Source organism: Lissotriton helveticus, chromosome 4_1 (assembly GCF_964261635.1).
Source record: "Lissotriton helveticus chromosome 4_1, aLisHel1.1, whole genome shotgun sequence".
NCBI lineage: Eukaryota > Metazoa > Chordata > Amphibia > Caudata > Salamandridae > Lissotriton > Lissotriton helveticus.
In genome coordinates this window covers 1,379,516,496-1,379,660,674 of record NC_136063.1, presented here as the reverse complement: position 1 = coordinate 1,379,660,674, position 144,179 = coordinate 1,379,516,496, and positions in this window count along the sequence as shown.

The window sequence follows — 144,179 nt, the reverse complement described above, 5'->3', positions numbered from 1 at the left end:
GTTATCATTTGCCCATTTCTGTTATGTTCTGTTTCTGTAAATGTATTTGTCAGCACGTCTCAGCCCGTTTCTGTTATGCCTTATCATTTGCGTTATCATTCGCCCGTATGGCAATGAAAAGCACATTTACTTTTGCGATGTAAAGGCATTCCAACATCGCATGCGTTGTAATTGCATGCGATGTCAATGCCATCGCGCCTTTGTTGCATGCGGACTAATAGGCTGCGATGTGATAGACCATGCGATGTAAAAGTCGCGGTGCGATAGCCCCGCGATGTATTTACATCGATGAAATGGGTGTTTCCGATTTTGAGTGACTTCTCAAATCCTCTTATATTTCATTAAAAAAATTTCTGATATGCAGTCTCCCAAGATGGCCACCAGAGACAAAAGAGCCCAAATGTAGCCCAAATATCAGCCAGATGTAGCCCAACTACAGCCCAATGACAGAATGTCCCAGAGTGTTCTAAAGAACAACTAGAACGCCAACAGTCTTACTTATGACAAAAGTATGGCACACCTAAAGTCATCTTGATTGGAATAAAGTGGTAACACTTAATACATTTAATTTGAAAAGGAACAAAATGAGGGGTTTCATTTTGCCATAGAAATGTTATATATATATATATATATATATATATATATATATATATATATATATATATATATATATATATATATATATATATATATATATATATATATATATATATATATATATATATATATATATATATATATATATATATATATATATATATATATATATATATATATATATATATATATTACCTACTGGCGGTCGCCAGTAGGTATATATAGTTAGGATTTTTTCCCTATGGGATTTTTGAAAATTCTATGTCTAATAACTTTGGCGTTTGTGGACGGAATTGGCTGAAATTGTCTGGAAAATGGAACATTTTGTTTCTGAGCAGCCCTTGGAAATTTGGGGGGGTTTCGTCAAGGGGGGGCCGAGAAAAAAGGGGGGTCCCAAAACGTGTTTTTAACATTGAGTTTTCCATAGGGCGTTTGGCCTCACTTTTAGCCCGAACGGCTGAATGGATTTCCATGAAACTTGGCAAAATTGTAGGGACTGGTAGCCCGATGTGCCTTTTCTAGGTCTCAATATATGTGCTCCAGTGGATTTTGAGAAATTAACGTTTAAAAAAAGATATATATCTGTAAGCGCGCTCCGGGCAGCGCTCCGGTCCGCGGACCTTAAGCGTACCGGAACTTCGCGTAGCTAAGCTGATTGGCTCTCCGGTGTCTGTCAACATTCTAAACAGTCCGGAGCGGCCGCCATCTTGTCTTTCGGTAGGATTGAGAGACAAGAGGAGGCCAAAACAAAGGCGAAAATGACCATAAGGGGGCATACTAGATCCTCCCTGACCCCCTAGGTTTAATGTGGAGGTTTTAAAAGGGCCCCGCGGGGCAAAAAAAACAAAAAAAATTTTTTTTTTTTTTTGCGTGGGGAGCGCCCGGTCCGCGAACCGGGAAGCATTCTGGGCAGCGTACTGCAATGAAAAATGAATGATAGACTTTTCAAATGCTGTATGTTAATTGATTGTTGTTTTTGTTGATTATTTTTTATTTTCTTTATTTTTTAAGCATTTTTTTTTAATGTGATTGTGTTTCATAATTTATTAAACTTTCTAACATTTCATTGTCAGAAATTTCATAATTATCATGGAATATACATTGTAGTCTCTGAGGGTGTAAAATGTCCTCATTTGCAAGGAGGTTATCTACTGCTTGTACACATTGCAGTAGTTCATTGTCCCAAGTTTCATCGAAAAATTCAATGTCAATTTGATCAATTGTATCAATCAATTCTTGGCTGCTCTCTTGCAGGTCCATTTCAAAAGAAACTTGGTTTTCGCCTTCCATTTTGCCTGAAATTTGGATTAAAAAAATATATATTAGTAGAGATAGGGCAATGTTGGGAATAATTTTAGATAGGCATTTTTTATCAGTGAATTTATCTTTGGGCAGTGTATAGTATCAGAGTGGAAGTAGGAATATAAAAAAGTGTATGTGATTTAACGTAAGTAAATTCATAATTATACAAGAGAAGCCTAACTCCATCCATAACTATAACAGAGAAGTCTCTCTAAATCTATAACTACTACAGAGGGATAGTATATATCTATCAGAAAAAGTTTACCATATTAACTTATAGTGCACAATATACTTCAGTTTTAAAAATAAAAACTTACCTTTAGAAAGAAGTTGAAGGAATTAGTGAAAATACTATTGAAATGTACAGCAAGAAGTAGTAGTCAAAATGGCTGTGTTTTCTTCTCTTCCTTTATATATATTCAGGTATATAACCAATGAAATGTCAGGTAAAAAAAATAGAAAATGAAAGTAACATTTTCATTGGTTGTCAATTCCAACACTTCAGATGTGTTTTGTGAAGTAATTTACCTCAGGGTATTTAGAGAGGTCTACAGGCTAAATGACTAAATGGAATTCCAATCAAATTTGTGAAAATGGTAGGGATTGGTATGTAGTATGAGCTAATCTATATTTGGTGAAATTGTCTCCAGTGGCTTTTCTGTGAACTACTTTCCCACCTTTTTTGATGGTGCGCTTCCCAGAGAGCGACCCGGTACGCGAACCGTTGAGCGCCCCGGTTCGCGAACCTTAAGCGTTCCGGGAGTCCACCATTTTGTGTTTCGGTCTAATTAAGATACAAGATGGAGGGCAAATAATGTTCAGAATGGGTAGAAGGGGGCACGGTAGAGTTATCTTGACCCCCTAGGTTTTCTGAGGGTGGCTAAGGAGGCTTATATGTGCGAAAAAAAAACATTTAAAAAAAAAATTTCGCGAGGTTAGCTCCCGGTTCGCGTACCGGGTAGCGCCCCAGGGAGCGTACTTTGTTGGAAATTAGTGAAAAATGTTAGAGTAAAATAATAATTGTGAGTGATCAGATGTAGGGTAGCTCTGAGAAGAGCTTTTGGGTTTATGGTACATTTAGGTACTTATAAGTAGGTACCAATGCACATTCTTAAATTCAGAGTGAAAACTCTGTTGCCCTCATCTGAGAAGTGAACTCCATCTCCTCTGTAGATATCTTGCATGTAGTAACGCAAGTTATTGTTGTACAGGGAGCCCATTCCATGGTCTCTCATGTAAGCTGAAACAGATTTGTTTACATGCTTCCTCGACTTCTCAATTTGTGGACAAAATTGGTTTGACCACCTCCATTTCTGTCTTTGGCATATATTTGAATATACCAAGGCAGTCTGAGGAAAAAGTGCCATTAATTGCTCAAAGGTGTCCTTTAAAAGCATTTCCAGACCTACACCAGTCAAAGTGCCCAAGTCATTACCTCCACAGTGCACAATTAACAGGTCAGGTTTGGGCAAATGCATAAAGGTTTTCACCAATGGTATCAATTGGTGACATTTTAATCCTCTGTGGCCAAACCACTTAATTTCCACATCTTGTAAATTGAGGTTAGGTAATTTCCTGTTTTCAACGTACCTTTGAGCCCAGTGAATATAACTATGTCCAACAATCCAGACAGAAAACATGGTGAGAGAAGGTTCTCCTGCAGTCAGATGAAGTGTGGCAATGAAATGGCAGTTGAAAAAATGAGAGTTTAAAATGAAAAAAACTGTGGATTTTCTGTGTTCATGAAGCAGTAACAGTGATTGGTGGATTTTGATTGCTGAAAACAGAAAGTTAGGGTGCACGGATGTGTTCTTTGAAAGATGTATTTTGAATGGTCAATAAAAAATCATTAAATGAAAGAATGCACTGGATATGCAGGTGCACTGAGAGTTCAGAGTTCAATTGCAACAAAGTTGTGTGAACTTGCAAACACCAGAAGTCTTCCAAGAGGTGGTTGCCATGCAGAAAAGACAGAAAGGGCAGAGGGGGGAAGGGTTTTCATTTGAAAAAAAGTGAGGGAAGAGTTTTGATTGGGTGACATGAGAAATATGTGTGAAGAATTACAGCATTTCTGTGCTTTTGATAGCTGCAGACTCTGGAGTGCATACCTTTTGCTCTGCTGAAGACAAATTGGTGTGTTTCTGAGACTGTTTTCAAACTCAAAGTATTTGCTAAGGTGAGAAAATATTTCTTTAATTTAGATAGAGAATAGTGTGCTTTAAGGAGAAAATTATGAATTATGTGGCGCAAATTGCTTGTAAATATGCTCCCACCTGTGCATGGAAAATTTAGATTTTGAATGTTTGTGTTACATAGCCATGTTAAAAGTGACCCAACCATGCAGGAAAGGCAATCAAAAAACGCTTTTATGTGTCTTAAGGACATTTTAAGTAATTTTCCCATGTGCAGTGTTTTGAAATTATGATTTGAAAATCGTTTTTGAGGTAAAGGAATTGTTTTTAAATTTATGACAAGGACATAATGGTGTATGCTTCTTTATAAGGCAATTGACTGTCCCTGATGTTATTTTTCCCATTTTAATGTAAGACTTTTCTCTGTGGCGCAAATTGCTTGTAAATATGCTCCCACCTGTGCATGGTAAATTTAGATTTTAAATGTTTGTGTTACATAGCCATGTTAAAAGTGACCCAACCATGCTGGAAAGGCAATCAAAAAACGCTTTCATGTGTCTTAAGGACATTTTAAGTCATTTTCCCATGTGCAGTGTTTTGAAATTATGATTTGAAAATCGTTTTTGGGGAAAAGGAATTGTTTTTAAATTTATGACAAGGACATAATGGTGTATGCTTCTTTATAAGGCAATTGACTGTCCCTGATGTTATTTTTCCCATTTTAGTGTAAGACCTTTGTCTGTGGCGCAAATTGCTTGTAAATATGCTCCCACCTGTGCATGGCAAATTTAGATTTTGAATGTTTGTGTTACATAGCCATGTTAAAAGTGATACAAACATGCTGCAAAGGCAATCAAAAAACGCTTTTATGTGTCTTAAGGACATTTTAAGTAATTTTCCCATGTGCAGTGTTTTGAAATTATGATTTGAAAATCGTTTTTGAGGTAAAGGAATGTTGTTAAAATTTATGTGCGCCATATGCCCCCAAATTTCTTTTTCAGGGGTGCAGCAGGGTGTTATTGAGACACCCCTGCAGCTTTGGAAAAATTCCTAATTTGCGATGAGCAATTTGTTAATCGCAAATTGCACCTTCATTTATATGAGCCTCCTAGCCCATGGAAATGAATGGGTAATTTGCAATTAGCAATTTGCTCATCGCAAATTTGGAATGGTAAAGAATCGCTATTTATTCCTTAAAATTCGCTATTTTGGAAATGCAAAATAGTTATATGATACATATGGCGGTTGATGTCTAAGAAGATAAGAAGCTTAGGGATACATTTATGATGACTGGCGCAATGAAGTTGACATCACTTACTTCATTGGTAGAGCTTTACATGTATTATGTCCTCTGTATTCTTCATCAAGCGTAACTTTAATCTGCAATCCTGAGTAGGCCTCACCTTAAACAAACCTCTGGATAGGCCACATCTTATTGTCATCCTGAATTAATCATTTAAAATGCTAGGGACAGATTTATGATAGGTGTATGCCTCTTTTGCGCCACTTAGAAAACACTGTCCATGGGGAAATGACTTAAAATGTCCTTAAGACACATGAATGTGTTTTTTTAAAACGTTTGCAATTTTTTTGGGTCACTTTTAACATGGTTATGTGACTCAAACAGTCAAAATCTAAATTCGCCATGCTCAGGTGGGAGCATATTTACAAGGAATGTGCTCCATGGGGAAAGGTCTTATAATGTAATATGGGAAAAATGACATCAGAGACACTGAAATGCCTTATAGAGAAGCATACACCATTATGTCCTTGTCATAAATTTGCAAACCATTACTTTTCCCCAAAAACGATTTTCAAATCATAATTTCAAAACACTGCACATATGGAAATGACTTAAAATGTCCTTAATTCAAAATTTGCTATTCCTTATTTTGCGATTGCACTGAAGGATTTGCAAATTTTACGATTCCTTAAATGCAATGTATCAAACTAAAAATATGTAAAAAATGATATTAAGGATTTGGAAACTACCACCAACTTCTAGTTTGTGGTAATTTGCGAATTCTTTTCAAAAAGCATTTTTTTCTAAAAAACAAAAGGTCCCATATGACGCCCATACATGTCCTTAGGGCATGTATGTGTGCCATATGCCCCCAAATTTCTTTTTCAGGGGTGCAGCAGGGTGTTCTTGAGATACCCCTGCACGCTTGAAAAAATTCCTATTTTGTGATGAGCTAATTGCTAATCGCAAATTGCAACCTTCATTCCTATGAGCCTCCTAGCCCATGGAAATGAATGGGTAATTTGCAATTAGCAATTTGCTCATTGCAAATTAGGAATGGTAAAGAATTGCTATTTATTCCTTAAAATTTGCTATTTAGGAAATGCAAAATAGTTTGATGGTACATATGGTGGTTCATCTGTAACAAGATAAGAAGCTTAGTGATACATTTATGATGACTGGCGCAATAAAGTGGACATTACTTACTTCATTGGTAGGCCTTTACATGTATTATCTCCTCTGTATTCTTCATCAAGCGTAACTTTAATCTGCAATCCTGAGTAGGCCTCAATTTAAACAAACCTTTGGATAGGCCACACCTTATTGTCATCCTGGATTAATCATTTAAAATGCTAGGGACAGATTTATGATAGGTGTATGCCTCTTTTCTGCCACTGTGCGTCACTTTTATGATGCAGCGGCGGTGGAAAAGATTTGCTATGAGGCGACAACATTACAAATTGATGCATTTAGGCAGATATGTCATGGTGTAAAAAAAACGTACCACATGAAACCGATGCAGCAGTGATGCAAAAGATGCACCATGTTGCAAGACAGGCCTCACTTGGGGCCATATGTATCAAGCTAATTAGCATTCGCAAAGATCAAAATGCTACGAATTTCGGCCTTTGCGAATGTTAATTAGACAAATGGTATGTATCAAACAAGTTTGATGCAAAATAAGGAGTAGCAAAATTTGCTATTCCTTATTTTGCAATTGCACTGAAGGATTTGCACATTTTTTGAGACTACTTAAATGCAATGTATCAAACAAAAAATATGTAAAAAATGACATTAAGGATTTGTAAACTATTGTGGTAAATTGGTGGTAATTTGTGAATTCTTTTCAAAAAGCTTTTTTTTAAAAAAACAAAAGGTCACATATGACGCCAACACATGCCCTTAGGGCATGTATGTGTGCCATATGCCCCCAAATTTCTTTTTCAGGGGTGCAGCAGGGTGTTCTTGAGACACCCCTGCACCCTTGGAAAAATTCCTAATTTGTGATGAGCAAATTGCTAATCGCAAATTAAACCTTCATTCCTATGAGCCTCCTAGCCCATGGAAATGAATGGGTAACTTGCAATTAGCAATTTGCTCATCGCAAATTAGGAATGGTAAAGAATCGCTATTTATTCCTTAAAATTCGCTATTTAGGAAATGCAAAATATTTTGATGATACATATGGCAGTTCATCTCTAACAAGATAAGAAGCTTAGGGATAGATTTATGATGACTGGCGCATCACCAGGGATGTGCCAGTCATCCTGCGCCGCTGTTCCGCCACCCATGGTGTGCTGCATTTACAATGCGGCGCAGCATGGGGCAAAAACGGCACAGATGCATGACGCATCTGTGCCGTTAAGGTGGCGCATTGCTGGAGTTGTATCGCAAGTGCGATGCAGCTCCAGCAACGCTCAAGGGTGCACCATCTCCACAATGTTGCGTCAAGACCTATGCCTGCTTAAAGCAGGCGCAGGGTTTTGACGCAGGTTTCTCCTATCTGATTGTAAATGCGGCACACCATGGGTGGCAGAGCAGTGGTGCACGTTAACTGGTGCATGCCTGGGGATGTGCCATTTAACATAAATCTGCCCCTTTACATTTAAGTATGTGCAGGGGACACAGAGTCGGTGAGGCTTATCCAAGGTTAAGAAGAGATGAGTCCTGTTCAGTGAAAAATTAGACATAGGCTTCACCTGCTCAGCATCGCTGGACATGGCTAAATAATAGCTGCAAAATTTTACTCTTGTTAAACAATTTTACTATTATAATCTCTGAGATTTGTCTCTTACTCTGCAACATCTCATTGTTGTTATCTTTCTTTAAAGATAAAGACAACCTCAACATGAGCGACAATCTGCAATCAGTTGATTTTGACCTCATCATTGAACTTGTAATTGAAACATCAGTGGATGTTGATCCCTTGGATGATTTAAATCCTGAGGATGAAGAAGAGCGTGATGAGGATGCAGATTTGTCGGAATTATATGAAATAGGATGGGAAGCTGACCTGCTTGAGCCTATGGAAATATAAACATTTATTTTTAAAATTTAAAATTAATAAAAAGTAAAAAGGTAAACCGTTTAATTTAAAAATAAAGACACCTTCAAAAGCAGGTTATGTGTAGTGTCTTCAATAAAATATTAAAATATGCTCATAAAATTAGATCAGATTCACATATAAAATAGCATAGGTAACATAAATATAAATGTCATTTCTTTTCTGGTATTTCTGTATTGTAAATTTGCAAGGACTAAAAAATCTTCTATTTAAAATGTCAAGTAGTGTGTTAAGTTTTTGATCACTGTTATTGTTTTACTGTTTGGTAATAATGGTTAATAACATTTTTTATTATATTTTACCACAGATTCAACTGCAGATCATTTCAAGATTTCACCATGCCTACAATAGAAAGACAGAGAAAGGCTGCAAAACGTCAAAGACAGCAGGTGAAAAAAAATAAGCAGCAGTCCTCTAACAAAAAGATTTGTCAAGTCACGAAGAAAGCACCGGGTAAGAGCACAAAACAATTCATAAGAAATATGTGTAGTAAAAAAAATATTACTACAGAAAATGTTTCAGTCCATAAAACGAGAAGGAAATCAAATGGAAAGGAAAGGCCAATGAAAAATGTTACTGCTAGAGCAAGAGATAACTCTGTGCATGATAGTAGAAGGAAACAACAGTTTAGGGAGATTCGTAAACGAATGTTCCGCAACAGGATAATTGGCAATTTGTTAAAAAATATTAAGAAACGTCAACAGAAACTGGTTTTTTATAAGAGAAAAAAAAAAGTTGAGAAAGTTATTGATCAGGCATTTGAAATTAAACGTAAGTTATTTATTTTGATAATCAATAGAATTAGGAAGCTAAACAAGGCAATTTATGATTTCAAAAGAAATAGTAGATGGAAGAGAATAGTTAATCGTAGTAATTTTTGTGAAGTTTTTTCTGGAGAATGGATGCATAGTTCAAGCTGTGAGGCATTTTTTAATGAGGAGAGTTATTTCCAGGATAATGATTTGGTGCATGCAGTTGACACCAGTGGTCGTGCTTATGAAGTGAAAGATGGTTGTCCAGTTGAAAAAGAAAAACTTGTGACAACAGAGGCAGAAGAGGTGTTAGGTAATGAGGTTTTAGGAAGACGTGCTAAGGGTCCTGTGTACACCTGGAAGTGTAGTAGTATTTGCAGTGTGCGACAGGATTCCATCAATTTGCTTTGTGATTTTGTACGGTCATTTAATAAGAAAAGTTTGAAGCAGAAAATAAGGTTGTTGCAAGAATTAGATCCTTGCAGAGTGAGAGAAGTGACAGGTTTGCATGGTCATTCACTGGCTTGTCTTTCCAGGAGAGTATGCCAGAGTGTTTTTCATCATTTCAGGATGCTAGCAGTGCATCATAATAAAGTGAGGAAATTAGTTAGAATGTTGTATTATGCTAAGAGTCCAGCAATTATGCTTAAAAAATTATGCGCTGCTCTTTTGCATGGTTCTGAAATAGATGTGAAGAATATATGTGAAGAAATTGAGTTTTGTTACTTTGGAAGTAAAGAGGAGAATGTTGAAATTGAGCAAGAAGAAGAGGGTCATGTGGAAGATAGTGTACAGGTTTCCAGTACAGATAATTTTCAGAGGGAAATTGCCACGTTTCAGGTGAAATCAAGTGAGAGGCCTAATTTCACTTGTGTGTGTTGTTGACGCACTTATTATAAGAATCAGACTAAGTTAGTGGATTTATATGCAAAAAGTGAAAGGGAAAATAATAGTGAATGGAAGGATTTTGCAACATACTTGATGGTAGAAAATTGTTTTGATTTGGGATTGGATCAACGTGTGTGTACTTATTGTTGTTGCAAATTAAATCAAAACCAGATGCCTGCTAGAGCAGTTCATAATAATCTGGAATTGGTTGAGATTCCTTCTGAATTGAAGGATTTAAATACTTATGAATCTATTTTGATTCAAAGTATCCATCCCTTTCAGCCTATTGTAAGAATGGAGCCAAAGACAGGGAAATTGCCTCCATCAGATTTACAGAGAGGATTACAGGGAAGAGTTGTTTATTTGCCTCTAGATTTGAAGAAAAACATTAACACAATTGGAGTAGAAAAAGTGGAAGAGGAACCTCTGGTTATCTTAGTTAATGGGGTTCCGACAAAGAATAAGAAAATATGGCAAGATTTAGTAGATGTTAGGAAAGTTAAAAAGGCAACATTGTATTTGAAAAAAAATAATAAATACTATAAGAATGTATATGTTGCAGAAGAGGAAGTAAGTGAGGAAGAGGATAGCGATTTGTGTGCTGGTCAAATTGAGAAAGTAGAACCCTCTACTAGTGAAGAAATATATGAACATTATAGTGTTCATCCTTTGCATTCCAAGGAAGTCATGGGGAATGCTATTGAGTTGTTTCAAATGAAACAAGCCAAAGGGAGTCCCATTAGTGTTTGGGAGGAAAGTTTGGAAGCTCGGTGTTTCCCACAGCTTTTTCCAACAGGTCAGGGAGGAAGATATGATGAGCGACCTCATCAAATTCCTGCTTCTGAATACCGGACTTTGCGATTGTATGCAGGAGATGCTAGGTTTCGACAATGCATTCCTTATTTGTTTCATCTCCTGTTTGAAAGCGATCTGTCTGGACTGTCATATGCAGTGAACCACATCTTGAAAAGTGGTATACACATGCAAAACATCTCGGCAAGTGACTTTATGGATAAAGTCAATGTCCAAGACAGTATTTTGGATTCTCACCTGATTAATCTCATGGCGTGTCAGCGTGGTACTAATGAGTACTGGTACCGTCGTCATGGTGATTTAAAATGTATGCTGAGGAACTTAGGTACTCCCACATGGTTCCTCACTCTGAGCTGTGCCGAGTATGGCTGGGAAGACTTACTTGAATTTCTACGAGAGGCAAATGCTAACGTAGATAACATCGAATTCAAGACACCTGGAGAACTGTGCTCTTTGGATCCAGTCAATGTATGTAGGTACTTCAATCATAGATTTGAAGCTATGATGTCTTTCATCATGAATAAGAAGAATCCACCTCTTGGAGAGGTGTTGGATTTCTTCTGGAGAAAGGAGTACCAAGCAAGAGGTGCTCCTCATATACATATGTTGCTGTGGATCAAGGATGCACCTAAATTTGGAACGGATCCAGAAGACTCAGTGATGAGTTTCATCCAACAGTATTCTACGTGTGCTGTTCCAAACGCAAAGGAGAAGAAAAGCCTAAGAGAAAAAGTTCTGCGTTTCCAAAGCCATCGATGTGGAAAGTACTGCCGTCGTAAATTCCGAAACAAGGACAAGTTCTACACTAAATGTCGTTTCGGCTTTCCACGACCGGTGATTTCTAAAGGAAGAGTAAACAGTTTGATGTCTTCGCTGCGACACAATGTCATGAAGAAATCACCTAAAAACACTTACAATTTGAAGAGGAACCAAGAGTCCAAGTACATCAACGACTACAACCCGGTGATTTTGTCCATGTGGAATGCTAACATGGATATACAGTTTGTGGCTGATAACTGTATGGCTGTGGCTCGGTATGTGACGTCTTACATCACCAAAAAAGAGAAGACAGAATTGAAGGATATGTGGGAGGACATTTCCCATGAAAAGAGCCTCAGCAAGAAGTTGTACAGTTTCAGTCTGAAGATGTTGTCGCATCGAGAAATCGGAGCGTACGAATGTTCTGACCGGTTGTCTTCAGCAAGTCTCTATGCCAAGTCCAGGAGTATCGTTTGGGCGAGTCTTGGTCTTGCAGCAACGCGTAATCGAGTTCTCAAACCTGTGCGGGAAATTGAGAATTTGGCGGAAAAGGAGCCAAACAGTACCGACATTTTGAAGACAAACATGTTGGATACATATTATCCAAATCGAAGCAGTCACCTTGAGAATGTTTGTCTGTATGAGGTTCTGCAAAATTACATATTCAAGAGGAACATCAAAGAAGATACTGAGAAAGGAGTGTATGCTGTAATAGGAAGTGAGGGATGTCTGGTCAAGCAAAGAAAATGCCACTTGGTAAACCATCGAAAATTGAGTGGCGAATCTCCTGAAAAAAAGGAGTTTTTCTATTTAGCACTTTTGCAACTTTTCAAGCCTTGGCGTGCAGAAGAGGAACTGCTTGGAGATTTCCTCTGTTACGAAGACACTTTCAATGCCGCCAAGGAGACCATAGAATGTCCTGCTTTTCCCAAATATGTAGAAATGTTGAATGCGGAAATTGAGCAGGAAGCAACGATTGCAGCCGAGATTGCCAGAGACAGTTCTCAGGACAGTCAGAGTTCTGCTTCATTGAGTCAGGATCCACTAGGAGGACCTGTTATCAAAAATGAAGCTGCCACTGCTATGAATGAAGTGGAAAGAGCCATGGCACATGCTCAAGAGGATGCGGTTAACTTAGAAGAGTTGGAAAGACAACTCAACGTTGAGCAGAGGAAAATATATGACGAAGTTACCATGCAAATTGATCATGGATTAAGTCATGATAAGAAAGAGTGCTCATGTACGTCGTTGAAGCCTGTCCGACTGTACGTGAGTGGAGAAGCGGGAACTGGAAAAAGTTTCCTCATTAAAGCAATTTCATGCTATTTGCAGGAAAGGACAGAGTCATCGCCGTCTTGTGTTGTCACTGCTCCAACTGGACTGGCAGCACATAATATTAAAGGGATTACTTTACATCGTTTACTGATGCTGCCAGTGGAGCATGACAACAAATTACAATATCACAAGCTATCTGGAGATGCTTGTTTTGAAGTTTCAAGAATCTTGAGGAAAATGAAACTTCTTATCATTGACGAAGTAAGCATGGTTTCCAATGTCATGCTTGCCTTTGTGCATTTGAGGATGCAAGAAGTTCTCAAAACAGAGTATGATGTGTTATTTGGTGGCAAACACATCATTGTTTTCGGAGATCTTCTGCAGCTGACACCAGTGAAAGGGCAACCTGTGTTCAAAATGCTCACGCATGAAGATACCAGGAAGTGCCTAGGCAGCATTGGCAACGTCAATATATGGTTAAACTTCAATTATGCTGAACTGCATGAAAATATGCGTCAGGCGAAGGATGAAGTTTACAAGACTATTCTACAAGATGTTAGAATTGGAAAAGTGACCGAGCATGGGAAAGAAGCTTTACATGCACGATTACTGTCAAATTTATATCCAGAACAAGATGTTGTGCCTGAGAATATTTTTCAGAAAATTACTGAGAAGAAATCTGGAATATGTTTGATGCCAACTCTTGCAGAATGTGCCAAATTTAACAACAAAATGTTGCATTTAGAAAAGCAAGAGATTGTGAAACTGGAAGCTATTGATAGAGTAGAGCATATGGGATCAACAATTATTTTGTCTGAGAATCTGAAAACAAAATTGGATTCATTAGAGAAGAGTATATCTAAAACTGCAGGTTTTGAAAAGACTCTGAATGTGTGCTTGAACTGCCGTATAATTTTAAGAAGGAATTTACATGTTGAAAGAGGTCTGGTAAATGGATCAATGGGTAATGTTGTTGATTTTGTGAAATACAGAAATAGAGATGGAATTGAATTTTTAAAAATTAAATTTGATGGCATTGAGGAAGTACAGCTAATTGGTCGTTGTTCTGCTAGATTTTTGCTTGTAAAAGACTTATATGTTCGCCGTAAGCAGTTTCCTGTTTGCTTGGCATATGCGGTGACAATTCATAAATCGCAAGGTTTAAGTGTAGACAGTGCATTGGTGAATATTGGCAGTTCTGTGTTCAAGGAGGGTATGGCATATGTGGCATTGTCACGAGTTAGAACTTTATCGGGATTGTACTTGATTGAGTGTGATGTCACAAACATTTGTGCGGATCTAGATTGTGTTAAGGAATACAATAGGTTAAGAAGAGAGTATGCGCCACATTTGCCTCAGTATCCTTTGTTTGAGAAACGTGTGGTAGGCCGGAAACGAAGAAATGAGAACAATACTGGGGAGGTTGTAGCAAAAAGACAAAAAGTCAATGAACCTAAAATTACAAGCAGAAACAAAAAGGATTCTGTTGAAGATGTTGTTGGTTTTCAGTTTGAAAACAGTTCTGGTGTCAACTGCTATGCTAATGTAGTGGTTAATGTTTTGTTTTCTCTAAAAAATGTAAAAGAAGAGATTGTGGTCAATTCTGATCAAAGATTTTGCAGTTTGTTAAATTCTGTGTTAGAGAAATGTACCACTGATAGAAGAAACATAGAAAGTGTGTCTGAAATTCGAAATCTGTTAGACAGATGTTCAGGCCAAACACAATTCTCTCAAAATATTCAGCAAGATTGTCAGGAGTTTTTAATGTATATGCTTGATGTATTACATGCTGAAGGTGTAGATGTAGATCAGCTGTTTGGGCTTTCTTATCAATGGCAGCATGACTGCGAGAACTGTATGGTATCAAGTACTACTAGTGTAGACTCAGAAAGATTTATATATTTAACTTTGCCAGACAGTAAATCAGTCTCCTTTAATAAGCTAGTAAAAGCAGCTGATCACAACATGGAGTGTAGCCAATGTAAATCTGAAATGATGTCCACATTATTTATACGAACATATGGCCAGTATGTCATTTTAATGTTCCAACGATGTAGGCCTGATGGAACAAAATTGACAACTTTAATTAAAAATTTTGTAGCTTCGCAGTTGTCAATATCAGGAAGGACTTTTGTAACTGCAGCAATTATATATCATGACGGCCCTTCAATAACATCAGGACATTACACAGCTTATTTAAAGTCTAGAAATGGCTGGTCATTCTGCAATGATTCTGTTTTAATTTTCAAAAAAAAATTGCCGTATGACCTTAAAAACTCTTACCTGGTGTTTTTAAAACCAAAATTTTAGGGAAATAATCTCGGGATGTGCTCTGTGGAATTTCAAGAAGTTCTAATGGCTCCTACACAATTTGGCCTTGAGGATAAGTGTAGTTCAGAGACATAACTTCTAACCATAGGACTGGACATTATGGAGAAATACGTGCACTTTGAATGAGTTCAGAAAAACTGTTTCTTTTTATAAGCTAATTGAAGCAGCCAATCAAAACATGGAGTAGAGGGAATGTAAGTCTGCAATGCTGTCTACTGTTTTACATTGCTTTGTGATTAAAAGTGATGTAGAGAATTAAATAATTGTAGTAGTCATAGAGGTAGTGTAAGTCTGCTTGTATCAGTGTCATAGGAAAAGTAGAACATGACTGAGCAAGAAGGGGAAGATATTACTATTCCAGGATTGTGAAAATGATCTTCAACATTTTAATTCTGAAAGTTGCGGAAATGCCAAATGACGGGATTGGCTTACAAGAAATCCAAGAGTTATAAATGGCTCTGACCAGATTTGGCCTTGTGGAAAATTGTGGTAGAGAGCAAGAAGTCATTTATTGCATGTAACGTGTTTTTAAAAACGATGGAGATTTTCTTTCAGAAAATGGCGGGCTGAAAGTAATAACAGCACAAAAGAGTGTAAGCTGTTCATAGGACATCCTTGGACGTCATGGAAAGTAAGTTAACTTTAAGGAGTTCTGAATTTTGATTTCTGTTGTTGTATGGGTTTTTTAAACACAATCATTTTGATTGTGGTTTTTTTTCCCCGCTGTTACATGATGAATACCTTCAAGTCACTGTTTTTAGTGAATTTTGATACATTCTGAGAACAGCAAAAATAAACCATTTAACATGTATAATTAATTCTGTACTGTTTGCATTTATGATGTATATGTAGAACTGTGTAGGAGGCATGGAGAAGGTGAGGCTTCTGTAAGTGTCAAAGTTGTTGCATGCAGTGCTGCACTTCTGAGTATTCTTTCATATGCTAGACTACATCTGCACAATGAGATACCTAAGCAAAGGAAACACAAGTGATGTGATTGTGAAATGAGCAAAATAAATTGCATGTATTTCAATTACATCACCTGTGTTTCCTATCATTACGAATCACATTGTGCAGATCAAGTTTAGGTCTGTCCAGGGAAACATAGGAGGTTTGGACTTTGTTGAAGAGTGCAGTGGACATGACTCACTTCATTGGTAGACCTTCACATGTATTATGTCCTCTATTCTCTTCAACAACTCGAAATTTCATCTGCAACCCTGAGTAGGCCTCACCTGAAACAAACCTCTGGATAGTAGACATCTTATTGGCATCCTGAAGCAATTATTTAAAATTTTAGTGTGTTGCGACACTTTTCTGAAACAACAGCAATGCAAAAGATGCACCATGTTTTAAGATAGGCCTCACTTCATCTGCATCAAGATACTGTTAGTTTAAAATGTATATCTTTAGGACTGTGTAGGGGGCCTGGAGAAGCAGAAGCTTCTGTAAGTGTCAAAGTTTTTGAAAAACTGTTTGTCCTTCAATCTTTTCCCTTGTCTTTTCAAATTTTTAAATACATGTTTTAATATTTTTCAAATGTTTGTTCTCTCTTTCACAGATTGAAAGTATAAAAACAAAAAGTGAGTAATTTAACGACAATTATAAGGTAAATATTTTGTACTGTATTCGTTACATTTATATCACATTTAACTACTATTAGTTCCACTGCTTCATTTCTTTAACCCTCAGTTTCCTGCCTTTGCTACTTCCCTCATTCCTTTCTCTATTACCTACTTACTCAACTCCTTCCACTCTTTTTCTCAGTCCCTCTCTTCTCATAGTTCCTCACTCTTGTTCACTCACTGCGTCTCTATTACTCTTACTGTCTTTGACTGATCAGTCTATCACTACTTGTTCATAATGCTTTCTCTGTGTAGTTGAAGCACACTAAGGGGAATATTATGAGCACAGCCAATAAAATTATTGCTCTTTTTATTGGCAGAAAAGTGGTGCAAAAGTGGTTTTAGTGGCAGTTTTCTGCCACAAAAGCAGCTTTAGCGACACATTTCTGCCAATAAAAGCTGCAAAACTTTTATTGCCTATGTTGATGATATGGCTCTATGTTAATTACATTTCTTTGCTGTTTCAATTAATCTTTTTCTGTTATTTTTTGTTTTCTGTTTTCTATTTTTTCTCTCTGTTATTCCTCATGTTTTAATCTTATTTTGAACATTCACTCACATTCTCCAAGAAACTCTTCTTTGTTAATGTTATACTCTCTTTTTTTTTCTTTCACTTCCTTATCTATTTTGTTTTTCACAATTATACCCTCTTCTGTCTTTTCTTCGGTAAATAGATCTATTAAACAGTATCTCTTCTTTACTCCCTATAGCTGTCTTTCTTTTAACATCACTCTCTGTTTCCTTTCCTTATACTTACACTTTTTTTTTTTTTTGGTTAGCTCCCGGTCCGCGTACCGGGAAGCTAACCCGGAAGCGAACCAAAAGAAATAGAGCTTGCCAGAGTGCTAAACATTCTAGCAATTTTTTTGGAAAGGGAAGGTAGTTCTGAAAAGAACTTTTTTTTTTATATTTTTGTTGTTTTATATATTTTTTTTATTTTTTTTTATTTTTTGGTTTTTTTTGTATTTTTTGAACGATTTTATATTTTTTGGGGTTTTTTTTGGGGGGGGGAAACAACAAAAAACAGGCGTTGAAAATGGCTCAACAGGAGCAAAAAAAAATTACTGGGGGCGGTTAGGGCAATCATGGTGTTCATATGCCAGGTTGAGTGCATTGATGCTCATGTTGCCACAAGCTAATAATGCACGACAGTGCATACATAAGTGAATCATGTGCCCAACATTTTCTTGAATATTTGGCACAGTTTCCCGTGCCTCTTCTGGTGTTAGAGAAACCGGTATTGTTGGTCTGGCCACAGGAGTTGGTCTTGGATTGTCGTGCATATCCCTTAATTCTGCCCGGCTGTAATTTAGGGGATGTTTCCTCGTCATGTGCCTGTGCATTGTGTGATTTCCAAAGCTATATTTTTTGTCCGTCCCTCTGGACAATTGTTCCTTGCATATCAGGCAGGTGACATACCTTGCGTTGACCTTTTTTTGGCCACGAGGCATTGAAAAAAACTGCCAGATGAAACTGGCTTTCTTTCTGGAAACCCGGGGCAACTCTTCTAAAAATTGTGGTTCTTCTCCCTCCTCATCCATTTCTTCCTCTTCCTCCTCAGTGTTGGTAAGGACCTGGGGAGGTGGTCCTCTCTTCCCATGAGGAGGTGGTGGTGGTGGTGGGGGTGCACCAGCTGAAGCAACCAATGAAGCCATTTTCACACAAGCAAAATAGGTCTTCCAACAAGCAAAATAGGTCTTCCTCTCACAATGATGAAAGTCAGAGTGAGGAAAGAAGGAGGGGTTTTAATCATTTGGGAAAAACAATACTTCTCAACCAATGAAAAGTGTTATTTTTAAGTCACCTGACCTAGCCTTCCATCATTATGAAACCAAAAGTGAAATGAACCAATGAAAAGTTTTATTAACAAGTCACATGACCTCTCACGCTCATGTTACGCGCTGCGGAACGCGCCCCGGTTAGCTTCCGGGTCGCTGAGCTTCGCGCCTCGGTCCGCGCCCCGGGACACTTCCGGGTGCGCTAATGCGGTACGTCACAAGACGCATTACGCGGCAACGCGATACGTCGCGCTTTCGCGACGCGCCCCGGTTAGCTTCCGGGTCGCTGAGCTTCGCGCCTCGGTCCGCGCCCCGGGGCACTTCCGGGTGCGCTAACGCAGTACGTCATAAGACGCATTACGCGGCAACGCGATACCGTCACTAAGTTGATTTTTTACCGGTTCGCGGACCGGGTCGCGGCATCAAATTGAGCTAACGGGAAGCTTCCCGGTTCGCGGACCGGGAGGGAAACAAAAAAAATATTAAAAAATTTTTATTAATAAACATATAAAATATATTTTTGGATTTAAAGAAGAATACATTTTACAGCTATAGATATTAGCTTTTAAAAAACCAATGAAATTCACTGAAAAAACCATAGGTTATAGACCATATATAGTTAGGAATTAGCATTTACAAAACCTTGAAAATTCACTGAAAAAACCATAGGTTATACACCATATATAGTTAGGAATTAGCATTTAAAAAACCTTATTTTACTCACACAAAACCATTGAAATTCCATATATAGTTAGTTGCACTAACTATATATCGCACACCCGCAATCCACTGCTGATGATGTCACATATTACATCATTCATGACATGGTCAGTGACATCACTGATGACATCACTGATGACATCTCAAATGACATCACTGATGACCTCACTGATGACATCTCAAATGACATCACTGATGACATCACTGATGACATCTCAAATGACATCACTGATGACATCTCATTTGACATTACTGATCACATCACTGATGACATCATTCATGTGATAATACGATGAACCTCTTCAGACTCTAATATAACCTTAGATACACTCAGTGTAAACATACACTCACAGACTGTCACTCATCCATGGAGTTACTCAGACACCTAGTCAGTCATGCAAAGAATCAATCACACCTCCATTTTCTCAACTATACAGTTATACACACCTTACTTATTCAAACATATACTAAAACATATTTACTCTCTTATACAATCCTGGATACAAGTTCACAATGATGCATACAGCCACTCACACATTCACTGGCTCCTATGCACAGTTATTTATATATGTCAACTCTCACATGTACTGTATTTTACATATGTACTTACTTTGACATGTAGCACTGAGATATCCATTCACTCACCAATACACTCATGCACACAGTCAACTGCCGATACAGCTGTTTCCACATGCACTTTTGAACCCATACATCTAGTGAATCAACTGCTCACACATATATGCACAGAGTCATACACCTCCCAGCCACCCACACACACACTCAGTCTCCCATACAAATGCTTGGGCAACCAATCAATAACCCATATAGTTACTCATATAGCTACTGATCAACACATGCAGCAGTTTACAGAACAACAGACATAATGATGCACAAATTAAGACAGTTTAGTCACTAACCCATGCATTCAGTGAGACACATTTAATCACTCACTCATACAGTCAGTCACGCACCTACTAAATCCTTCATCCAGACACTTCTACATCTACTCATTCTTCAATATGTAAAACATATTTAAACTTTACAGAAACACACAGTCACTGGATGATGTCATCAGTGATGTCATCAGTGATGTCATTTGAGATGTCATCAGTGATGTCATCAGTGATGTCATTTGAGATGTCATCAGTGATGTCATCAGTGATGTCACTGACCATGTCATGAATGATGTAATATGTGACATGATCAGCAGTGGATTGCGGGTGCGCGATATATAGTTAGTACAACTAACTATATATGGAATTTCAATGGTTTTGTGTGAGTAAAATAAGGTTTTTTAAATGCTAATTCCTAACTATATATGGTGTATAACCTATGGTTTTTTCAGTGAATTTTCAAGGTTTTGTAAATGCTAATTCCTAACTATATATGGTCTATAACCTATGGTTTTTTCAGTGAATATATATATATATATATATATATATATATATATATATATATATATATATATATATATATATATATATTACCTACTGGCGGTCGCCAGTAGGTATATATAGTTAGGATTTTTTCTCTATGGGATTTTTGAAAATTCTATGTCTAATAACTTTGGCGTTCGTGGACGGAATTGGCTGAAATTTTCAGGAAAATTGCACATTTTGTTTCTGAGCAGCCCTTGAAAATTTGGGGGGGGGTTCGTCAAGGGGGGGCCAAGAAAAAAGGGGGGTCCCAAAACGTGTTTTTAACATTGAGTTTTCCATAGGGCGGTTGGCCTCACTTTTAGCCCGAACGGCTGAATGGATTTGCACGAAACTTGGCAAAATTGTAGGGACTGGTAGCCCGATGTGCCTTTGCTAGGTCTCAATATATGTGCTCCAGTGGATTTTGAGAAATTAACGTTCAAAAAAAGATATATATCTGTAACAGCGGACCGGGCAGCGCTCCGGTTCGCGGACTTTTCGCGGTACGGAGCTTTGTGAAGCGAAGCTGATTGGTTCTCCGGCGTCTGTGAACATTCCAAACAGTCCGTAGCGGCCGCCATCTTGTCTCTCGGTAGGATCGAGAGACAAGAGGAGGCCAAAGCGAAGGGGCAAATGACCATAAGGGGGCATAGTAGATCCTCGCTGACCCCCTAGGTTTGATGTGGAGGTTTTAAAAGGGCCCCGCGGGGCAAAAAAAATAAATAATAATAATAATCGAACGGCTGAATGGATTTGCACGAAACTTGGTAAAATATTAGGGACTGGTAGCCCGATGTGCCTTTGCTAGGTCTCAATATATGTGCTCCAGTGGATTTTGAGAAATTAACGTTAAAAAAAAGATATATATCTGTAACAGCGCTCCGCTTCGCGTAACGGAGGTTTGCGAAGCTGATTGGTTCTCCGGCGTCTGTAAACATTGCAAACAGTCCGTAGCGGCCGCCATCTTGTCTCTCGGTAGGATCGAGAGACAAGAGGAGGCCAAAGCGAAGGGGCAAATGACCATAAGGGGGCATAGTAGATCCTCCTTGACCTCTTAGGTTTGATGTGGAGGTTTTAAAAGGGCCCCGCGGGGCAAAAAAAAAAAATAATAATAATAATCGAACGGCTGAATGGATTGAACGGCTGAATGGATTTGCACGAAACTTGGCAAAATTGTAGGGACTGGTAGCTCGATGTGCCTTTGCTAGGTCTCAATAGATGTGCTTCAGTGGATTTTGAGAAATTAACGTTCAAAAACAAGATATAGATCTGTAACAGCGCTCCGATTCGCGGAGATAAAATTATATCTGTATTACCTAGCTGTTGCTAACACCAGTTAGCGACGGCTAGTAGGAGATAGCGACCATCTTGGGCCCCACTTTGCATGTGAGTGATATTTATCACTAATGACATGCAAAGTGGGCATGCCAAGATGTTAGCGACTGGAAACAGTCGCTAACATCGCTATCTCCTATTATCAACTTTTGGAAATATTCGCGATAAGCGCGAATATCTCCAAAAGCTAGCACCTGCCCTGAGCAGTTCTTAGCCATGTTATCCAATGGGAGGTGGATAACATGGCTAAGAGCATTAGCTCGGTAATGCATGAATATCGCTGAGTTTTCAGCGATATTAATGCATTGCGGTCGTTTTTTATTGTATTTGCGATAAACCTTGATAATAGCGAGGTTTATCTGCGATAATTTCTGACGATGCTTAGCGGTAAAAAAATCGTTGCTAAGCATTGTTAGGGATAAATATCGCTTAACTTTGGTAATATGCCCCAACGTCTGTTAACGTTTGATTCGAAGGAAATCAGGAAGTGTTGAAAACATTGTCTGCGCCATCTTGCCTTTTTTCAAATGCCACACTTTTGTCGTGCACGGCAGTCATTTTAGATGCCTTGACCAGACCCACTCTGTGCACGCTGTCGATCCTTAGCATGGCTCCCCACCCTCGCAAGCATCTCCCCCAGGCAGTGGTCACCCCCGCTCTCTGTCTTATGCATGGGTAATAAACCACCCCCATCTGCGCTGCTCTTCCCTGAGAATCACACCCTGTGCCCGCCCGACACCTCCCTTTCGCCCTATTCACTACCGCACCCTCTGACACTCCTTTTCCTCTGTGTCCGATTGTCCAGGCCGGTCCTAGGGTATCAGCTAGCCCTGCAGATGTAGTTTATGGCCCCAGCTGTAAAGAATCACCCCTCTTTAAAGGAGTTATAGTAGATCAAGGCCCACACTCGATGAGATCCGTCACAGCAGACGCGTTCCTATTATCTGAAAACCATCCTGTATTGTGATTGGGGAGGGGACCGAGCCTGAAGCGGAAGATTCCAGGGATGACTCTTTGTACATCAAAGTTTTTACAATTATGTGTCACATTAAAAATATATAGCACTCCAACAAAGTAGTAAGATTATAAAACTTTAATAACTTATAAATATATACAAGAAAACAAAAACAGTAATAACATATAAACATTTTTAGGGAAAAACAACTAAGTAGCGGTCGGCTGTGCGAATAGTCCCAACGCAGCACAACGTCCAGATTTCTGGCGTGGGGCGTCGCGGGGGGTGGGTCATCAGTAGCAAACTGTTGTGCGAATAGTTCCAAGGCAGCAGAACGATGGCACCAAGGTGATGTCCAGTAAGTTGCCGCACTGGTTTTGGTATCCTACAATGCTGCTCCGAATACCGTTTCAGTTGCCATTCCGTCCGCTTTTGGTCCACTGTGTCAAAAGCCGCAATTCAGCTGAGTTGCGCCCACTCTTGCGGTGCAGCGATAGGCGGCTGTCACAGGACTCTCAAAATGGCGGCAGGCTGTTTCCTTTTTGGGCCTGGTCCACTGAAATGGCCCTGGGACACCTTGGAAATCGGACGCTTGTCTGCTAGGTCTTGGACCCCATTCTCGAAAGCGTCCCCTCCGCCTTGAGGATTCATCAAAAGTTTTGGGGGCCCCCGACTCCTGTAGGCTTTTGGTGGGGAGCGGCTGCCATGATTGCTCGCGGAATGACCACGACGGAGCTACGAGATGGTGGTGCTCTCATGCTGACGCCAGCTTCAGTCTGAAACATCCAGAAACAAGGTGGGGCTTTCATCGTTTGGGAAAAAAAAAAGTTTTCATCCAATGAAAAGTGTTGTTTTTAGGTCATATGATCAAGCCTTCCATCATTAGGAAACCAAAAGTAAAATGAACCAATGAAAAGTTTTATAAACAAGTCACATGACCTGTTATGCGGCATAGGGTATAAAATGCGGAGAAAATACGTTGGCACGTGAGGCGGCGTCAGTAGCGGACCGATGTGCGAATAGGCCGAAGTCAACACAACACGCCAAGATCCGGATGGCACCGAGATGGTGTCCAGCAAGTTGCAGCACTGGTGTGGCCATCCTACAATGCTGAAAGTCGGCGTGGGGCGCCCCGTTGGCCTGTGAGTTTGCGTCAGTAGCGGACCGATGTGCGAATAGGCCGAAGGCAGCACAACGCGCCAAGATCCGGATGGCACCGAGGTGGTGTCTAGTAAGTTGCCGCACTGGTGTGGCCATCCTACAATGTTGAAAGTCGGCGTGGGGCGCCCCGTTGGCCTGTGAGATGGCGTCAGTAGCGGACCGATGTGCGAATGGGGCCAAAGGCAGCGCAACAATATTTTCTGACTAGAAGACACCACAAGGCGCTGAGATGCCAAGATTCGGATGGCACCGAGGTGGTGTCTAGCAAGTTGTGGTACTGGTGTGGCCATCCTGCAATGGTAAAAGTCGGCGTGGGGCGCCCCGTTGGCCTGTGAGATGGCGTCAGTAGCGGACCGATGTGCGAATGGGGCCAAAGGCAGCGCAACAATATTTTCTGTATGGAAGATACCACTAGGCGTTGAGATGCCAAGATCCGGATGGCACCGAGGTGATGTCTAGCAAGTTGCTGTACTGGTGTGGTCATCCTACAATGCTGAAACTCGGCGTGTGGCGCCCCATTAGCCTGTGAGATGGCGTCAGTAGCGGACCGATGTGTGAATAGGCCGGAACCAGCACAAGGCGCCAAGATCCGGATGTCACCGTGGTGGTTTCATAGTTGAGAGGCACTTCATCTGCAGTGGGGCGCCGAGATCCGGATGGCACCGAGGTGATGTCTAGCAAGTTGCTGTACTGGTGTGGTCATCCTACAATGCTGAAACTCGGCGTGGGGCGCCCCATTAGCCTGTGAGATGGCGTCAGTAGCGGACCGATGTGTGAATGGGGCAAAGGTAGCGCAAGAATATTTTCTGAATAGAAGACACCACAAGGCGCTGAGATGCCAAGATCCGGATGGCACCGAGGTGGTGTCTAGCAAGTTGTGGCACTGGTGTGGCCATCCTACAATGGTAAAAGTCGGCGTGGGGCGCCCTGTTGGCCTGTGAGATGGTGTCAGTAGCGGACCGATGTGCGAATGGGGCCAAAGGCAGCGCAACAATATTTTCTGACTAGAAGACACCACAAGGCGCTGAGATTCCAAGATCCGGATGGCACCGAGGTGGTGTCTAGTAAGGTGCACTGGTGTGGCCATCCTACAATGCTGAAAGTCGGCGTGGCGCGCCCCGTTGGCCTGTGAGATGGCGGCAGTAGCGGACCGATGTGCGAATGGGGCCAAAGGCAGCGCAACAATATTTTTGGAATAGAAGAGACCACAAGGCGCTGAGATTCGGTTAGGACCGAGGTGGTGTCTAGCAAGCTATGCAGCTGAGTTGCGTGCGCACTTGCGGCGAATAGGTCGAAGGCAGCACAACAATGTTTTCTGAATAGAAGACACCACAAGGCGCTGAGATTCGGTTACCACCGAGGTGATGTCTAGCAAGTTGCCGCACTGGTGTGGCCATCCTACAATACTGCTCCGAATAACGGCGTGGGGTGCCCGAAGGGGGGGGGAGGCGGCGTGAACGGGCCTTCCTAGGTGGAGGCTCGTCTGCTGTAGTGGGGCGCCCCTTTACCGTTTCAGTTGCCATTCAGCTGAGTTTCGGCTGCTCTTGATGCTACAGCGACAGGCGGCTGCAACAGGACTCTCAAAATGGCGGCCTGTTCTTTGGATTTGGGCCTGGTCCACTAAAATGGCCCTGGGACACCTTAGAACTCGGACGCTCGATTTTTTTTTCCTTTCCTGTACATGCAAAAAAAGGTAAATGCCCGGTACGTTACACGCTTCATCTGCCACGATGAACTCTCTAGAGGAACCGAAAAAAAATATAGTTATGGTAACTATACCATGCATCGTCATATGGAGAGGTGGCACCAATTAATTATAGTGCTGCATAAAAGAGAGATTTGGAGGAGAACCCCTGACCTGCTAGTACATTCGTCAAAGAAGTGGCACTGACAGCATCAGAGGCAAGGGAAACGGTCCCAAATATTTAGAAGAACTTTGGAAAGATTAAAATGACATGTTTAGATTGTGGCAAATTAATTTCATGTGGACAGATGAGTGTTACTCTAATAAATACAGCATATGAACATCATCATAGTCGATGGTTGGTAGAGACATTTTGACTATATCCTGGACCTGCCCGTCCTCGCCCAAAATGGCGCCGGAATAAATGGGACTCGTAACTCCTTGTTGTGTACTGGTTGCAGAACCTTGAAATCACGAGATACGTATGCAGTTTTGAAGCACATGGCGGGCGGGGACGAGAATTGATTGAATATTTCGACATCCCTATTGATATTAAGTTCTGATGTGTTATTGATTACTGTACTATTGAAAGTTCGAATTAACGTCACCCATGGTACTTGCCCGCAAATGTATATCTAGATAATTTTATTGTAACTGGCCCTGTCGTATTTTAATTATAAAATGTACGTCCACCGATTCCGTAACTGTTAGACACCTTAGTTCTTGCAACCTAATGGCCCGCCCGCTACGTTCCTCTACAGTGTAAATGTCTACTCATCATATACGATTACAGTTTGCTCCGTGGCCGGCCCACGTGGTTATAGGCTCGTATTTGTATAATGAAATTTTCACAATAAAGGTTTTTAAAAGAAAACATGGTAGTAGTATATACATTGGTAAAGTTTTTAATAATAGTCACTGTTTTAGAATCATTAAAAGGCAAGTGAAATAAAGCAGACCAATTACATGAAGGGTAAAAGGTATAATACGAAGGAACGCAGTAAAGATAAATGGTCAAGGGCTGTTGTGTTTTCTACTCCTGCAACATAAAGTGATCGATAAGAATCTCATATTCAGGCGTATCGGCGACTAAGACAGCAGGTCGACCCTCTTTTGCTCAACGGCTCCGTCATGGGACGAAGAAACGCTCTTTTTCTCGAAAAAAGAATATATTTTACTTGCAGGACAGTTGTAAATTTTCCGGGAAAGTACATTAGCCTGGAACATTATAACATATATTTAAGAAAAAATAATGTTCGGAAGTAATAAAAAGCGTAATTTTTAGGTCATATGACCAAGCCTTTCATCATTAGAATAAGAAAAGTAAAATGAACCAATGAAAAGTTTTATTAACAAGTCACATGACTTGTTATGCTTACGTTACGCGCTGCGCGCCCCGGATGACTTCCGGATGCGCTAACGCGGCGCGTCATATGACGCATTACGCGACAACGCAGGTCCAGAATATAGTCAAAATGTCTCCACCAACCAGCGGTCGGAACACAACCCCTTTCAGCAGGCTAAATAGTTCTGTTAAATGACAACAGAAGGGACAAGCAACAAGAACCATCAGTCAAAGAGGGGAGGGCTAGTTCTTCTCTACCGGGTTACATTGGGGCGCTACCGGAACTGATCGAATTGGTAGTCTACAGTGTTTCTGGATGTTTCAGACTGAAGCTGGGGTTAGCATGAGAGCAGCACCATTTCGTAGCTCCGTCGTGGCCATTCCGCAACCAATCATGGCAGCCGCTCTTTATCGTTATTTTGGGCGGGGTGGGTGGCGGAGCCGAGCTGTTTTGCAGCCATCATTGTGTGGAGTTCAGTTCATCTCACTAGTTTTGTATTTGTCATGAGGGGTTGTTCCTAATGTTTCTATTTTAGCGAGGTGAAAAAGAGATCCCATTAGTGGCCTACTGATTTTGCTCGATTCCTTTTCTTTTTTTTTTACACGATTTTTCGTTATCTGCAAAGACTAAACAGAGTATTGCGACTCTGTGTTTGTTTGTAAATAGAGAATGAACCAAAGAGAACCAATTCTAAAACAGTAAATACTTGGATAACAATCAATCAAATGGAGAGAGAAGCAGGCACGACGTATTACAACGGGGGCAAAGGCCTGCGTTAACTACCCTTCACTATGTGCAAAGAGAGAGTACTCCTAATAGAAATGAGGGGGGGGGCACCATTCAAAGCAGATCAGTGTGCATAAACACGAAAATGTTTTCACTTACCACGTACTTGACATTCGACAGCTTATGATATTTGCTATTAAAAAACCATTGAAATTCACTGAAAAAAACATAGGTTATAGACCATATATAGTTAGGAATTAGCATTTACAAAACCTTGAAAATTCACTGAAAAAACCATAGGTTATAGACCATATATAGTTAGGAATTAGCATTTAAAAAAACCTTATTTTACTCACACAAAACCATTGAAATTCCATATATAGTTAGTTGCACTAACTATATATCGCGCACCCGCAATCCACTGCTGATGATGTCACATATTACATCATTCATGACATGGGAAATGAATGAAAGGGGGCAAGGTAGACCCCTCCTGACCCCCTAGGATTGATGTGGGGGCTATCAAAGGGCCCCGCGGGGCAAAAAAAAAAAAAACGATTTTTCGCGGTGGAAGCGCTACCCGGTACGCGAACCGGGTAGCTCACCAGTAGCGTAACGGGAGTCCGCCATCTTGTGTTTCGGTCGAATTTAGTCACAAGATGGAGGATAAACAATGTTGGGAATGGGTATAAGGGGGCACGGGAGACATATCCTGACCCCCTAGGTTTTCTGAGGGTGGCTGAGGAGGCCCATAGTTGTAAACGGGTAGCGTTCCGGAAAGCGTAACAAGGGGAAAACCAAGGGAAACATTAAAATAATATTTTAGAGTGCTTTGAGGTAGGGTAGCTCTGAATAGAGCTGTTGTGTTGTGTGGGTGATGTAAGTACCAACATGTAGGTACCAATGAAGAGTCTAAAATTCAATGTACACCGTCTCCTCTGTAGATATTTTGTATGTTCTAATATGGGTTATTTAAATGTAAATGTGTGGAAAAGCACTTCATGCTTTAAAGCAATTGTATTTTTGAACTGATAGTTCTTTCCTCTTAGTCCTCCTCTTTGGTCTTTTTTCCCCACACTCTTCTTCAGCATGATAGTTGATAAATTCGTTCCCTCAAAAAAATTATATACATAACACAATTATATTAAATACATATAAAATATATTTTTCCTTTAAAAGAAGAATACATTTTACAGCTTTTGATATTTGCTATTAAAAAAACATTGAAATTCACTGAAAAAACCATAGGTTATAGACCATATATAGTCAGGAATTAGCATTTACAAAACCTTGAAAATTCACTGAAAAAACCATAGGTTATAGACCATATATAGTTAGGAATTAGCATTTACAAAACCTTATTTTACTCACACAAAAACATTGAAATTCGCATATATAGTTAGTTGCACTAACTATATATCGCGCACCCGCAATCCACTGCTGATCATGTCACATATTACATCATTCATGACATGGTCAGTGACATCACCGATGACATCACTGATGACATCTCAAATGACATCACTGATGACATCACTGATGACAACATCCAGTGACTGTATGTTTCTGTAAAGTTAAAATATGTCTTACATATTGAAGAATGAGTGGATGTATAAGTGTCTGGATGAAGGATTTAGTAGGTGCATGACTGACTGTATGAGTGAGTGATTAAATGTGTCTCACTGAGTGCATGGGTTAGTGACTAAACTGTCTTAATTTGTGCATCATTATGTCTGTTGTTCTGTAAACTGCTGCATGTGTTGATCAGTAGCTATATGAGTAACTATATGGGTTATTGATTGGTTGCCCAAGTATTTGTATGGGAGACTGAGTGTGTGTGTGGGTGGCTGGGAGGTGTATGTCTCTGTGCATAGATGTGTGAGCAGTTGATTCACTAGATGTATGGGTTCAAAAGTGCATGTGGAAACAGCTGTATGGGCGGTTGACTGTGTGCATGAGTGTATTGGTGAGTGAATGGATATCTCAGTGCTACATGTCAAAGTAAGAACATATGTAAAACACAGTATATGTGAGAGTTGACATATATAAATAACTGTGCATAAGAGCCAGTGAATGTGTGAGTGGCTGTATGGATCATTGTGAACTTGTATCAGGGATTGTATAAAAGAGTAAATATGTGTTAGTATATGTTTGAATAAGTAAGGTGTGTATAACTGTATAGTTGAGGAAATGGAGGTGTGATTGATTCTTTGCATGACTGACTAGGTGTGTGAGTAACTCCATGGATGAGTGACAGTCTGTGAGTGTCTGTTTACACTGAGTGTATCTAAGGTTATATTAGAGTCTGAAGAGGTTCATCGTATTATCACACGAATGATGTCATCAGTGATGTGATCAGTAATGTCAAATGAGATGTCATCAGTGATGTCATCAGTGATGTCATTTGAGATGTCATCAGTGATGTCATCAGTGATGTCATCAGTGATGTCATTTGAGATGTCATCAGTGATGTCATCAGTGATGTCATTTGAGATGTCATCAGTGATGTCATCAGTGATGTCATTTGAGATGTCATCAGTGATGTCATCAGTGATGTCATTTGAGATGTCATCAGTGATGTCATCAGTGATGTCACTGACCATGTCATGAATGATGTAATATGTGACATGATCAGCAGTGGATTGCGGGTGCGCGATATATAGTTAGCGCAACTAACGATATATGCGAATTTCAATGGTTTTGTGTGAGTAAAATAAGGTTTTGTAAATGCTAATTCCTAACTATATATGGTCTATAACCTATGGTTTTTTCAGTGAATATATATATATATATATAATAGGTACAGCCCTCAGCAGAGTCGATTTTCAAAATGACAAGAAGATGGGTTTCAAAGTTTCATGCTTGTGCTTTATTCACCCATAGTGATTCAGACAAGTGTCCGCCTCAGACGCGTTTCGATCGCCTCCGCAAAAAAAACAAAGGTTACTGTTGTATCTGTACCTTTAATTACTTTGCTATTCTTTCATGACATACTTAGTGTTCTGTATTCTATTATTGATGTGTGCTGTCGTGTCATTATGTTCTGTTAACTGGACACGACAGCATCGCTTTCTGTTGTCTCTTCTTGTGGGCTTTATTATCCTGATTTTATCCTTTAATAAACCCTTTTAATTCAACTCCAACCTATTATGTTGTAATGATTACAAAAGTTACAGGGATGTTATAGTAAGGCATAGATTTCACTCATACAAAACCAGTAAAATTCAGCAATTATAGTTAGCTGAGCTAACTATAATGAGCACCCCCCACAATGCACTGCTTATGTCCTCACATATTACATCACTCATGATATGATCAGTGGCATCACTGATGACATCACTGATGGTATCATCCAGTGACTGTGAGTGTTTATAACATGTTTATTAGCTTTAAATATATATACCAAGGTGTATTGGTGATCAATGGTTGTATGAGTGCCTGTATGGATGATTCAGTGGGCATGTGACTGACTGTATAAGTGAGTAATTAGGTGTCTCAGTGCATGTATGGGTGAGTGACTGGTTCAGTGAACTTCTGTATCAGTCTGTCAGTTGGTGTCTACGTGGTTGCATGGGTGTGTGAGTGGGTACACGAGTGGCTGTATTGGTGAGTGATTAATTATCTGAGTACCTGTATGGTTGTCTGAGTGTCTGTGTGGTTGGGTGAGAGGGTGTGTGAATGCCTGTAGGGATGAGTGAGTGGGTGAGTTTGAGGATGTATGGGTTAGTGAGTGCATGTGTTAGGGCTGTATGGGTGCATGTGTGTATGATTGTGTGGGTGAGTAAGTGGATGTATCAGTGGTATTTGGGTATGTGAAAGGAAGTATAGGTGAGTGATGGTATCTATGCGTAACTGTATGGGTGAGTGAGTGAATGTGATAGTGGCTAGGGGCTGACAGCCTATGGCAGTGCCAGGATGGCCATAGCACATATCTGCTAGTGACTGACATGCTCCTCTTCAGAGGCCGGGAGAGACTCTGAGGCAGCGTCAGCGTGGCCCATAAATGTAGCACTTGTCGAGGCCTGGGAAAAGATTGCCTTACTAAGGATATTGCTGTGTGTGCGAATCAATCCTCGTGCCTGGAGGCATTATAGAGTAGCAAACGTTACAGGTATTTTGTGACGGACGGCTGGCCCTGTCGGGATGAGAGCCGATGAAGCGCCACACCCCGAAATGGTTAAAAGGTGAGCATGCCTGTCCACCTGCAGGTTTAATGAAATGTAACTAACCCAGCTAAAGACCCCAGCATTCTGTCTAAGGCTTGCGCTGTGAGGAGTAGAAAGTAAAGATCAGGGGAGGAAAGAAGCAAAGAAAGGAAGCTGCTCCCCCCTCCTAGATGCTGATAATGATTGTGGACCCCCCTCGCTCAAAGTCGCTCCTTAAATTGTAGCTGAAGGATACACTTTTTTCCTTGCTAACCAAAAGGAGGAGGAGTGGAGGAGGGGTAAAGGGGGGGGGGGAATGGACTCCCTTGTTTTTCTCCTCGCCCCCCCATTCTCTAAGGCATGTTAGACTTAAAACAATGGGAAAGCGAACTACTGACTGCTAATGTGTGTTTATAGCATACCGGAAGCGGGAAGCGAAGTACTCACGCCTACTGGTGTGAAGACTTGGGGATGAAACCGAGGTGATTGCTGTAAAGGGATGGGCTCTGGGCACTGTAGTATACGTGTGGAAGTAGTGTTAGTAGATGTTTACACCATATATGGAGTGGGAAGCGAACTACTGACCGGTACCATGTGTTTATACTATACCAGAATTGGGAAGCGAAGTACACACGCCTACCGGTGTGAAGACTCTGGGATCAAACCGATCTGATTGCTGTAAAGTGATGGGCTCAGGGCAATGTAGGATACTCGCTGCTGTAGTATAAGTGTGTAAGTAGTGTTAGTATAAGTTTATAGTATGTAGGAAGTAAGAAGCGAACTACTCACCCCTACTGGTGTGAAGACTCAGGGATTAAACCGTGAGCCTAAATTGTGAGCTCATTGCTGTAAAGTGATGTGCTCTGGGCGCTGTAGCATACCTGTTGAAGTAGTGTTAGTTTGCGTTTATACAATATAGGGAGTGGGAAGCGAACTACTTACCCCTACCGGTCTCATGACTCGTGGATGAATCCATGAGCTCATATTGTAAAGTCATGTGCTCTGTGTAGTATTCCAATGTAAGTAATAGTAGAATGTTAGTAAGTAATTCTACTAGAATCTAAGCATGTAAAGTTACAATGTAGGGCTGTCATGAGAGGAACCTTGCGGAGTTTGTACACGGTGTTGGAGAAGAAGGTTTCCTTCCTGTCTGCTCCTGTTGGTGGTTGTTTCAGTTGTCTTGTTTTCCTGTAATAAATCTACTTATTGGATCCACTGCTGTTTGCGTCTTCACTTCATAAATTTGGCGACGAGCGGGAGAAGGTAAAAAGAAGGCACCACTCACTAATATTTCAAAATTGCTTGCGTTGTGCTGAAGACCCGTTTTCTTTGTGTAGCTGTTTCTACTCATGCCAGGGTTGTCGGCTCATTGAACATGTCATCCGACTTCTGGTAGGATTCATATTTTTAGATTTTGCACTTCCTCTGCTTCTTCACTACATTCTGGTCGCTGTACTACACGTGTGTAAATAGTGTTGGTATGAGTTTATACTAACAAATGCATCATGGTCCTAGGGAGGGCGGCCTCTCAGATGCAGCTCATACACTGTCCTGGGGTGTGCATTTGCGGGACATTTGTGTTTGCTATTAGAGGGCTGGTGCATGGCTTCCACCCTGTGATAGCAAATCCTTGTTTGACTACCTGAAGCAAGAAGAGGAAACCCTCGTATCGCTTTAATAGCGGGGATGTGGATGGTAAAAATGGAGAGAAAAAAATATAAAAAATCAAAAAAAGCAGGGTTTCACCCGTTCATTTAAATGAGGTCCCTGGTGGGAAATGTTCCGTGGCCAATCTAATTATTATATTGTAGGGTCTCTGTAGGCCTGGGGATCTTAATGTCACATGTAAATTAGGCGCGGAAGGGCTCAGAGACGTTTTGCAGCCTAGGGGACCGCCACCGTCCCGGGTATTGTTTACAAATTGTTCGGGGGGTTCGAGGCCAACTGAAGTCCGGGGATCACCACACTCCGGGGCTTTATTTAAATATGCAGGGTGGGCCTCGGCAGTCCCTGAAGCCTCGGTGGTCCTAGGCAGTGTGTTATTGGTTCTGTAATCACATAGGCAGTACTTATGGTGTTATAAAGTGATACACTCATAGAACTCTTGCAGTTGTGAATTTCCCAAGCTTCATTTGTGTAATAGTCAGTTAGATTATGTTTGGTAGGTGCATTGTAATATTAGAAAGGTTTGCCCTCATAATCTCCTATAAACAGATGATTTTCACAATAAATATTAGACAAGTGTTGCCAGAAAAAGAAAACCTATAAACTCAGTTATTTATTTGAAAAAAAGTAACCTTTATTAAAACACAAATAAATAGAAACGTAAGTTTAATAGTACAAACAGTATAATATAAAAAAACGTGCGTTGGACTCCAGTGTAAGCAGTGTAGGAAACCTGCAAGACAAAAATGAAACATAGGTATGTGTGCTATGTGGAAGAGGTAAAGAAAGGTAGTCTGAATGCAAGGACGATAGTGAGAATAGGAGGGAGGGGGAGTGGGTGGAAGGGAGCAGGGGAGGGAGAGTCAAAAGAAGAGAAGGAGGCGGAGACAGAGCATCAGCCTACTGCACCAAGCCCTTAGTGTTTACCCTCCCGTCACCCATTTGTCTAGGACGCTTGGGTCCGCGAGAAAGAGTGTGGTTCAGCAAGTCCTTAAAATGAAACACATGAGGCCAGAGATTAGGGGCCATATTATCAAGGAATGGTGATAACATTTTCGCCGCTTTAACGGCAGGAAACTGCCGCTAAAGCGGCGATAAGGGGTTGATAATATGCCCTGTGAATTCCCATAGAAGCCAAGGTTCTGGTGCGAACCTAGGTTACTATGGAAATTCACAGGGGCATATTAACAAGCCCATTGTCACCGCTTTAGCGGCACTTTCCTGCCACTAAAGCGGCGATAATGTTATCGCCATTCTTTGATAATATGGTCCTACATTATTAGCTACGGGAAAATCACTTGCCTGCACCCCAGCCACTTCTCCCGCACTGTGATCAATTGTAGGTCCTGCACACTGAGGCTTCACTGCTCACCTGTCACCACCGGTGTGTCCCACGACGTGTTGGAGCAAGCTCCGAGTAGGAGACCAGGTCTCTGGTCGGGGACGGTGTCTTGATACCACAATGGAAAGCATCAGAATGCCCAGGGCAAAATTTTCGGGTGAGCTCCTGCTCCGCCCTTCTTGAGCCAATCAATTGAATGTCTGAAAAGGGAGAAATAATTTAATGGTGGAAACATCTGGAGGTAAATGAAGGTTTATTTCAAGCTTGATAGAAAACAGGAGTTGAGTGCATCCTTCGTTTTTGAAGTATGATCTACCAACTGTTAGTGGTAATCATGGTTCAAAGAGGAGTTGGAGTGCTCGAGAATTCACAAGGTTAAATAATAATATGTTATACGAAGGTTCATATAGAAAGGAACAGAGCGCATGCTAGAAGCATAATGTGCGCGTGAAATGCAGTGGCGGAAGGCTGTGTGCATGTACACTTAGTAATGAGCTCACTACAGTGCCCTAAAAACCAACGCCACATGTCTGTAGAGCAGCGCTGCCCGCTGGCTCAGGCCTACAGTATGGTACAGCAGGTCTTTAAAATGAGACAGATGTGACTGAATGAGGTCAGAGATTACATCATTACGCACAGCAACATTGCTTTTTCGCACACGCGCACTCAGGGTGATGCACCCCACCCCTCCCGCAGCATTGCGCTCAACAGGTGTCTGAAGGGCAGCGCTGCCCGCTTGCTCAGGCCTACAGTACTGTCCAGCAGGTCTTTAGAATGAGACAGAGATGAGACTGAATCAGGTCAGAGATCACATCATTATGCACGGCAACATCATTTGTTCGCACATGCGCAGCCAGGGTGATGCACCCCACCCATCCTGCCGCACCGCGTTCAATTGGAGGCCCTGTGCACCCAGGTCGCTCTGCTTACCTGCTGTCAGTGTTGTGTGATTAAACACTACGGGCAGCAGTGCTCACAATTCAGCTGGAGTGATGATTTCAGGATGGTGGACACCTCATGGATCCCTTTCATAGACGACGGGCAGTAGGGCTCACAATTTAGAGCCTGTGTTGATTGCAAGGATGCTGTACACCTCATGGATTCCTTTTTGTTTATTGCACATTGTGATATACGAGGTGGATGCGGCCATATCACCTGAGGCAGTGTGGAAGAAGAGGGACGTGCCTCGTCTTGGTTATCCTATTTATACGTACGCAAAGTGGGCTGGGCTTGCGTAAACCAGGCCAGCGTAGGGGTGTGAATAATTACTCTGGGGACCTGGGATTTGTTCAGTTCCTGCCTTGCCAGGAAATGTACTTATGTGTGATTCTTTTGTAGTTTTGACCTCGCAGGGTGTGTAATTTTCATTAGTGTAGCATGTGTCGGGAGGGCCTCAACTATCATTAATAAGATGTTGTTTGAAAAAATTGAATGGTGAACATCATATGTCGTTGTCAAGGTTGTGGATATGCGCAGTCACGCATGTCAATGGTGTGCAGTATTATTAAAAGTGTTGCTTTCGCGAAGCGTACACATGTGAATGCGGTCGGATGGAGGGAGGATCAGCAGTGAGGCTGCGTCATACACAGTGATAATATTCATTAAAGTCAAGGAATACATGTCAAATGTGAATCTGAAAGTCTCACATATAACACACTAGTATATTGGTAAAGCCTGTCAACAGAGCGTACAGCAAAATAAATCTACACATTGCTGTTTACTGTTTGTCACATGTGATCAAGGATGTGCACTCTACCCGTGGTTCCTGAAACTTCTTACAGCCAGAAATACCCAGGCCGAAAGGGCTGCACAATACAAACACACCAGGGGCATCGTGTAACACATATTTATTTTTTGATGGAACGTTTGAGATTAATGGCAATCACACGTGGAAGGCTCATGTACAGACCATGAATATTGATCAAGATGATCACTGCATGTTGTGTGTAGTATAAGATATGTGTACACAGCAAAAAAACTTTTCAAAAAAGCTCTCTAAGCAGAAGAGGTGTCTCTCATCAAGCGCTGTTGGGATAATGAGTAAAATGGGTGATGTCGTCCAACTGTTACAATGGGAAATGTTATGAAGCAATCAAATGCTTTTTTTTTAAGGTCACATGGCAATTGCGCACCGAGCGCGTAAGGAGGCCGCACTTGATGCGATTTTGACAAAATATATTTATAATTATATAAGTTTATTACAGTTAGAAATATATAAATGTTTGAAATATTTTAGATTATTGCTTGCTCTCATATACTGTTTAAAGTTATTTAGATATACTTTTGAGACAAAAAAAAACAGGGAATGGCGTACCTGGCTCGACACTATATGTCTGTGACGTAACACAGGGCCTGGCAGGGCCTGTGCAGCGGGCGCGACCCCATACGTACATGACGTAACCCGTGGCTTGGTACTGTGTACCCATCGGATACCAAAGTAGCAGCTGGGGTGACTTCATGCATATAGGATGTTAAGACGGATGCAGTGCCACGAAGTATTCGGATACGAAATGCGCATTATTTGCGAGTTTAGCAATATGGCAAATAGGATTCGCGTGGAGATGGAGCTTAGTAAGCTACCGGTTTTGGAGTGCAGTTTTCTCCGGGAAAAAAAAAATATGCATATTTGTTTGGGAAAATATAAAACATTACATCATTTTTAAAGTTAAAACAAAGAAGTATAATAGAGTTGCAAAATCTTTTTTAAAAATATTTTTAAAAATATAGGTTTTAGAAACATTAAAATATGAAATTAACATTTAAAAAAACGTATAAATTCACTGAAAAAAACCAGCAGTGCATTGCGAGCGCGCAAGCTATAGTTAGCTCAGCTAACTATAACAGGCGAATTTCTCTGGTTTTATATGAGTCAAATGTTCAACTAACTATAACGTCCCTGAAACCTATGTTTTTTTTTGTGAATTTCTACGGTTTTTTAAATGCTAATTACTAACTATAACATGCCTAAAACCTATGTTTTTTTCAGTGAATATACATATATATATGTATACATATTTCCAGATCGCTGTTCCTTCTGGATCGATGGGACCCATGGAGGGTGGCGCACCTGCAGGCAAAGTGTACCGGCAGCAAACCCACACAAAAGTCACAATCCATGCACACTTCGGATAACAAAAACGCATGTATTATATATATTGTTGGAGATTACTTTTTTGCAGGCTTATCCCCAAACTTTTTGCTTCTTCCTCCTATTTTTTCCTGACCTGCTGTTGTTGGTTTTAGCACCATGGGCACTTTATTACTGCTATTCAGTGCTAAAGTGCATATGCTCTCAGTGAAATTTGTATGATGGATTGGTGTTTCCATGATTGGCATATTTGATTTACTAATCAGTCCCTAGTACTGTGCACTGTGTGTGCCCAGGGCCTGTAAATCAAATGCTGCTTATGGGCCTGCAACACTGATTGTGCCACCCACATGAGTAGCCCTAAAAAGGCAACTCAGACCTGCCACTGCAGCGTCTGTGTGCAGTCTAGTACTGCCATGCCGGCTTGGCAAGTGCACCTATTTGCCAGACCCTAACCTTCTATTTTTTCACATGTGAGTCACCCCTAAGGGAGGAAACACAGCACTCCTCCCCTAGACATTAAAGGCCCTGGGGACCCGATCCCCTGGAGCTGACGCAGATGCTATGTCCTGGGAAGCCCACTCCTGGGACATAGCAGTTTCTTTGCCAGCAAAGGCATGGGCAAGGAAACCTGTGTTTGTTCTCGCCTAGCTGGAGCATTGTCAAACCCCCACCAAGCAGGAGCAAACACCAAGTTCGCTGCCAGTGGGTGGGAACTTTGAAAATGCTCCTGCCTGCTGGGAGAGAATTTTCTGTTCTGTTTCCCTGCCTGCACTGAAGTGGACAGGGAAACAGATCAAAATGTTGCTTCTGTCCACAGAGAGCAGCATTAGGAGCTGCTCCTTAAGGGCTGCAGCAATGCTGGCTCCCTCTGTATGCGACTAGCCGGCTGGGGTCATGGGGGCAGCAGGGGCCATGGGGCTCCCCCGGACCCTCAAAGAGTCTATGACCTTTAACTGTCAAGGCCGCTGGGAATGGGGAGCATGGGGCTGAAATTGGCCTGCAGAGGAGCTTTGCATGCTCCCCTCCACCATGCCCCGCTTCCCCTAAAATCACTCTGAACCCGGGGGATGGGGACCCCAGGGCCAAAATCGGCACAGGGAGGGAGGTCATACACACCCTTTTCCCCTTCTTCCCTTTATCTTGAAGAGTGGCCCTGGGGGAGGGGGTCCCCAGTGCTTAACAAGTGTCAGGGAGGGGGGGCACCAGCATTGGCCTTGTAGTCTTGGACTTTTGAACAGTTACATTTCAAGTGCACAAAATGACCTACTGGAACATTATGTTTGAGAGAACATGGATGGAATCTTTCAAGTCGAAAAAGATTATTTCTATCAGTAGACTTTTAGATAACATCTGTTGTAAGGCTTTCATTCTCCACATGAATCATAAGATCAAGAAAAGATAACGTATCTTTATCCATTGTACAGGAAATTTTTAATAAGGGATAACAGAGACTTTTAAAAAAGAATTATCCTTTCATCTAATTGTATAGCAAATAAAAAGGTCTCTTACTAACAACAGAGATCAATTATTGACCATATTCAATAAAACGACACAGGCTAGATTGATTTATGTAACCACCTTAGGCCCTAGTTCCTGCGCGATAAAGAGAATTGTAAATAGGAACAGGCATAGTTTGATGTCAGGCGGCTTCCGTTTTGAGAAACTGATGTTTACCCTTAGGAGAGGTAGAAGCCTGAGGAATATTGTAATGTGGACACGCCCTTGGAGAACAGAAAATAAGAATAGACAACAGATCTTGTGGAATTTACCAGCTCTAATAGGACACTTTCCTTGTGGCAACCGTAGTGTGTGCTGTCTTACAGGTAACGTACCCAAGTTAGAACTTGGACTAGGGACACAGTGGAAATTGAAACGGCTCACTAATTGTAATTCTATAAACATAGTTTATATTGTTAAGTATCCCTGTGGTCTGATATATATATAGGAATGACCACAAGGCAGGTATGGACTTACTGTGTATCGTGGCAGAACAGGGTGTAAACTTGAAGCTACAAAAGTGAAAACACATTATATCGGGAAGGAACACACTGACAAAGTATGTCATCGAAATGTTCAAATCATGGCACAAAGATATAAGTGAATCCTTACTGCTGTTTCAACAGCATTGGATTTATAGGCTGCGCACAGATTTATGGGGTCTGAGTGATGACTTTTCTTGGACAAGTCTTAACGCTCACAAGAAATACATTCCCCATGGTGAGACAACAAAGGATATTTAATACCCTGTGTTTGTAGTAGACCCTTACACAATAATTTATTGCCCATATATTACTCTAAATGGTGAAAAGATTCAAGCCTAAGGTCCATTCAGCCAGAGGCAAGTAAAGTAGATTTGTACACAGATTTCCCCCTCTATGTTATTTTGACTATACATATCAGACTTTGGAGGTGAGGTTGCATAATGGCATTCAGGGAGGGAATATACCTATGGACTGTTTGTAGGATGTGTCATTTAGACCTTAAGCAGGTCACAAATTATCTGTGCACTTAGATATCATATGAATATAATTTCTGTTTTCTCCTCCCGACTCCTTTTTCTTAAGGGCCTATGTGCCTCGTGGAGGCCAACAGACTCTGGATATGACAGGTGACCGCTGTTGGTCTGCTGGCGGTGACCGGCCACCAGATGAACTACATTTCCCATCGTCCATGCACATGTGGGCATGATGCACTTCACATCAATGATGTCAGATGCCATTCTTTCACTTTTAACCATGCCAACTCTCCATATGGGCATTGAGTGGCTGAGTGATAAGGATGGATTAGGTCCTCTGCCAGTATACACCTTGAAGAAGTAAGTCCTTTACTATTTTTATACCCAGGACATATCACACCATTTCCTATGTGTTAAAGGCTTGGGTTTATACCAGTGTCATATTGCAACTTTTTAATGTGCTAAAGGAGTGTGTTTGATGGCCCCTGCCTGCATCAATATATGAAGGCACTTGAATGGATACAATAGAGGGAATCCCTACAGCCACCAATAAAAGTTAGTTCACTTATATAAAAATCTAATCTAATCTAATAATAAGGATCACCTATGGCACAGACAAATGCCACTGATCGATACTGGCAAACATAGTGGGCAGAAACATGTTGACTTAAAGATAGAATGTAGGGTCATTGCACCTACATATCATCCCAATTTTTGGTTTTAGTCGTACCAAAGCACCCATTATTAAAGGTGTTACCCTGGGTTGATCTTTAGGCATTTTTGGCATATCTGGATCTTGTCTTGTCCAGATAGCTTGCATTAAGAGCTCCTTCTTATTGAGGTTGAGTCTGCCCTGGTAGTACCATCTTACCAGGGTGGGATGAGGTCACCGATAATGAAGCATGTCACAACTAGTGGGTGAGTCTTCCTCATTCAATCTAATTGAACTCTTGGATCAGGATATACATTTCCCTGTGATCCTAAATAAGGCTATCTTTTTGGATCTTTCTCTAAAATAACTTGGTAGGGGTCAAATTGGCTTTTTATAGTGAACCTTGACTTTCATGTGTTTACTTTGATGACTGTACAGGGTGTGTGTTGCAGTACTTCTACCTCTCTCATTGTGTTATGTGATGCGTGTGTGCAGTGCCTAATTTGAGCTGGTGGTTGTAGGTGGGACCATCAGCTCTCATTTGTTAGGACAGGCATGTATTTCAACTCTTCAGATTTTGGCCCAGGCCAAGAGAGGGGAGCAAGCCCTTCAGACAGCGGCTATAACAGTTACTAAATGTGTTCTCTTGGTCTTGTTCTATGCCTACACCAGCAAGTCAGACTTGTTACTGGTGAAGACACTCAAAACAGTGCCTGGCACTAGCTCCAAAATATATAAAACAAAAACCAAAGAGAAATATGAAACAGCATAATACTTCCAAGACAGTCTTAGATCATCGGGAAACTATGAAGCTATAGAATCGTACAATGCCAACTGCTACTGCCATTTAAAACAGTGTGCAAGGGTAGAAAGAGGATGGTGTTTTGTTAGATCTGTGGTAATTAAATGACCCTTTGTGAGTAGCAAATTGTTAAGAACCAGGGATGTTGTGAACCCCTTGCTTTAACTGGTACATTGGGGCGTGTTTCTTTATGGACCTCTTTTATCTGCAACGTTTCAGTTTAAAATCTCACAATTGATCCTAAAAAGACAGATGGGTTGATAGAAAAAGGAAATATGGATGACTGAGTGGGAGAAAGGATGGATGTATAAGTGGGTGAATGGATGGGTGGATGAAAGGATGGATGTAGTGGGTGAAAGTATGAATTGATGAAAGGATTCCTGGATGAGTGGGTGAAAGGATGACAGAGTAAACTGAAATCTGGATGGATGGATGGATGGATGGATGGATAAGTGAGTTAGTGGGTGAAAGCACGGCAGAGTGAATGGAAATGTGACAGGATAGATGGATGGATGGATGGATGGATGGATGGATGGATGAATGGATGGATGGGTAAGTGAAAGGACAATAGAGTGAAAGTGTGGGGTATGTTGGACCAATAAAAGCTACATAGGCGCTTTGAGCAGAAATGTTAGTAAATATTCAGAAAATAGACTCTAAATGTGGTATGTTGTTTAGGCTTCCCATGCAATGTACTGATACTATCATTTCTCTTTAAATGTCCTTTCAAAACGTTTTGTGGGCAGTTTATATAGAAAAACACAACAAAGTTAATAAAATCTTTATTTAGAAATCTGTGGATTGGTAAAGAATGCTTAGGATGCTTACATAATTCCAGGTATTTACCTCCATTTTAAGTTTAGCAGCATGAATGTGAACCAGGAACAGCCAATGGACATACTTGATGTCTTTATTGGATGACCTTCGAGGCATGGTTGTAATAATTTTTTTACACACAATTTGTCATGCACTAAATGCTGGTATTTGACCATCACTACATTGTCCACTTTAACTTTGATTTTGGTCCATACTTTCGGGGAGTGCACTTAACTGTGGTTACTATCTACAGTGGACATTAACAACTGTTAAAACCCTGAGCAGAAGTCACTAATGTGTAAATATATCATTCAAACATATATTCCCCATTTTAAGGAATACCCTACACCATAGAATGCTTCATTGAATTTTTCTGATTGAGTTTGCTGCAAAAATGCATTACATGAACATGCCAGTCTCAAAATAATACGGAAAAGGCACTCCAACTAATATATCTAGATTAGAAGACTAAATTATATTGGTAGGGTTATTCCAACGTTTTTGCTGATCAGGTTTGAGGTCATGTGGCGAGTTTGTCCTTTTGCTTTCTATGTTAATGTTTTTTATAAAGACACAGCCATATCACCCTGAGAGACGAGTAAATATGTATTGAAAATATGTCTTATTCGGTGTATAACGTAATACTCTTAATAAGAATTAGAACACGGTCCTGGGCTAATATAAAAGGAGCATCTGGGAGAGTATTAAAAAAATCTGTATTATATCACAATTACGGTACCTGAAAGGTGTTGAAACACATCTTAACAGTGGAATACATCCCACGGAGACTAGATTTGGGCAGAGATACCAGGCACCAGTGACGTTTGCAGTCAATTTCAGCTGCTCCGAGTAAGCCAGGGGTCATCCACGGGGGCAGCTTCTTCTAACTGTCCAGATATATTTATGCTTTATTGTACAGAGCGACAATTTTTATAGACACTGCCTCTAACCGGTCTGCGCATTTTATTAACACATGAAGCCTCCTAAAGCTAGGCATGCTGTTTCCACTGTAATACCTGTCAACTTCCTGCTTGGGGTATAACTACATTTATTTATTGCTTGATAAAATAGCAGCTTTAGGCTATAATATGGAAAGCCAACAATCCTTAGGAGAAAGTGGAAATAAAAATCAATGCCAAGAACGAAGAATGTGATTCAAAGCTGGCTGAATGAGACTTCATTGAGTGGGGCTTGCGCTAAGATTCAGGCACAGTGGAAGCTGGAAGCTGAAGATAAGGAAATCCCGGCCTTCAGCCAATCGACACACATCCAGCATAGTTCCTGCTGTTATTTCTGTGCTATGTTTGGACTCTGACGGAATGCACTCCAATTTCTAATTTACATATAGGGGAATATATACCAAATGCATTAGCAAGCTGGCCTCCGTATTAGGGAAGAATGGAACAATGTCTGAATGTTGCTAGACCCGCATTCACCGATCGTCCCTGAATTTTAGATGAGGGAAGCTTCAAGCAAAAAGCGAAATAATAAATTGGTCTTGGCGAAATGTCCGATTGGGTAATTTTGTGCTATGCTTGTTATGCACAATTTTTGAAATGATGCTATTGATGGTGTATTTAAAAAAAAAATATTTATTATAGTATAAAATTCTTATGAATTTCTGATTAAATACTTCAATGTCTATGTCCTTCAATGCCGGATAAAATTGCACTGTTTGCATCGTACTTTACATGTTTTTATCTGTGCTTTTATGGCTTTGTCAAGCCGAAATAAAGAATGTCTTGACTTGAAATGATGCCATAGCACCATATTACATAATTATGCACTGTTTGTGGCATACCTTTGGAGCGAAAGCATTGGAACAATGGGGACAAAATGAATGCAAGAGGCTGCTGTAAGCAGCGCTTAGGTTTTTTCGCTTTTTACTGCAAAATGCCCCGTCCCATCCAAAATTGATGTGGACTACATTTCACTCTAAAATATAGCACCAAATAATGGTTTTGCATTTTGCAAAATTACACAGAAGCAACTTGCATTCATTTTTCACCCCCTAATAATAAAATGTATAAGGGAACTGTGAGAAATTGGGTTGGTGGTTGACTGGGGTGTGAAGCAGCAACCTCAGTCCTTGTCAGGGTAAGGCACAAGAGACCATCAATTAACATGTGCTCAACCCATTGGGGCTCCTCAGCAATGGCGGAGGAGTGTCGCTCCACTACCTGGCTCAGAGCCAGCAATTTTAAAATAAAACGATGTGCTTGCATCGTTTTAGTTTGCATTTGCCAGTTCTTAGACAGCACTGTAGGGAGGGACGGGGAGGACACATGGAGAGGGGGGGGGGGGGGGGGGGGGGGGAGGGCTAGGAGTGCTACGTGTACTTCACATCCTAAGTGCCCATATTTGTTTGGCCAGCCTTTCACAGGCCCATCAAAACACATATGCACTTAGGGCTAGAGAAACCCCCACAGACTCCCTGGCCAGAGAAGAATGTATTTCTAGCCCACTCAGGCCAATCCCTGCCCTGCTCTGCAGCAGAGGGATTAGAAGGGAGCCTGTCCCAGGGGCTGCTGGAACCCAGGAAGAGGAGAGGTGGCGCGATGGGACGCTGGAGGCGGTCAGTAGCTCCAGGTATGTATTTTTAAAATCTATTATTTGGACATTTCCATCTCCCCCCACATGCGTATCCCTCCCCCTGCACTCCCTCCACCCACCCCAGCACCCTTTATTTGTAGCGGGTGGAACTCAATGGTAGCTTATCACAGAGCAGTCAGGCATAACTTAGAGGCAATGTTTAAAGTGTTTGTGTAACACTGCAAACAGTAATAAAGTGAAAACACAACACAAAAAGATCCCACACCAATTTAGAAAAATAGAACTTTCTTTAATAACTGAAACAAAACTAAAATGACAACATTCTATCAGTAGAACTGGAGATATTCAATTTGAGATATTTTAGCGAAAATAGTGCGAAAAAGTGTAAAGCGGCAACTGTGGATATCTTGTCACGCGGGACTGAGAAAAAGACACAAGTTCAGACCGACCGTGATGGAGCATGGGCTGGCTATAGGGACCCAAGTAGGCCCGCTGAACAAAGTACCTTAATTCCTGGTATGCTTAGTATTGCTAGGATCCGCATTGAAGATGTGTCCTTAGCTGAAGAAATGTGTTGCTTCCAAGATGTGACGGGGCTGGGATGCCACGGATGGCGTTGTCATCGAGGATCCTATTAATGAGGCTTGAAATGCAAAGTATGACATCAAGAAAGTGGCATACAGACAGGGGCGATGCAGGAGTTCCAAAGAGCTGCAATGACAAGTCCAATCCACGTAGCAGTGGTGATGCCTTGTTTCTGCTCAGGTGCTTGCCGTTCAGCAGAAGAGATGCGTTGGTACCGCTGGTCTCACAGAGGCTGGCAGAGCACCTTAAACCCACTTGGCAGGGTAGACTCACGGATGGCAGAGTCCAGGTGCAGATATATGGTTGTTGAAAGCTGGTTGTGCCTCTGAGCTTCAGATCAGGAGGCCAGCCAACTAGCCCGTGGACTCACTCTGGGTTCAAGAGACGGATTTCCAGTCCTTCTCACCCAGGAAGGAGGGCAGAAGGGACACAGAGCAGGGCAGCAGTTTCTTCAGAGTGGCAGTCCAGCAAAGTGGCATTCATTTCGGCAACACAGCAATCCTTCTACCGGCAGGGGATCCACAGGTTCAGAAGTGTACTGAAGAGTTGGTATCAGAGGACCAGCATTTATATCCAGTTGTGCCTTTGAAGTGGGGAGTATCTTCTAGAGGCATTCCTTTGAAGACCATAGGTGTCCTAACTTCCTGACCTTTGCTCCAGACTAACTACAGGAGGTATGCAGGTCATTGTGTGAATACAGGGTGCAGCCTATTCAAGTGTATGTGGGGCTAGGCCCAGCTCCTCCCTCTGCATCCTTCCAGTGATGGCTCATCCAGTCACACCTAAGCTCCCCATTGTATGTGGCTATCTAAGAGGAATACACAAAGCCCAACTGTCACCCTCACCCAGTCATGTGACCAAGAGACAGGTTGCAGGCACCAAATGGCTAAGGCAAGAACATGCCAACTTTCTGAATGTTGCATTTTCAGAATTGCAAGTTAAAATCTGATTTTACCATAAGTTAAGTTTTGAAATTGCGATTCCAAGACACTAAACACGAAGGAGTACATGTTCCTATTTGGAAGTTACACTTATAAAATCTAATAAGATAATTTTAATGTTGTCCTATGGAGAGGTAGGCCTTGCAGTAGTGTAAAATGAATTTAAGAGTTTTTCGCTACAAGGACTTGTAAAACTTCAAAGTACATGTTGAATGTTTTAAGTAGTTTGCACCATTGGCCTACCCTAGGGGTGACGTGTATTAAAAAGGAAGGTTTGGGCCTGGCAAAAGGTTTCTTATGCAGGTTGACTCACAGGCTGTCCAATGGCAGGCCTGAGACAGGTATAGAGGGAAACTTACATGGATGGTGCAAGCGATGCTGCAAACCCACCAGTAGCATTTAATTTACAGGCCAGGTGCAAAGGTAGTGCCACATTACCAGTCCCTTACAAGTAACTTAAATATGCCAATTGGTTATAAGACAATCATACGTGTTTTAGGAGAGAGCACATGCACATTAACGCTGGTTAGCAGTGGTAAAGTGCGTGGAGTCCCAAAAAGCCAACAAAAACGGGTTCAGAAAACAGGAGGGAAGAAGGCAAAAAGCTTAGGGATGAAACTCAGAAAGCCAAAGTCCAACAGGAAAGATTGCAAACACACCTTTAGAAGAAGGCTTTTCAAGAGCCACATCGTGTAAGGCCCTATACAAATGCTTGATTGTCGATTGGGTGCTTTGTCTCCCTACATTTGGTATAATTGTGCAAAGTAAGTCTGCTAGTGGTAAATTGGACTGGTATGCTTAGAATATTTAGTGTCAGGGAACGTAGAGTGCCAGTGAGAAAGAGTTCGAGAAAACCCAATAGTGTGGGTTTGCTTATGCTAATTAGTACAGCATTCCAGGACAATTAACTGCCAGCAGATGTAAGGATGAAAAGACATACTAAACTCCTATAAGACCATAATTCCTCTCACACCACAAAATGTACAATATTAAGTTGACATTTTTTAATTCAGCTCCTACTTTCTTGGATATCTTGTGAATATTATTGACTGGTTATTGATCAGGATGGAGGCAGAATGCCCAAGACCAAGCTGTGGAACCATCTCCACGCCTTTCGATGTCTACCTGAGAGTGCCCTTCCCTTTTTATAGTCTAGCTGATGTAAATCCAACCCGTAAATTTCGGGTGTAGTCAACATAATTCTTCGTTAGATTGCGTGGTTCTGAGGACGATATAAAAAAGAAACGTTACATTAAGTGCAACTTGCATTCTTTAGATGATAAGACCTGGGCATATTTTACATCCGACTACAGATAGCTTCAGCTGGTTGGTGAGTTTATGTCGAAGAAAGAGTCATTAACATTTTGGATCAGGCTGGAGGACTTTTTCAGTATCACCAGTACCTATTGGCTAGTAGGAGTGTTAGTATGCCGGCCTAAAGAAAATCTCCCATTGCAGTACTTGGAAGGTGAAGTGAAGTATCAATGCACTGCAGTTGAGGTGCATTTGTTTTCCTAAATGTTCTCCATGGGCTGTCAACCAAATGTGATGCCATTATAGTGCACATCAAATGCAGCTATGGTGACACATTTCTACACTATTTTTTCACAGTTTCTGATATATAGGTGCCCAGAACCTACCAGCAGCAGTGGAATGCCTTTATGAGAAGGAAATATGGTCAACGTTTCCACAATCAGCATACAGTGAGGCAATGCCTGTTTGGGTCCGAATCTCAGTGCACAGGATGGCACCTTTGACTTCATCTATCAGACTTCATCAGCATTGCCACGATTGCCCAGACAGATGTTTCACAGCTTTTGCAAAGTGCCAACCTTGAAGGACAGCTATGAAGACATGAAAACTCACAATAAATGAAGTATGAGAAACATGAACATCTTCTTCTCATACTTGAAAGATACCACAAGTCTGAAGATGTATTCAAGACCAGCATCCTATATAGCCCTTCCAAAGATGGTGGCTTTACCACTAATTGTTGCTTGAACTTCGCAATGCAAGATGGAGCAAATCTTTTTCCTGTGATGTTATTGTATTTTTAGGCTATGTATAGGGATGCAGTGATAAGAGATTAATGCATTGCAATACAATAATTACCCTATTGTTCATCGTGTTCATCCCTATCTTGCTTTAAAATTTGACCCCGATTTTTCATGTACTGGAAGCTGGATTCATAACTGAATACCTGAATTTCTAGTTATGCATGTTCTATCCTGAGCTCTTTCTCAAACCTGGTTCTGCAAAGTTTTTGTACCTTGGGTTTCAACGCCTATATTAAGTCTTCATCTTCTTTTTTTATGTTTGATTTTATTGAAAATAAGAGAGAAAAGGGGAAGGGGAAGGGAGAAGAAACAAGAAGAAGGATATGGTAATAATTACAATTTAGGGAAAAGCACAGTGGATATTACAATAAAATCCCAATATTCTCATAAAAAGAGAGGAAAAATCACATTAGTTATTATAATAAAAATTCGTAAAAGGCAGATAAAATGAGCATGAAATAACATGAGCAAATAAGGTAAAAAAAAAAGATACAAATGCATTATGTAATAATAATGGAAATAAACAAGTAAATAAAAAGGCAAGCTAAATTCATGGTGGTTTACGGACTTCAACAACTTCAGGAGCCAAGGAGGAGCATGCAGGGGCAGTGGAGGAGAGATAAGTTACCAGAGGGAGCCATAAAAGATCCCGTTTAACAGCCAATGAAACTGGGGAAACGAAATTGGTGTCTAACCGGTGGTGGTAACAAACCGCATTCCACCAGGAACGATAAGACACGTTTGAGGCTTGTTTCCAGTGAGATGTAATCGTGTGGAAAGCAACGGCTATTAAGAGATCCAAGAGATGGTAATGGTTAGAGGACTGAGGGAAATCAGGAGAAATGGAACCCAGGAAAACAAGAACTGGGGAGAAGGGGATCTGAAAATGGAAAATCTTTTGGATTTGGGCCCATACGGAATTCCAGAACTTGGAGATATGTGGACAATCAAAAAGCATGTGTTTGAGGTCAGCTGAGGGAAAGGGGCAAAACCAACAGGTAGAGGGAGTGTCAGGAGAGAAGCGTGAGAGGGAGAGGGGGGTAAACAAGACTCTATTATAAATAAAATATAAAGTTTGGGTAGTGTTAGCAGCTCTAGAGGACTTATGAAGTTTGGTCCAAATCTTATCCCAAAAAAGAACGGGCCATGCCTGAGAAAGATCAGACTCCCATGCAACTTCAAGTTTAGATTTTGCTCGATCAGCTATGCACCGGAGAGAATTATAAAGAGAGGAGGCGGAGGGGCAAGACTCTAGCAAGGAGGAAGTGGATTTACGGTCGGCAGGCATATCATTGGAGAGTGGCAAAGACTGGAGATAGGAACCGAGGACAGGTAAAAGCGAATTATATTGAGAACGGGCACTGGAGGGTAGATGAAAGGAGGACTGTAATTCCGAGAAAGACATAGGGACGCCGAGAGTGAGCAGTTGAGAAACCCAGCATAATCCACGGGAATGCCAGACTTTCCAGAAAATAGTTCGATTACGAATTTGAAGTCAAGAGTTAAACCAAATAGGTTGATCATGAGAAGATTGAAGAGAAGGGAAGGATGAAGACAAAAATGGAAGAAGAAGCGCACGACAATGTGAGATGATAGGGGTGCGAAGGCGAGCAGGGCAGAGCGTAAAGGATAGAACTTCACGGAAAGTGAAGGGAGAGAGAAAGGAAGATTCCATAGTCAACCAAACGGGAGGATATACGGGAGGGTCATTTGAAAGCCATCGAATTGTGTGCTTTATAGAAAACGCACGATGATATTGCCTAAAGTCAGGAAAGCGTACACCAGAATGAGCTTTATCTTTCCTAAGAGTAGTGAGAGCAATCCTGGGGCGCTTGTCACGCCAGAGGAATTTTAAAAGTAGAGAATCGATCTTCCTGAAATATGAAGCAGGAATACGTATTGGAAGCATGGAAAGAGTGTAGAGAAGGAGGGGGGAGAGCATCATTTTGATAGAGTTAAGTTGGCCCCACCAAGACAAAAAGAGTGGATGCCAACGTGTAATATTCGTCTCCAGTTTTTTTGTAAGATAATCAAAATTAAACTTGAGAGTGTCCGCAAGAGTAGGTGCGAATAAAACACCCAAATACTTAATTTTGGAAGATTGCCAAGAGAAGCCAGATTAAGCGAAGTGATGTTTCTGACAGAGAGAGTTCAATGGAAGGACTTCACATTTATCAACATTCAAGCGGTAACCAGAGACTGCAGAAAAAGAGGAGACTTGTTGTAAAAAGGAAGGTAAAGAGGAGAGAGGATCGGAGCAATAAAAGAGGATATCATCCGCATATACCGAAAGTTTAACCTGTTTGGAACCAAAGTGAAACCCAGATATTTTATCATCTTGACGAATTTTAGTGAGAAAGGGCTCTAAAGCCATAACAAAAAGAAGAGGGGAAAGCGGACAGCCTTGACGCACTCCCCTGTGAAGCGAAAAATAGTCTGAAGTCATTCCATTAACAAAAATGGAAGCTTGGGGATTAGAGTAGAGTAAGGAGATGAGAGAGATACATTTGGAAGAGATGCCAAACCAACGAAGGGCTTGAAACATAAAGTCCCAACCGATCCTGTCAAAGGCCTTTTCCGCATCTAAAGAGATAGCTGCGAAAGGGAGATCCAACCGAGAAGCTCTGCTGATAATATTGAGAAATACACGAGAATTGTCTGAAGAGAGATGACCTTTCACAAACCCGGATTGTTCAGGACCGAGGAGATTTGGTAAAAGGGGATCCAATCGAAGAGCGAGAATCTTAGCTAAACTTTTATAATCAGTATTGACCAGAGAGATCGGGCGGTAGTTCTTGCAAAGAGAGTGATCTTTATCCTCCTTGGGGATTAAGCAAATTAAAGCTTGTTGAAAGGAACCGCTCGAAGAGTTAGCTGCAAAGAAGGATTGAAAAAGAAGAAGAAGTTTAGGGAGAAGGAAAGAAGCAAAATGACTGTAAAACTCGACGGTAAAACCGTCAGGACCAGGAGCTTTCCCGTGACGTAACTTAGAAACTGCAAGAGAAATCTCGGAAAGGGATATATCAAGATCTAAAGAGTTTAAGTTGACATGTGAGATTGGAGGAGAAGGGAGGAATTGGAAGTAGGAAGTGAGATCTAAGGGTGTGGGAATCCGTTCAGGAGTGTATAGGGTATCATAAAATTTGACAAACTCTGAGAGAATTTCCCTATCTTTAAAGCAAGAAGCACCTGAAGAGGTACGTATAGATTCAATCTTCATACGCTCTCGTCGTATCTTTAAATAATTGGCAAGGAGTTTACCCATTTTGTTTTTACCACCGTAGTATTTGGAATTATATTTTAATAACTGGTTAGAGGCAGCCTCAGTTGTAAATTTGTTGAATGAGATCTTTGCGTCAATTAGTTTTTTAAGCGAAGAGTCCGAATTAGAGGAGTAATATTCATGTTCTAGACGTTTAATGTCAGATAAGATGTGATTTGATTTAGCTTCTCTAAGTTTTTTCCGCCTAGCTACAAAGTTGATAATAGAGGCTGCTTTAAAAGATTCCCAAACCATGACAAAGGAGGACTCAGGAGTGTGATTAATGAGAAAAAGTTCGTCGGCAAAGGTAGAGAAGTCAGAACAAAAAGTGGGATCCTGGAGCAATGCATTATTGAACCTCCATCTGCCCGAGGGAGGGTGTGGAAAAGTAAATTTTGCCATGCTATATGTGCCTACGTGTTCCCCATCCTATGTTATATGTGCATGATTAATATGCATATGTATCCCCCTATGATCGATTAAAGACGCAATTATAGTTGTGTCCAACTCTAGTATGCCAATTTCCAGTTCTCGTGAAAGCAACGAGTATTAGGTCTATGTTGCCACGTTTACAGTGTGCACGTTAATTCACCGCATTGTCCCCGTTTCTAGGCCTCGAAAGGGCCCGGACACCAGATTCAAGCTCCAGTCTCCTGAACTCACTCCGAGGAGCAATGCAGCCCCCACCTGCATCCCTGACCCTTCACTCACTTCCTTTCGCGCAGCGCGGTGCCCAGCTCTGCCTGCCAGTCTGCCAAGAGTATGTTATGCTTCTAGTTATCAGTTCAACTCCTCGTCTTTGCATTCCTTAGCTACTGAACCGTATAAACAGCTTCAGCTATAGTCTAGTCTTTATGTCTCCATGCAAGAGAATTACTGTATTAATATTCATAGAAGATTCATAGCCCACGCATTACACGAAGAATATATGCATGCACCAGCCTTAGAGTCAAGTAGCCTCTGCCCTGATAGCTTTTAGTTTCTATCAACATGTACTCCAAACACAAGATACCAGATATGCCATAGGTACATGTCGTCCTGACACCGTAGACTTTAGTCTCCTCTTCTAGTGCAGAAGTCATAGCCCCCAGTTCTCCCTGGTAACACGTCATTGCCCGTTTGCGCGCACCACTAGGTTAAAGGTCCCAGCTGCTCTCAGGTAGCCCCCTCCATGTTTCCGCCCACTCATGACATTTCTATGACGTTTCACATCACATGTCTCAGTGCACGCCCTGTACACGCCTTCTTCTTCCATCAATGTGTCCTTATCTTTCGCGACTGCTACGCCTATTGTATGCAATGTAATGTAATATATGATACTATATATATGCTGCACTGTCGATGAGGCATTGCAGCTGCCATCCATTCTATTTCCGTGCAGGCTATCCCGTTCCTGTCCCTTCCCTCATGCCTGATTAAAGCCTGTTAGACTCAGATACCTCGAATCCTGTCTCTTATTTATTGAGCTATCTGTTTTATTCAATGTATTCAAAAATAGTAACGGTAATTAATTATTTATTTACCACATAATGGCGCCCGAATAGGGACTTGCCCTTTCCCCACGCGCCGGCGAAGCCACGCAGGCCCCCTGACCCTCTGCAGCCGTGACGGAACCATACCGTGCACGTGCAGATATTTCTGCTTCAAGTATCCCTCAGGCCCACGGAGGAGACGGAGACTGCGGTCCAGCATCCAGACGAGGCGGTGAGGAATGCGGCGAGTCCCGACCAGAGCCCAAGCCGAGAGTACAAGGTCCGAGGTATCCGGAGGTCCACCTGTAACTGAAGTCCGAAGTTTGTAGTCCGACGTCGTAGCAGTCCAGTCCAGTCCGAGGCCTTCCGTTCTTGCTGCCCGGTGAGTACCGTTGCTGGGGTAGTATCTAGACAGGGTCAATTAATTTGTCTCTGGTCCGATGGGTTTGGGTACACAGATCCAGTCCGAAGTATTCACCTAGGTGGATACGGGTCCGACGTGTCTCTTTATGGGACCGGTATGTTCTGTACTGTTTTAGCAGTGCATCCAGTAATTCTAGTAAGTCTGTTCTCGAGAAATTCATGTGTTCTGTTTTAAAATGTACCAGGTAATATTCTGTTCGAACTGTTATTAATGTTATTAATGTATTTTAATGTCGTGGTATGAGTGATTTGTTTTGCTATTCATTACTGTGTTTATCGTGTATTGTATTGTGTTTTGATTCAAGTCTAGAATGCCTCTGTTTTCCAAGTTACGTCAGATAGGAACCCGGAAAGGGTTACTCGAAGAATCAGTTCCTGTCCCGCCTAGGGACAGTCCAGGACATTTTATGTATCATAAGCATGGCTTAAGTGCCATATTGTATTTAGATTTATGGGTCGACTATACCAAGGATCTAGAAGAGAAATATAGATGGCCTGTATCAGGTACATGGGATGCCGAGTGCATCATGCGAGTAGAAGAGGCATTATGGAAAAAGAAAGCCCGACAGTCCCAGAAAGATGCCATCGAGTTATGGCGCAAAGAATCTCATAGAAGAACCGAAAAAGAAATCAGAAAAACAGAGTTAAGTAGGGAATCCTCAGAGAGAGCCCAAGAAAGGGAACTTCTAGAAGAAGGTGAACGAGTTAGAGCAGAACAGTCAGACAGACAGAGAAATGCTCTTATAAGGGGCATGTATCCTCTTCTTGCCGAGGGCTTGCCGAAGGCAACCCCGGAAGCATCCAGTAATTTTCCGCCACCATTAGTCCCGACTAAGCTACGTCATAAACCGACCGCAGCTGAATTTTTCTTTCGTCCTATTTGGACGACACAGTCCCAGAATATGCAAATCATATTCCGCCTGTTCAACCTCAGCACCCTGTTAATAATGTAATCCCTGTTCCTCCAGTCACTGGTCCCGGGGACCAAGTTAATGTGCCCCCGGCCCAGCCTACAGTAAATGCACCCGTTTTACCAGTCACGTTACCAGCACCCGCACGTCCGGTATTACCTGACGACTCTAGCCCAGGAGGGGCGGCGGGAGGCGCTCCTCCCACCCCGCCTCAAACGAAACGAATGACGCTGAGAGAAGCAGCGTTACAACGTACACCGAAAGTCTCTACTTACGCAGCCCTCAAGAAATACCTTACTGATTGCGTATATGATTCAGTACCAGGTGAAGATTACATGATACTGTATTCAGTACGTTTACGACGAGTTACCACCTTTTTGGTTACTCTGCCAGACATGAAGGACCATCTAGATAGAATATATCGTTTCATCCGTACAGGGGAGGATCCAGAAAGATAAGATGAAAGTCCTGACAAAGTGGAGTGATAATATAGCCGAGGGAAAACACAAGACACAGAATTGTATAGACGCTATGTACAGGAAAATCCGTAAGGAAATTCTAGACATACACGAAAAAGAGAAAGCAAGGAAAATAGCAGAGAAAGAGAATGACTCTTCAAGTGAAGAGGTAGACAGCGAGAATCCCGACAGAATAGCGTATGTAGGTAGAACTAGACTTTCCGACAGACATTCACGTCCAGATTACAAGAAAAGTTTTTCTCCTCCAGTGCCAGAACAATGTTCTCTTGAGCAAGTGTTCCAAGCTACCGATAAAATTCTGAAATCACGAATAGGTTATAGTGAACTTGATACCATGCATGAACAAGAACTAGCCCGATCAGCAGTCCGATGGATTAGTGATTCTACCACGTTTCCAGATGAAATCGTGGCACAAATGTTCCTGAAACTGCCCCCAGCCGAGCAGCGTCTGGTGGGTATGTATATAATTCAGCACCTCATCACATTGTATGAGGTTCAGCATTCTGATCCAGGTCCTTTACATGATGTATTGAACGAGTTACTCCAGTACAGATGGAAACGTCTAGGTACCGACTTAATTAATGTCATTCTAGAACAGCGCCACAAATACAGTACGTTCCTGAATCCACATTTTGTTCACGTCTCACCCCCAGAAAGTAAATCATTCTACATAGACAGACAGAATCCGTTATGAGAAGTGCATCCAGTCAAGAAAGAGGGTGGTGGTCTAGAACGAGTGTTTGTTTACACCCCTATCACAAAAATGGAACTCTTAGAAATGAAAAAGTTAATTCCCTGTCATGATAAAGATCCAGCAGGGTTCCACCGTGAATTAAAGGACATGCTCCGTAGGGGAGAATACACGTATCCTGATATCATTAAAATGTTAAAAGTCCTGTTGCCTGCGGGCATATATGAAAAACTCAAGGAAAAAGAATGGGAGGTGGGAGAGAAAAAGATAGATTGGTCCGCATTAGAAGCCGAAGATAACACACGAGTACCAGGTACCGGTCTTGGGGATAAAGCTAAAGCTTTGCCCGAACTGTTAATACAAGTCTTGCCAAGATTACTAGCCACGAAAAAGGAAGACTGGGATGCCATCTCAGCCTGTAAACAGAAACAAGATGAAGATACTAGTGACTTTTATTCTAGATTCGAGAAATGTTTTATTATTAATAGTGGTCTGAAAACAAGTAGTGAATCGTACCCCCATCTTTTTGTTACCAAACTAGTCGAGAATTCAAGTCCACAAGTTAAAAATCGAGTATTGAAAGTCGAGAGTTCTTGGCAAGCTAATACTCCGTCACAGATGCTCCAGATGCTCCAGTATCACCAGAACAGAATCAGGGAAGAGCAGGAACATGAAAGAAGACGTATGCAAGACACGAAAATGAAAGTATTAGTTGCACAATCTGTTCCACAAGACAGTCAGAAGAGGGGTCCGAATCAAGCCAGTCATCCTGCAGCTCCCGTTAAAGGGACATGCAATTACTGTAAACAGCCAGGTCATTTTATAAACGAGTGTGCAGTTCTGAAACACAACATAGCTACTGGTAAGACTAAAGAAAGACCACGTCCGCCTAGACAAGAACAAGTTTTACAGACTTCCCAGCCACCGCAGAACGCACAACAGACAGTTACAGTACCGCAGCCTATAGCTGCAACACAACACGTTACACAGCAGATGTACCAGTATGCACAGTCAGAGTATCCAGATTATCAGCAGTATTCATGAAACAGCCTAGAGAGGGAGGTTGGCTTGCCTCTCATCGAGATTCCTGTAGATCAAGAGGGTCCCTATGTACATAGTCAAGTATTAGGGAAAGACAGAAAGTTTCTGATTGATACAGGGGCAAGTAGGACTACCATCAGTCATGACGAGGTTCCAGGGGCTCCGCTCTCAGGCTCAAGAAATGTTTCCCTTGGATTTTCAGGAAAGCCCATTGTTAATGAAATATCGAAACCAGTTACTCTAGAAGTTGGTCCACTGTCCCGAACTACTGATTTGTTACTCACGAAGTCTTGTCCAGAAAATTTATTAGGCATTAAGACACTGAAAGAATTAGGTGCCATAATTTGTTGCTCCCCAGAGGGAGTAAGACTGTTCCTGCGAGATTTTAAAGGTCATTATGTATTACGTGATTTTGATCCAAGATTATTGAATGTACCACAGCAATTATGGGCGAAAGGTCCAACTGATGTAGGTTGTATGCATATCACACCCCATCGTGTGACTCTGAAGCAAGGTGTTGTATTACCACGAATCAGACAGTACAAATTGCCACCTGAGGCTGTAGCAGCCTTATCCAAAATTATTGACGAACTTATTGCTCAAGGAGTGGTTGTAGAAACTGACTCCAATGTATGTAATTCTCCTATCATTCCAGTCCTGAAACGTACTGATCCGAATGCGCCTCCAGTTTATCGATTAGTGATCGACCTTCGAGAACCTAATAAGTGTATCATACCCCAGTACCCAGTAGTCCCTGATATTTCATCACTCTTGACAGCCATTGATTCTGAAGCCACATTCTTTTCAGTTATCGATCTCAAGAACGCATTCTTTAGTGTCCCTATTCATCCAGACAGCCAGTTCCTTTTCGGTTTCTGTTTAAATGGAAGAAGCTATAAATTTACACGAGCACCTCAAGGTTTCACAGAAAGTCCTAGCATTTACAGTCAAGCACTTAAAAGACAACTAGACAATATTCACATGCCAACTGACACTGCCCTACTCCAGTATGTCGATGATCTGTTAATTACAGCCCGTTCTGAACGTGAGTGCGAGCGTGCGTCACTTACAGTCCTGTATTTCCTGGCCGAGATGGGGCACAAGGTGTCCCCTTCCAAATTGCAATTCTGTGTCCAGCAAGTGGTCTACCTTGGACACTTACTGTCCAAGAGGGGTAGGCAGTTGACACCTGACCGTATCCAGTTAATAGTGCATCTTCCACAACCCAAGACTCAGAAGGAGGTACGAGCTTTTATCGGCCTCACTTCTTACTGTAGACAATGGATTCCTCAGTACGCATATCTAGCCAAGCCACTGATACAGTTAACGACACAGGAGGCGGCCGTATCGACTGTCCTCCCTTGGACCCAAGAACATACACTTGTTTTTAATGAATTAAAGAAAGCTTTATGTCAAGCACCTGTTCTAGCAACACCGAACTACAGTAAGCCTTTTACACTTTTTGTTACAGAACGTGATGGTACTGCATTATCTGTTCTCACACAAGATCAAGCAGGACAATACAAGCCCTGTGCTTATTTTTCTAGCACATTAGATCCAGTGGCCCAATCTCTGCCTGCGTGCCTCAAGTCAGTTGCAGCCACAGCTCTAGCTATCAGACAAAGTGATTCCATAGTGTTAGGACACTCCCTGACAGTACAAGTTCCACACTCCGTGGAAGTTCTTTTAAACCGAACTCAGACCCAGCACTTGACAATTGCACGTTTAACAGGTTATGAACTGACACTGTTTCAGCCACACATAGAAATCAGACGCTGCAACGTTTTAAATCCCGCTACACTGTTACCGTCAGTTACTTCAAATCCTGCCACACATGACTGTGTGGAAGTCGTTAACACCATGACAAAGCCAAGACAAGACTTGACAGATATTGCATTACCTGATCCTGACCTGACACTTTATGTGGATGGTTCATGTATGAGAACAAGTACAGGAGAACTAGTAGCCGCGTATGCAGTGACTACAGACACTGAAGTTATAGAAGCACACCGTATTGATACCCTGTCTGCTCAAGCAGCAGAGCTAGTCGCTCTGACCCAAGCCTGTATACGTGCCAAGAACCTGAAAGTTAACATATATACAGATTCACGTTATGCATTCGTAGTCGTACACGACTTTGGAGTGCTCTGGAAAGAAAGAGGTTTCATGACTTCTCATGGAACTAAGATTCAGCATGGTCTCCTCATTCAAGCTCTGTTAGATGTAATACATTTACCGACAGCTATTGCCATTATGAAGTGCAAGGCACATACGAAAGTTACTGACATCATTTCCCAGGGTAACGACCTGGCAGATCGAACAGCCAAGCTTACAGCTCAGACTTCAGACATTCCAGTTAACACGACACAGACACTCATTCCAGATCAGACTACTTGTATGACAGTTAAGGACCATACACAAGATGTAATAGATATACAGTCACATGCCACTCCAGATGAAATCAAGAAATGGTCCGAACAAGGAGGGGTCCAGACAGATCAGGGATGGTTGACGAAGGGAAAAGCCACATGGTTTCTCCCCGACTCAATGGTTCAAGTCATTATTAATACCGCACATAGTCCAGTACACCTAGGAGAAAAGGCCATGTTAGACAGTATCCAGAACATATGGTTCAACAAGCATTTACGAGCAGCAGCCAAACAGAAAGTGCATACCTGCATGATCTGTTGTCAGTTCAATCCAGGTAAAAGTGTCCCGGTGGAACAAGGTGGATTCCATCCTCCTGACCACCCTTTTGAAGTCCTCCAGATGGATTATATTCAGATGGAGAGATGTCGAGGTTTCAAGTATGTCCTCGTAGTTGTATGTGCTTTGTCCAGATGGACAGAAGCATATCCGGTTCCAGATTACACTGCCGCGACCACTGCCAGGCAGTTGGTTCGTGAGTTTTTCCCCCGCTATGGTTTACCAAGGGTCGTGTATTCAGACAACGGCCAGCCATTCTCATCTGAACTCATGAAACAAGTTTCCCTTCTGTTAGGGTACCAGTGGAAGTTCCATTGTGTACGCCATCCTGAAGCAGCCGGTCTCGTAGAGAGACATAATCAGACATTGAAAATCCGCATTGCAAAAGTATGCGCAGAGAAAGGTGTAGATTGGTTGGTAGCACTGCCAGTTGCCCTTTTTTATATGAGAATGGTTGCACACTCTAGATCAGGTCTGTCCCCGTACGAGGTCGTATTCGGCCGTCCTCCTAATATGTGGGGTACACCTATGCCCCGAAAGATTACAGACGTTTCCAGTAATATGTTGACAGATTACCTAGCTTCCTTGATGTCTGCCCTACACTCTTGTCGTTCACAGGTTGCCGCTGCTTTTCCAGACAACACTGAGGTGAAACTGCATGAAGTCGTTCCTGGGGATTTCGTCCTGGTGCGCAACTTCGATCGTTCAAGTCCGTTGGAGCCCCGTTGGAAGGAGCCCCAGCTGGTGTTATTAACAACAAGGACCGCAGTCAAGCTCGCAGGACGCAAGGGCTGGGTGCATACCAGCCACATCAAGAAATTCCATGGATTGCGGCCAAAGACATTTATCAAAGACTGCCCCGTTCTTAAGGACTGTCCAGACACAGACTCTAAACTTCCCCTGTTAGAGAAAACTCCGCAGCAGGAGTATAAAGCAAAACTCCGGTCTAGTAAAATAAGTCAGCCAGTTTAATTGTCTAAGTCCCTCTCGGGTGAAACGGTTAGACAGGTTCCTGACATGTATGAGACAGACCCACACAGTGAGAGAGTTAGTCAAAACTCTAAAAGATGTATTATCGTTCTATTCTTTTTATTATTCTTGAGTCTTATGGTTACCTGTATAAGTTATGCTTTACATTTATGTTTTCCTATTTCACATGTACATATGTATTCTAATGCTACAGTAGAGCACACATTTAGTGACCTGCCTCCTCACGAGTTATCCTATCGTCTTGCTATGCGTAATAACACATTTATCAGAATGTTACACTATTCACACCAGACCAGCAATGCCACTAATTGTTGGGTGTGTGGTCGACTTCCCCCTTTCCAGACACCGAAGGGAGTTCTGCCACTCTTTCCTAATCCGTTTTCACACAATGGTTCGTGTGGAGCATGGTCCACGTTAACGTCATCCTCCACTGATATGTCCCTTCTGAATAGAACATGTTTCCCAGACAAGCAAGATCTTTCCCATAGAACAGGGTTAGATCTAGAAAATGAAGTATATGATTTAGGTAATTATTCCTCGAATTTCATGGTTTTGAATGTTCAGTCCGATACTACTCCAGATTTGCCTGCTATTTCAGTCCTACCCGTCAAAGGCGAATTATGTGTCAGAAAGAATGGTTCCGCACATGTAGGACATAGTGATTGTACTACTGTGGTCGAGTATAGTGACAGTGGGAAATCTATTTTCAAAGCCTCACGTCATTCTTATTTTGTTTGTGGTCAGACCGCATATGTTCGTCTGCCCCTCGATTGGGATGGAACTTGTTACATTGCCTTCCTACTGCCACCAGTTTTTCTAGCCCCATCCGATTATCACAGAAACACACATCTAGTACACGTTAGACATAGAAGGGAGACTGAGTCCCCAATTGTCGATCAAACTGAAACTACTCTAGAACAATATCAAGACTTCAATAAAGGTTTCTTTTTCTTTATAGGCCCTGTCCAGAATAGTAAGTTAATACGTAGGTTAACCAGAACCCTTGAAGCAGTAGTGAATGAGACTACTTCCGCTCTAGGTAACTTAACCGAAGAGCAATCTGCCATTAGATTAGTCGTGCTCCAAAATCGTCTCGTTCTTGACGTCATATTGGCCGATAGAGGAGGAGCTTGTAGAGTCATCGGATCTAGTTGCTGCATTTTCATTCCTAATAACGCGCCGTCTGTTTATTCAGCTATAACCAGACTTCATAAAATTGCCCATCAGTTACACCAAGATCCAGGCACCTGGACATGGTCCGGTTGGCTCTGGAGTATCATATCTGCCTGGGGATGGAAAGTATTGTCATTCCTAGGTATAGCAGTAATGATCATATTCAGTTGCTGCCTCTGTTTACAATGTGGCCCTGCGATTTGCGGCTTGTGTGCTACATCCTGTATTCCTAGTCCTAAATCCCGTTCCAAAACAATTCGAGACGAGCAAATGATGCTATATGAACAGATAGATGGTATCATGAATAGTGATGTTTCCTGATGGAAACGTAGGGCACAAGGAGGGAATGTGGAAAAGTAAATTTTGCCATGCTATATGTGCCTACGTGTTCCCCATCCTATGTTATATGTGCATGATTAATATGCATATGTATCCCCCTATGATCGATTAAAGACGCAATTATAGTTGTGTCCAACTCTAGTATGCCAATTTCCAGTTCTCGTGAAAGCAACGAGTATTAGGTCTATGTTGCCACGTTTACAGTGTGCACGTTAATTCACCGCATTGTCCCCGTTTCTAGGCCTCGAAAGGGCCCGGACACCAGATTCAAGCTCCAGTCTCCTGAACTCACTCCGAGGAGCGATGCAGCCCCCACCTGCATCCCTGACCCTTCACTCACTTCCTTTCGCGCAGCGCGGTGCCCAGCTCTGCCTGCCAGTCTGCCAAGAGTATGTTATGCTTCTAGTTATCAGTTCAACTCCTCGTCTTTGCATTCCTTAGCTACTGAACCGTATAAACAGCTTCAGCTATAGTCTAGTCTTTATGTCTCCATGCAAGAGAATTACTGTATTAATATTCATAGAAGATTCATAGCCCACGCATTACACGAAGAATATATGCATGCACCAGCCTTAGAGTCAAGTAGCCTCTGCCCTGATAGCTTTTAGTTTCTATCAACATGTACTCCAAACACAAGATACCAGATATGCCATAGGTACATGTCGTCCTGACACCGTAGACTTTAGTCTCCTCTTCTAGTGCAGAAGTCATAGCCCCCAGTTCTCCCTGGTAACACGTCATTGCCCGTTTGCGCGCACCACTAGGTTAAAGGTCCCAGCTGCTCTCAGGTAGCCCCCTCCATGTTTCCGCCCACTCATGACATTTCTATGACGTTTCACATCACATGTCTCAGTGCACGCCCTGTACACGCCTTCTTCTTCCATCAATGTGTCCTTATCTTTCGCGACTGCTACGCCTACTGCTACGCCTATTGTATGCAATGTAATGTAATGTATGATACTATATATATGCTGCACTGTCGATGAGGCATTGCAGCTGCCATCCATTCTATTTCCGTGCAGGCTATCCCGTTCCTGTCCCTTCCCTCATGCCTGATTAAAGCCTGTTAGACTCAGATACCTCGAATCCTGTCTCTTATTTATTGAGCTATCTGTTTTATTCAATGTATTCAAAAATAGTACCGGTAATTAATTATTTATTTACCACAAGGGGAAAAAGGAAGGAGGTCCAAATCCACAAAAGCAGGGGCATGGTCAGAAAGGAGAATGGAACCTATTTCGGAACGAATGGCATGTTGGGAAAGGGATTTGCTGAGGAAAATATGATCAATGCGTGATTGGGATTGGTGCGGGGGAGAGTAAAAACTATATTCCCTGAGGTCTGGGTTGCATAATCTCCAGATGTCTACTAAAGCATTATTTTGGGAGGTTTTAACAAATTGGGAGTGCATCTTGGAGGGTATAAACCTAGCTTTAGAATGGCGATCAAGGAAAGGGTCCATAATTTGATTACAGTCTCCACCGAATACAATATAATCCCCGGAAAGGGAAGCAAGTTTGTAGGAAATAAAGGGCCAAAATGATTTGTCGATTCCAGTAGGAGCATAAATATTGAAAAGGATGAGGGGAATATTGTCAATCAACATATTAACAAGGACCCAACGGCCATTAACATCACAATCATGAGAAACTGAAGTAACATGTAACTTTTTATGTAGTAGAATTACAACCCCATTTTTCTTATCAACAGTAGGGGAACAAAAAACATGACCCACCCAACAACGTTTAAGCTTAAGAGCTTCTTCCTCCGAAAGGTGAGATTCTTGGAGGAGGGCAATGTCAGTATGAAGTCTAGCAAGGTGAGACAGTACCCTTTGCCTTTTAATGGGGTTAGTTAACCCCTTAATATTCCATGTTGTAACTCGGAATGAAACAGTATATAAAAGTGAATAACGATAACATGCTCATTAAATGTAAAAATCGAGAAGAGAAGAAACTGATAAAAGGAGAAAAGAGAAAAGGAGTAGAAGAAGAAAGAAACAAGTTCATTGAGATCAGAAATCGGGGGAAGAGGGACAAGAACATTGCCAATTTCAAAAGAAAAGACAGCATGGTGCAGAAAAAAGAAAGGAAAAGAAGAAGAAAAGAGAAGGGCGTAGAAAGGGTGAAAGAGCTCATGAAGAAAAGGACAGAAATAGAAACAAACAAGAAGACAGTACACGTTCGAAACGAACGACTGAAAGACATACCTTCGGGATAGCTCCACGTGTAGACTCCGATTTTGAGGCCATGTCATCAACCAAGTCCTGAGGAGGGGAGTCTGAATCTGAGCCAACCGGCAACTTCGCAGCAGCGGCCAGTAGCAAACCACAGGGTTCCTCCATGAAAGAGCAAGAAGTCCTATGAAAGATAGCGAAGTGCCAGTGATGAGGGAACAGGAAATCAGTCAGCAGTAGACCAAACTGCAAGGCCAGCGAGGAGGGGAAAGAGCCGCAAAAACTCCAATTAGGTAGTTGTGGAAAAATAAAGCAAGGCACAGGAGAAGAGTCACAAAAAGAAGCAAAAGCAGCAGCTGCACAAAACTGTGTTTAAAGATGTAAGAGCCTCCTGGGGAAAAGGAAGCAATGTGTGAAAAACCAACATATTATGACAGGTTAAGCATTGTTCTCAGCGAGAATTGTAGTCTCCGCGCATGCTGTAGAAGTTTCGCAGCCCCACAAGGGGACCACGCTGGGGAATCCACAACAGGTAAGGGGGAGATATCCACAAGTGGAGAGTATTTAAACGCCAAGGGCTGAAGACATTGCAAGCATAAGGAATAGTCCACAAAAATAGAAGTTGTTGTAGCGCTTGAGTAAGGGTGTTGGTCGACAGTCAATGCGTTGAGCTGACTGAAGAAAAAAGAAACTCCACAAAATGGCTGTCCCAGCAGCACTTAGCGGGTCGCAACAGTGAGGGGGAAGAGAAATGGCCAAAGAGGATTCATGAACCCCTATGAAGGCTCACCTTATCGAAAATGTCTGACAGAAGAAGGTGCAGGCTCCGCATGAGTTCCGCGATAATCCTTCAGCCGGCCGCCGTAAGGAAAACGCGGCCGGCAGTTAAAATGGCGGAATGCGACGCGGAAGCCAGTGTCGCCGAACTGCATGAAAGAAACGCGGAACTGGGAATCAATGAGGGTGCGAAGCTCACCTCATGTTCCGGACCGCGTGTCAGCCGCTGTAATGAAGAAAAGCCTCCAGCTGCTGCGGGGATAAGTTGTTGAGAGGAGGCTCGGTCCGGAGCTCCGGTATCAAGCCGCCATCTTTGCCGGCGGTTCAGCCACACCTCCATTAAGTCTTCATCTTCAATCAAGAACAAGGAAGATTGCCAAGGAGGTTCTACTGCCCTTTGAAGTTTCTCCTCCTAAATGGGACCCTTCATACCTTTCACATGTATATTAAGTACACTGTGGACCCATGGCATCACGGAAGATTCACCTTTTTGTCAGGCAATATATAAGGAATCTTAATAGACATTCACAGCGGCCTGTGCCTGTCATTATCAAGGATTTTTCTTCTAAATGTACAGCAAGGTCGATTTTGTATATACATGTGCATGTACACCTAAATTTTTGCTTCTAAATGTGTTGTTGCTGCTAAACGTCTCTAAATGATCTTCATGTTGCATTGGGGAAGTTTTACAGCTACATGTGATTTTGTATCTAAATGTGTTCTTGCACCTACACGTGTCTCAGTACTCCTGTTGATGCTATATCAATGTCCATTTGTACCTAAATGTGATTGTTGCACCTAAATCTAATGCTGTTCATACATTTGATAACAAAATGCTGCTTAATGAGCAGTAGGTGTAATGTGATTCCTAAAAGTGATTTTCTCCTAAAAGTGATTTTGCACCTAAATGTTACTTTGCAGATACATGTGAACTGTGCTTTTTCACATGCATGCTGATTTTGCACCAAGGGTGATTTCCCACCTCAGTGTGCTGTCAAGCAAATGTGATGTAATCCTGGTGCCTACTATTTACACCTAATGTGACATTGTGGTAGTTAGGTGCAATATGGAGAGTCATAGGTGAAGTATTTGAGAAGTAGGTTTAGTGGCCACAGTCATAGCAAAGCACCTCCAACAACTGTCCCACTTAAAACCTCCAATTCCTTCAACACCCTACATTCCATATTCCGTGAAGAGGATGCATTGGAACATGGAATGTGAAGGACATGATCATATCACCACAACATCTTCCCCTTGTGTTGTGTGGTAACGTGAAGGTCCATACCTACCTGCTGTAGAATGTCTGGGAAGTAAGATCAATCAGCCAGGTTTTCTCCGGGAGAAGGTGGCAGATGGGGCATGTTAGAGAACATACTTAGAAAATAGAAAAGAAAGGTGTTCTTCTAAAAATAATTAGTAAAATGTACCAAATTGTTTAAGCCAAATCTACTGACTTTTACTCAGCGGCAGGAAAGGCAGCCAGCAACAGGAAACTCAGATGAGGCGTGTGTTCTAGTGAAATGCTGCAATCGCCCAGTCAGTGAATCACATATACAAACATATGGCTAGAAAATAAGATGCATTTTTGGCTAGGGCGGTCGACCTCGGAGCTGGGGAACCGGGTTCGAGTCTCAGCAGGGATGCTCAACATTCTGTAATTCTGGGCAAATCACTTAATCTCCCTGTGCCTAACAAAAATGAATGTGTCCTTCAGTAACTGGGAGAGGATGTGGTCCATCGGCTAGACTGCCGACTTTGGTGCTGGAAACCAGGGTTCGAGCCTCGGGGTCGCATCCACATTCTGAGTAAATCACTTAGGCCTAGATGTATCAAGCTGTTTGCGAATCGCCGGCCTTTGCGAATCGCAAACGGTCTATTTGCATGTTTTGGCATGCATCAAAAATTCGCAAATAAGGAATTGCAAATATTTGCGATTCCTTATTTTGCCATAGCATTTAAGGAATCGCAATTTTGCGATTCCTTAAATGCTATGTATGTAGCATTTTTCAATTGCGAATTTTGGTTAAGAAATCGCAAATTACCACCAACTTGTAGTTGATGTTAATTTGCGAATTCTTTTAAAAATGGACTATTTGGCATTTTTTAAGGTGGCATGTGACGCACACACATGCCCATAGGGCATGTATGTGTGCCATATGCACACACATGTAAATTTCAGGGGTGCAGCAGGGTGTCTTTGAGACACCCCTGCACCCTTGAAATTATTCTCAATTTGCGAATTCACAAAATGCGAATCGCAAATTGAGAAATATTTCGCAATCATTCCTATGGGCCTCCTGGCCCATAGGAATGCATGGGAAATTATTCCTTATTTGCGAATTCGCGAATAAGGAAGACTAAGAAATCGCTAAAAAATAGCCATTTTTTACATACATTCCATTTTGCGAATTCTAAATAGCGATTCCTTAAAAATCGCTATTAAGAAATCGCAAAATGGAATTTTGATACATCTACCCCTTAATCTCTCTGTACCTGAATGTGTAATGTAAAGCGCTCCCATACCTTCGGGGCAAGTTCGCGCTATATAAATATACCAAAAAAAAATAATGGAACTGGTGCTCTTGAAAAGCTCTCTGATAACTATATAAACCTCCACAAAAAATATACCATTTACCCAGGACTATTCCTTATTGCGTTTGAAAGTCAGCCGCGGCCGTGGAGGGAGTTACGGTGGGGCAGAGAGGAGGGCAGAGTGGGGGTGTGCTAAAAACCGGAATATGGAAAATTGGAGGTAAGTAAACAATGTAATTAATAAAACGAATTTCGTAGCGAGCTCTGCATCACGAAATGCGATGCATGGCGCTCTACGAAATTCATGTTATTTATTAAATTGTTTACTTACCTCCAATTATCCATGTTCCGGTTTTTAGCACCCCCCACCCTGCCCCTCCCCCACCAGCCTCTCTGCCCCACCGTAACTCCCTCCACGGGCACGGCTGTTGAAAGTTATGCCTCTTTCAAAAGGGAAGTATAATAAATAGCCCCATCGAGTACGACGAAAGATATAGATGCAATTCTCAAGAGTTGCAAGTTATGTATAGTTTAGTAATCAGTTTCCTATGTTTACATTTTGGTTCAGTTGAAGAAGACTGAATATGGTTTTACCCCAGCATGAGGGTTTTCTTGATTTTTCAAATATTATCCTGAGCACATTGATATCACTTTCTAGTGTTCCTATTGCTTTCTTCAGGCAGGGTCTGTTTTTTATTGTAAACGAAAGAAACAGTCTGACAAAGCCAAGTCATTCCTTTCTATAATATATCCTAATAGTATGTTTTCCTTTTGAAACAGTCCATGGATAAGAAAGATGTACAGCTCAGTAAAGACTTCTGGTTTTATGATGGCTCAGCCCTTTCTAAAATCCAAAGCAGTAAACGGCAGTATTAAAGGTCTATTTTTACCCATTGTTTGTGAATTCACCAAGCCTTAGCCCAGGCCTAAATCCGAAGTCATTACTAAATGCTGGTGGTGGGTCTGCTTGAGAAAGCACAGGGGCGGCCTGGAACTCAGCCCATTTCCAAACACAGACTAAGCCTTTGTGGATTAGACACAAACCCCAAATGTACAATATGGCGTGCAAAAGAAATATTCCCATACACACATCTTCCCATGAACTTAGCTTGGAGCTCTCTACTGTTCTTGGCAAAAAGAAGTCATTCCACAAAGTTACTTCTTTGTGTGTTAAATGGTTTGCCAAGGACACCAAGGCTGTCTTTGTAATTCTTGTCTAACAAAATAGTGTCTCCAACGTCATTACTGATCCCAAGCCACACTTTTGATGTGATGGGTGATATTTAAAGAGATCTGCTCAGTGAGGTTTCTAGACAGGGGCAAGGCGCGGAACAGTCTGCTTTTGCACTAAAAAAAGGTTTGGTACTTTTTCAGCCGCTCATTTGCGAAATGTATGTACCATGTGGCACGTAAAGTTGCACTCCTTGCTCAACAAATGTTCTGCTTGTTGCAGATCCAAAATGCACATTGGTTCACTGAAGCAGCGAGCTTCAAAAGCAACCAATGGTAAAAAAATTCAAATTGCACCTGCAAACTGCAGCAATCATTTTTTGCCTCCAATGCTACAAAGGAATCCTTGAGCCATATATGTTTTTTGATCAATGTCACTTGCTTAATGTACTTTTGTGTGCCCCATTTGCCACTACATTTGCTCCCATCGCTTTCAGTGCATGTGGGCTAACCACATAAAGATCACAAGGAATGTTTAAATCATTTAAGCCCTACTCTTGCTTTCATTAGGACTCTGTGTTACTGCATATTAGGACACCAGCTAAGCTAACCATCAGTTACACTTTTTCACTTACATGCAGCACCAAGGGTGAACTTTGACCTCAGTGTGTTGTCAACGAAATGTGATGTAATCCTGATGCATACTATTTGCAGCTAATGTGACATCTTACAACTGCATTTTCTATTTATACAGAGTGAGCTTATATAAGTAGTTTTTATGTATTTATTTGACACTTTTTTTAAACTGCTCAGTTACTGAACAAGTTAACAAAGTGCACTTAATCAGGTGATGACTGCTTACTGTTATAACAAATTATGCGGCAAAGTTATAAATGCTTTCTGTTATTCTGGCTATCATTATACTGTTCAGCCCTTTAAAATTTGCTACAGAGTAACTATCAATATAGAATGCTAATCTTTACTGCCCCAGATTAGTAAGGGGTGCAACACAATTGCATACTTTTATCAAACATTTTTGCTTTGTATTGATTATTTGCTGTCTCCCTTCATACATAATGAAAGTACACTTCCTTGATATCCTAACATGTTCTTCAAGTAACTTATGATAGCAGAAATGTTCAAGGAAGTATCACAAAGCTATTTTCAGATGTAAGCCGATGATTGGAGCCAAAATGAGTCCATTTATCACACTTGTCAGGTATCTACAAAAGGATACCAGGCAGGCATAGTTTTACTGCTGTATACCTGTATGCTATGATTTCCTGTAATTCTTCAGTACTGAACAAAGGTTGTGGAAACAAACTGGAGCATGGCGTGATTTACCTCTCCAAAGAGATTTACTCCTGAAAAAGTGTCCAGTAACTCGCCTTCTGTGGTAGGTATGTAAATAGAACAAGCCCTGATTTCTTGTTGTGTAATGGTGGGAATAAAATATTTTCCTACCATAAAGAAAAAAAAGGAAAAGGAAAAAAATTGCATTTCCACCGTAGACTACATTTGGCCAATGTTGACTTGTACTGTGCTTATTTTTTTTGAAAATCTGTTTATTAGCATAGTAATTGGAGCAGTTACATACACATTCAGGCATATCAATAATCAGAATTGTGCAGTCATATGTCTGCTCAGTATTTACAGGTGCATAGTACCATTGATTTTCAATTTCGTGTAGAACCATAGCGACTGAACATTTCCCTAACCTACCCACCCCCCCCCCCACCCGCATTGAACCCTCCCGGCACTCCACAAACATGCGTATAATTGCGATATTTACATCCTGGTCACTAGATGCCCCGTATATTACAGTTCCTTGGTGTTCGCTTTTTCCCACACACTTGGGCAGGCTGGGATAGAATCGTCAATGGTACGGGGTCCGCCGTACCTCAACACAGTGCACCTTATATCATGAATGACCTGAGGGGTTGGGCCCAATCAGCCCGTGTGTATTGAGTTATCCGTATCTCCTCCGCCCTCCTCCTCCTCCCCAGCCTCAAAGGTCCCCAGCACAGTGAACCAGTCTAGGGAGATCAGTGTTTTCCTGAGACCTCTACTTTCCTCTCGCTGCAGCGCCTCGCCTTCCGCCTTGCCCCACCTTATTACCTCTGCTTTCCATAAGTCCGGGTCAGGGGGTCTGGGGGATTTCCACCTCATGGTGATTGCTCGCTTCGCTAGTAATAGGGCTAAGTCTGTGAAACGTGTCGCCACGGTCCTAGTGCGTGTCGACGGTCCCAGGCCTAATAGTGTATGTTCTATGGTGAGTGGTTGGGACCGGGCACCAGCACCCTCAAGCGTGTCAGCGATGGTGGCCCAGTAACGGCCCAACTTGGGGCATTGCCATAGCATATGTAGTAGTGATGCGTCGTCAGCGTCGCATCGGGGGCAGTTACTACTCGCGTCGGGGAACATCACGTGCAGGCGATGCGGAGTCAGGTAGGCCCTATGTAGTACCATCAGCTGGATAAACTTGTACTTGGGGTTTCTGGCTACCCTCTTGGGAAACTGGAGGATGCGTTCCCATTCTTTGTCTCGCAGTGGCCTACCAATGTCACCTTCCCATGCTGCCCTGAGTGGTTCTAGCGAGACCGCCCTTCCGGTTTTTATGCTAGCTGTGAGCCATTTGGTTAAATGGCCGCCCGTGCCCATAAGGTAGTGCATCGTTACCAGGGGGTTAGTAGTTGGCTCCTGTCCTTCAGGCGCCCAGGTGTGTGTTATATAGTGACTAAGGCCTGCGTGCAGAAGGAATGAGCCTCTGGGAACGCTGTGCATAGTCCTGAAATCCGTAAAGGACAGTAGGTGCCCTTCCGCGAACAGGTCTCCCACATGCGTCACACCTGCGTCCAGCCACGGCGTTAGCCTGGTTGTCGTGAGCGTGCCCGAGCCCAGCGGGATGCCCAGAAGTGGGATCGTGGGAGCATACGAAGTCACGGGGGAAGTGTACCTCACTGCCTTCCGCCAATATGTCACCGCCAGCCGGAGGAGTGGCGGGGCATCTCTCGGTATGTCCGAACGGGGGAGGAGCAACTTGTGCACGTCCCCTCTTTCGTGTTCCCTCTCTGTCATATTGATCTCGTGAAGGTTACGGCCCGCCACCCAGTAGGCTAGCCATTGCAGCTGGCACGCATAGTTGTATGCCCTAAAGTCCGGAAGGCCCATACCACCGGAGCTTGAGGGGAGCTGCAGTTTAGCTAGGCCAATACGTCTGCGCCCGTGACCCCATACAAGTTCCGTAAGTAGTGAGTCGAGGTGTTTAAATGTCGCGGCTGGGATCAGGAACGGCAGGTTGGTGAAGTGGTAAACAAGGCGAGGGAGCATTACCATTTTGGAAATGGCCACTCTGCCAGCAACTGAGAGGGGCAGTGTCCGCCAGAATTGGATCTGTGACTTCAATGCTCTCAGGGTCCTGCCAAGGTTGCCGTCAATCATCATGCCAGCCTCTCTGTATATGTGCATCCCTAGATACCGGAAGGTGGTTCCCGCTATCTGAAACTCGTGCGGGGTGAAGGGTAGGGGAGCGGAAGAGTCTGTAGTCCCGAAGGCGAAACCATAAGACTTGGGCTCGCTTATGGTAAGGCCTGAGATCTCCCGGAAGTCCTCAAATATTTGGGGTATGGGGCCCATGGCGCCCCGCAGGTCCCGAAGGTACAATATGATGTCGTCGGCATAGGCGGACACAATATGTGCCGTCCCATGTCTCAGGATACCATAACGGGGGGCCAGTGCCCTGAGTCTGCAAAGCAACGGTTCGAGGGCGAGGATAAACAGAAGAGGGGAGAGCGGGCAACCCTGCCGGGTGCCCCTGGCTATAGCTATAGGTCCCGAAATGTGCCTGGAAGTGCGCACTCTCGCTGTAGGGAGAGTGTACAAAAGCCTGACCCAGGCAACGAATTCGGGCGGTATCACAAATTTTAAGAGCGTGGCAAACATGTAGTCCCATCTAAGGGAGTCAAATGCCTGCCTCAAATCTAGTGATATGCAGCCCTCCGGATCCGTATCCGCCCTGCTTCCCAGCATCAGCTGGGCCAAGCGTCTGAGATTCATGGCCGTGCTCCGGCCTGGCACAAAACCACATTGGTCGGGATGGATCAACTGCGGCACATATTGTATTAGACGCGTCGCCAGTACTTTGCTCAGGATCTTCGAATCAGTATTCAGAAGGGACAGGGGTCTGTAGTCGGCCAGCTGTATCCCGCTTTTGCCTGGTTTTAAGAGGGATGTGATCAACGCTTGCATAGACGATTGTGGCAGGGAGGCCGACCGCAAGGCTTCCAAATAGAGAGCATGCAAACGCGGGGCAAGGAGATCTATGAATGTTGTGTAGAATTCGGCTGGTAGGCCATCTGTGCCAGGGACCTTATTTCTAGGGAGTGCCCGTATCGCCTGTCTAATTTCCGCTAGAGAGATGTTGCGCTGAAGATCTTTACTTTGCATGTCGGTGAGTCGGGGCAGGAGCAGTTCCCCCATGAATGTCTCATAGGTGAACTCTGACTGTGGCGGTGGGGGGCTATACAGCGTGGTATAATAGTCTTTGAAAGCCGTATTAATCCCAAATTGGGAGGTGGCCAGCTTACCAGTTTGGTCCAGTATTTCTAAGATTGGGTGGCAAGGTGGGGAGTCTTGTAGGAGTCGGGCCAGGAGGGTGCCAGCTCGGTCCGCCTGTGTATGCTGCCTATTCGTGTGTTCTCTGTAGTCTATGAGCCTCAGGTCTTCTAGTAGCTCTGCGTGTCGTATGTGAGCCTCCTGTAACGGTGTGAAGTGTGCATTGGTGCCCGCCGCCTCACTCTCCAGAGATGCTAGGGAACCCTCCACTTCGCTTAGTTGACTGATGACCTCTCTCTTTCTACCCACTCGGGCTGCCATCGCCTCCCCCCTTAGGCAAACTTTAAATGCGTCCCATTCGATCTGCCGGGTACTGGCTGTGTTCGCATTCGTGGTAAAGTAGGTGTCTATAGTGTCGGATAGGGATGAACGGAAGACTGTGTCTTCAAGCAAGTCGGGGGGTAGTCTCCAAGCCGGGATAGGAGGCAGCAGCTTGCCCCACTGCCAGGTGAGCTCAACGGGGTTGTGATCGGACAGGGTTTTCCCCATGTGTTGGGTTTGGACAATGGAGGTCGCCAGGGAGCGGGAACAGAAGATATGGTCAATTCTGGTGTGGAGCTGGTGGGGCGGGGAGAAAAAGGTATATTCCCTCTCCTGCGGGTGTGTGCTGCGCCATGCGTCCGCCAAATCCCAGCCCTCAGCCCAGCGTGTCAGGGCGCCCGCCTGTTTCCTGCTCTCAGTGGCCAATAGGGGGGGGTGGGACCTATCTAATGTAATATCGAGTACAGCATTGAAATCCCCGCCAATGATCCACCGATGGTCAGCCCAAGCAGCAAGTATCCCATTGAAAGTGAGCAGAAATTCCGACTGGCCTGCGTTCGGTGAGTACACACAACCTAGTACAATGGCATCCCCATCTAGTAAACCCCTCACAAATACATAACGCCCCTCTTTATCAATCAATTGTTCTATCGCCTTGAAGGGGACAGAATTGCGAAGCCAGATCGCCGCCCCCCTGGAGAACGCAGAATAGGAGGTGGCAAAGAGCTGTCCGCGCCACTTTTTGCGCATTTTTACGTTTTCAGCATTGTTCAAATGTGTCTCTTGCAAACAAGCTATCTGCATCCCTCTACGGTTAAGTTGTGCTAAAATCCTGTGGCGTTTGTGTACCGAGCCCAGTCCCCTTACATTCCAGGTGCACAAATTATAGGCATTAAGCGGTCCCATAACCTTTTGTGTGTGGTGGTAGAGCGGAGCTCATGAGTGACCATGGCAGGTTCGTCGTGGTATTATGTGAGAGTGCCCCGTGAACGTATATCCCCTTAACTAAAGGGTCCCCAGGCCAACGGGCTCGGGAGCCAAACAAGGGTGCCCAACGTGGGCACAAGTCAATGTGTTCCATATTCAGAACGGGGGGAGTAGGCCTCCGTTGACTGTCACTTTATAGCCCGCTCTGGCTTGGTAGCCCTTGATAGAGTGTGCCCTTCTGCAACCCACCAGTCATGAGAAAGGGGGGGGGTCGGTCATACGTTACCACCCGGAGAGGACCAATCGTGTCGCCAATCAAAACTCCGCTGCCATCTGGGCTGTGATCTTTGGGAGCAGTTGCAGACTGTCCACCGACCCGGAAACTTCAGTGTGGGTGTCGGTGGTGACGGTGACCCCATCCTCGGCTGCCACCGCGTCGTGCGCGGCAAGGGCCTCCTCTGTCAGCTGCATCCCTGAGGAATGACCCGTTGTCCGGTCCCTTGTGGTCTGCGCCGTCGCCGGCGACCTCCCGGAGGGGGGGTTCGGCTGGCGTTGGAGGTAGTGCCCCTCTGGTCTGGCGGGTTCCTCTGTCTGTCGCTTCCAGCGTCGGCAAATGGGTCCCGCGAAGCCGGTGGTGCAAGCGAGACCTCCATCCATTCCTCCGCCTCCTCTGGCGAGTCGAAGAAGTGGGATTTGTTGCCATGTAGGATCTTGAGTCGTGCGGGGAACAGGAGCGCATACTTCATGTCTCTCTCCCGCAGTTTGCGCTTCACACCCATGAAGGTGGATCTGGCTCGCTGGACCGTGGGCGTGAAATCGGGATATATAGAGATGGTCTTGTCGTCATAGCGTATTGACGCCTTCTCTCGAGCCACCCTCAGCACAGTGTCACGATCTTTGTAGTGGAGAAGGCGCGCAATCAGAGGACGGGGGGGTGCTCCCGGTTGTGGGGGTCTCGACGGCATCCTGTGCGCCCGTTCCACACTGTACAGGGCTGTAAGATCCTCCGGGCCCACCATTTTCCGTAGCCAATCTTCCACGAATTGGGTGGGGTTCCTCTCCTCGCTCCGTTCCGGAATGCCCAGGATGCGGACGTTGTTGCGGCGGGCACGTCCTTCCGCATCGTCCACCCTGTCCCATAGCTGTTTGAGTTGTTTCTCCACGCCCTCCAGCTTTGCAGAGTGTTCCGTCTGTTGGGGGATGAGGTCGTTCAGCGCAATTTTTTGTTCTGAGACTCGCTCCGCCAATTTGTTATGATCCGCTCGGAGCAGGGAGAGTCCCGTCGCCATGTTGTCTATACGTGTTTCCAGCGCTTCACGCGTGGCGCGTATTTCGTTGAGGATAAGGTCCAGCTTGGCGTCTTGTGATCCCATCCCTGTCGGTGGGATAATGTCCACATTAGAGGAGGCCAGTGGGTCCTCTGAGCCCGTGGACTGCATGTCCGTCGGAGCACCCCGGTCCTGGGTCTTGCCCCTATTTCTGCCCATCGATCTGGTTTGCAGGGTGGCGCTATAGAAGGCGCACTCACCGGTCCGGAGGGTGGTCTCGCCGCTCCCCAAACTAGCGGGAGGGAAGCAAGAGTTAGCAGGGTCCCAGCGCAAGGAGGGTCAACGGCGCCGCGGCAATGATAGCGCCCCTGGCGGGTGTGTCGTCGCCCCGCGGAGGGCCCCGCGCCCTGCCACAGTCCTGGCTCCAGCAAGGTGCCGGGGGGGGGTCACGGTCTGCAGGTAGGGGGGTCACAGCAGAGGCCGGGAGGACGGAAGGCACCCCTTGCCCGGTCTAGCAGCAGGGATCACGTGGACTGTGGTCCGCACGCAGGTCGCCGTGTGGTTGAACCCTGTGGAGGTGCATGGGGGCCCCCACCTTGGCGACGAGTGCAGGGGCCGTGTGCGGGTGTCTCAAAGTGTCTTCGGTGCCTCTGCCCTCAGGTTAACGCAGCGCACGCCAGACAGTGCGGGGCGCCGTGTCAGTCGCTCAGGGCATCCGGGGCCCAAAGGGAAGAAGGCGGGTGTGTGGCTCAGGCAGCCGCCCCGGTCTCCTGATGCCAGTGGTTGTCCCCGTGCACCCCCGGCCCCACTTGCCTCGCCAATGCTCGTGTCCGTGCGAGTGCCTCCTCACAGTGCAGGCGGGCGTCGGGACGGTCCAGGTGTCTCCCGCGGTCGCGGGCGGCCGCCCGGCAGAGCAGGTCCGTCAGGGGATCTCAGCGCCAGTGGGGAGGTATCAGGGTAGTAAATGGGGGCGGATGCCCGCCGACGTCCACGGGTCAGCCAGCTGATTCCGAGGCTCGCTCCGGCGCGGGTCCCTCACACAGGGCGCCGGCAGCAGTGCGGTCTGTCGGCCAATCGAGGCCGTGGCTCGCCACGTTGCAGCAGGCCCCAGCAGGCTCTCCAGTTCCCCAGTGTCTCCGGCAATGTCCGAGGGGGGCGGCTTTCCGTTGCTGCACGCCGCTCACCTCCTGAGGCTCCGGGCGCAATCTCTAGGTGGGTCGCACTTCGGGTAGGCAGGATATTATGCTGGTATCGAGGGCTTAGGACGGAGCTCCGCAACTACACGTCCGCCATGTTCAGCTCTTGGCCACGCCCACCGACTTGTACTGTGCTTAAAACTCTACATTTGGTTAATTGCAATTGCCACATGACATTCCCAGTGGTATCCCTGAAAGGATGTTTAGACAAACTAGTGTATGGACAATATATTGTGTCAAGACTAATGAAGACAAAAATGTGAAGGTAAGTTTCTCTAGGTAAGCAAAGTTTTACTATATATAACTCAACATATATGAACATTGACAATATATCTTTATGACACGTAGAGGTGGAGCTAAGAATAGTAAGTTTATATTTAGCCATTTGCACTTACCTTCTCAATATTTTTGACACAATATTCTGTCCACATGATATTTTTGTTTCCTATATTCTGTCAGTGATCCCCTGGAAAGCTGTGTCTGGCACAACATTCCTGGTTGTTACTGGGAAAGTATGTGTATTCCAAAATCATGTGACTCTACACCCAAGACTAGGAGTACATGCATAATTCTTTTTTACATATAGTGTACATTTACCTTCGTGAATCAGGCCCATAAAATCAAATTCCCAATATCACTTCTAATAAAAAAGTCTCAATTTATTATTTTCGTCAAAATGATACCTTGCAGGTATAAATGTATTTACTGCTACATAATTGTACAGTATGCCAGTATACAATTACATATCCATAAACCCAATGCAAGGGGTGGAGAATAGGTAGATCAAAAAGCGGTTTGCAATGAAGGTTTGTGAACATCAACAAACGTATGCATTTGTTGACATTCATATACTCCCCTCTACTGACCCTTTCTCACCCTGGAAAGGATCAAATAATCGGTCTAAAAAATGGATTGAGTAAATCTCCTTCTAGTGTGGGAAGAAGAGCCAAACAACCCCAAATTTCATGAGAGGGTATAAGAAGTGACTTCTCAATGTGGAAATATATTTTCCCAGTGGAAGAAAAGAAAGAAGAAAAAAGGTGCAATTGCACAGGGGGGCTAACTTTTCTCAATATGCAACTGCACTATATCAACATATAGAAGTGTCATATGACATTGCCAGTTTTACTCCTGCAAACTTTCTGAATAATAAAAGTAAATCTGCAGCCATTTGTAGAGGTACTGCTGCACTATATATAAATGTGTCAGTTTAACTTTCTCTCTATACAGGTTTATCACATTCTTTGTTCTGCGCTTCAACTTTCACGCATCTACTATAATAACCCCAAGATGCACCTTGTGCTTAGTGGACTTGAAAACATCACTATCCATCCTGTAATGGGATGTCTACAGTGCTCATATACTTAAGTAGACGCCTATGCATTTTGTTGCACTGCATCAATAGTGCCACCACCAGCAGCGGCCCGTGCAGGTAAGAGCGGGGGTCCGAGTGGGGGGAGGAGAGTTCAACTAACCACGACGAGGGAAAAATAATTATTTATTTAATTTCCCCTCCTGGTCGCCTGTCAAATTCCCCCCCAACCTAGTCCCACCACCTCACCTCTCTTGGGTCGCACCTGGCCACCACTATCAACAATGGTGTAATTTTTGTGGATTTGCAACCAAGAGCAGATTATTTTCTCTTCTGTTACAAAGTTTGTGCCTATTGGCCCACCTGCATTGCAACTTATGACCCTTGCCAAACACTGAACTCAGCTTAGGCATGCGTAGTGGTGTTTCAACTAGTGTTACGGTACGCAATGACGTTGTAAATCCCTATGCAAACAAGGAAAAGGCAGTACTGGCCACACCGAATCCCCTCCCGTTAGACATAAACAAGTAATGGAAGGCCATGAATGGGTTGCAATAGGCCTCTCACTTCCTCCAGCCCAGGGGCACCTGCTCGATTAAAGGTAGCTACACCCCTAGAATTAGAAGAACTTTTGGCCTTAAGTGCTAGAAAAATAAACTTCAACCTAGTTTGAATATTTTTCTGGAGAGCAACATTGAGGGCAGTGGTAGTTCCTTGGTACACCACACGTTCCTGCTACCGGCGATAACAACACTCCTTTTGAAATTATTTGCATCACGTGTTTCTGAGGAAAATATGAGACTTACATGGATGGCACGTCTGAAAGTGGAAAGGCTTTTCTACATGAGTCAATGGCCAGTCTACTGACCTGTCTGAAGTAAATCAACGTTACAAGGTCTGACATTTATTGCAGAGCGTGTAGGCAAGTGCAACTTTCAAAATGTAGCTAAATAATTATGGATCCTTCAACGTGCAAAGATTTATTGGCGGTGAGATAACACAGATAAATCCGGCATAAACATTGACAAATGTACTCAACAGGAATGGATTTACTGCCAGTGACATGAAATCTTCTTTTGAAGAATGAGCGTTTGGGTGGTTGCAGTTGATTTTCGACAGTGAATAGAGCGTGCCAGCAGACAGGGAGCTCGCAATCCATCATGGCTGACGCTTCAGTCATTAGCATGCGGCTAACTTATGGAAGCTTCCAGTATCGCGTCAAGCTGTTGCCCCCTTAAAAGGAAAATACAATTATATATTAGGTAAATAGTTAACTATACTGGGCTTTTATATTTTCAATAAAGTTCTGGAGCGGGGGAAAAAACCTTGACGTTACGGCCTCATGTTCTTGGTGCCAGAATATTGTTTTTCAAAAGGCAAGGTGTGGCGTAAAATACTTCGGGGCACATTTACAATTACTGGCGCATCCCTGCAAATTAGCAGGGATTCGCCAGTAATTGTGCGCCGCAGCTCCGCCACCCATGATGCGCTGCATTTACAATGCGGCGCACCCTGGGGCAAAAACGGCACAGATGCGTCACACATCTGTGCCGTAAAGGCGGCGCATTGCTGGAGTTGCATCACAAGCGTGACGCAGCTCCAGCAATGCTCTGGGGGGCCTATTCATCCAATGCTGCGTCAAGCCTTACGCCTGCTTCAAGCAGGCACAGGGTTTTGACGCAGCATTGGCCTAAAAGTGACTGAGAGAAATCTTGTAGATTTCACTCAGCCACTTTTAGGAGGCGTTCCTGCGCAGGAATGCCCCCCCCCCTACGCCGGAACGCCTCCTTATGGCGCAGGGCTTTACAACGTGACGCATCTCCCAGATGCGTCACGTTGTAAATACCCCGCACCATGGCGCATCTTTTGCGCCACCGCTGCATCACAAAAGTGACGCATCGGCAGCGTAAAAGAGGCGCAAGGGGCTTGTAAATCTGCCCCTTCATATTGAGCTCCATTGAGACAGTTTATTTAGTCATAGACAGAAACAGGACATTCTTTGGGAATTCTTTGGGAATCCAATGATGAGCAGTAGAAAATTGATAGAAGCTAAGTGGAGAAGTGTGGCTCAATGGTTAGAGCGGCAGACCCTGATGCAGAGGTCTGACCTGGGACCAGGGTTCAATTCCCGCCTCGGCGGGTCTTGGGCTCAATTTCCTTGGACCTGATCATTCTCGCCTCGGTGCCTATTCTAATCATGGGTCCCATTCTGCAACTCTGGGCAATAGCTTGCTTAATCTCCACAACGGCCCAAACGGCGCTGGGATGCCTGGCTTCACCTTGGGGGTGCCCAGGAGTGGGCATTTCACAGGGAAAGCCAGGAAGGGTTCCACAGCAGTATGCGTACAACACCAAGACACCTCAGGGTATAAGTGTGCTATACAAGTACGAATTCATTCATTCATTCATCTCGAACTGTGTGCAGCAGCCACTTTACTCTAAAATGACAGAACCACATGACTGTTATAATCATCACTAGCAGAGTGTTTTTCTCTGTAAATGTATCTATGAATCTCTAAAATAAACCTACATATGTTTGGAAACTTCAGAGGATGAACGTGAAATGCGAGGTAAGAGTAAATGACATCACAAGCTTGACCCCTTTCAACTCTTCAGCCACTCACCGACCTCCTATTGCAGAAAAGACCTATCCTGTGGTGGAACTACAGAAGGTAAACAATACACCTAGGGCCTTATTTATGAAGGCCTTGCGCCGCCGTTGCGTCACTTTTTCCCATGTTAAAAGTGACGCACCGGCGGCGCAAGGCCTTCATAAATAAGGCCCCTAGAACCTTGTTGGCGTTCTATTGATGCTGTGGTCTTCATAACCCCTGACGTGAGAGGTCGCAAATTCAGTTCCAAAACCAACTAAAGGAAAGCCAATTGTTGCAACTGCTACCGCTGGCTACACCTATTTAAAGTCCAGGCTGCAGAGTGAAAGTACTATGGGATAACTATGTAGTTTCAACACATTTTGAACAATTTTAATACGTTTTTCCGTATTGAGAAGCAACAGTACACAAAAACACAATATCTGCCAGTTGTACAGTCAAGGAAATCACTGTACATTGTGAAGGTGGAGTTTTAGCCAAGCACCACTAGTTTTGCTGCCATTTAAATATGATGACGTTTTTCTGACATCTAAATATTATTTCAGATGCTGCAAAATATCAGTATATGTTCACCTTTCTTAAAATAGCGCAGAACCAGTAAGTGACTGAGGGGCATATTATCAAGTAAGGGCATTACATTATCGCCGCTTTTATCGGCAGGAAACTGACGATAAAGCAGCGATAATGTGCTTGATAATATGCTCTATGAATTCCAATCGAAGCCCATGTTAGATGTCTTCACATCTAACATGGGCTTCGATTGAAATTCATAGAGCATATTATCAAGCCCATCATCGCCGCTTTATCAGCAGTTTCCTGCTGATAAAAGCGGCGATAATGTAACGCCCTTACTTGATAATATGCCCCTTAAAGTCTTATATCACTATTTCCTGGGCCAAAAAAAGAGTTAAGATTAATCTCAGTTGGGGACAGTTCCTGCGACTGCACGCCATGCCTAATTTGGTAGAGATGACCAAAAGGAAGACTTCTCTAGCAAGTGTGAAGAGTATACATGATCCATTAAAGAGCAAGTGGAGGACCAGGTGTGACATATACTATTTCAGGCGACACTATATTTTTTATGCCAAAAATGCTGTAGCATGAAGAATCTCTACTTGCAATGCTGATTAGAGTTATCCCACCAATATTTGTATGACACTACAAATCAATCCCTGTACTTATGCCAAAGTTCAAATCTATCAAAAAAATCACGCACCAAGGAGTAGTAGGGCCGAATTACAAAAGCATTTATGGGCACGGGAAATAGTACTGCAGGAGTACTCCTTTTCATACTCCTAAATGTCTGATAGTTGGCCCTTAAACATCCACATCCCTGCTAGCAAATGTGCAATTGTGCAATGATGGCATAGTTCTTTCTATTTGTATTAATTGCATGCATTGCTCTATATGTTTTAGAACAAGTTCACAAAGCTATGTCAAAGTAAATAAAAGAATACTACACAGGAGTACTCTTTTCGAAACTCTTGCACAACGTTGTGGATCAACCTGTTAACGTGCTAAAAATAGTCACTTGTAAAAAGGATGGTGTTTCAAGAGAATTAGTATCAAAAGTTATGTGCCATTCATAAAACATACTTACATTATTCATGAACACCCATTTCTACTATTGTGCAATGAAGTAATGATTAGGATCGTCACACAATTTGTCAAATTTGTCTCAAAAACTTCCTATGCCATTCTAGACGGTTTACATAAATAAATAGATTAATGTGTATTAATAGAAGCACCGATGATCAGGAAATGAGAGGGCGCCATGGAATCAGGCAAGAGTTAAACAGTGGTGCAAAAATAATATATTTTAAGCTTTGCACACAGTTCAGAATTAAATATTGATGTAAATCTTAGAGATTGTTCTGCACAAATAACTACACAAATTGCAGAGTGAGGATGTCAGCATACGGTACAAAATATCCACGTCTTATAAAGTCACTTACAGGTCCCTTACACAGTGAATCAGTAGGATGACAGAGCAATGCTGCATATGTATGTAATCTAATAATAAATATCAGACATGCACCAAAAATTGCCTTCTCTCTACAAAATCCAAACAATGGGAGCAGGCCCCTGTTTCTCCGAATGGCAGAGCCATAATCGAAAGATAACCTCCAGTGGAAAATCACTAGATTTTCCCTACACCATCCTACCCCAAAAAAATGCATTTAAATGTAATCCCTTGCGGAGCTTGCAGAGTGCCGCTACGCGGAGTTCCACGTAGTTGGGGGGAAACTCCATGGAACTCTGCTCCGCTCTGCCACCCGCCTCCACCCCGCATAAATTAAATACTAGGAAAATTAATTTAAAAAGAAAAAAGTAACTTACCTTATTGCGGCGTCCTTCTCCTACTCACGTACATCTTGCACAAACTGGCCATGCGTGCGCAAGCATGCTCTATTACTTGCCGGTAATCTTCTTTACTCCGGGTCCCATTGTCCTCGTCCCATTCATTAACAAAGTGGATATAACCATCTCCCGACAGAAAAAAAGACAAGAGGATTGCTGGGACCCTAACCCCTCCTCTCCCACTGTGAGTACATAAGCAGCACTCACCTAGAATTCTGCCTGAACCACCAAGCCCCTCGAGGAAGGCCGGTCATCTAGGAGGGAGGGCGGGCGTATGAATGGGACGAGGACAACGGGACTCGGAGTAATCAAGATTACCAGTAAGTAATAGAGCATTACCCCCAGGTCCGTTATGTCCTCATCCCATTCATTAACAAAGTGGAGAATACCAAAGCAGAAAACCCAGCCTTCCAAACCTTCACGCACACCCAGGAAACCAAACCAAAGGCAGCAACCCAAGGGAAGCAAAAAGGGGGGAACCGCAGGAAGTAACCGTCCAGCAAGCCAGAATAGGCCAGCAGGGAAACAACCAAGGACCAGAAACCGAGCCAAGAAAAACAGAAGGCCACTACCACAACAAGGAGGCAGCCAACCAGAGGAACCGGAAACAGAGCAACCAGGCCAAAAAAGGAAAACCCCAACCCAACAGCATATGGCCAAAGGAACGCACCGGACAAAGGCCAACAAGCCCAGCACCACCAGGAAGGAACACAGGACATGGCAGCAGCACATACAGAGAGCAAACCCCAACCACACCAGAGAAAGAAAAAGGAAAAAGGAAAAAGGCCAAGGCCGGCCAACAGGGCGCAGGCACAACCACCCAGACCAAACCAGGAAGGAGGGAAGCATCAGCCAGCCACCAGTCCCCTCCCCCAACCAGGACGACCAGGCACCCAGAGAGCCCAGAGGACAAAGTCCATGAAACCCCGCAGAGGAGTTGATGGCCCCAGGAAAGAACGGTCAGCACCACCAGGGCTGCCAAACAACAACGACCAAGCACCCATCCCAGAAGGCGGAGCCAGAGCGAGAGTCCAGGAGCGGGCCAAGAGCCATGAAAGGCCAACGGACGGATACACAAGAAAGCTGGGGAAACAGGAACACAACCCCAGGAATGTCGCCGCACAAGGCCACAGAGCCAGCGGGGAGCAGGCCCGCGAACCCAACAGAGAACAGCCGCCGAAAGAGCAAAACACCAACCAGGAGGACCAGACAGCCAGACCCCAACCAAACAGAAAAGGACTGGGAAAGTGCCATAGACCAGAAACCCATAAGGCCAAAAACCCCACAGGGAATGAGAACGCATACCGAACCAGGGCCCAACACGAAACCCCAGAGCATCAGGGGCAGGGGAGACCAACCCAAAAGGCACTAGGACTAGGACATACCTCAATGGCAGAAGAACAAGCCAACAAGAGATGCCCCCAGAAAGACCAGGCAGACAGCCGACCAAACAACAGAGAGGCCAGCAAAGACCAGGGACCAACAATATGGAACCGCACAGACACAGAAGGGGTGGGACAGGGCCAACGGCACAACCCCGAAAACCCCCAACCCCAAAGGAAGGGAAAACAAACCCCAAAACCAGCAAGCCAGAGAGGCAACAGAAGCCCATACGGAAGCCAAATGTACTGCACAAGCACACAAACTCCATGGACCAGCACGCAGCACAGCAAGGGTGGGTAGGAGCAGCAAAAAAAAAAACCAGGGCACACAGCACCCCCGACCAGGAACTTACCAGGTCCGACTCAACCCAACTCCGCAAAGGAGACAAGAGCAGGAGCTGGCAGGGACAAAAGGCCGCAGGACCAAGAAAACAACCAAAACCAGTGCAACAAACGTAAAAGGAACCAGGAAGCCAGGGCCGAAGCCAAGCAACCAGCCGATGCAGGAGGACTCACCGGCTCAACCTGCCCCCGGAAGAAGCCCATGCAGCGCACAGGCCGAAGCAAAGGGCAGAGAGGCCGACAGAGACCCCCAGCACACAACTGTCGGACCACACAGCAGGCCGGACAAAAACAAACAGAGCTAACTGCCAAAGCGGAAGCCGGAGGAAGCAGAGAAGCCAGAGGCACAAGCAGCGCCAGACCCTGAAAAACCAGCAGCAAGGAGGGCAGTTCCCCCCCCAGTGGCAAGATAAACACCACAGGACAGAACCCCGACAGGGGAGGGGTGCAGAGAGGGGCACGCCAAACAACAGACTCACACACAGACCAGGTCCCGGGAGAGGGAACAGGGGAGACAGGAGTGGGCCAGGACACCGGCACCAGGAAAAGGACTGGGGATGTCAGGCAAAACACACCACAGAGCTGGCACGGAAGCCACAGCATAGCCAGCAAAACCAAGGAGGCACAGCCGCAGGCCAAGCCAAACCAGCAGCAGGCCAGCAGACATGGAGCGACTGGAGGCAATCCCAGATATGCCAACCCAGAAGCACAGAACACCAGGGCCCCACAGAGGCCCGAACAAGGTGAGACGAAGCCCAGGGGCAAATAGGGCAGAAAGGCCGCCAGCCACAAGAAGGGCCAACGAAGGAGGAGCACCGGGGGCAACAGAGGAAAACCTGAAGCCCAACACCAGCCAGCAGAACCAGGAAGAAAAACGTGGGCACCCAGCCAGAGGCGAACCAAGCCTGGGAAGAGAACAGCCGGCAGGAGCAGACCCAGAAGGGCACGCAAGGGCACGGCTGAAACCACTGGCGCTCCACGCCAGGACACCCAGAGAGCGCACAGGCAAGGTTGCAGGGCCGAAGACGGCGACCAACAGGCAGACCCCCAACAGGGAGAACTGCAGAGAAGAGAGGAAACCAGGCACCAACAACCAGGACACAGCAACCGCAAAAGACAGCCTGGCACAAACCCGGACTCCCAGGGACCATCGGAAAACGGAATCCAAACATGCGAACTGACACACCGAATGCACCCCATGGGGGGGACGGGAGAAAAGAACAACGCCCCCCCAGCCCAAGGCACGCCACCAGGGCAGGGCAGGAGGATCAACCATCCCAGGAGCCAGGCACACCGGGGGCAGAAAAGACCAACCCACAGCCAACAGCCAGGCTGCGAGAGGCACCCAATGAACAACCGGAGGCAGACCCCAAGTGGCACCGCACACCAAAGGAAGAACAGGAGCCCAACCACACCAGCCATAAAAAACATAGTAAGCCACCGCACCCTGTAGGCCCGGCAGACACCCATACAAGCACCAACCAGGCCAGACCGCGCCAAACTCTGAGACCCGACAAGGATAGGCGCATTCAGGGCGGGATGACCGCAGGCCACCCAGAAGGCCCAGCAACAGAGTTCCACAACCAACACCAAAGACACAACCCCCGAAAGGGATAGCACCGAGCGGCACCGCGACCCAAAGGGAGCAAGGGCCGAACACCAGCACCAGCCGCGAAACAGGAGGACACAGGCACCAGGCAAAAGCATCCAGCAGAAAGGGGGCCACAGTAGGAGCAGCCGCAGACTGATCAGCACCGCCGGTGGAACCAGGAGACAGGCAAAGCCAGACCCAAGGAGAAGGGCCAGAGCAGGACCCGCTGAAGCAAGCTAAAGGCAACAGGCATGCACAGGAAACAAAGCAGAGTCTGCAAAGTCAAGGCCAGAAGACCCACCAGGGCATCCCCTGAGAAGCAAGTGGAGTGCAGCAGCAGCCGGGGAACACAAGGACCACGCCAAGGATGCCACAGAAGCCAGGAACAGTGCAACAAAAGATAGCAGCACCCAGCACGGATAGGCAAGCAGCCAGACACTGCACCAGCCAGCCAGCCCACACAAAGCAGCCCAAAGGCAGAGGACAAGCCAAACACGCAGGAGGCCATGGGACATATACTGGCAGCCCTACGTCACATAAAGCCAGATCCATTGCGAGGAAGGAAGAGAAGGGCTCCGTACACTTAGGGGGCCCCAGGCAGAAACCCTGGCATCCCCAGGCTGTACAGTGCCCAAACCAGGAGCACACACAGGGCGCAGCAGAAGCATGCAGCGACAGAGACCACAGGACTAGCCGCCAGGGCAAGTGCTAGGAGCAGGGCAACAGCCAACCGCAGGAACAGTTTTGCAAAGAAGGAGCAGCCCGGTCCCCCAATAAGCAGACCGGCCATGCCAAGGCACGCCCTCCGGGCAAAGCGGTACACCCTGGCAGGAACTGCCAGCTGGCACAAACTGCCAGCTGGCACAAAACCAGAACCAAGGCAACTGGGCTGTGGCACCGGAAGACCGGGTCTGGCACCACCGGAGATGCATGCAAAGCGCTGCAGAAGAGGTGGGGCCGAAGGCTGAAGGTCTGCGCAGCAGGGCTCCAGATCATAAAGCACGCAAACATAGTGACCCAGCCAGAAACACAGGAAGCGGAGTCGACCCTGAGGCTTGAACCTTGGCTTGAACCTTGGCCTCCAAGCTCCAAGGCCGGCAGTCTAGCCGTGAGCCACATCCTCTCCCCTACAAACAAACACCCGCAGGAAGAGAGAAAATATCGCTATGTGGAATTCACTTGGAGTGGGGGCCAGGACACAACCGGGAACAACGCCCCCACTCCAACAGCCAGCCCAAGGCAAACACCAAGACACGCCAGAGCTGGGAAGGCCAGGAGCACCTCAAGAGCGGCGCATCTTCCAACCAGCCAGGACACAGGAAGACGTGCTCGTGACCAGGAAGCAACCGGGAATCCACGCACCAGCCGCAAAGAGCCTGCCGGCAGGGCCGGCCACATACATCCCTGCCTCCCAGCAAGCCCGACAGGCCAGGAGGCAGACCAGGAAACCCCCCGCCCGCACAGCCGGGGAGCCGGGCGGGGGGGAAGGAGCGAAGAAACGCCACCCCAGCCCAGCAGGAGCAGCACCATCATCCACATCCATTCTCTCGACAGACAGAAAAAAGGAACAGGGTGAATGCTGGGCTAGTGCTGCTTAGGTATTCCCAGTTGGAGGGGCGGGGTTAGGGTCCCAGCATTCCTCTGGTCTTTTTTTCTGTCGGGAGATAGTTATCTCTACTTTGTTCAAGTTCAAGTTCAAAAGACCTTTATTCGAATTTCATAAAATTCATAAAAGTACCACATAAAACAATTCAATTACATGACAGATCAAAAATTACAGTGTTCATAATTGTTAAAAACCTAATACAACTCTCAAAAGACTATTTTCACGGATTTTCCATCATTTTACGTACACGTGCTATAAGTCTCAAAAAAGTGCTAGTACGGAAGATTAATTCATCTGTATCCAGGGAGAGCAGCATTATATAAGACTCCCCCAATAAAAGGGGTCTTTGTTTTCTAAAATAAGGAGTTAAAAACAATTTCATGTATTTTAGATAAAATTTACAGAAGAATAGAAAGTGCAGATCATTCTGTTTGCTAATACCATCACACGGGCATGGATTGTATTGTGTTGTATGTTGGTAACCCAAGGGGAAGCCCAGTAAAAATTTCACTGAGCCCGCCCTTAGGCGAAACAACAATGATCTCTCCCAGTTGGTCATGGGTAAAGTAAGGTAGGGCGGAAGTGGTCTCCTACATAATTCATTCCCCATGTAGTTCGCAACAGTTGATTTGAGCATTTCACTTTCCATTCGTTCAGAGTTATAAAGTGCATACAGTGCTTGTTTGACCTCAGTTTTATATTTGGGCTCAATCCTGCTTGGGTCGGAGAAAAGATCTCCTTTGTCCACGGCACTCAATGTTTTTGAAACACCCGCGAGCCAGGGGATCGCCAAGCCATGGTCACATTTAAGACAGTCTTTTATAATATTTTGCGTTAAAGTGGCTGAGTTGTATCTCCAAATCCTGATCCAGAATAGAGCTGGTCTAGTTCTAATAAAGTCACATACATAGGGGAGGTTTAATTCCTCATGACAAATAAATTCAGAAGATGAGATTGGGGCGCCCAGTATTTTCCTGCAAAATCGGCTTTCTTCTCGCTGGATACTTGGACTTTTTCCCAGTCCCCAGACCTCAGCCTTGTATGTAGCCACAGGTAAACACTGTAATTTAAAAAAAATTAAAATAGCTCTGGTGGCACCTATTCTTTTTGGGCGAGATAGACTCAAAATGGAATTGTTGGCTTTCGAGAATTTGCCCATGGCATGGGCCAAATGCCCACCCCATGAGCCGTTCTTACCCCCCTACCAATGTTGATAGGTCCAGATACTTCTCCACCCATCCCAATTCTAACTTGTGCCTTGAGATCAGTGTGGAGGTAGGCCAGGAAGTTAACAAGGGCCTCATCCAGTCCATAATTCAAGAGGATTGCCCACAGTTTAGATCTATTTACTAGATCAAAGGCAGATGAAAGATCCATAAACGCAAGGTAAATGGGAGATGATCGGGCAACACTATATTTATCTATTATCAATTTTAAATTCAAGCATTGCTCAACCGTCCCCACCTTGCTCCTGAATCCCATCTGGCACTGGTCCAATATGCCTGTATCTTCAGTCCACTCAACCACCCTATTGTAGATGACTCGCCCCAGAATTTTTAAGGTATTATCCAAGAGGGAGATCGGACGGTAGTTCACTGGGTCCGACCTATCGCCCTTTTTAAAAATTGGGACTATGATGCTAGTTGCCCAAGTAGTGGGCATAGGCACTGTTGGCAGACTGTTGAAGACATTAAGGAGGATTGGTGCCCATAGATCTGGACTATGTTTGATAACATCAATGGGCAGTCCATCAGGACCGGGGGCCTTGTTACCAAGGCTCTCTTTAATAGCTATTACCACCTCCTGGAGATCGATCCCTAGGCCGCAGAGCTGTCCTGGGGCAAAGCTAGTTAATTCTTCAAGAGGTGGAGCATAGATTTTGGAGAAATGGGCCTCCCAAGAACTGCTGGTTATATTGCTGCTAATTGGGGCTAGTTGTTTACCCATTTCTCGCGTTTTTCTAACAGCTGACCAGAAGGGGCCACTGCTTTTCTGGTTTGCACTTCCAACCAGCGACTCACACTGTTCTGTCAATAGAGCAGCCTTTCTTTCAACTATTTTAAGTTTATAGTATTTCCTGGCTACCTGTACCTCCATTATGCACCTTGGTTCGGTGGTTAGTGCCCTGCGTAGTTCCCTGTTTGCTGATGAGTGGGCGGAGTCAAACCACCTTGGCTCTTTCCCTTCCTTTGGTAATGGAACTGACAAGGACGTTTTTATAACTAGACACAATTTACCAAAGTCGGCGATTATCCTATGGCAGTTCCCATCCATAGATAAACAGGAGTTGATTAACTGGGGATGTTCCCTTTTTACACTTTCCAATAATACCCCACTGTCAACTCCCCTCCATTTTAGTCGCAGGCCATCACCCGAGGGTGTAATGTCTCTTGCGCCATTTAAATTAGCGTATACCTGGCTAGGGCCTAGGTGCAGAGTCACTGTTAGGGGATTATGATCCCCGAACGATGTTTCTGTCACTGTGGATTTTGTTACGCGGTCTATCAAATGGGGGGACATAAAGATAAAATCAATGGTGGAAGAACAATACCTGCCTCTGAACGTGGGAGCATAATATGTGCTAGGAGTGTGATATTTGTCCATAGCATTACTGAGAGTATGCTCAGTTAATATATTAACTAATTCAATACCCCTTCGTTCAGCTTGATCTAGATGATTTCTATCCTCAGTCCAGCAATTCTTTAAAATTTTCGCATTAAAATCCCCCCCCCCCGATTAAAATCCCTATCTCCTCCTCTATTTCTAAGCTGGTTTCAAGGTTTCGTAAGGTCTTAGAGAGTGCATCAAAATTCGTATTGGGTACAGAATGAAAATCATTATTATAACAATTAATTAAATAAATCTTGGTCTTTCGCTTGAATTCCAAGATCTGTATGTTCGGGTTCCCTCTCGATAAATCTCTAATTGTGCCACCGGTCAATATCTTAATCCCAATAAACAAGCCTCCCACTGTGCGACCAAAATCAGGCTTACGTGCTGTCACACTAAAACAATGGTAGCCCTCTATATATAAATTCCCAACAGCCCATGTCTCCTGAAACATAATGATATCTTTTCCATCCATTAGCTGGACCCATTGTGGATCTGACAATCTTGGTTCTAACCCCGCCACGTTCCAGCTAAGAATTGACAAGTCACAGCAATTGGGGTGGCTAGTTGGCTTGCTCCTAACACTCGTAACTATACTCCGCTTAGAGTTAGTTAGTGTAGGAGTTACATCATCTTGTGTGGCTATGGGTGTGACAGTATGGTGGTGCGCTACTATTTCCTGGGTTGTGTTAGCTTGTGTTGGTAATAGATATTCCTCATTATCAATGCTCGGTTCTTGACATCCAGTATTACCTCCCCTATTGCCCAGTCAGTCCTGATCTTCTAGAATTGAGAAGGCGTGTTCAAACCGGTTATGGGTTGGGATGTTATATATAGGCCTCAGCTCGTTTTGAGGCAAATTCCGGTTTAGATTGGTCTTTAAATATGGCCTCTCTCCAGGGTTATAATGGCGCATAATGGGAGGGTTTGGGTGTGGCATCGGGTAGGCTGAAAATGTGGTCTGGTGGCACTGAGCAGGGCCGTTCATAAAACTAGGATCTTGGTTCAGTTGATACATTGGGAATTTATTCCTAATACCAAAATTCGGATCCTGATAGTACTCAGCCGGGTTGTTCCCAGGGTTGGAATTTGGGGCTATTAGATGTCTGTAGAAATAGCCCAGGGGGAGCAAAGTCGTATTAAATTCCCAAGGTGAGGGCAGTGGGGCGTTAGCAAGTGTTTTTTGGGCCCATTGTGGGGACCTAAAATTTATAATTATGCAATCCCCCTCAAACTTTTTTCTCAACGGGCCCACCAACCCCACTCTTTGTGCTTGGATAATCTCTCATGCTCCTTCCATTGGGAAATTACAGTTTACAGATAACCAATGGAGGATCCTATTTTTAAGGGTGATGGGGCTTTCCTCTTGGCCCTCCCTTAGTTTGGTCACATTGACTAGGACCAACACATATGCCCCGCACTCAGGCGGTAAGCTGATGCGGGTGGGTATCTTCCTCGTGTTGGTTGCCATGTTTTGTTCAGATTGGGTTGTTGGGCGATTTTGGGCATCATTCTTGGTTTGTCTAGTTGGGACCCTTTTGCTTTTCTCAATATTTTCTCCCGTGCCTTCTGAACTAACTGTCTTAGTCATATTAGGGTTACGGGCGTGTTTGGCTGGAGGTGGATTTTTACTTGTACTTGGTATTGGCAACGGGGGAGTGGGTTTGTTACGACCTTCTGTGTTCATATTAACCCCATTATTTTTGGGCTTTGAAGAACCGGGTTATTTAAGACCCGGCGGCGCCAGGGGCACGCCCAAAGTCTTCGGGTATCACCTGTCTTAGAACACAGAGAAACGGAAAATTCGAAAGATCGAATTTATTGGCTGCAGCCAGTAACAGAAGTCCTAGAAGTCAACACGATATGAGTTCTCAGGAGACTGCTCAATTTTACAAAGCCAGTCATCCCTTTTTATGCCAAAAATCACATTCCAGACAAATACCTTACATTTACAAACTGTCCAATCACATGTATTCACACCAGAGGTATCGCATGACGGTAAAACCCACTTTTCAGTTGCCCAGCCCATCTCAATTTTTGGTCAAACCCAACATTCTTCTTAAGACAGGTCGAACGAACCAATAATACAGCCAGGTTCTGAAACTGGGATGGTGCAATGAGCTAAAAAATGGTGTTGGATCTAGCCCTGATCTCTTGACTGGGTGAGAGTACTCTGCTTAATTCAGAGACTCTGTCCATCACCACCCCTTGTTGTAAACAATTTTGTCCACCCTAAGCGTGGAAGGGTATACTCAGATGTGAGTCCCTTGCTCATTGCACCATCAGGATTCAAGCAAGCCGGGCCGAAGACGGCTGAAATGCCAGAAACCGGTCCCCGGAAGCTTGTTTCCTTCCCAGTGTAAGAATTGGCTTTTGTAGTCTGGTCTGCCCTGTTCCCATGATGCACTGGGCCAGGGACAGACTAATTTGCATACAGCCAGGTTCTGAAACTGGGATGGTGCAATGAGCTAAAAAACGGTGTTGGATCTAGCCCTGATCTCTTGACTGGGTGAGAGTACTCTACTTAATTCAGAGACTCTGTCCATCACCACCCCTTGTTGTAAATAATTTTGTCCACCCTAAGCGTGGAAGGGTATACTCAGATGTGAGTCCCTTGCTCATTGCACCATCAGGATTCAAGCAAGCCGGGCCGAAGACGGCTGAAATGCCAGACACCGGTCCCCGGAAGCTGGTTTCCTTCCCAGTGTAAGAATTGGCTTTTGTAGTCTGGTCTGCCCTGTTCCCATGATGCACTGGGCCAGGGACAGACTAATTTGCATACAGCCAGGTTCTGAAACTGGGATGGTGCAATGAGCTAAAAAACGGTGTTGGATCTAGCCCTGATCTCTTGACTGGGTGAGAGTACTCTGCTTAATTCAGAGACTCTGTCCATCACCACCCCTTGTTGTAAACAATAATAAAAAAGGGCACATCCCCATCGTAAATAGACCATAATGAAAGGAGCAGAAACAGGTGTGAGTAGGATAAGGCATATTTGTGTGCAATAAAGATTTACAATGTCCTGCGCTTTGATCCTCAATCTTGATCAGCTACTGAGAAAGGAACTGGCCTAACAAGTTTGGCTTCAGGCAAGAGGGTCAGTTCGTTCAGGTCATTCAGAAGTCAGCTAAAGTGTACGTGTGCTAAAGAGTCGTTCGGCCGTAGTCATCGGCCTATGTGAGGGCAACCACAAAATGGCTGCCATACACAAAATGGAACCCAAGGGTTCAGAACGAAATTCCTAAATACGTAGTGAATCCATCGGTCTAACGTGACAAAAACACTCATCTTTGTCGTACTAACTAGTTACGGTACGCTAATATCAAATTTGTAACGAAACCATGACCTTTATGAAACGGGTTCAGAATTCACAGAACCTCAGCTTAGTCCCACTTAGTGTCTCCACATTGGACTTATTTGTTACAGTCTGCCCTATTCCTAGTTTTGTTACATGGTCATCTAACACTCTCAGCCTCTTATCCATGTTTAGGATTTGTTGGTTGATCGGCCCTAGAAGGGTAGTCAATAGGGTCTCCATCCTCCCCCAGAAAGCTTAATTCCCCGTCCCTATACTGGTTTCTACGGTGTGGGTGTCTCTTTCATTAACTATTTCGTTAAATTGGTCTACTCCCTTATCCCTTCTCCGCTCTACGGAGGCCGGAATCCTCAGATGTTGCTTACGCCCACCCTTGCTTCTCTGTTTTTTTGGCGATAGCTCAGTGTCTAAGTGTTTCAGTTTTCGCTTGGCTTTTTGCCCCCTAGTTCGCACAGGAATACTATCACTTTCAGCCCTCTCAGTGTTTGACATATCAAGGTCCGAGCATGGGCCAGTGCCATCTAGATTTGCCAGGTCAATAGCCAGTGGTGCACGAGAGTCTTGACTTATGTTCGTATCAGACCTGAGCATGGTGGGAGTTGATGATAGCCTGCTACCACTGATAAAATGTTCAGGTGAGGCCGTGCCCGCAATTATGCAGTTCTCATTAGAGTCTATGCCTGGAAGCCCTGCATAGGATGCGGCAAGTATAGAATCCTGTGAATTTTCTGGGATCACAAGAGGGGGCAAGTTTGATGGAAGCGAGAAGCGCCTTTCAGTATTCTGGATAGCTGTTGCAACTACGTCAATAGTCTTCTGGAGCATTATATCAATGGCAGTCAGACTTGGCCGTGGAGTGGTGGAAGTTGTTGCAGCCAATTTATGGGCGTCTTTGGGCTTAGGCACTGCCGGTATTCTTTTCTCCATGATATTAATTTGATCAGGATTTACTGTGGGGCAAATGTTTATACAGTTTAGTGTTCTCTTGTCACTGACCTGATAACAATGGGGGTAATCCAGTTGGCGATGTCCTAATAAGGGGGGTGGCCCAGCCCAGCCTCCTCCGGCTTCTGACGGCTGCAGAGGGCCCGCCCTTTGCCCGGGCTTAGCCCGGCGTGTCCCGTGCGCGTCCTCACAGGACGAAGGAGCAGGCGAGTCTTTATGCGCCTCCTGGCGCGTAGGAAATGCGTGTTCTGCCACTGAGGCTCCTGGGGCTTGTAGTCAGGCGATGTAGTCCAGAACGCTGGACCGGCGGAGCGAAGCCCGGCCGGTCAGTGAAGGCGGGGGGCGGAGCTAAGCCCGGCCGCGAGGAAGGGAAACCGCACAGTAACGAACACCAAGGGACTCTGCAACAGGCGAGTCTTTGTGCACCTCCTGGCGCGTAGGAAATGCGTGTTCTGCCCTTGAGGCTCCTGGGGCTTGTAGTCAGGCGATGTAGTCCAGAACGCTGGACCGGCGGAGCGAAGCCCGGCCGGTCGGTGAAGGCGGGGGGCGGAGCTAAGCCCGGCCGCGAGGAAGGGAAACCGCACAGCAACGAACACCAAGGGACTCCGCAACAGGCGAATCTTTATGCGCCTCCTGGCGCGTAGGAAATGCGTGTTCTGCCCCTGAGGCTCCTGGGGCTTGTAGTCAGGCGATGTAGTCCAGAACGCTGGACCGGCGGAGCGAAGCTCGGCCGGTCGGTGAAGGCGGGGGCGGAGCTAAGCCCGGCCGCGAGGAAGGGAAACCGCACAGCAACAAACATCTACTTTGTTAATGAATGGGTCAAGGACATAAGGGACCTGGGGGTAATGTAAAGTTTGTGCAAGATGTCCACGAGGAGGAGGAGGGCAGCCCGGGAACGCCACAGTAAGGTAAGTTACTTTTATTTCTTTTTAAATAATGTTGTCCTAGTATTTTAAATTATGCGGGGTGGAGGCGGGGGTTGGCTAACTCCGCTCCGCTGCGGAGTAAGAGTTTTTTTCTCTACTCCACGTACTCAGTGGAGCACGGGTATGGCAATCTCCGCAGACTCCGCTGGCAGAGCGGAGTACTCCACCCGCCTGTTTAAATGATTTTTGTACTGCAATGTGTAGACTGTAAATGAAGTACTTTGTGTGTCTTGAGCTTTTAAAAAACACATCCAGAGCAAAATAAAAGTTAGCTTAGTTAAAACCCCCCACTTAATCTGTTCCCTGAAACTTGGGGCTAGCCTGCTTTTCCAGTAACTCAAGATCAGGGTTCAGGCTAACAAATAAGCAAGCATTGGTAAAGTCAGTAGGTCTGGCTAACGTCAGAGGTATTGACTTTGTCACTGCGTGTACCTCCTAATCATCAGCCTTAGGATGGGAGAGGTCTGAGAGAAATCTGATCAAAAGCTGGACCCAAAAGGTTCAAAGCTACTTGACAGGGGGTTACTAAGACTGGGAACACTTTGAGGGCAGTGCGTGACAAATATTAATGAATTAATCAGATGATCAAAGTACTGCAAGATACAGCCATTAAGGTTCAAGGAAAATGAAAAATATATAATGTGGACCATGAATGTTAATTATCAACTCATGTGTCACAAAGAGAAAAGGAGACCCAATAGAGATGACTGCAGACCATTTCTCACCATCAGTATGGGGGGGAAGGAAATGTATACCTTGATAAGTGTTTCTCAAAGGTTTGGAAGTGCTTCCAATCAAGCGAGTAGGGGAACTGGATTACTAAGTGGTAGATTTACAAACATTTTATGCTGGGTTTGCGCTGGGGACACAAGCCAAAATAAAATGTTTTGTCGTTTTACTATCCTTAACAAAACTTGTTTTGAGCTGAAAATTTGGTTAAAAATAGCGCAAAACAGCACTGCACTGTACAGCACACATGTAAAAGTAGAAATGTGGCAACACTGGTCTAGGCATAGTATCTTGTACTGGATTGGCCCTTCCAGTACAAAACCTATGCTAGACTCACTCAGACAACCTTGCACTGTGGCACAAAGAGTTGTATGTGGTTTCATAGAGAAACAATTTCATTGACCACAATTACCCAAAAAACATGTCATCTACATTTTTAAAGGAAATTTCATAGAAACCAGTTCATCTCATATCTATTTGGTCAAAATTGACTTTCAATTGCTTGTTTTCGAAGGTGTAAATCAATGGCTGCAGGTCTTACTTTCGTAAAAATTTTTAACCTTAAAAGCCCTTTCTATCCCACAAATCCACACATCCCTGAACCACAAAACCCCTCTCTACCCCTAACTGCACCCACTCCTGAACCCTAAAAAAGCCCTCCACGCCCTCAAACACCACCCTACCATGACCTATAATGACTCCTCATTATCCTAACCTTTACCCATCCCATAACCCTTAAACCCCTTTAAACATATAAACCCCACCCATTAATTTATCTTTAAAGCCCCTCACCACCCTAATCTCCACCCCATCCTGAACCCTAAAAAAGTCACCACTGCAATCTCTACCCATAACTGAACCGTAAAAACCCTCACCAGCCCTAAACAATGCCTATCCTTGAATGCTTAAACCCCTCAACATCCTTACACTCCACCCATCCTAAAAAAACCTCACACACCTAAACTCCACTCATTCGTGAACCCTAAAAAACAATTGTAACGCCTAAACTCTCACCAACCCTACACTGCATCCATCCCTGAACCTTATAATCCTTTTCTATACCCAAACTCAAATTGTTCCTGATCTCTAATACCCCCTCAATATTTTAAGATTACACATGCTTTACCCCAAATACGATTCAGAAAAGGGGGTGGTGATGAACAGAGTGTCTGAATTAAGCAGACCACTCTTACCCAGTCCAAAGATCAGGGCTTGATCCATCACCATTATTTAGCTCACTGCCCCATCCCAGCTCAGAACCTGGCTATATGCAAATTAGTCTGTCCCTGGCCCAGTGCATCATTGGAACAGGGCAGACCAAACTACCAAGCCAATTCTTCACCAGAAAGGAGACAAGCTTCCGGGGACCGGTTTCTGCCATTTCAGGCGTCATCGGCCGGCTTGCTTGAATCCTGATGGAGCAGTGAGCATGGGACTCATGTCTGAGTATACCCTTCCACGCTTATGGTGGACAAAATGATTCAGAAAAGGGGGTGGTGATGAACAGAGTGTCTGAATTAAGCAGACCACTCTTACCCAGTCCAAAGATCAGGGCTTGATCCATCACCGTTATTTAGCTCACTGCCCCATCCCAGCTCAGAACCTGGCTATATGCAAATTAGTCTGTCCCTGGCCCAGTGCATCATGGGAACAAGGCAGACCAAACTACCAAGCCAATTCTTCACCAGAAAGGAGACAAGCTTCCGGGGACCGGTTTCTGCCATTTCAGGCGTCGTCGGCCCGGCTTGCTTGAATCCTGATGGAGCAGTGAGCAAGGGACTCATGTCTGAGTATACCCTTCCACGCTTATGGTGGACAAAATGATTCAGAAAAGGGGGTGGTGATGAACAGAGTGTCTGAATTAAGCAGACCACTCTTACCCAGTCCAAAGATCAGGGCTTGATCCAGCACCGTTATTTAGCTCACTGCCCCATCCCAGCTCAGAACCTGGCTATATGCAAATTAGTCTGTCCCTGGCCCAGTGCATCATGGGAACAGGGCAGACCAAACTACCAAGCCAATTCTTCACCAGAAAGGAGACAAGCTTCCGGGGACCGGTTTCTGCCATTTCAGGCGTCGTCGGCCCGGCTTGCTTGAATCCTGATGGAGCAGTGAGCAAATACCTCACACTAATTTTAAATTACAGCCAAGTTTAATGTACTTTTGGATTTCTCATTATAATTATCTTTTTTTGAAATTTTTTCCCTTAATATCAATTTTAATATATTTCCTTAAAATTGCCTTAAAATGTTTTTTCCATGAATTGCTATCCTCCAATTTGCTTGCTAGATAGGAGAGGAGAGTGTCACATCTCTATAGATATGGCGTTCTTCTCTCTCACACAATGCAGCACTGAGTTTTTGGCTGCTGCGCTGCATTGTGTGACACTTTTGTAAATCTGGGACTAAAAGTGTATAATGGGGCGAGCTTGTCTCGAAAACAGAAACGGGTCACTTTTGTGCTCAAGGCTGTCATTTCTGTTTCACTGCTGTGACTGATGACTTTGGCCAATGCACCTCACATCAAGCAACATTCCACACATGTAAGGAAACACAAAGTAAGGCACTATTTGAAACAATTACATTTGCTCCTCATCGTAATTGGCAATTGGCACAGGTGAAGGTTCACCTGTCACCTTACTCAGCTCAGTGATATCCCTGAGTCGAGGAGTTTATTATGAAAGTAACTTTTCCTTTGTGATGGGTGACCGAATGTTCCTTGGGCTCTGCGTCATATAGAAGAGATTATCTGCCACGGATGAATGTTTCGTTCCACCAATGAAGTTTTTCTAATGGTCTACAGTCTACAACTTCCCGAAATTGCTACATTTTACATCGGTGCCAACCTTAGGGTGCAATTGAAATTTAACACCAACAAAATGTTTACATGATAGCTTTCCAGGCTTTATTTCTGGTTGGAAGAGTCTATCGCAAGAAATAGCTGGCATGGCTATTTTCTTCAATAACAGAAAAAATTGTGGGGTTTTTGTCCAGCCGTTTTTTCAAACATTTTTCAGCCTTTTGAAGTTGGCAATGATGAAGAAAAAGTTCGTAAATTTGGTGAAGTACCTGTTCTGAAATTGTCAGTGAAATGCATTCATTTGTTTCGCACGAAATGGACTACAGACGTCTAAGAGAAACTGGCTATAACCATTACCTTATAATACCTCAGTAGAATTTAATTATAAACAATAGTGCCAGCGAAAATGACAATAGGTAGTATTGTCGTACCCTTCCAAATTATGCACCAGATCCTCCAACTGAGACTCGTGAGTTATCTCAAAACAAGGCATAATAACATCGAGAGATTAACTGTCTAAGGGAAGAGATGTAGTGAAAAAAGGAGGGCTTGCAACATAGTGAAGCAAGTGTTTGGATAACCCCACACTAGGAGCAGTTGGCAGGATCCCGAGGATATGTTTATGCTGAGAGACAGCATTCTGCCTAAAGATAGAGATGCAGTTATCTCGATGTGATCTCTTATTGCAAAACCTCGCGAGAGGTATGAGCAGGGAGATTATATTTGGTTAAGTGTTCCTATGCAACCATGAAGAGCACGGATTAATCTATTTCCAAAAGCTTCATTTGAAACTGTTCATGGAAAAAAGCTCATGACTGGATTAAATAGCTATCTTGTAGCTGCAAAATGTTGTTCAGAAACAGTTCTTGGTGAGAGAGAAAGGAAAAGAGAGATATCCACTGTGGGCAGGGCCGGACTGGCCATAGCGGGCACCGGGCAATCCCCCGGTGCGCCGCACGGGTAGAGGCTGGTTTTGGGCTCCTGGGAGATGTTTTTGTTATAGGGCTGTTTTTGCAGCATAGCTGAAAAATCGGCCCTTTACCAAAATCGGCCGAAAACTGGCCCCGGCAAAGCGCTCGGCGGCACCAACAGTGGGGGGCCAAGCACTTTGCCAGGGCCGGTTGAGGTTCCCAGTCCGGCCCTGACTGTGGGGACTGTCTTGGTCTTAGTGTGGGTTATCCTGCGTGGGTTATGCTTCTCAGACCCAGACAAACACTATCTTTGTGAGGACCGGTGCATTGTGAGGACCAGTCTCAGAAGTCCGTTAAGGTACGTTTGAGCTAGTGTATCAAAATGTAAGGGCCTCATTTACTAAAAAATTATGCAGCACGACTTACAAGCCATTGGTGTTCTGTCAACAAGAGGATCACCTTCAAGCTCCTCACCCACGCACACAAGGCACACAACAACACCGGACCAGCATACCTCAAAAGACGACTCACCTTCTACACCACGAACTGGCAGCACAGGGATGCATCATATTAACAACAATACGATGCATCGGTGTGCTTTCCCCTGCACTCGTACACGATTGGCTGCTATGCGCCAGTGCAGGCACCCTTGCGTCATGTTACTTGCGTTGTGGGGCTGATTGGTTTTGTGCTGGAAGGGACATCTTCCTGCACAAAAACAATAATTGATGGCGATGTCATCTTTCTATGCGTGCTGCAGCAAAATTAAAGTATTTCTCCTCATTGCGACACTCCTACGCCTCTCCTGATTCTGACGCATTCCCAGCTTTAGAAAATTGTGTAAATCTGGGAATCTGTCAGGCTCCATGGATGTTGAGTGGGAACACCCACAGCAACACCCATGGAACGTCCCTTTCACACAGAGTAGTGCGTGAAAGGGGCCCATATTTATTAGGCTATGAAACGTCATGCAGGGTGACCTTACAAGGCCTTGTAAATATATGTTTTGACTCACACTACACCGCCGGTGTGTCATAAAAGTGACATTGTACATGAAGTCATAAAAGTGCAGTTAGATTTGCTTCAGTCTGCTTTATAACCTACCCTACTATCAAAGTGCGCATGGAGTTAGAATAGTAATTACACACTTCATTACGGTCAATGACCGGTCCTCATAATAATAGGTATTTTATGATGTGTGTGTGTGTGTGTGGGGGTGGGGGCGGTGTTTGTTTGTGTGCTGTATTAAATTTTAACGTGGTCCTGAATGCTGTGCAGCTAATTAAAATAACAGCTAAAACCCTTACATACCTGACAAACATGAACTAAAAGGGTGCCAACGTCCTCTGGTCAGGTGGCGATCTTTAATAGTGGAGAGCTTTAATATTTGACTTCAAGTGCGGAAAGTTAAGCAGAGCAAGTGAGCCTACCTTCCACAAAAAGGATTAAGAGAGAGGGTTTGCCCCTCAAGAAAATGTTGAAAAATGAAGTAAAATTAATACATTTTTACTTACTAAATAGCAGTCTGCTTGGAAAAGGGCACTAACGAATCATTCCATTACTTTCGTGGTGTGTCAGCCAGTAGAGTTACAGAACTACCCACCCCAAGATAACTCTGAGAATACAATGGCAAATTGGTGCATTTTACTATAAACTTCTTAAAACCCAAAGGTTACACAGACAGATTAGAAAAATAAATTCCACATAGCTTTCCGTTTACTATTGAATTTATCAACACATCACATTTTAATTTTTCATCCTGCTCTTTCCAAGTGGATTCTCATTCATATGTTATGATTGAAGACCTTCATACAAGGGACAGGGTGGAAAATTAAACAAATACACAGATCTTGCAATAATAGGCAGGAATGCAGAGCTATTAAGTTGTTTAGGCTCATACAGCACTACTGCCCCTTTAGTTAAGTGTTTGTCATTTTTTTATAAACAATATACCAGTGTCTACCAGGGTCAGCAATAAACCAGGGGAGGACACCCTCATTTCACGAATGTTTACAATAGAGCAGTAATTACTATCAATAAACTGTGACCAGCATCAGACCTTGACGTGGATCATCATGTCTGTTGCTGCTTTATTCCCATATAACCCTGTGCTCGATGAACATCTAAAGCAAACGAGACCATCCAACCTTGGCTATGTAGCTGTGCCATCCACTGCTGTAAACAACAAAATAACATTTCTATAGAAAAGCCAGAAATAAAGCCAGTCCTTAGATCTGAAGGACAGCAAATATAAATCACTTTATGTGTGTCCAAGTCTTGTGTTCTGACATAAGGCAGCTCTGATTCCTGTTCCTTTTTATCACATTCTCTGCTTTTTATTTGTTTTTCTCTCTGTGTTTCCTCAGATCTGCTGCTATCTGTTATGAAGTTACTGTGCAGAGAGACAGAGAAACATTATAGTAGGATGAGGGAAGAGGTGAACGGATCATATATGTGTAATAGGTGACACATTCATTTATGTTCAATAATAGTCATTCATTATTAAACATTAAAATTATATTGAAAACATCTCCCTGCTACATGACGACACTGTTAAAAACAATGTAAGAATTACAAAGCATTTGACATCCACCATTGCAATGCTTTTGAATCCATTGTTGCAGGGTGAAGGTTTGGGGCTATAATCCATAGGATCAAGGGCACAACTTGTGCTTTGTACTGGTATGCTATCTTTTTGGAAGATTAACATGTCCTTGGTGGGTTAGCTGTAGATTTAAGGTTTATATTAAGTATTGGATTAATGGACATAAGTCATGGCCTGAGTTCAACAGGAATGATAAGTTATAATTGCTGTAGGCAGTTATCTGGTATGATGGTAGTTCTGGATTTGATTTGCCCAGGATGGGCATTCAAGGTAGTTAAGAGCTTGTCATTTCAGGGGTTCAGCACTCCAAACCTGTGCCCCATTCTGCCACTTTGCGCTATTTCCTTGCACTTATTTGGGAGATGCAGAAAGTTACAGCACACGTGTCCTCCTTGACACCACTGGCACTGTAAGACAATTGATTATTTGTTATTATAAGGGTGCTTTAAATGAAGTGTAATAATATTGCCGTACAAAAATGAATGTCTCCTCAAGTAATGCAACTGGTGCTATGTTAAGCGCTCTGATACCCGATTCGTGTCAAGTTCGCGCTATATAAAGCTCTGTAAAAACAAAAAACAAAAGAGAAATGTTGTAAAAATAACTTTATCACATTTTTCTAAGCTTATGCATAATGGTGTGTGTTAATCATGGTGGTTTTTATGTGGTTTACACATAAAATCTGCTATTAAAGGCACATGCAATATAGATCTCAAACAGAATCCAAAATACTCAGCAATTATATATGAAAATATGACGAAGTGCAGCAAGTACTTGTGTCGTTACCAATTTGCCTCATTTGGTATAGCTGACTATACGTAAGACTTTTCTTGATCCATCGTTTGATGTTGAGATTCTCTTCTCAATTCACAATATTGCTCTGGCCATCAACTGTGAGAGACCTCCGACTCTGGTCACTGAGGTTAAATCCTTAGGAGATATTTTGGGTCAATGCTCTGATTAATTAAGTCATCATAGCATTCTTCTTCTACCAGCTGCATTTGATCTGGAAGATCTCACCTATCCTTAATCATTAAAACCATGGCCTTACTGCAACAGTCTCCTACATGGTCTTCCTTCATATGCTCTGGCTAAACTATGAAAAGTACAGAGTTTGAACATTTTGGTTTGAATTGTCTCAGGGCTCAAAACACGCAATCATCTTTAGGGTGCTTTCAAACTTTGCACTGGTTTCCTACCAAACAAAGTCACTTGTTCCAGAGTCTGTGAGTTTGTCAAAAAGCTTTCGATCGACAAGGGTTTTCTTGCCTGTCTGACTGCATCTCTCACCATAGGTCACACAGACTTCTCTGGTTACTGGTTTCTTCAACTCTTCATTATAAAGCCCTTTCAAAGCCGCTGTAGGTCACTCAGTTGTACATTTATTTTAAAATACAGCTTCAACAAATGGAAGACACCATGGATTGTGTTTTGCTATGTAATAGGAGTTTCTTGGGCAGTAACTCCCTACTTTTTATTTGCTTCCTCCTTGTAAGGAACTCTGCATACTGCCACCAGCCCAAATTAGCCATTTGTTGGTATTTACATTTTAGAAATTCTGAAATCAAGGCACATCAAATCAATACCTAAGTATATTTGAGATATAATGACTTGTGCATTCTCTGAGTGTGTTGCCTAAACTACGAATTTGGCATAGTTCTGCAAATTTTGCTTTCCCATCCAAGGGTGACACAGGTAAACCCGGTTCAAAGCACAAGTGCTGAATGTGAAAGACAAGTTATTGTATCCCCACAGAACTCTACCAAATACATAGTTGGAGTAGAGTTACAGGTTTGGGTTAGTAACAAACCTTGCAACAGGACCAGGGGTATCATGCTATGATAAACAAAACGATTTCTTTATTCACAGTATCACGCACATTTTGAATTAAGAAAAATAGACAATATTAACTAAAAGTATTATTAGAACAGGGTGAACCTGTTTCTCAGCACATCAAAAATAACTATGCAGGGTGTCATAAAAATAGCAAGAAGGCCCATTGTGAACATTGAGAATAATATGAACATTTCGAGCCAGAACGGAGGGGAGGAAGCACTGGACACACAGAGCAGCACGCCCACCTCCACCTCATGAAAAATGTGGCAGGGCTGCACCCCTGGATGGTGTCGGCCCCCAAAGGGTGCGCGAGTGGCACTGTCCCCGCAGCTGCTGCATGCTTCTGCCATGAGGCTGGGTGACGAAAAAGAAGTAGGACAACACAATCGTAAAGCAGAAAGGAAGAGCTGAAAGAAGTGGAACAAAAGGAAAGGGAAAATAAAAAAAGTTTAGAAAGTCCAGAAAAAGTAAAAAGAAAACACAAAAACGTAAAATACAAACACAGGAAAAAACACACTGATAAAAAAATAAGTAAATGACGGGGAGGATTGGCACAGATTCAAAATTAGGCACAGCAGCAAGCACAGAACACAAAAATCAGAAAGCAGGTAAAACAGAATGGCCACGCAAATGCAAACTGCGTGGTGAAATTCATGCTGATTTTCAGCATGAAATAAACTACCAGTGTGAACAAAATTGTGCGAAGAGCCGGATGAGTATTTTTCTGCTTGTTCGCAGAGTTTCGCAGAATTCTCTGAGTTTTTTATAGCTCTACAGAACTCTGAGTAGCAAAACTCTACGACTTCTACCCATATATATTCATTTGTAGAACTCAGGGTTCTGCACAGAGTGATGCTCTTAAATATCCCCAACAGGGAACTTGAACTAGTAATGTTACTTCTTTGTTTAAGGGGTAATGTATTCAGAGTAGAGAGAGGTTGATAGGCACTATTCTGAATACTTCTTGGTGTCTGCAAATGTATGTTATCGAGGCCAGGCCACATAGTGCTTTTTCACATGGTTAATAGACACATGTATATTTCTGCTTGAGCCACGCAAAGGAGGCAGAATGACAACCCCAAGAACAGTGACAGGTGATCTGTAGGAAGGTTCAAATGTCTGCTTGTCATGCACTTTTTTCATGAACTAGGTCCCCAACTTTTGGAAACGACCCATCAGTAGAAGAGATAACTTTCTCTCCCAAGGTGGCAGTGTCGGAGTGGCTCACACTACACAGCTCAACTCTGACTTCTCGGATACTCTGCAAAACATTAAAATGTTTCTCCAAGTCAAATCTTTCTTCATCCCCCACCTTCCCAGGATTATCTAAGCCAGGCACACACAGGAACGCCAAAGAAAACCTCATATGGAGTGCATCCTCCCAATACTTTTCTAGGCAAGCTATTCAAAGCTCTCTGGACTCCATACAGATTGTGGTACAACTAAGAATTGAACTTAGCACCCTAGCAGTTAAGGCGTGTTTAATTATGTCATTAGCACATTCAACAATGATGTTAGATTTGGCTTTGAACGGGTTGCTGAATAGTAGGCAAACTCCCAGGGCAGACACTGAATTCTTGCCTGTCATTATCTGAATAAAATATAGGTACTGCCCTAATCACAATTAGGCACTACAAATCTTATACTACTGCTGAAGCTCTCCCAATTCTCTGTGGCCAAATCCATAGGAAGGAAGAGCATGAATTGATTTCCACCAATATGTACTTATATCGGTTTACTGAATGAAATGGAGTGATATAATCCAAATAAATCACAAGCAAGGGGATGTTAGAGACTGTGATAGGAGTTGGCGAGGATCTCTTTGACAAATGTCACACTGCCTAACAAATCTTAGTCTGTTTAAATAAACCAGGCCACCAGTAGTGTTGCTGTAGCATTGCTATGGTTGCAATTACCCCCGGTTGGCTGGTGCAAATCCCTCATGTGCTTTTTTGACTAAATCCAATCTGGACAGCTTCCTAGGTATTATTCTATCCCCTATTCCTGATAGAGTGACTATAAGAATGTTGTCTGAATTAAGGGTGTATCTGTATTTGGGAGGGAAGTCTGGAGGAGGTTTCCCACATTGCTTGGTGGTATTTATAGCTTTTAAGATATCTTTGTCAATCTTAGTTTGAGATATGTTTAGGACTGCTACTCTAATACTCTGAATTGGAGTGTTAGCAGCTAAGTCAGCGGCACAGTTCCCTTTAGTGTGAACACCATCACGCCGATCACCCAAAGTGTGCCCCACGTGGAACGGTGGAAGCTTATCTTGTAAGACAGCTACCTTGCCCCAAAGCAGTTTATTCTATATAGATTTTCCCTTTGAATCCTTGAATCCAACTACATAATAACTGTGCACACAAAAGGATAAGTCAGAGACTATGAGTGTGGAAACGGATGAGCCAGGCTTTTGTAAGGAAAGTAACAGGGCATGTAGTTCTGCATGCTGTGCAGTGCTGTCGCCTAACATTTTAGTGTGGGTGTGCTGTAGATGGAATTCACCATCTTTCACTATACCTTGCACTGCTGCACAGGCTGCTGAGTACTTGTATTTTGTTACACCGCTGATTGAGAAGAGCCATCCAGGTAGAATAGGTCTGAATGGGAAAAGTGTTTGGAGATCAAGCAAAATATTCATATTTGAGAAAAGATTGTAAATGAGGTGTCGGATCATACTGAAAATTTAGAGCCACTGTACTTAAAGAAGAGGCCCACTGCACCCACCTCAGGTGTAGAGCATGAGCATTTGGAAAGCTTGCCTTGGTGGCCACCTCTTTTACCGGTATGGGAGAAACAACAATATGTTTTTCCTGTGCCAAAGGGTGCTCCTACGGGATAGTTGTTTGCACAGCTGCAAATATTTTTTCAATGGAAGCAAAACCTGCTTCGGCTAAGTGATACAAGTGAGACTTGCAAGAAATAGGAATGGTCTGTCCTTTGTTGTAGGTCACATAGGTATAACCATAGTGAGTAGGAATTACTCTGATAACTAGGTTGACTTATTGTACCTAGTCTGTACAATTTTAGTCTCAAGCAACTCTGATTGTAGAGAACAAAAGAAATCAGTGTGCGTTTGGCCATTGTTTGGATTGAAACGTGAGAGAAATCAAGTCAATAAAAGGGGCTTTATTCATTCAGCATAGTACAGCAAGTAAGTACATAGTTGAGAAATCCCACAGGTGATTGCAACTTCTTCAGTGTGTCAGGAGTCTATAAGATAGCACGCTTCTGAAGGAAATCAGGAGGTAAAACCTTGTGTTCACTGGGTAGCTCATATTCTAGGAAGTTCAACGAGAGGTAGGCAATCTTCGTTTCTTAAAATTAATTTTTGTAACCATGTGAAGTTAATATGGTCACATCTTTCCCCCCTAGTTAGGTGTAGATCTAAATCATAATCGGTAATAATAGATATCATCAGTGTATGACAATACCCCAGGATCTGGTTGTAGGATATACTTGATGCATGCTGAGAATAAGCCAGGACTGTTCTTCAGCTCATAGGCAAGCGTTAAAATGAAAATTGCAACCCATTGAAACTAAAGGGGGTTAGACACTCACTTAAAGGCACTGAGGGGCACTTGCATCAACGTGGGCTTTTGCAAGTCCTTAATTGCGATTATGAAGGAATCACAATTAAGGACTCGAAAAAGCCTTTGCATGAAGGAATCACTATAAAAATAGCGATTCCTGAACGTTCCTTAATTGTGACTTGCAAATTACGAATAGCAATTAAAGAACGGCTTCCAATTCATGCGCAATTTGCGAGTACCAATAGGGACTCACAAATTGGTCATGCAATTTTAAGGGTGCAAGGGTGTTAAAAGGACACCCTGTTGCACTCCTGAAATTGTGATATGCACCCATGTTGCGCACACACATGCCCCAAGGGCATGTGTGTGTGTAACCTGAAACTTTGAAGAATGCACTTTAGTGTATTTTTCAAAGTTTCCGCTTAATACCATCAGGTTGAAATAATTGGTATTCAGCGGTCCATAATAGTGAAATCGCTATTTTAAATGCAAACGTAAATTGCGATTTTTGCATTTGGTATGATGCATTCCAAATGCAGAAATTGTGGTTGCAAAGGGTCAGATTGGCAGAATTGTCCCCTTTACGAATGCAATTTCAAATGATGCATGTGCCCCTATATTTTTTACTGAAAAAACCATTGAGGATGTCAAGGGTCGATTTGCAATTTTCTGAACCAGGTTGGTCATTAAACATGTGCGATGCACATTTTGCCCGTGTAGCTTCACATATGCAAATTTAGATTCCTGCTTTCAAATGGAAGTATTACTTTCAGGAATAACATCAGCCCTTTTGGATGTGAAGGGGAAATGTTACGCGAAAATTCTTTACACAAATTTGGAGGCCTGGGCACAACTTAATAAAAGAATTCCCGCCACACAAACTGGATTTCGAAAGGGGCAGGGCACCGAGTTCAATCTACTATGCATGTCCATCTTAATCAATAGTGCGACTAGAAGGGGGGCTGGCCAGCTTTATAGTGCATTTATTGATTTTGTAGCAGCTTTCGACAAAATAGACAGAAACGAGCTGTGGGCCAAACTGGCTGCATGGGATATACTATCGCATCTATTGGATGCAATTATGAGTCTTTATACAAATGCATTGGTCAAAGTACGAATTTCCAGCAAATGTGCCAACTCATTTAAGATTCATACCAACTGGGGTCTTAAACAAGGCTTGATTTTGCCTCCTTTACTCTCTAATTTGTATCTTGAGGAACTGAATGATCACATCGGTAGAGTAAAATGCTTTTCACCAAAACTCTAAGGGAAGAGGGTGCATATGCTACAATATGCTGATGATACAATATTGTTGGACCAAACAGCAATTGGTCTTCAAAGAGCCCTGACATGCCTGGCTGAATATTGTGAGATAAACCAACTCAGCATCAATACATCGAAAACTAAGGGGCATATTATCAAGGGGTTTTATCTCCGCTTTTTTGGCTTTAAAAGCCAAGAAAGCGGAGATAAAATTATCTCCCTATTACCAAGCTGTCGCTAACACCAGTTAGCGACAGCTAATAGGAGATAGCGACCATCATGTGCCCCACTTTGCATGTCAGTGATATTTATCACTAATGACATGCAAAGTGGGCGTGCCAAGATGTTAGCGCCTGGAAACAGTCGCTAACATCGCTATCTCCTATTACCAACTTTTGGAGATATTCGCGCTAAGCGCGAATATCTCCAAAAGCTAACACCTGCCCTGAGCAGTTCTTAGCCATGTTACCCAATGGGAGGTGGATAACATGGCTAAGAGCATTTGCTCGATAATGCATGAATATCGCTGACTTTTCAGCGATATTCATGCATTGCGGCCGTTTTTTATCGCATTTGCGATAAACCTTGCTAATAGCAAGGTTTATCTGCGATAAAAATCGCCGATGTGCGGCGATAATTTTTGTCTCTAAACAAGTTAGAGACAAAAATTATCGCTAGTTGTTGGTAATATGCCCCTAAGATCTTAATATATGGCAATAGGAGAATCAAAAAAGGAGTTTGGTTTATAAATGCCGAGAAAATTAAAAGAGTATCTAGTATCAAGTACCTGGGAATTTGGATGAATGAACTCGCCCTTCCAACTCTGCAAATCAAGGCTTAGGCAACATCAGCAAAGGCTCTTACCTTCGCCTTCCAGTGCCTTCTTCAGAATATTTCGGGTACGGACCTGATAGCAATCCGCAAAGTCATCAAAAGTAAATTGATGCTCCCACTAGCATAGTGTGCATTTGCTTATTTAAATCGCATTACAAGCTGGGTTGATCAGGCTCAATATCAATATTACAGGTATGTATTCAATCTACCCGTCCATACTGTACAAGCACAAAGTCACCTGGAGTTTATTCTTGCTTGTTAAAGCTATGTTTTAAACTCCAGCTTTCTCTCTGTATGCTCAGAGTTTGCAATAGCTGAGCAGGGATCATTATTAAGACTCCTGTGGGATATTACACAAGATCTGAAAGCACACGCCTACAAGCTTGTCCAGGCAGTCATTGACTGACTTGCTGCCAGAGACCTCTTGAAGACTGTACTACCCCATCAAAGTTACTGATGAAGCAAGCAATGCTTTTATCAGACCAAGAGGACAAAAGTTTAAATAATACCAAAAAGTATGCTGACCTGAAAACTTTCCTATATCACCCAGTGACTCTCCCAATGTACTTCTTATTTTCTATAACTTTTTAAGTGAAGTCATGACTGCTGCGCCTGAGACTCTGCTTGATACCACTCAAAGTGCACAAGTACTGCTGCCTAACTTGCACACTGGACGCTTCATGTAGGGGCTGTAGTTTTAATCAAGAATCACTTTTACACATTTTAGGTTTTTGCCAGTTTTTACCTCTACTTAGATGCTATTATCTCGTTTCAGTTTTCAGGCAATTGAGCAATTGGGCCTGAAACACAGCTGTGATTGAGTGTCTGAAAAGTGACTCATGCCAATTGACCGCAAGATTCATAAAGTTCATGGTGATTGCCTCATCAATGCTTAAAAATGTTACACCTTGAAAGTAAAGTTTAAAACTCAATGATTATTTCAACAAGCATTTACAATGCAATGGTCTCGGCATTATTAAAGGTAGAGCTATTGGCATTGCTCATGACATTTTCTTTTTTAAATCATAAATAAATGGCATTGTCATTTACATTGCCAATAGTTTAATCGTTGAATAAATGGCAGTCATTTACAATGCCAATAGCTTAATTGCTCGCAAATGCATGACCTATTGCATTTACACCAACACAGAGCCACACACACAAAGCCACCCACACACACATACAGAGCCACTCACACGGAGCCACAGACACTCACACAGAGCCACAGACACACACACAGAGCCACAGACACACACACAGAGCCACAGACACACACACGGAGTGCACCACACACACACAGCCCCACACACACACACAGACAGCCCCACACACACACACAGAGAGCCCCACACACGCACACAGACAGCCCCCCACACACAGACAGCCCCACACACACACAGACAGCCCCACACACACACAGACAGCCCCACTCACACAGACAGCCCCACACACACACACACACAGAGAGCCAGGGGGCAGGGAAGCAAGCACAGTGAGGGGGCAGGGAAGCAAGCACAGCGAGGGGGCTCCTCGACATTGGCATTCACCCTTGTATAGTGCTGGCTAGTCCTGCAAGTATCAGAGCGCTTTACCGTAGGAACAAAGCAAGGGAGAAACAAACTCTGTGTGCCCAATTATAGACCACCTGGAGCACGGCGCCCTGTGCTGTTCAAAGAGATTTTAATTTAAAAAAAATGCTTCTACCCTTGTGCTTCTACCTACAAGGGAATCACCAATTCACGCTTAGGCAGGCAACAGCATTCTGGGGGTGGTAGCGCCACTATTTCCATTACACGTGTGGAACTACATGTCCCAACATGCAGAGCGCTTTGGGCTGAAAACTAGGAGTGGCTGAAAGGCACAAATGACTTCATTGTTTAAGGCAAGTTCCACCTAATACAAAGACACACTTTACCGTGGTGACTCCGTTGTGACAGGAAACATATGAAACAATGCGATTTTGTTGCTTCTCTTTGTGTTACTCCACACGAAGCCCCGTGGCGAGTGTCACGTGAAGAAAATGGCAATTTAAGCCTGCTGCTGTAGCATAGCTGTTGTAAATCCCGAAAAGAGATCTAACATAATATAGTTCCCCTACAACGAGTAAAGGAAGCAATGGCACGAAAATACAAGCATGTTTATGTCTTATGTTATTGTCGTGTAATCATTTGGAACATGGAGCTCCATATGACCCGGACTCTTCAAGTAACTTTATATGTACTCCGGGGTGTGCTGCGGTTGTATTTTGTCCGGAGGGGTCATTTCATTCTCTTACCTTTATCGAGAAGACGAGGACCATGAAGCCCAGGCAGCAGAAGTAGTTGAGAAAGATGGCGCTGAAGAGGGACCAGATGACAAAGTCCCTGGGGGGGCTCTGGAACCGAAACAGGGGGGTATGTGTCTTCCGGCAGCCGTCCCAGAGCTGCAGCGCCACGGGCTCCGGGGCATGTGCCATGCTGTCCTGGGGCAGAGCTAAACACTAGACTAGACGGGTTGGAGACACGAGGGCAGAACCCGGCGGGGGCAGGGCACGGGAGGGAATAAAAAACAGGTAATGAGGAGGGAGGGTGAGGGAAAGGGAGGAGATCTAAAAATGTGCAGAGGAGAGTGGGCGGGGAGGGGAAAACGGTTATTTAGAGGAAAAGGAAGAGAGGGTCCTGTGGTGAGGGCGGGAAACAAAGACGAGGGTGAGCGGAGGGGAAAGTGGTCATGGTGAAGAAAATAGAAATGGTGCAGAAGAGAAAGGAGAAACGTGGGATAGGTTCACAAGGGAATCACCAATTCACTATTAGGCAGGCAACAGCATTCTGGGGGTGGTAGCGCCACTATTTCCATTACATGTGTGGAACTACATGTCCCAACATGCAGAGCGCTTTGGGCTGGAAGTTAAAAGTGGCTGAAAGGCACAAATTACTTAATTGTTTAGGGCAAGTGTCACCTAATACAAAGACACAATTTACCGTAGTGACTCCGTTGTGACAGGAAACATATGAAACAAAGCGATTTTGTTGCTTCTGTTTGTGTTACGCCACACGAAGCCCCGTGGCGAGTGTCACGTGAAGAAAATGGCAATTTAAGCCTGCTGCTGTAGCATAGCTGTTGTAAATCCCGAAAAGAGATCTAACATGAAAATTCCAAGATCGCTCCATGAGGTGACTGCAGCGCTATACTATGTACAGCGCATGTATTCATTCATCTCCCGATGCTAGAGACGGCCTTTCCAAGCTGCTGTGCCTAGCATTCCCGAGAACTTGGCATACTTGAGCAAACACAGCTCTCTGTAACTCAAACAGTGCAGGTTTTTCCTTATGTATGTTGGGAATTTTCTCCGATTTTATAAATACACGAATAAGACTACAAATCCCAGAATGCAGAGGCAAACTTGTGGATGGGCCAAGTGTTGTGTTAACGTGCTTGTTTATTGATGGTGAAATTATATATGTGTCTGTTTGTGAATATTGGTAAATGAGTGACTGAGTGGGTTTGTAAATGGATGGCAAAATAGATGAGTCAGTTATTTGAAGGGTTAATTTGTGTACGTATGAATTGGGGATTTATCGGATGGATGAAGTACTGCTGACTGAAGAATTGTGTGTTTGTTGATTGATGCTTGAGTTTACGAGCATGTCTGAATGCGTAGATTGGTAAATGATTGGGTGCATAAGTTAGTGGGTGGGTGAATTCATGGATGACTGAATGAATTTATGAGTGAGAGCTGGCCAGTAAATGGAATGATTGATGGGTGAATGAATAAGTGTGTGGATGGACGGATAAATTACTTAACAGAGGGGCGAGTGAAGAAGTATTGATGGGTGAATGAATGGGTGAGTTATTGGGTGGGTGTGGATGTGGTGGACAGATGTTTAGGTGTATGAGTGAGTGAGTCGGTACTGCACCCTAGCAGTCACTGCTCATCATCCATAGCAGTAAGTGCTGTGCCCCCATTCCAGCAATCACAACTCTATGGCCCAGGCCTCAGCAGTCACTGCTCTATCAATCTAAAACCAGCAATCTCAGTCCGCTAGCCAGAAACGTCCCCACTATTCCATCACTGCTCACAACAGTCAACCCCCATTGCCTCTCACAACAGCATGAGGTGCTCATCGTGCATGCCAGGCAACCACGGTTCTCACAGTGGTCGGCCACCGCAGCGGACTCTTCCTGAACCGCCATTGTTTATTCCATGCCTGTCACTCGCCTCAGCAGTCAGCATTAACCCTTGGAGTGGCCAAGCTTCCCTCACGAGTCCCCGTCCCTGCGGCCCCTTAGACATAAACAGGAAAACAGGATGCTCCGGGTGTGCTAAGAACAGAACAAGGATAAACGTTGTGAAGCTATTGGGGGGGGGGGCTCAAAGGGTGTGTGACGTCACCTCTGAAACCCCTGGCATTTAAGTGAATGGACATCCATGGTAGCAAACAGCACACCGCACCGAGGACACGAGACACATCTCCACTCCCAGGTGCAACAGTGGGCGGTGCACCCACCCAGAAGATACGTCAGATGCGGGCAGAGTCGACTCATCCCAACCTGTGTTTGAAGACATCAGACGCCCAGAGCTCGGTGAATGAGATACAGCCCCCAACCTGAGAATATGAGCAGAACCCAGTAGGATAGCACGTCACAGGAGGGCCGGCACAAGCCTCCGGCCTGCGGTGGGGCTCACACTGCTATTGGAAGACCCCAGGCAGAAGAAAGCGCTGCAAGGGCCAACAATAACTGCGTGCAACAATTCCACAAATCGTAAACTACAGCACGAAAACTGGACCAACAATAACTGCCTGAAAAAATTCCACAAAGCATTGACTACAGCACAAAAACTGTACAAATAATCCAACCGCTTTCTTACTCAGCTTGATCTGTACTTGTATCTGATTTATGTGCTAGGCTCCCTAAGGCGCTATGTTCACCAGTACTCTACGGTGTACAATCCCTACATACATTGCACCTCTCTCGCTGTGATATACCTCTGCCATGCTCGAATACCGCAATCACACGCAGCAAAGTCAGCTGTAGATCAAACTCCGTTGTATATAAAATCTACTCGTAATGCACCAGTGCTGTACAGCACTTCAACGCCCAAGCGCTCTGCTTAGCGCTTTTCAAAACTGTTAAATAAGAACAATGGGAATGAAGAAATAGAAAGCATTCCTCCTCCTCCCCCGAGAGGAAGCGCCCCCTGGAGCCGCGCTCCGAGCTTCAACTGTTACCCATCTGCCTGCCCTCGCTCGACCCTGGCACTGCTCTGTCCTCGCTAATCAAGCCTTTTATTGTGCAATCACTAACAAACAAAACAAAACGAGCTGCCTATGCAGAGCCAGGGAAGGTGGGTGAGCCGGGCGGAGGGCAGGGGGTTGGGATCCCAAGAGCCGGAGCTGCCTGTGAAACCATGCCTGGGGAGGGGGGGGGGGAGAACAGGACGAAGGAGCAATCAGGGGGCAGAAGGCAAGAAAACAAGCACAATTAGAAGGCATAAGGCAAGAAAAAAAACGGCAGGATACTTACCTCATGTCCTCTCCTGGTTTACCGAGGAGAAAAATGGCGCCGCAAAGCTCCGAAAATTTTCGGATTCGGGGGCGTGTTTTGCGTTCTGAGTGACAGATGACGTCACCGGCTAAACAGCAAAATACACACCCCCGAATCCAAAAGAGACGTGGCTAAATTGGAGTGACGGCCCTCTCCTCCAATGGCTGGCCTCCGTTTAGGAAGCCAGCCAATGGAGGAGAGAGGCGGGTTAAACCACACTACTAAGAGACATAAGATCTCCTCCCGGAAGCTGGCAAGCCAGCATTTCCGGTCCTCGACCTAAAAAGCAATAGAAACCCTACCTGGTCAGGCAAGCTCTCCCCTTTACAGTCTGAGTGGCCCTATAGTTAATTATCATTAGTATTTCTTGCACTTTAACTACGGCATATGTAGGATGAGGATCTTTCCTTTTTTGTAGGCTCTGATATGTACTTACACTTTTTGCACTTTTCTTAGCCCGTCTGTGACCACTTGCTGCTGCTAGAACGAGTAGATGTTTTTGATGCATTTTTTATACTTTTAATCGTGATATTGTTTATTCTCCTTGTTTGTGATAATTCCTATAATTGGTATGATACAGTCCTTATATATTTTCATACTAATTTATGTTTACATACTTGCTGTGATTTTAATTACTCGTGCAATCAGGAAAAACTTTGAACTTTGACATCAACACGAGCATGTAATGGTCACGGTGGACTGGCTTCCAAACCTGAGGTTGGCAGAGGTGATTCCGAAAGGGGAAGCTGTATTCTACTTTTGCAAATCAGATACCATCCTCAATTAGGTACCAGTTTGTTTTATCAATGGTTGGCTTGTGCAATTGTGGTCACAAAGCACTAATACATACCATAGAATCTCCCAGATAGGTGGGGGCACACCTTCCATTCCACCTCCTATTTTTGATTTGTAATTTTTCAAAAATCAACTAAGTTAGACTGAACTTAGTTCTGGGCATAGCAAAACTCTATTTTGCACTAGCAAAACCTCTGTTAATACAATTTGCAGGCTTTCTGACTGCAAATGTGTTTTCTGCATCCGGCTCATATATGTAGTAATTATAATATTCTCTACAATTACTATCTTTTCATTGTTAATTTTGCATTTTGCCTACTGTCCCATCCATCGCCTCTTGATTTCTCACTCCTCGATATTGTCATTCACCCAAACTGTTCATCTAACCCACGTACTTTTACATGATCCAATGCAAAACTTTTGCACCCTAAATATATAAATTTGCCAACAAAATGTAAGTCCCGCATTTGTCAACTTATAGAAAAGCACATATACATCATGGAAAAATTAGAAATACAAGATTCATTGTCATTAACAGACATCCTATTGGGATAACATGGGAAGTAGTAGTTCTGGAAAAATTGTGACAAATTCTATTAATTTGTTCCCAAGCCTCAATTGTCATATCTGCATTTTGCTTTGTTCTCTGTGATCTGTTTCAGTTTGATACCATTTCAGTTGAGACCCTTCTCTGAATAATACAGCCAGATTAGGCGAAGTTGGCACTGCTTTAAAACCCATGGCGACATTTTTTCATCATTGTTTCTGTCTGCCTGCAATTATGGGCGATGCAGCATTTCCTACCATTTCATATCACAAAACCATTTCTTCACCCAGTCAAATAAATGGAGCACATACAATCTGCTATCATTTTATCGTATTGAAATACATTATAATGAAACAAAAACACGTTATGTCGCATGGTCTGGAGCACGTTCTATTCCTCTGTTTTCTTACGCACAAACAGCACAAATCAAACAAAAACATGGCCTGCATTTTCGCAGAAGTGCACATTTTATTTACTTTGGCACTTATGTATCCTATATTCCAGGAAAAGATTCTACATCTATCTGTTTTGCGCTCAAATGGGGGTATCTTGGGATCCTCTTGATTTGCAAAAGAAGATTGTTATTAACTTTATTTAAATATAAACACTTTCTCAATTTTGTAAAAATGCTTCTCCTGGCAAGTCCAAGATATACAATATTTTGATTTGAATGATTTTCCCTACATTGTTTTTCAGTAGCTCGCTGTGCAATAGTTCCTCACATGTGCTTTAAAAAGCCTAAATTCTTTCAGTACAATTACCCAGCACAATTTGCCTTACTTATGGAGTATGAAAGATGTAATTAAGCTCTTAACCTCTTCGAGGCTCATGACGAGCTGAGCTTGTCATGAGTCACGGCGCTCCGGTGCTCATGACGAGCTCAGCTCGTCATGAGCCGTGGAACGCTCAGGTGCGGGGAGAATTCCCCTCCTGTGCTGAGCGTTCCACGGGAGGTAATGCACCTGTGACGAGCTGAGCTCGTCATGAGCACCGGTGCGCCTTAGCTCATGATGAGCTCAGCTCGTCATGAGCATGGGGGCGCTGTGTGCGCCCCCCTCCCCCCCCCAGCACAGCGGGGGAATAACCCCCGCAGCGAAGGGGCTAGTAACACTATAAAACATTACATAGTTTGTAAGGTTCATATATTTTTAAAATGCTAATACTGTTTGGAAATCTGTTAACTGCCCAGCTCTGGGATGACATTCCTTTTAAGTGGCATATGGCCTCACATCATGGACTTGATAGTCCATGCCATGCAGGAACTGCCTTTGATGCTCCCATTGCAGGGCCTTTTTTGTAGGCACCACAGTGGGACCACCATAGAACCACCCACCAAGGACAAAAAAATTAATAATCTGGCGGTGGATTCTTATGGCTTTGGTGGTCTTGCAGCAGGGCGGTTGCATGGCGGCCCCAATCCAAGACGGCCAAAGTCATAATAAGGCCGTTATGCCTGCTACAATAGGAAGAGTCCAGCTCGAACTTCTACAGATGATTACTTCTAGAGAAGATTCCATTTAGATGGAAACATCAACAATCACAGACCTTTTTCAGGATCCTTTAGCCTAATCCCTGAGGTGCAGTATGAGTGATGCGGCATAGAGAGCATCGAACCCGCATTTGGGAATAATTAGGGCATCACACTGAAACACAAAAGGTGATAGGTAGAATGGTTGAAAAAGCAGCTATTGGCAATGGTTATTTTTTACTGTTTGTTTGTTAATTAAATGGACATGAACTAGGAGGAAAAATCTTTTTGCTTCCATTTAGTACATCGAAGGCACAGCTGCATGTATCACAAAATAAGGTTAATAACCAGAATTAGGATTGGTGGGGTGGAATCCAAGTTAGTTTTCTAAAATAACTATATCCTATCTTTTAAATCTAATCAGCATCAGATGGTTCTGTAATTACCCTGTATTTCTAGAGATCTAGAAATATATTAGGCCAAGGGCAGAATCTTAAAATACCTAGATATTCCCTAAGTGAAGCATGATTTTTCTGAACATAGACCTGATGAGCTCCAGAACTGAATTATCTGGGTCTTTAGATTTCTCCAGACAGCACTTATCTTTTCAACAGGTCTCTTTTTTTTTGGTAGAACTAAGCAGTCCAAATGTATATGATTTATACATCCTCTTTCACTTCTGAGATGCATTGATTTAAAAAATAATAATAATCAAGGTAGAGGGCGTGGCTAACAACATAGCCGGGTAAGAAGTAAACCTGAAAGCTCCTGGCTACCATCGATGATCCGACTTACATATCGGCGGCCTTGAGTCCCGATATTGGAATATTCTGGATGACTGCAAGCCCCTTCTCCTTCTGGATGCTGGTGGGTGCGCTCCGGGGAGGCGAGTGTCCCATTTTCGGGAGAAGACAGAGAGTGGTCCAGAGGCCTGACGGGCAAGCTAAGATGGCGGCTGCGGCAATGCTGGAGGCTCCGAGAGGTGCAGGGTGCGCTGGGCCTTGAGCGGCGCTCACTGGTCTATCGGATCAGATGGCAGAGGAAGCCTGTGACCCCGGTGCACTGTGGGGCTATGACCGGAGATCTGTCCCACACCCTAGAGGGACGTGAAGGTCTGCGGAGGTTCCGGGGCCCGACCGCGGCCTGTTGAGCCCCGACTGCTGCAGTGGCATGAGCGGCCTGTCGGCTGGTGGTGGCGGGCTGCACCCGACCCGCAGGAGGCTCGGCGGGAGAAGAGAGGAGGCTGCCCAGGATGCTGCGGCGCGGACACCCCGGGATGTCGTGTGGTGAGCGGGGGTGATCCATGAGCGGCTGTGCATGGGCTGATGCAGGCCAGATGGGAAAGGAGGGCCGGCCCTAGGGAGAGAGGCCTCCATGGATAACGCCCAGGACGAGGTTGGACAGAGCCTAGATCTGTAAAGGTGTTGAATGTGGGTGGAAGTTGCACTCTTATTCCTCAGGGTGAACCGTTCCGTCGGTATGTGTGCTGTGCTGAATTAATGCCTGCTAAGCATTTGTGTAAAATCTGAAAGTGGCCTAACCCCAAATAATGGCTGCTAGGGCTCCGGCACGCAACCACAAATTATGTTTTTAGAACATTAAACATTTTTTATTCATTTTTCCATAACAATCCATGTATGTCATCAATTTTACATAATAACTTTTTCATACATCATCTTTGTTACACTACAGTTGTGTGCATACATAAATTAAATTAGAAAGCGCGGTGGAATAAAGTTTTGTTTGAAACTGAAGCATCGGGAATACAGTCTGTCTTTTATTTTGAGTGGCGGAATAGCGAAAGTTCGGGATCTTAAGGGAGGAGGGTGACGTGGAAGTGCATCCACCTCCATCTGAGAACGTGAAAGGAAGACTCTGGATCGGGCGGTGTATAACGGTAAGTGGCTCATGTAATATCGGGTCATAAGTTACCCAGGAAGCGTCCGTAAGCACTTTTGTAAAACCGCGGTGTGCTTTTGTTTTTTAGACGCTTGTAGAACTTCGCTCCTGACGTGCCTGAGCTCGAACATTTTTCAGCAGGTGAGATTCATTGTTCAAGAAAAGCAAAGAACGCTTTTATGCTAGTTAGTTCGTATTTTTTAATATGCCTACAGATTTCATGAATATTTATGTGCTTTTGACAGGTCTTGTTAATGGCACCGTGGCGAACACAGAAATAGGTGAGCATTTAATTGAGTGATGATTGACTTTAAAAACAGCACAATGAGGGTATGTCCTTCTAAGCATATTGTATTTTTTTAATTATTTCATTGTAGATTTGATGGCCTTTTAAACAAGGCTCAGTGACAGGAGTTAACCAAGAGCTGCATTTAAGAGGTGAGACTTTTTAGATATGTAAGAGTTGGACTGGTGTCAGGGCAGCAGTGCTGTATGCACATTAAGTTCAAGTTCAAGTTCAAGTTTAGCATTTGTATAGCGCACTACTTACCCAGAGGGTCTCAAGGCGCTTGAGGGAGGGGGTTACTTACTTATCGAATATCCAAGTATTTAGTTGCTTTCTGAAGGAGAGGTGGTTCTGTGTGAGGCGGAGGTGGGTGGGGAGAGAATTCCAGGTTTTGGCCCCTAAGTAGGAGAAGGATCTTCCCCCCGTGGCGGATCTATGGATGCGTGGAATTGCGGCGAGGGCTTGATTGGACGATCGTAGTTGGCGGGTGGGGGTGTAAAAAGATAGGCGCGATTTGAGGCATTCGGGTCCTAGGTCGTAGAGGGCTTTTTGTGCGTGGGTGAGGAGACGGAACGTTATTCTCTTGTTGACGGGGAGCCAGTGGAGGTCTTTCAGGTGACCGGAAATATGAGCTTGGCGGGGGATGTCAAGTATGAGTCTGGCTGAGGCGTTTTGGATGCGTTGGAGTTTTTCTGTAGTTTGGCTGTGGTTCCGGCGTAAAGGGTGTTTCCGTAGTCCAGTCGGCTTGTGACCAGTGCGTGGGTGACCGTCTTTCTTGTTTCGGTGGGGATCCAACGGAAGATTTTTTTGAACATACGTAGGATTTTGAAGCATGATGATGAGACGGCGTTGACTTGTCTGGTCATCGAGAGGGAGGAGCCCAGGATGAAGCCTAGGTTACGTGCGTGGTCCGTAGGTATGGGTGCGTTTCCCAGGGCCGGTGGCCACCATGAGTCGTCCCAGGCGGAGGGGGATGAGCCTAAGATGAGGACTTCCGTTTTGTCTGAGTTCAGTTTTAAACGGCTGTTCTTCATCCACTCGGCTACTTCTTTCATCCATTCGTGTAGATTGGTTTTGGCGGTGTTTGGGTCTTTGGTGAGGGAGAGGATCAGCTGGGTGTCGTCTGCATAGGAGATGATGTTGAGTTTGTGTTGGCGTGCGATGGATGCGAGGGGACTCATGTATACGTTGAAGAGTGTGGGACTGAGTGATGATCCTTGTGGTACGCCGCAGATGACTTCGGTGGCCTCTGATCTAAAAGGGGGGAGGCGGACTCTCTGGGTTCTTCCGGCGAGGAACGAAATGATCCAGTCTAATGCTTTGCCTTGAATTCAGACGTTGCTGAGTCGTTGTATAAGGGTGCTATGACAGACTGCGTCAAAGGCTGCGGAGAGGTCAAGTAAGATGAGGGCAGCTGTTTCTCCGCTGTCCAGTAGTGTTCGAATGTCGTCTGTTGCTGCGATGAGGGCAGTCTCGGTGCTGTGTTTCGCTCGGAAGCCGGACTGTGAAGGGTCGAGGGATTTGTTGGATTCGAGGAAGGCGGCGAGCTGACTGTTGACGGCTTTTTCAATGACTTTGGCAGGGAATGGGAGGAGCGAGATGGGGCGGTAGTTCTTAAGTTCAGTGGGGTCTGCTGTGGGTTTCTTCAGAAGGGCGCTGAGTTCGGCATGTTTCCAGCTTTCCGGGAAGGTAGCGGAGTTGAGGGAGCAGTTGATGACGTCTCGGAGATGGGGTGCGATAATGGAGTCTGCTTTGTTGAAAATGTGGTGGGGACATGGCTCAGGTGGAGATCCTGAGTGGATAGAGTTCATCAGGCGGATGGTGTCTTCAGTGGTGATAGGGTTCCAGGTGCAAAGGTTGCTGGAGGGGGGTTTAAGTTCAGAGGTGGGTGGGGTGGAATGGTCTCCGGACTGGTTTTCAAAGCTGTTGTGTATGTCAGCGATTTTGTTGTGGAAGAATGAGGCTAGGGAGTCGCAGAGGTCTTGGTAGGGAGTGATGTCGTTGGTGCCCGCAGTGGGGTTGGTAAATTCTTTGACGATGTTGAATAGTTCCTTGCTGTTGTGGGCATTGTTGTCGAGTCTATCCTTGAATGCTGATTTCCTGGTGGATCGGATCAGTTGGTGGTGTTTGCGGGTGGCGTTCTTGAAGGTGGCCATGTTGTCAGTGGTTGGGTATTTTCGCCAGGCTTTCTCGAGGGTGCGACAGAACTTCTTGGATTTCTTAAGGTCATCGTTGAACCAGGGGGCTTTTTTGCTACCTTGCTTGATTTGATGTTTTTTGAGGGGTGCTAATTCGTCAGCACTGTGGGTGATCCATTGTGTGAGGTTGGTGGCTGCAAGGTTTGGGTCCGATGATTTTGCAGGAGGGTTTTGGTGAAGCGATGTGAAGAGTTGGTCGGTGGTAATTTTGTTCCAGTTTCTGCGGGGAATTGGTTGTGGGTGGTTGTAGGTCGTGGTCTTTTTGTAGTTGAAGTGAACGCAGCTGTGGTCTGTCCAATGGAGAGCTGTGGTGTGATTGAAGGAGATGTGCTTGCTGGAGGTGAAGATTGGATCGAGCGTGTGTCCGGCATAGTGGGTGGGGGTGTTAACAAGTTGTTTGAGTCCAAGATTGGCGAGGTTGTCCAGAAGGGTGGTGGTGTTGCTGTCGTTGTTCTTTTCCAAGTGGAAGTTAAGGTCTCCCAGTAGAATATAGTCCTCGGAGGGGGGGCGTGTGGGCTGATGAAGTCAGTGATGTTTTCGCTGAATTGTGTGCGGGGTCCTGGTGGCCTGTAGATGAGAGTGCCTCTGAGTGTGGTCTTGGGGTTGGTGTGGATCTGGACGTGAAGGTGTTCGGCGGCTGCGAGGTTGTCATCGGAACTGGTCGTGATGCGGATGGTGTACTTATGGACGATGGCGATGCCTCCTCCAGTTTGGTTGATGCGGTCCTTTCGGATGATCTTGTAACCGTCCGGGATGGCTATGGCGATGTCCGGTGGTGATGAGGCGTTCATCCAGGTTTCTGTAAGAAAGGCGACGTCCGGCGATGTGGTGTCGAGTAGGTTCCAAAGGTCAATGGCGTGTCTGTGGACCGAGCGGGTGTTGAGCAGGATGCACTTTAGGTGGTTAGTGTCGGAGCTCAGTTTGGAGTTTGTGGATTTGGTGTGGGTCCTGATGCAGTCGAATTTGCAGGAGTGGCAGGTGAAGGGTCCATGGGTGTGTCCTGGGGCGGCTTGGTAGCAGTTTGGTGGTCGGCCGGGGTTGAGTGCAGAGAGGGTTGCGGCGTCAAACGTTATGCGAGTGGAGTGGGTTTTGCGAGGGACAGGGGGTCTGGCACTGGGCGCGGTCCAGGTGCTGACGGGCGTAGACGGGCTTACCTTTGACGCGCCTTTGGCGCGCATGGGGCGCGCCTGCTGCGCGTGAACGCTGCGCGCAATAGCATCTGTCATAAGTGGATAGTGGAGGGGGGCGGAGCGAGGGAGGAGCAGCTGGGAGGCGGGAGCGGGGTGGAGAGGACAGGCTCCGAGGCACAACAACAAAATGGATGGCAGCAAAAGCAAAACCGAAACAGGTTGGGGGCACAAAGTGGGATTACGCTGTGGGCAGTGGCACCGGCACAATCAGGCAATAATATTTATTTTCTCTGATGCAATACGAGCGCTACTATAATGCACCAATGAGCAATACAGCGCTATCAAATTACAAAGCACAAATGAGCAATCGAGCGCTATATGAGATTACAATTTACAACTGATTAATAGAGCGCTATGAGATCTAAGCAGGCAGCAATTTAGCACAATGAAAACTAAGCAGGCAGCAAATCTTTCAAGCAACAAGCAATGCCAATGAAGCCCAACGATACCCAAGGGAGACCAGGGAGCGTGGGAAGCGACCGCTTCTGATATAGTCAGGACGGTCACAGCGCTACTGAGGACGGGGCGAACCTTAGGAGTCAGTGGGAGGGAGGAGCAGCTGGGAGGCGGGAGCGGGGTGGAGAGGACGGGCTCCGAGGCACAACAACAAAATGGATGGCAGCAAAAGCAAAACCAAAACAGGTTGGGGGCACAAAGTGGGATTACGCTGTGGGCAGTGGCACGGGCACAATCAGGCAATAATATTTATTTTCTGTGATGCAATACGAGCGCTACTATAATGCACCAATGAGCAATACAGCGCTATCAAATTACAAAGCACAAATGAGCAATCGAGCGCTATATGAGATTACAATTTACAACTGATTAATAGAGCGCTATGAGATCTAAGCAGGCAGCAATTGAGCGCTATGAAAACTAAGCAGGCAGCAATTCTTTCAAGCAACAAGCAATGCCAATGAAGCCCAACGATACCCAAGGGAGACCAGGGAACGTGGGGAGCGACCGCTTCCGATATAGTCAGGACGGTCATTAAGGTGACATATGATTGTGTTGGAATAGGATAAACACTCGTGATTGATGACAGACATGGTATGAAGGAATTGTTGACCTATGGATCTCTTTGAAAGACTTTGTTTAGTGAACATAAGAGGCATTGGATAAATAGTTTCCTTTTTCTGTTTCTTCTTGTCAGGAACCCCTGACGAAGGGACAAGGAAGTCCCGAAATGCATTGGGTGCTCAGTTAATGTGGTTCCCCATTGAATTAATGTGTATAATTTAATTTATGTATGCACAGAACTGTAGTGTAACAAAGATGATGTATGAAAAAGTTATTATGTAAAATTGATGACATACATGGATTGTTATGGAAAAATGATTTAAAAATTTTGAATGTTCTAAAAACATAATTTGTGGTTGCGTGCTGGAGCCCTAGCAGCCATTATTTGGGGTTAGGCCACTTTCCGATTAGATCTGTAAAGGGACATTTCTCCTGCTTGCAGTGGGTGAGCCCCCGAGGAGCTGCGGTGCCCAGAATAAGTGTGTGCGTTTGCGGCGGCCTGTGGAGCGGCGTGGCAGAGGTGAGAGGGGCTGGGGAGAGGGGGTAATTGCCTGGTGCAAGGACTGGACTAGAGAACTGGGGCGACCCCCCCTCCTGAATGGGCTGGTGTGTCGGACGGAAGATGGGGTGGCCCAGTGGACTGTGGTTGCAAGGGACTGGGGCGAGCCTCCGTACACTGATCCGCGACCAGGCCTGCGGGCCCCCTTGGGCGTGGACACGGAGCGGGGGCTGGTGCCTCTTGTTGGGGCCTGGAGGTGGTGAGTGCCTTTGCGCCACCCGAGGTGCTTGAGCGGACGCTGGCATGGAACGGCGACAACTGGGGGCATTGCAGGCAGCAGTCTGTGGCACGCGGCACAGCGAGACTTGGAGGACTACGGCCCTGAGCAGGGAGATCCCTGTGGGAGAGAGAGAGTCCCGCTGGACAAGATGGGCAAGAAGAACCTGGAACCCAAGACCCCCAAACAGGGCACCCTGGACCGGTACGCTGTGGCCCCTTCTATGGCAGAAGGTGAAACCGCTGGAGCAAGATCGGACATGGCCCTCCTGATGAGCGCAATACAAGCGTCTCATGATGTCATTCAAGCTTCTTGTGAGGCCCTGGAAAACAAAATCAGAGAGGTGGGTACGGAGGTGACGCTCCTGCGGCAGGACCGCCGCAATCTAGCCAAGTGAGTGACGGCCTCGGAGACCAGGATAGGGGAGGCAGAAGACAACATACAGGACTTGAAGAAGGGCCTGGTGGACCTACAGGCCTTGCATAGACAACTTTTGTGGAAGGTGGATGACGTGGAAAATAGGGCGAGACGCAACAACCTCCGCTTCTTGGGCTTTAGGGAAGGACTTAAGGGGGCAAACATGGCAGAGTTCCTTCACTCCTGGCTTCTTCGTACATTCCAAAAAGACAAATTCTCCACTTGTTTCGCCTTTGAGAGGGCGCACAGAGTGCTGATGGCGAGACCTCCGGCCGGGGCACGGCCTCGACCAGTCATTGGCAGTTTCTTGAATTTTTAGATCGGGACATGTTCCTCCGGGAGGCTAGGAAGCTTGGCGATATCCGGCACAAAAATGCACACATAATGATCTTTCCTGATTACAGCCAAGAGGTACTGAAGCAATGGCGCTCCTTTGACTCGGTCAAAGCCAAGCTGCGAGCCCTCCAAATACAATATATGCTGTTATTCCCTGCAAAGCTGAAGGTGATGTACAAGGAGAAAACCTATTTTTATCAATCTCCAGAGGAAGCATGGCAGTGGCTGCAGGAGCTCCCTTCTCTGGGGCGGCAACTGACGGGGGAGCGGAGACCACCGGAGTGGGACCGCCCTGGGGGAGGTCCTCGGGGATCACCAAAGCCACAGAGATTGAGGCCGAGACGTGGCAGCCACGACCTGGTGGCTACCCCATACCCCGTATCCGGATAACTGCGGAGGAGGCGGCGGAGTTCGGCCTCCCTTGACTCGATTCGCCTGACAGGCTCCCGCTATTGCTGCCTGGCAGAGAAGACGCGATCGGAGGAGGAGGTCGAGCCTGGTGGTACTTCATCCGAGGGAGAAGATCTGGAGGGGCGCTCGTTGCACCCCTTGATGGCAACCATAAAAGACATGGAGCAGGGACGTACGCAAGACACCGAGGTCTCGCAGGGGGACCCTCAGGACCCTAATTCGTGATGAAGGGACTGTAAAGGTCAGCCAAGTGTGGACTCTGTGGCCAGGAGCACGAAAGTTGAACATCCCTCCCCCTATATTTGTTGGTCTTGACTGTATTGGATTGATTTTCTACTCGCTTTGTTTCCCTAGTTGCATGCTTGTGATTATGCCTTCTAACGAATTTCTTGTAGAGGTGTAAAGCGGGCACGTTAATAGTTGGGGCAGAGGTGGGGTGGGCGACAAACCTCCTTCACCTGGACGGCTGTATCTCTGTCTTTATGATGGTGATGGGTCTGGACGAGGGAGAGGGGTGGGGAGGGGGGAGTTCATGGGATTAACCAGTAGGGGGTTTGGGGGGAAGGAGGGGGGCCTATTGGGTTGTTTGCTGGGGGGGTTCATGGTTATGGTTATCTACTTCAAGCATGTTGCAGATGGAATTGTTCACTACACTTGTACACCCTACACCTGGGCCCTGACAGGGCATGTTCTAACCCAGTTCGATGTCCCCTGAAGTGGTGGGTGGCCTCGGGCTGGAGGCATATGACACTGGAACTGTCAAAATCCTTACATGGAATGTGAACGGCTTGGGCACTAAGATAAAACGGGGATTGGTTATGGCCTTTGTCAAGAGAATGGCCCCAGACATAGTACTACTCCAAGAAACACACTTACATGGGACACGGTGTGGGTTTTTAGCTAGAGGGGCGTATAAGGTACTGGCCCGTGCAGGGTACACATTGGGCTCCAGAGGGGTGGCCATTCTAGTTAGGAAGTCCCCCCCTTTCACAGTTACAGACACTTGGACGGACTCACAGGGTACGTGGAGACGTCAGAAGATTACAGTTCTGTCAGTGTACGCACCCCCTAGGTTGCAGGCTAGAACCCTCGCAGGGGTAGCTGAAATTATTCTGAACACGCCAGACACTCTACACATGGTGGGAGGGGATTTTAATGATGTTGTACACCCCCCTCTAGATAGGTCAGGGGTACGGACGGCCTCCTCGGTATAGTCCCCCTTAGCGCAGTTTCTTGACATGGTGGGTTTGACGGATGCCTGGAGATGGCTTCATCTGGATGCTAGGATGTACTCTTTTTTTTCTGGGGCACACAAGGTGTATTCCAGACTGGACTATGTCTTTTTACCCCGTCGAGCACTTGATGTTGCTAGTCGGGCAGAATACCTGGCACGAGGTATCTGGGATCACTCGCCGATGTTGTTGACCGTGGGGACGAGACTCGGGAAGAGGGGTAAGAGGTGGAGATTGGCAGCCTGGGATCTCCAGAATAAGGTCTTGTTGCAGGGATTTAGGGCTGATGTGAAGGTGTACCTAGCGGACAATCTGGGCTCAGTGCAGTCTGGGTGACGATATGGAAAGCTCTGAAGGCTGTCTTGCACGATAAAGTGCAGAATAGGATAGCGGCAGAAAAGAGGAGTAGGCAGGGTGATTTGTGTGACCTTGAGGCTCGCATTTTGGAGCTCGAGCAGCGCCATGTAATGGATGGGGGGGACTCGTTTACTACAGCAAGTGCTGGATGCCCAGCAGCAATACAAAGCCCTGATGAGTGACAAAGCCAAGACGCAGGGGACCTTGCACAGGCTCTACGATGTGGGGGACAAATCTGGGAAACTTTTGGCGTGGCTAAGTCGTAGGGAACAGGTGGCGAGGTGGGTAGACCAAGTGGTGGACACTAAAGGCCACACCAGAAGAACGGATGAACAGAAAGCACAGACATTTGCAGCTTATTATGAGAAGTTCTTTGAGGCTAGGGACCTAGGCTCAGCGGACGAGCTCGGTCAGTACTTAGACACGATCGAGACCCCCAGTTTGGAGATGGAGGCCCGAGAAAGCCTAGAGGCAGAGATCACAGTAGCTGAGGGAAGGGAGGCGATAGCTAAACTGCGCCCGGGGAAGTCTCCTGGTCCCAATGGGTTCCCCGCGGAATAAAAAAAAACGGCGGACCTACTCACTACTCACATACTGGCTTTGTTCAAGGGGACGATAGAGGAGGGAACGCTCCCCCCAGATCTCCGTATGGCCACAATAGTACCTATCTATAAGCAGGGTAAGCGTGTGCATCTTACCACCCCATATCGTTGCTGAATGTAGAGGTAAAACTTCTAGCGACAATCCTGGAGTTGCGACTGAGAAAGGTGATAACAGAACTGATACACCTGGATCAGACGGGCTTCCTGCCAGACAGGGCAACTAGACAAAACTTGAGGAGGACTCATAACTGTCTGATGGAGGTGTGTGATCGCAGGGAGCCCCATGTATTTTTATCCCTCGACGCTGAAAAGGCATTTGACGCGGTGCATCGGCCCTTTTTAGATGGAGTGTTGCTCAAGTTTGGATTTGGCCAGAAGTTTCGGAAATGGGTTATCCTTCTTTATACAGATCCACGAGCAAGGGTCAAGGTTAATGGAGTGCTATCAAGAGACTTCCCGATAAGGAGAGGGACCAGTCAGGGGTGCCCTCTGTCACCGCTCTTGTTCACCCTCACTATAGAAGTAGTGGCATGTGAAATACACCAAGATAGAAGTATAAGGGGTGTTAAAATTGACCAAGGTGATGAATACAAAGAGAAAATCTCGCTGTACGCAGATGACATCCTGTTATACATCACAACTCCGGAGGTCACGGAACCGCGTTTGTTCACTTTGTTAGGCCGGTATGGGTCACGCTCAGGCTATACTATCAATTGGCACAATTCGGTCCTATACAGCCCCAGGGGTGAGAGCATGGGGCTCGCCTTGTCTGCGGCACTACGGGTGACGTCTGAGGGGTTTACATACTTGTGGATCTTTATGACAAAGGACCGCTCTATCTCGTACACGAAAAATATCCACGAGTTCTCGCAAATTTTGCGGAGGACGCACTCAGATGGAAGGCCCTCCCCCTCACAATACTAGGTCGGGCGGCAATGTATAAAATGATTACCCTGCCGCGGTTCCTGTACGCATTGCAAAACAAGTACTTCCCCCTTCCTCAGCAGGTATTTCAAGAGATAAATGAGGGGCTCCGAACTTTGCTTTGGCTTGGGAAACAGCCTAGGATAGCCCTCGAGACCCTACAGAGGAACCAGTATAATGGGGGGATCTCCCTACCCAATATAGAGGCCTTTAATTGGGCGGAACACCTGGCGCCGATAAATGACTGGCTTCATGCCCCGGCGGATCACCCCACTTATAGACTGGAACGGGGAAAATTGGAGCGTCACACATGTCTACATTATATATATGGTGGTAGGGGTAAAAACGCTACTATCCGCGACATGGGTGACTGTAGAGCTGTGGGAAAAGGTGACAAGAAAGATCGGTTGGCGGCACAAACCGTCAAGACAAACCCCGATATGGCACTGCACGTGGCTACGGGAGCTAGATAAGTTGAGGGGGTTCAAAAGGTGGGACGACATAGGTATTTGAGCATTGGGCGGCCTACAGAAACAGGGAGCTCTGAAATCCTTTCAGGTGTTGAGGGCGGAATATGGTTTGCACCACACTCAGTTTCTGAAATATGCACAAGTACGTCACGCCTGGCGGGCGGAAGAGGCGCTCTCGGGCCCCTTGCCGGAGTATTCCCCACTAGAGGGTCGCCTACTACAGGACCAGGTCTCGACTAAATTAGTTTCCTTGACTTACAAAACCCTTCTTAACAATATGCCGGACGGGCTGGTGAAGCTGAAAAGTACATGGGAATCGAACCTGGGGTACATGGACACACTTGACTGGGAGACTGCCCTGATGCACCTTAGGGAAGTGGCAATAAAATCCCGGCTCTGACTCATCCAATTTAAAATTCTCCATAGAGTTTATTACAATAGATATCGCTTGCATCGGATGGGGCCAGCCAGTGACCCTAATTGTCTGCGGTGTGGGCATGCCGAGGGAAATTTTTATCATACCATCTGGGACTGTGGGGTCCTCCGGAGCTACTGGGCCAAGATACTAAGGGAGCTTGGTGAGATACTTGAAGCGACCCTACCGTTGGAGCCTAAACTGGTTTTATTGGGGATAACGAATGAAGTGGATTTGACCCAACCCCTTTTAATTTTTCTAACACTGGCCCTAGTGGTGGCAAAGAGGGATGTGGCTCCGGCCTGAAGAGCACCAGAACCCCCGAGATTAGACGAATGGAGGAGGGGAATGGATATTTATATGGCAGCCGAACGGTTTACATATAAAGCTAGAGGCTGACGAAGAAGTTTAATAGAGTGTGGGGGAAATGGCGATGTTACCATCGTTTTGATGGGGGGGCTTTGAGGGAGTGAGAACTGTCCTGTTTGCAGCCCTGGCGCTCGGAGTGGGACTCGGATGCAGCTGCATGTTCTAGGAGTAGGTGGCGTGTTATCATATACAGATTAAGTGATATGTTTTGTGCAACGCCGGCGATGGAGGGTGGTGGATGGGGGGAGGGCAGGGCATGATGGACAATTTTATTTGACATGCTTGATATGTTTCTATGGTTTGAAAATGCAAATAAAAATAATTATAAAAAAAATAATAATAATAATAATCAAGTGAGTATACAGTTTTTTTTATTCTACTGTAATGCATGGCTCTCACAGTGAGCCTCTATTGTTTATTTACGTCTCTAAAACTCATAACTTACTGCTATGATGTAGCAACAGTTCACAACAAAACTTGATACACACTGTTTCTTCCATAAAGATTTTTCAGGACAGGCTGACATGGTTCTCTGAAAGCATGTCAATGCAGCACTGCTCGTCTTCTTTGAATGAAGGCAGAATGTGTAGTTAAATGAGGCAGAAGGAAGGCAGGGAACATGGTGCAGGTTTGCCAAGGATAGCAGGTAAGTTTTTATTTCATCTTTGAGGTTTGGGGTCAGGGATACATAACACAGGCTCTGTTATCTATTGCTCCTCTGCCCCTGCATAACAGCTGATGGCAGGTACAGATGATTTTGGGACCATACATAACATAAAATTATATAGATCGGTAAAAATTTAGTTACGGGGATGTTTTTGGTTCCAACCAGTACCCCTCAGTGCAAAACATCCCCGTAATTCACTGTCACTCACCTATAATTCTATATGTTTGCCACACAGTTTCTAAACTGTGTTTCATTCGAAGGTGTCTGTGGTGACTAAATGTGTTTTTCCATAAGAAAAACAAAGGATTGGAGTCTATAAAATGGACAGCACTTTAGCAGATTAAGGAATCTCATTCTCCAGGAAAAGATTCTCAAGTTATTGATTTAAATCTGAAGTGATGTGCTTTTAAATAGTTTTGCATTTAAATATGGTAAAACAAGTCCATTATGAGTAATATTAAGGGGCCTATTAGGATGGAGGCCGGACCTGAGTCCGCCCACCATCCTAACGGTGTTGGGACCCACCTCCAGACATGCGGCGTTCCCGCACCTCAAATTAGGATGCGGCCGCCACCCTGGAGGTCGCATTCTGCATTTTAACATTGTGATGGGTGCTGCTTACAGAAGCACCCGCAACGATGTAAAAAAACGCTCGCTTGGCATTTCCGTGCACCACGTGGCAGGCACCATGCGGTGCCTGCCACTTAGTGCAGAGAAATGCAGGGGGTACCATGGGTACCCCCTAAGTGCACTCACCCATCGCCCACCCCCTCAGGGGCCCGTAACAGGCCTCAAAGCCAATATTCACCAGCCTTTTTATGGCGGCATCACCGCCATGGAAAGGTGTGTTTGCAAGCCACATTGTAATATGGCTGGCGGTGCCTGCTACGCACCGCCACCATGTTACTGGCCCCGGCTCTACCCGGACGGCAACTTTTGCCGACTGGCAGAAAAGCGGCAGACGGACTTTGCATTCGCAGTGATACCCACTGCCATCATAATATGGCGGGGGGATTTCATGTTATGATGGCATAACAGTTGGCGGTGGCGACCGTTACGCCATCATAATGAGCCCCTTAGTTGTCATGTGCTATGCCCCATTTAAATTTATTTTTAGGATTTGGCTGACATTCCAATAACAAATGCTCACTAACATAAAGACCATAAAATACTTAAAACAATCTGGTTTTAGAAGAAAGTCTCTAGCTGCTATGCAAAGCTTAAAAATTGGTAAACTATAAGTAGCTATCAGGTATTCTCAGTGAAGACATTAACAACTAAATATAAGATTGAACCTTGGGTGTCCGAGGTCAACATATTGTCTGAAAGGTGCCTGTTAAAATGAAATTAATCCAACTTGGCAATAATAGTTGGTGTCTCAAAGGCATAGCACTTGGACAAATGTGCAGATATGCAAGTCGGACACAACACAAGAAACTATGCAGAGACCTGGGATAGATATAATCATTTACGTTTATTACAATAGAAAAGCAAATAATGAAAGTACGTATATTCAATAACTTACTACATGAGAAATAGAAAGATATCTATAGCAAATTAAATAACCCATCAAATACTTCCTATTGTTGCCTTGCTCCTCGTTGCATTGCTTTGTTTTGCATTGGTGTGAAAAGACTCCCTCCGCCATCCAGGTCCAAGGAGATACACACAAAGGTAGAGCCCTGACCTGCATCCAAATGCAAGTAGCAAGTATCTAAAACCTTTAGCCCCTTGCTGTACATTTCCATTCAACATGTGCCTGTGTGGGTGTTTCCCCCAATGGATATATTCTCACTCTTTCTTAATGATTAGAGGGGCTGTTCAAAAAGCCTGTCTCTAGCCAAGATAGCATTCTTAGCCTGTGGACATGAAAGCTATATGCATGAATCTAGGATAATGTCACAGCTTCTGCTGATCTCATGGCATTTTTCAGTTAAGTTATGAAAGGGCATTGTAACAAGTGACTCTGGATGTTTTGGCACTTCTTCACAGAGGCAATAATCTTTTCTGATAGTATTGTTAACACTTCATAGTCATGCCTTTGCTCACAACTCACAATCAAATCTGTTTAGGAAAAGTAACATACTTATGCTACTCGTAAGCTTAATCTTTATTCCTACTGCTCCTATGTGATATCCCTATATGTCAATGAGCAGCGGCAAGTATCACAAAAAAACAACGATATGTGCTAACAAGTTCCAGCAAGGGCAAGTGAGCACCAACAAAGCACCAACAGTCTTTATCAAGTGCCAATCAGGATAGGCTCAAAGAAGCAGTCCCAGGTGCCATCTGCAGAGAGGAGGCAGCAGCATCAGTCACCAGTAAGGATGTCCCACAGAGCTGCTGAACTCACACATACTCCCCTGCAGAAGACCTGAATCCCGCACACTAGCAACCAGCTGACCCAGACCAGAGGGTTCAAGTGGGGTCTTCTTGGGGACATGGTGAGAGTGGTGAATGCTCATAGACACAGTCCATTGTTCCATCATTTAGTGGTAGAGATTGGCTGCAAACTGAGCATCAGAGGAGGGTGAAGACGGTGCGTGGAAAGAACAGACAGTGTGACCAAGTGTAGAGTGGACTGGCCCTCAGTGAGTTTCCCGGGGATGACACTGACCCCAGGAGGCTCTCAGAGAGCTCCTCAGTGATGGTAGTGACACTAAAAGGCCCTAAGAGATCTCCCCAAGGATTACAGTGACCCTAAAGAGTCTTAGGTAAGGTATTGACTTTAACTGGACCTCAGAGAGCTCTCAGGCGATGGCAGTTATTGCAGGAGGCCATCAGGGCGCTCCTTGGGGATAGCAGTGACCCCAGGAGGCCCTCATGGATCTCACCTGGAAAGGCAGTGCATTACAGGAGCTTCTCAGGGTGCTCCTCTGGGATAGCAGTAATACCAAGAAGCCTCAGAGAGCTCTACAGGGAAGATATTGACCACAGGAGGCCCTCAGATAGCTCCCAGGGGAAGGCAGGTACTCCGAGAGGCCTTCTGAGAGCTTCTGAGGGAGGGCAATGACCCCTGGTGTCCCTCAGGGAGCTCATCAGCAAAGGCAGTGTCTCCGGAAGGCCCTCAGGGAGCTCCCAATAGATAGCGATGGCCCCAGGAGGTTGCAGCCCTGTTCAAACAAGTTCCCTATTTTACCTAGCAGTGAAAGACTGTAAACCTATACAGACAATTAAATATTAATCCCTATAGGTGAAAGGCTGTTACCCTGTACAGAACATTCACTATTAAAACTAAAGGTGAAAGTCTGTACACCTGTACACCATTCAACTTTGAACCCTAGGGTTGAAAGACTGTAACCTTGTTCAGAACATTCACTATTAAACCTAGAGTTAAAAGGATGCAACTCTATAGAGATTATTCACCATTGAACCTAGAGATGAAAAGCTGTAACCCAGTACAGATCATTCACTTTTAAACCCAGAGGTAAAATGCTGTAAACATCTCGGTATAAAGAGTTCACCATTAAAACCAGCATTAAAGGCTGTAGCCCTGTAAAGACCATTATCTATAAAGAGAAAGAGTCGCACTGCTTCGAAACACTGTTGACAGCATTGTTTACACACCATAGAGGCGAAAGGTTCTGCAAAACTCAAAAACATTCAGAATTAAAACCTAAGAGTGAAAGGCTCTAACCCTGTGCAAACCATTGTAGTGTAGTTCCTATTATCCCAATAGGCTCTGCGCATTGGAATAATACCTTCAATAGTATAGACCTAGGACGGAGGTTAACTAGGTCTTCTACTGACGATATTAGACTTAAAGTTTTGGGTTTGCCAGCTAGCTCAGAGTTCACTAGAAACTTTCTCGAATAGGCAAGGAGGAGTTTAACCTCCCTGGATAGACAAGAAGGGATTTAGTTTCTGACAACCATAGAACATGACAACTTTGCTCTCCCCTAATCAAGAGTGTATCTCTAGAGTCGTGTGAAAACAAAAGACAACTTATTTTACTCAGTCAGTTCAGTGCATTCTTAGTTTCACCAGATTGTAGAGAAAAGGAAGAGACGGGCGTGTTCAATAAAAGATGTTATTTATTGATCAGTCTCTTTTCTCGTACAAGAGAAATGAATTGATATTATTGCAATACTTATGGTTAAGTAAAGTGCATACAATAAAAGCAGAAGTATAAAATAATACTGAGGAAGCATTGATATGGTTTCTAAGCCATATGATATTTAAAATGGATAAAATAGATACATACATATATACATTTGACTAATCATACTCAACTGGTGCTTCTAACTACGCCTACCCCAGTGTACCTGACCTAAGCCTAATACGTGGGCGGGAGTAGATAAGTAGCAGTTTAAGTTAAGTTTGTTTTGCCAAGTGACTGACTCAAGAATTCTCTGCAAGGGGTTATTCAGTTCTGTACCTGAGATCTAGAATGGTTGAGGGCTGGTATCTCTCGTCTTTGGTCTTGATATTCCAGGCTGCCTGCAAGGGCCGCTTGGAAGCGCCGGAGCTGGATTTCTCGGCAGGAGAAAGCAGCGTCTCGTTCTCAGCACGTCAGGAAGGCGGGGCAGCTCCAGCGGGGTCCGCTCTGTGCTGGCCTCTTCGGCAAGTCTCGCTGCTCCGATCTCGTCACCACCGCGTGTGTTTGCTTAAGGCAATGTCGGTAATATTTATACCTGTAAGGTGCCGAGATTGACGTAAGGATGGACATAGATACGTCAATAAGGATGTCATACGAACTGGTTGTTAGCACATTCTTTACTGAAGTTCTCGGTGAAATCAAAACAATGGCCGCAGGGATTTTCCCAGGTTGTCATAGGTTTGATTTGTTTTGAGAACTCCGTATGCCTTATCAGGGGCTGGAGGAATAGTGCTTACCTAATTAGATGGCAAGCGTTATGACCTAATCAGATAACGCGTTCCTGTGCCGTGGTGTGGCTTAATCAGATAACGGTTTTTGCATCATGGGATGGCTGCTAGTTAATTGTTAACCAGAACAGGGTCAGGAATAGGGGGATCGATACAGAACCTATAGGAATACATCACACCCACTCCATGCTAACTATGTCCATGTTTACAAATCTAGGCATAGTAAATATACAGTGACGTATGTGTATACCGTACCACCCCAAAATACATCCATATGCATTTTGAAATTATGTAATACACGAGAAAAATATAATCATATGCACTATATGCACATAAGCAGTAGAGAAATGCTAAATTAATCACGCATATTCATATATCATTATTAATAAGATATGAAAATAACACATGAAATGGCTCTTAATACAGAAGAAAAAATGCGAGACCATTTCATCACAAAATAAAATATCCATGAACATGCCTGAAGACAGCTAATGTCTCTAAAGTTCCTAAATTAGAAATTTAGTTCTCTAAGAATAGTTTCTACCTTAAGCAGAAGATAAGTGTCCCGAAAAAACCATGAAAATATTTTGGGGGTTATGAAAAACTCTGCTGTTCGTAGACTGGAGAAAAAATTGTTCATGTTACTTTATCATTAAAGTTGAAGGCCAAATTCAGGGTGATGGGAATGCCGTGTGCTAGCTTGCCCAAAAGTCATTATTTCTGCTCTGGTGAGAACATCATATCATTTAGACTGTCGAAAAAGCTGTCAACAGCTTCCTGTGAAAGTTCCACTAACTCTGAAAAAGTGGTCACCATGCATTCATGAGCATGATTGCCTCCATTGATGTTTTGATCAGCATAGCTGACAGAAGGTCGTACCTGATCGATGCTGCTTTCATCTTGAACTTCACTACCCCTCAATCGTATTGGTGAAGTCTCCACGAATGCCGTCATCAGGATTGGTAGCCGCTGGGGACAGCACAATGCATGAGCCGTGACCGGACCCAACAAAGTTTCTGCATCCATTGGCGCATCCGATTGTAGCGTCAGACAGGTGTCCAACACGCATTCTTCTCCGCATAGCAAGCACCTTAATACAGGTAAAACACATCGTTGCCACATTGGTCGAAATGAAAGAAACCAAGTCATGTTCAGGTCTCTAAGATAGTCCAAGGATTTTAGATATCCGGTCCCGGTATCCAATGGCTAGGATTGTTTCTTCCCTTGTCGCAGGTGTTTTGTCTATGACACGGTCTGCCATAGCGAAATAACAGGATCAAAAATAGGATTCCTGCCACTAGTCCCAAAAGGAGAGGAAGTCCACCAAAGATGGAATGGACAAAGTCCGGAAAAATACCCAGAATGGCTTTAAATGGTGTTAAAGCCCCCGAAAACACTGTCTTAAATACATTTGAGACCCCACTGGTATCAGAAATATTTAAGATTTCGTTCAGGATTTCTGCGAAATGTATGGGGGAATTAGTTGATAACAATGAATGAATCTCTGCCGTTGTCCTTGCAACTTGGAGATCATACGTTTCTTTTGATGACGTGAGCCTGGTCGGCGTCTGAAGGAGCACTGTTTTCATTCTGCTTAAAGTATCAATTCGAATAGAAGCAATTTTCAAATTCGGCCATAACCTTGCCTCCCTGTCTGGCATTGCGTTGGGGAACAATACTCGTTCACAGCACATGACCTTCGCAGTCGTAGTTATGAGATAAGGTATTCCGGGCACCAAACTACAACATCTGCGGTCTACAATTACAATGTAACTCCCGTTCGATAGTCTCCTAAAGAATGGTTCTATTTGTGTTGCAGGTGTGCCTAGCTGGTGGCATGAAAGATTATTTGAGGACCCTTCACAGGCTCCGTGTAAACTAATACCATTACACAGAAGTGTACCGCTTAGTGACATCGCACAATTATTGCCAATAAGAAACACTTTCTGGCCTTTATTACTGACACATGCATGTGAATAGGGCAAGTTCCATGTTGACTTAATGTACCCTTTTCCCAATTGTTCGTACATGCCAGCCTGTATATATTTTTGGCAGTATTGAAACCTGAAAGTAGATATTGGAATATTAATTATCCCATGTATTATCCATTCACTGACACGTCGTTCTGACATTGTCAATGGTAATCTCTCGAGTTTCTCAATGCTCAGGATTGTATAATCAGCACCCTTCTGTGCCATACTGATTTGTTTATCAGTAAGGTTAAAGATATTGAATAGTGACGTTGTGTTGATTAAACGCCAAGGCACATAGCCTGAACGCAGATTTTGTAACGTCCAGCCAAGCTGTACAATAGAACGCAATTGGGACTGACCGTGTTGTAACAACAGTAAGTCTTGCGATATTATGTTGATTGCTGAAGACACAATGCTGTCCAAAGAGTATATTCTGGAGGACAGAGTCATTAACCCATTGTCCACTACAGAAAGTGATTTTTCCAAATTAATACAGTCAATTTCCCGTATTCTCTCTGATGTTTCAATTTGAGTTATTTTCCAGGCTTCGTTATAAGCTGCATATACAGAGGCTGCTATGAAGCGTTTCTGATGCTGTTTGCGCGGTCCCATAATGAAATCACGCAAGTCAGCACCATCAGTAAGTAAAGTTAGGTGTTGCTTAATTTCTGTCAGTGTGGATGTTTGTAGCCATTGAAGGCGGAGCTTGCCCACACTGTACGTGGTAAATATCCCTGGGTGTTGTCTTTGGGAATATCTAGGGTCTGGCCTGGTCAATGTGAACCCCTGTATTTTGTTCAGGAATCTGTCTTGACAGTTATTAGTATCTGTGGGCCAGATCAACCACTGTTTCCAATCAGGATGTGTTCTGTTTTGGCTTAATATATGGTTTACGTCTATCTCCTCATCTATAGAGCTATTACTGTTCATTGTTGGCTTTGGAATAGACGGTTTGTTTAAGTCTTTAATTTTGGCTAGGCCAAGACAGGTAGTTTGTTGAATAGTGTCATTCAAAAATATAATTTGTTCTGGGATCATGCAGGCTCTAAACAATGATTCTATACCTTGTACTTGCCATTCTTTTGTACCCCAAACGCTTTTTACTTCAACATTTTTGTCCCAATAATCAAAACCAAATGTACTCATTTGCTCAAAAAATGAGTCTGAATATATCAATTTAGTGTTTGTAAGCATGGTCTTTGTACCTGTCTTATTTGACAATTTGAAATAAAATGTTTCTGCATTACTCCTGTTGAACCCTGAAAAATATGAATATTTGTCATAAAAAGTTCTTGAGCAACTTTTGGCGGGGTTGCACAGTGTTCCCATTGATTATAATTTAAAACATTTCTAGGTTGTGCAGATTTATGCAGATAATGGTTACCAAAGTGATTATAGCAGAACATCTTATCATAATTAGACGAACCCTGCAAATAATCATGTTTTGTAAATTTAGCAGACATTACTAGGTCAGACATCATATCATTAATACTTTCAAAGTCCCAATCATCAGCAAATGAGCTTGGTTTTACAAAGTCACTCAATGAGATCTTAATTTGATGTGGATACTTCAGGATTTCCACCGGACCATAGATTTCATAATCAGTATTGTCCCATGCTACCCCGCCGGGTATAGGATTGGCTGTGAAGTTGACTGAAGAAAGTTCTCTTTTCTCGACGTGTGAAGACGTGTGTGGTTTGAGGACCAAGTTGATTTTCTGGCTTGCTGTGTCCATTTTAGCATATTTTCCCTCAATGAAATGTCCCAAACATAGTACCATGATGAGCCAAAGTATGAGGATAAGTGCACCTAAGGCCACCCAGAATTCAATCCATGGAGAAATCAGATAGGTTTCTTTCAGTTCTTTAAAAAGTTCCTTAGCTTTATCTTTAAAGGTTTTTGTTGATGTCTGTTCCTTTGATTCACTCAGATCTTCAGATGAATCATTGAAGTTGATGAAGTAGCCGGATGCCGTTCTGTCTATTGTTCCAATTGCTTCAGGATTACTGTTTGCTTTATTAGTGTGTTTTGTTGCAGCAGCATAGTCATTTGTTACTTCATTGTAGATTGGTGTGTCTTTGCTAAATGTTTTTATTTGGGTTTTTAGAGGTTTAAGTTCCATAGCATTGTTGCATAGTCCTTGTTGTTGTTCTGTAGGCATTTCAAATGTGAGTAGCCTCTTAGATTGAACCTCTGTGTTGGTAGCAAACCTTGGTGTTCTACTACTTATCGGGAGTCCACTTGGCCTACTGTTTGTTATCGGCCACATGATTGTGGTTTTACCAGGTCGATTGATACAACTCTGTTCTCCTTTTTACCAGCAAGGGGCGGTAGTACTACTGATCTCGTCCTGTTGATAGACAAGACAGGAACTGCTTTTCTGTAAGAAGGCCCAAATTCCTTCTTTACCGCGATCTTTTCTCTGACTAGATCCCCGACTTTTGGAATCCAGACAGGTCTTGCTGGGACAGGTGGTTTTTCTTCAGTGGTTGTTGGCTGTTGTTTCAAGTTTATGTTGCTCAGGTCTTTCCTTGTTTCGTTTAAGTCCTGCAAAATAGCCAAACGATCTTTGATATCAAAGCTTTTTTCTTTAACCACTGAAGTCTGACTGTCAAGATTTAAGACCATCATTCTAGTCCCAAACAATAATTCGTACGGACTGAATCCCCTCAGAGAATTTCTTGGCAGGTTGTTTAGACTACGTTGGACACTTATTAGATGTTTGACCCACCCAGCTCCCGAACCTAATACCTTCGCTGTTATAGATTGCTCTATGCCTTTGGTTTTTTCTTTACACCATCCCGTTCCCTCAGGTAGGAAGTGAGAAGAGTCCCGCTATGCTATGCTCATTTGACCATGTTTTGCCACACGCTTTATGGCAAGAGGAAAAAACATTAGCCAAACGTAGCATGCTTCTAGCGTATATGCCATTATAGACTCGCAAATCTTTTATTACAGTCCAGACGTCAGCCGAGTGCTGGGGATCTACATTACAAGTGGAAACTAGTCTTCATATGTTAATTGGACGCATTAATTTTTATTGTTGATCCATTCTGGAGTGAAACGCCATGGTAATATACCGTTTCTCTCGCCACTGCGTTCTCTGTTGCAGTTAGGGCATTTCTTTACAAAAATGTGATGCTGCAGGCTCATGCCTGGCCACCATTACTTTGATTGTAATTCTTCCAGAGAATCTTTTAGTTTGAGGTGTCTGAGACCCTCACCCATATGTGCGTCTGCTATTAACAAGCCTCTCCTGTCCGTGTTTGGAGTTACTCTGTCCCCCACTCCAGGGATTCGAGCAAAAGGAATGGAGTTTGCATCGATCATGTATGTATATTTGAGTGGATAGTTGATCGGTAGCGCTGAGCAGTCGCCTTTGATGACGTTTTCACCGCCAGCACTGTTTCACCGTCAATGTATTTTACTGCACGCTATTTTCTAACTACGGAAGCTGATTCAGTTGCTACCGCTGTGGCTGTCTCAGCCAATGAATTCCCTGCAACGTGAACGCCATCACGCTGATGACTCACTGAGTGTATCACGTGAGTTTTTGGTAGTTCTTTCTGCAAAAGAACTATTTGTTTCCAAAGCACTTTTTGCTTTATTGTTGCACCTGTGTCATCTTTGTAACCGTTTTGAATCCATTTCTGCAAATCGTTGTTATATGATTTGACGCAGTAATATGAATTGGACACTATAAGTGTCGGGAATTCGCGATCTGCATTATCTAGCGCCATTTTCAATGCTATTATTTCAGTTTGTTCTTCTGAATTAGTTTCTACTGAGTGTGTTTTTATTAGCAGAGGTCTCAGTTTCCCTCCGTGCCACACTTCTTTTGTGATTTCACATGTGGGGTTATATGCTTGTTCTCCCCACCCTGGTGGTTGAGCATGGCCGTCTGTATATATTACACAGGCGTACTGTCGTAAGGGCCGAATGTCGATTGGCAGAGGGTATGTCATTTCATATTCTAGATATTTTAATTCTTTTAATTCTGGATCAAAAGTAGTATTTTACTCTGTCCGTTGTAATTGAATTCACCCATTGTATCCATTCTGGATTCAACGCTGTTGTTGGTAAATTACATGGGGTTGTTAATGCCTCAAAGGCTGATTCCGCTGTTCTGACTGTGATACGTCTACCGTCAGCGTTGTCTTTTTCTCTGACTATAGCCGTTTGAACTGCAGAACAATGTTTTCTTTCATACTGAAACTCTTTTCAGCTTCTGTGTACAAGTGTGATTTATATGCAATTGGTACCTTTTCTCCCTCATTACAGGTCAGGTACGTGAATCCGCATCTTCCTGGGATGACTCGAATCACAAGATTGCGTGTGTTATCACGTGTTTCTAATTTTGTTTTAATTAACATGTCTGTTTGTAAAGATCTCAAAATTTCTGTGTGTTTTTGAGTCCAATTGATTCTTTTAAAATCTGGTTTTATTGGATCATAAAGGGGTTTTACCCTTTCTGCGTAATTTGCAATGTATGTTCTTCAGAAATTTAGGAAGCCTAGAATTGATTGTAGGTTTTTTAGTGT